Here is a 110,508-nt window from a genome sequence, read left to right as displayed (position 1 = left end):
GTTTAGATAGTAATTGCTGTGTGGAGTTATTTTGAGGGAACTGTACATTTAGACTGTTGTACAAGCTAAATGGTGCATAGGAAGTACATTTGCATCATAACAGTTCAAATTGTTTACAAATCACATGTAATGTTTGTATGTTTTATTATTTGCAAGTCTGTGTTTACTGGTTTTGTCTCCTTGTCGTTTTATTTGCTACTTATGTAGCCTGTCGGTTTCGATGTCATTCAAGAGCAAACATCCTCTCCAATTATCTTTTATCCCTGCATTATGAAACCACCCAGCAGCAACTGCTGTGATTAACGCCCTAAAATTTGAGCGCCTAAGTTCACAGAAGAACTTATCCGGCACAATTGCTAATTACTAAGTTACTATTACTCGGCCCATTTTTATCGCTACAGCGTGGTTAGCTAGCTAGCTATACTTAAACCCTGAAAATGCATCTTTCCCTATATTACAATTTACAGAACATCTTAATATTATTTAATTTGCCATCCCTCCGCTGGCGGAGAGGAGGATGGAGGCTGTTAGCTTGTTAGCGTGGTTTCTTGCAAGCAGTCTACAGGTTGATTTTTCCCGATTTTCAAGCAGCATGTAACATACCAGTCAAACTTTGTCGTCCCTTAAATTTGGCAAGGTTGCTAACGACACTGTTCTGTGTGGTGTGTCAAGTTGACAAGACATTTGTTTTGATTTTACAAAGACTTGTTGTGCGCTGTAATAATGAATTATGGGAATTATGGAATTAAGACGCGTGCAGTAAAGGTAACGAATATTTTTTTTACTGTTATCATTAGCTAAGTTAGCATTTTTTCATTAGTCAGTTAACAACGTTAGCAAAGCTAACCGGCACTGTATAACACTGTAACCGGCAGTAAAAGGCTGCCAGCCTGACTTTTTTCCACTGAAGTACATTTAAAAATGTCTACTTTTTTTTCACTTTCACTCGAGCGAAGGAGTTGAACGAGCCCCTGGTTTGGTACCAGCCTTAAAAATGAATTCAAAACCATTCAGCACAAGTTTGATTTGAAAACTTCACAAGAGGTCATGAGACACATTAGTATCCTGGACAATGCCATGTAACACTGACTAAGCCCATCAAAGCTCACCTGACTGAGCAAGGGGCGTGGCAACACACAAGCCCTACATATGAAAGCATGCCAAGAATTTCATTAACAACATAGACGGAGCTCATCCAGACAAGAGCAGCACTCCCAGACCAAACCCGCCATGCTCAGATCATGCGCACTCCTCTCCTCCTTGCTACTCCTGCTCTCTGTCTCCAGCTCAGGGGAGTGTAGGCCTCGACAGGCCCACAAGCGAACGCTTGATGTGGACGATCAGAGGGTCCAGCTGGTGGAGGCGCTCAAGATGGGAATCCTAAGCTCACTCGGCATGGACAAGGAGCCCGAGATCACCCAAAAGGCATCCGAGCAAGACTTGAGGAGGATGTATCGGCTATACTGGGAAAAACTACGAGAGATGAGGAGAAATTCCAGCCAGCCGACGGGAGCCACCGTGTCGACGGTGCTTTTCCCAGCGACAGGTACGCTGAACGCTGGCTTGATTTTCTGACTAACACACCTGAGTGAAAGGAACGTGTGAGTGGGAGTAGAAAGGAATGTTTGATGCAGAGTTCATTCATGAAATCTTATCATGTGAGTTTACCCGTAAAAAGGTGAACAAAGAAATCACATCAGCTCCACTGTGCAATGTTCCGCTCTGTCTGTTGTTATTTATTACATATCCAGTTTTTTTTTTTTTTTTCACCTTTAACACCATTCCACTGTCATACTGTTATTTATTCACCATAATCATTATATTATTAGTTTGATATGTGATGCAGAATGTGAGTATGAAATGACATGTTTCATTTTTCTTTAGTATAGTGTAGTATATTTTTACACTAATATTCACCATATTGACAATAAAGGCTTCCTATTATAGTATGCTTGGCATTCTCAAAATGTGACAAGTACACCTTGCACGGGATAATTGATGCTCCCACCACCGTGTTTCACTGTGGTATTGTGTTCTTTTAGTGATGAGCAGTGTTGTTTTTGAACCAAACATACTTTTGCAATTATGGCCAAAATGTTTACTTTGGCTCATAACAAACTACCCCCACATTTTTTTGGGAGAAATTATGAACAGTTCCAAGTAGCAGTCAATGTTAGCACAAAACCGTCGGGCTTCTGCTAGAAAGCAAAAACATGGCAGGAAAAGCCTACTAGAACAGCTGAAACGTATGCGGGTTATTCAGTTGTTTCGTTTTTTTTACCAGCCCTGAAATAAAAAATCGCAAATTCAATTGAGTTGGATAGATGATAGGTCACATGAATGGTGAAAAAGGTTTCCGCAAAAAGCTGACATTCAAACAGGGGTGTGTAGACTTTATACATATACACACACTGTGGCTCGCATCTTGTCAGGCTATTTTTAAATGTTCTCTTTGCTCATCATTGAAAAACATGACATAATTACAGGATGTTGATTTTTGTTCCTAGTAGTTTGTAACACTTTCCTCTGTTCTTTCTTTCTATTGTTGGGACCAGTAAAAGCAGCTCAGGGGAAACACACGCAGTGGTACAGAGCCGTTTTCCATAAGAAGCCAAACATCCACCGGGAGGCCATTTTAACCCGAGCTGAGCTTCACGTTTCCAGGCAGACTCCAATACAACCAACGCAAGTGAAGTCTGACGTAAGGCGGGAGATTAAAGTCAAGCGCATGAAGGTGGTGAACTCCACTAGACGGACACACGCGGCCCCTCGTGTTCGTTCCTCAAACGTGCAAAATGTGACCATGGACATAGGCGCTAAGGTGACAATGTGGATAAGAACAGGTGACGATGATACGTCATTGGTTGTGGATATAAGGCTGGCTGCGGGGGAAGGCGACCCAACCGTCTCTCTGGAATTAGACTTCATCCCGGCCAAAGCAGCAGCGAATACGAGGCTGCGTCGCTCCGACCGGGAGGACGAGTGCAACGAACAAGGCTGGTGCTGCCGCAAATCCGTCAACGTGTCATTCAAGGACATCGGCTGGACCGACTGGATCGTGGCCCCGACGGAGTACACCATGCATTTGTGCGACGGCACGTGCCCGCACAACTACAAGCCGGCCAGCATGCACACGCAGGTGAAATCTCGCCTGCACCAGATCATGAAGGGCGGCTCGCCTCGGCCTTGCTGCGTGCCGGCTTCCTACGAGCCCATGGTGCTCATGTACTATGACAGTAGGGGCAAGTTGAAACTGACGCCTTTTAGTGACATGATAGTCACAAAATGTCATTGTGCCTAATTAATACTGTACTGGGTTTTTTTTTTTCTGATTGGATTTTTACCTTTGTTTGAATGTTTTATTTATTGAAAGTTTTATTTATTGTTCGACTCCTAAACTATGTTAATGTATCAAGTGTAATATTGCCGTTGTCACATTTGACAAGGCAGTGTTTCCCAACATACAGTATATATATATATATATATATATATATATATATATATATACTTACCAGAGATGCTGATTATCAAGCACTGAGATACGTTTTTAATCCATTCTGTGCCCATGCTCGTCACCCAAAACATTTGCATCTCAAATCTTTTTTCCTAATTGAAATGAATAGAAATGCCATTCATTTGTTACAGTCTCCAAAAACAACCAAAACTTTTGTCGACGTTTGTTGGTGAGAAACGTCTTAGCACCTCAGTAAGATGCAGAAATAATGGTCATTCTTTACAGAGGATAAAGAAAGGATGTCTGTGAGTATTGCTATATTGTCTGTCTTCTTGCACATGAATTGCGCCACCGTTTGTACTCCAATATCCGGCACTGAAAGGGCAACGACAATGAGACACCAATGCCATTTGGTAACCCGTCTATGGTGTCTCTCGTTATGTGTTTAAATTAAGCTACACAACGTGCAATCCTCTTAAACATTCTCGGTTTAATTGTATCTTCTGCATCTAGTTGAAGGGAATTTCATTGGGCTGCCTGTCACTATGCTATACTGGCAAAGACAGATGAATTATCATGAAATGAATTATTTGTATGAAAAACAATAATTTCCACTGCGCGGCACAGTGGCGGGGAATCACTGCGATAAAGTGCTTTTTAATTTGATTGTCATTCATGTTGAAGGTACTGTAATATGACAAACGTTTTGTACGGTCATGATTATGTCACTGTCATTTTTATTTATCCATACTGACCTGTTGCACTTGAATTTACATGATCAACAAGGACATTTCATAATAAACGTACAGGAAATAATGCTGCCATCATATCAGTAGTCAATAGTTTATGAAGATCAGGGTGTGTCTGCACGGGAAATCAGCTTATTGATAACTTCTACAATATCTCCTTTTTAATGACCCTGACACTGCTTTGACTGTATCCTTGACCTCGGCGAGGGACATAGCTGTTGCAAAGTGGAATTTGAACGGGTTGAATTTGGTGGAAAATGCACAAAAAGTTAAGCACTGTTACATTCATATAAGATTTGTTCCTCAACAACCACAGCAGCAACAACAATATCTAGGAAATGCTTTCATTTGCCATAAAAGGTTACAATATTTTGATTGGGAAAAAAAAATCTACACCCTACTGTACATTACATTCATATAAAGTTCTACTAAAATCTCGTGTTAACTGACTGAAATAATAATAAAAAGACAAAATGGCTTTTGGGTACTGTAGATTGTTATCCATATTTATAGTCATACAATATTTATACATCTACTGTATCTAGATACAGTTGGACCAGATCCTTTGTGAATTTGTTTAAAAAAAAAAAAAACGAATTTGTTAAAATATGTACGAAGAATTGTGTGCAGTGTGTACTAAAAAAAATCGATTTAATTAATTTTATTCCTAATAATTTTCATTATAATTAAATATACAATTATTCAATGAAATGAAAACTGGTTGTTGCAATAATGATGTAAATGTTTCTAACAATAATTCAATCAACACATTATTAGATAAATGAATAAAACAAAATAAATGAATACATAAAAAATATCACAAAACATGTAATAATATAACATTTTAATGAACCAATTTTAGAAAAAAGTTAGTCACATTTATAAACAATGTACATTATAAATGCTAATTTCTAAGATTACAGTATGAACAGTTAAATATGTCAGGTCCAAAAAAGATTTTATATATAGTCCACCATAACCACCATCTGTACATTGTGTTCTCAATGTATGTGGTACTACTTAGTTCCATCTGCATGAATTGATGCTCTTGATGCAAATGCACCAATCAGCAGCATTACAGAGCAACAGCAATTCTGAGATCAAGTGTATGCAGTGTGCAGTGTGTATGGTTTGTTTAGCGAGATCTATGTTACATGTGGAGAAAGATTTTTTTTTTTTTTTGTGATGTGATGTCTTATCCTATGAGTCGGGGATGATATAAACATCGTCATCTCGGGATTCTGGGAGAATGGTGAGGTTACACGCCGGGTCATTGCTGTAGATTACATCATTGGGTGAATCACACTGCAAGTACAAATCTTCAGCAGGTACGCAAGACAGCCTGTGGAGAAACCATCGCCAGCAATGTAAATGTCAAAAGCATCAACAAAGTAATTAGTGCAAATATTAGGTCACAGGCAGTGGGGAATTTTTGTTACTTTACTACTTGAGTAGATTTTTCAGGTATCTGTCTCTTTTGATGATTTTTCACTTTTATGCCGTACTTTTGGAAACGGATGGCTGTACTTTATACTGCTTGCTTTGTTAAAAATAAGTTGTTGTTTTATTTTGACATACCGCATATTTGCATATATCTATTTAGAGACAGGTAAAGTGAACCATGGTTGAGATTTTGATGATTGTGCCCTTGGGGGGAGTTTAAAATAGGGTTTGCCTTGTTATGAAAGGTATCAACGAAGGAGCATTCCCTCTACCTCTGTCTCCCAGCAACGACAAACATGGAGAACTAACAGAAATGATTCAAGAATGATTTGTGGCGGATGCGTTGTCCTGTGCTATCTTAAAACCACCAGAATCTGTTTCTAACCTAAAAAACACACACAAGCGGTAGTGTGTATTTTCTCAGTTGTTAGCATTAGCTAATTTAGCATTTTAGTCTTTCTATGTTTCTCAAGAACTTTCTTGAACGCTTTCAGACTCATTTCTGCTCCTACAGCGCGAGAGCTAGCTAGCTAACTCCCTCAATTCCACAACTATATTATTGTTTTATTACTTGATTTAAATAAGATTTCCATGTGAGATGACGCAGCGGACAAGCCCGCCGCCCAGCCGCCGGCCGAGAGGAGCCCCGGAAGCATGCTAGCTCGCGAGCTAGCTGGTGGCTAGTGCGTCTCATTACAGGGGCTTTCCACACTGTGTAGCCAAACCGGTGGGATATATCACGCTGCGGATATAGTTTCACGGCTCAAACATGTAGGGAGGTGAAGCCATAAAAAAGGCTCATGAAGTAGCATCCCCTTTTCAGCAGGGTGTGATTTCCCGCGGTCAGCAGAAACGCCCACAGATTTTTTTTTTCATGATTTTGAAGCCTCATTTTATATACTTATAATCATTCAAATTTGGCAGTGTTGTTAACATTCTGAGTCTAATTTAGGAGACATCTTTATTTTCACTTTACTGCGACTTCAATAAGCACTTCTACTTTTACCAGTTTTTTTTTTTAACACTGTACTTACTTATATTCACTACTTAAGTACAGAGTGTGAGTCCTTTAATGAATTTCCTTTCCCTAACTGCTTTGGTTGACTACGCAAAAGATCACGTCCTGTCTGAATTGATCTTTTTCTCTCGAACAGAAGTATGTCAAATGGGGAAATCACATCACATGCAATGTTTCTTCATCTGTTTCCGTTCTGCTCAATTTTAGGGACAATACTTCACTTTCGTATGTTATACGTACTTTTGGAATCAACATAATTGCGTAAGAAGAGAATAGCACACCTGCTCTGAACCCTTGGACCACTTTTCTGGCCTGTCAAGTTTTCATAGATGGGGGTATTCTCAGCTGACTGTGTTCTGACCATACTGGCATACTGATGGTCCCACTGTGGCGTCACCGTGCAGTCCTTCTTTTGGCTTTTCTTTTGACCAGATGGAGGCAGATTCCATTTGTTCTTACAGAATTTGACCGCGATCAAAACAGCGACGGCAAGCAGCATCAGGAAGAAGAGTGTCAGGCCCACGGCGAGACCGACAGGAGAGTTTGGGGCTGCACATGTGGTGCCATTTACACGGACACAAGTGTTATTGAGCTGCATGACCTGGAAATATATTTAAAAAAAAAATGGAGACTGGATTATACACTCCACAGGGGTCAAGCCTGTCACAATTTTTCTGTGACCTCTGCTCCAAACTGAACTATACCACAGCAGATAAATGATAATAACCAAATACTGCTCTTCCAGCCTCAAGTATAGGTGACATTATAAATATAGTGAAGTATTATAAAACACAATAGGCAAGGCAGTTTGCAGATCTCAGAGGCCTACATTTTTTTTTTTTACCAGTATGGTACAAAGGAACGACAAATGGTATCACACCGCTATTTGTGGCAAATATGGACCGAGTATTAAATAATAGCGAAAATCTACAAATGTCAAAATTTGCTAAAAGGAAGACAGACTCGTGATGTTACACTTTTCTAAAAAGAAGAGATTTCAGCTATAAATCTCATTGGGCCTGTTTCTGTTTACATGAGGGATAAGGATTTTGTTCTAAGCATGTTGTTCCCTTACAGTATCAAACGTGAACAGAACCATAACCTGAAAACAAACAAACAAACAAAAAAAACATGATTTTTTATCTTACTGTTACACAATTAGCCAGTCTTCAAGATACAAATACACCCCCGCAATCAACAAGATCTGTCTTTTCGAAAATGCTTTTATGATATCTAAACCTATTTTTGTTACGTGCTTTGTACCTTTTTGCTTTAGCGGTCATACTCCCGTAACACGAGAGATTGGTAAAGCCTTATCTCATCAAACATTCTTCCTTTACAAAGGTAACAATGCTCCGTTTTGATTGACACTGTAGCTGGCGCTTTACCAAGTATGACATTTATCTTTAACACAATAAGAAAATGATTCCCAAATCAGATGATAGTAATCATTTTAGGCCTAATTTCAATTGAACTCTTGTACTTCGAAAGTCTTTTACTTCTTCTCCTCGGTTCTCAAGTTACCACACATGAAAGGTTGACATCTTCAAACTATTTATGACATGCTCAATTAAATACCCGAATACATTTTGTAATTGCTATTTTGGCAGGACATCAAGTACAGCGCATGTAAGACTTTTTTTTTTTTTTTTTTTTTTTTCCCTTGGCCTAGTGATTCAAAAGAAACAGCCATCTTACCGCTCAGGATGCCAAAGTCGTGAGTTGTGAGAAAAGTCAAGCAGTTTGTCGTCGAGTCTTTACTCTTGCAACAGTGGAGTTCCTCTTTTCTGATATCATGAAAGTGGGGGATGAAGAAGAAGCTATAATCAGATTTCCTGTAAGAGCTCTTGATGAAAAAAAACATAGCATCCAATATAATGCAACGTGCCACCCCTTCTTCAAGTGTATTTTACAAATGAGTCACTCAATGTTATTATACTCATCATAATTCCTCAAGGGGAAATGGTTGACTGAATACGATATGAGTCTTTTCGCCCCAAAACAACGGAGTACCTGTATTTGAAAGGGGGTGGTTGATTGCTCGAGTGGGTGAATCTGCAACCCTGCCTTCGCTTCACTAATCCACAACATGCTCTCAGACAGACATGAGCAGCAGGATCTTTACCTCCCCCTGCTGCCGCTCTCAGTACCCACGAAAAAAAAAAAAACAGTCAACATTGTATATTGCATGTAGCGCGATGATTCATATCTGGCAACGCAGCTTATCTAATGATGACAAAAGTAAAAATGTGAATACATACGGAACATTTTAAACATTTTAATCGAATGTATCGTACATAATTGGGTATGCATTGCTCCAATAAAAGACGATTTTATATGTAAATTAAAAAAAATTAAATATATACAGGGAGCCATTGTTCTACTAGATAAACAAAGGAACGTGCAATTGTGTGACTTTTTTATGAACGTGTGTCAAAATCATTTTCGTTGTGGGCCACATGATGGTTGAGGATTCCCTCTGAGGACCGTTATTGTGAAAATCATATAAATGTATGATCACATCGTTCATTCATTCATTTCAATGTTATCATGTATGTTGTATCAAAACCACAAATACAATGAGGACAAGCATGAAGAGCTGCTTTAGGCCACAACTCACGCCCAGATGCTCACGCACAGAATAACCGACTCCAGCTCCTGAGGCATACATCCAACACTCAAATAACACAGAACAGACAGTAGTTCCACATTATAAAACCATTTTTTACATTGTCTCGTACTGTGCTTTATACAATACAGTTGATATTTTTAAAGATTAAAAACATGCAACGAAGTATTGTTTGTTTGTTTGTTTTTTCAAATCACGTTCTTCTTAGGGCCAATAAAGCTTTGCAGTATTTGCAAACAAATGACAACAAACAGGGATTATTGTAATGACGTGAGTTTCAGATAATCTATTTTACAAGTGCATGGTACAATAAAACGCCAAGTTAATTAAATAGTCCGATTTCACAATCCAGATGTGTGGTGCGTCTCCTTCACTCTACCCCCGCCAGTTGACAGATGCTTATCACGTGTTAAGTCTGATGTATTAGCTAGGTTTAAACCGGAAGTAAGTATATTTTGCATATAAGATAAAAGCCTCGATGTTCCCACGTAACGTCACCATGCATCCATCCATCCGTGGTGAGAACACAGACAGTTCTCGGGACTTTTTCAAACACCCACAATAATACTGTCCCAACCAGCCTATAAAAATATATTTAGAAAATAAACAAAATAAAAAAAATGATCACCATTTTCTTTGATGTAACACACATTGCACACAAATCTTGTCGCACTAGTAACCACCCATCCAACCATCCCCTCTTTTTTTTTTTTTATTGCTGTTAAATGCCAAAATGTGTCAAATTTCATCCGGACTGTATGTAAGGGTTCAATTATTTACATGTAATAATGCCGCACTACACACGTTTTACTTTGGTATTGTCCCCAAGCCGGAAGTGGTTTGCCCTGACTCTGTCTGACTTGCCACCGAGCATTGACGGACAGCGGAGCAGCAGAGGAGCGAAACATGGCGACTCCGAACAATCCGCGGAAATTCAGCGAGAAGATTGCGCTCCACAACCAGAAGCAGGCACAAGACACGGCGGCGTTCGAGGAAGTCATGAAAGACCTCAGCATTACTCGGGCTGCCAGGGTAAGGACGCCGTTTTCCCGCCCCCTCACTTGTGTTGGTTTGTTGTGCTCGAGCTCTCAAGCGTGCGAGTGCGCAGGTAAACAATAACAAACGACCAAAGCTGACACATGGAGACATTTGGCCTCTTTCATTTTTGAAGTGTACCACTGTCAAATGGCGAGGCGGCGGCGTAAAGGGAAAGTAACTTGATTCGATTTTTGTCCCACGCAAGTGGGAGCAAAGGGGCGTGCGAGTGTAAGTGGCGCCCTGACGTACGAGGTGATTTCGTTCCTTGACCAGGCTCGTGACTCGATTTAATCAATTTTCCCATTTGAAATGAACTGAAATGCTATTCATCCGTACCACTTGCCCCAAAACCACCACAAATTTTATGCCACGTGTTTTGATGCCAATATTTTCCTTTTTACTGAAAAGGAATATCAGCTAAAAATATCGGCCTCCTTGACTAATAATAATCAGTATCGGCCCTGAAAAAAGCATATCGGTCTATCTCTAATATATATATACTGTAAATAGACTTAGCTTAGGGTGTTTGTGGCAGATTATGGCAAAATATCTTTGTACTGTAGGTTTGTGAATTTGTCTGACACATCCTGTGCATGCTGCATGACTGACAGCCTCACACCAAAGATGAAGCTTGGCAGATTATGTGGATTTTAAGCCACATAAAGCATACGGGCCTCCAGAATAAATCCCTTGAATGTTGGCCCGACTGTCGTTGAGTTGACACAATATGGCCACAATTTATAGTCATTTATGCTTGAGCCTGTGATGTGGTAGAAAAAGTGGACTGTTTTGTGACAATAATGTTTTGAACTCACCCGTGCTTTATTTTGTGTTGTCACAAAATGTTGCCACAATTTTTCTTAATTTCTGTTGGAAAGTGCAGCGGGTAATTACAGTGGCTATAAAAAGCCTACACACGTCTGCTGAAATGCCATTTTTTTGGTGATATAAAGAGTAAGACTAAGATGAATCATTTCAAAACATTTCCACCATTAATGTTACCTGTAACAATACAAGTAGAACTCAATTGAAAAAAAAAAAAAATCCATTCGAGAGGGGAAGCAAAAATGAACTACTGAGATAATGTGGTTGCACAAGTGTGCACACCCTCTTATAACTAGGATGTGGCTGTGTTCAGAATTGAATAGCCTTATTCAAACTAATGTTAAATGGGACTCAGCACATGGGCAGTATGACGTCAATTTCATTCACCAGCAGGGGGCAGTGCTGCATAAAATGTCAGCCTCCTTGGATGGCTGAAAACCAGTGGATTATTCTGCAACCACTAACGCTGTATTAACCAGAATACTCGTGTTTAGACTTTTGGGATGACATAGAACATATTATTGCAAAGACAATTGTCGACTCAAATTTGGAATGCATGGAACCAAACTATTTTGGGGGAAAAATAGGGCCGTAAAGTCGCAACGTCACGTGAGACGTCGACAATCCTCACGAGAGCTCAGATCACTAAGCATCAAATCGTTAATCCCAGGCGTGTTTTGATTCTTTTTATGCAAACCTCGTTTCATAAGACTTGACCAGATGAAGTCATGCGAGACATGTTGTCGCTTGTCAACGGTGTTTGAGTGTTTCTAGTTTTGCTCTGACTTTTCGTCATGCTTCTTGAGTGACAGTTAAGAATGTTAACCTGTTGAACAAAACACCGTTTGATGGCATCAGAGTGAAATATTTCTAATTCTGTTTCCGTTCATTTCCATGAGATGTTTTTTCTTTTTCAAAAAAGGCAGAGGCTTGTGCCCCGCATTAGAAGCTCCACTCTAACGGTGATGGCCTATAAATCTTTACGATGCAAACCGTGCCTGCCCCGCCTATCCCAGTGGCGGGTTGACATAAGCCCCACCAGATGTGACATATGAGATGTCAGTTAGCGATGACTTAGGCTGTTCTTATCACTGTAGGATTTGTATTTGTTTTTGTTTTTTCTGTATTTTTATTCGTATCTCGCATTTTGGCACACCTCATACACCAACACGGAGTGAAATATTTTATTTTCAAGGTTTTGCAGATAGCTTACTGCTCATAAAAACTCCAATTCACATGCACATTAGGTAGTAATTGAGTTTCACTCTTTGAATTGAACAAGTGATATAAATCGACTGTTCAACGATGTTCCGATTTATGGAGATGCACGCCGCTGTTATTTCGACTTGCTGTCACAATACCAACACACGTGCGTATACGCTTGGGTGAATTCTCAGTCATCGAGGTGAGTCCAGGCAAATGGACTCTGTTTGTTGAATTTGTGTTTTTTCTCATTTGCGAAAGCATTCAATTAAGATTTCCTCACGTACGCTATTAGGCTAACGATTTGTAGTGGCTTGTTACGTGGCAAAGACGGCACAGGTAGTAGTGTAATACATGCACATAGAAACATTCACCATCAAGGAAAAAAAAGTGACATCACTTTTGCAGACAACGCACAGATCAACAATGGACAGCCGAGTGAAGCTTGTTTGAGGTTTTGGAGCCTCCCTCTCTGCTTCTTCCTCCCTTTTGTTGTGTTGTGGTTGAAAGGATTTGGAACGGCCTCTTTCTGATCCGGAGATCTTTTAATATGTAATCCTTTGTCAACAGAGCGACGGGTGAACATATTCAAAGACATAAAGCCTCATATTGGAATTGGAGTTAAATGGACCGCGAACGGGCAAAGTCATTATTATTAGATTTTCCGCGCTGCCTAAAGTGAGCTTGAATGAGAACATTTAATTGACCTGTTATGGTGTCCCTGATGGGGAAGGGAACTGGATTCCATTTTGAAATAAATATCATCCGAGGGCTGTTGGGTCTGCGCTTTCAGAATTAGCGTTAGATATTTCATCACGCATTTCTGTCATCATTAGTGGTTGTAATTAGTTGATTTCTTTATATTTCAGTGGGGATGATTTTTTTGATTTTTTTTTTTTTTCCCTGATCTGCTTCCAGCTGAAGTTGCAGACGACTCAGTATTTGCAGCTGGGACCGAACCGTGGGCAGTACTATGGAGGATCGTTACCGAATGTCAATCAGATTGGAAACAGCACTGCCGATTTTCCTTTCCAGGTCAGCTACTTCCGTTTATGATTTTCTATCACTATTGAGATGAATACTAATCATCCACAAATATAGATACACCTTCAAATACCGAATCTAATGAGACGCAAACAGTAGTATGAGAAAGGTTGCCTTTACAAAGATAATGATTATCAGTAATTACTTACTGCTGATTTAGTCTCGACTAATGTGCTGTCTAAAGAAGCGCAACGTGATGTCAGCGTCGGGATGTTAAATTACATCCACTCAGACCCAACGTGCATTTAATGACGGGAACTCATTTGAAAAATGCAGAATTATTTGGCGATCAGGAGTCATGATATTTGAGCACGCTAAAAATCTGCTGGTGGACCACAGCAAAAAAGTGCCCGTGAAATCAGCTTGAATGAATACCACCTTGGTTTGTGAGTGTTTTGCTGTTGTTGCTGTCATTAGAATTCAGGGATGGACGTGAACAGGTCATCGCGACACCACGGGCTGGTGGACAGAGTCTACCGCAACCGAATCACTTCGCCCCATCGGAACCCCCTCACTGTCGACAAACATGGCCGCCAGATATCCTTTGTGTCTTTGCTCCGTTGCGGATTTAGTTGTGGAACTTACTGTACGTACTTCCGCATCGCGGAAATCCCCGCTGCGCTGTGGAAATATGCCGTTTATCGGCATCCTTTTGTGATGATTTTTTTTTTTTCACATTATACTTTCTCACTTTAATTAGTTTGGTTTGCTTGGTTTTAGCGTGTGCGTTCAAAGAAATGGACAATGTGTTTCAAAATGTATTTAACTCATTGACTGCCAGACATTTTCAGACTCTCTTTTGCCCTAACGTTTGAAGAAAAAAAAATAAATAAATAAAAACTTCCTAGGATTGATTGGCCGTACTGCGAAAAGACAAATAAATACGTCAATGGCAGTGAATGAATTAATACATTGAAATGTGTTTCGCGTGTGTGGGAGGATTAAAACTATCTTTTAAAAATAGTATTTTTTTTTCCACATTTTTTTTCCCCCTATTGGTGGTGGGTGGACTTAGAATGTCTACTGAATGTTCACCGTAGTTCATTTGCCGTCCGGGCAAGGCTGTAGTTTGTTTTGACCGATCGCGAGGCTATTTTCTTAACCTTCAGCGTCACATTGACAGCTGTCCGTACGGCTCGGCATATTTGTCACCGCCACCTGATACCAGCTGGAGGAGGTAAGCGGCTCTCTGCGTGATTGCGTGTCCTCCTGTGCGCTCTTTGTACAGTCATGCTAGTAAATCCCTCACGTTGCCTCTCTAGGAATGACATCATTTCTCAAATTGCAGACACTGAGAAGTATTTACGCTCTGAACATTAGCACTGCGCTCTAATAGCGGACAGCAAAAATCTGTATTCAAATGTTCGTTCAATTCAAATGAATAATGAATAAAAGTGTGTTAACAAACAGTTCTGTTAGTTGAACACAACTGAACTGTGCTCGAGAATTGTACTGGACTGGATTCGAAGAAAAAAAATGACGAAACCACACGTTGAACATTTCATCCAGTGATTCTTTCGCGTACCTTTAGAGGGAGCTCACGTACCTTTATTCCAATGGATTTGTATAAAATATAAGGAAAATAATGGCCATTAATGTTGAGCGGGAGAGTCAGCCCAGGCCATCTCAACAGCAGTGACTTTTGTTTTTATTTGTCGTGTCCAGTGATTGTCGCACACAGTCATGCTGAATTTGGATCATTTAAAATGTAGCGCTATAATGTGCGTAAATAGACCAGCGACAAAATATTGCCACCAAATCGGGAATGGCTACTCATGCCTCCGATTTGGTTTTGTCCGCTTGTGTTTCAGGACAAACTCCGACTCAGCACTTCACCAGAGCACGTTAGCTCCCGGTCAGCAGGCCTCCTTCATGGGCGGATCAGAGGAGCTCCACGCCAAGCGAGGTACACGTGGCTCGAATGGCTGACTAGTACACGTTTGTTTCTAATGTGGATCAAGAGTCAACGTTACAAATATTTTGATATCTCTATACTCCATGCTTTATTTTCTTTGATTTTTTTTTCGTCGCTGTCCTGTTAAAAACACTTATGTCCAATTTTTTTTTCCCCCCGTTAATGCGATTTCTGTAACGTGGAAACATCACTCACATAAAAATAAGAAAATTAAAAAAAAATGGAGATGAGTGTTTTTCACATGACAGCGACCAATGTTTGATTTCTTTTTACGTTCATCGCACAGTACATGGGGGGGGGGGGGAGTACATTGGTGACACCAGCTCTTGAGAATATAGAATATATTATGGAAATTTAATGTTACTATCAGACAGAGTGTACATCCCGAGTGACTGAGGATGTGCCGTTTTACTTCTCTCTTATTTCTTAGTTCTGCTCCTAACAGTACCAGGATCTCAACTCGTCAAACAGGAGGTGGAGGAAGACATGCAAAAACAGAACTGGGACTGCAAAAAGGTGCAATGTCGACACTCTGTACACACCCAGACTTTGTATTTCATATCAGTTTGAATCTGTCTGGTCAAGCTTTAACATAATCTTTTCTCCTTTCAGGATGTTTCTAGATCCAAATCATATGAAGTCCCTGGAATCCAGTGAGCTCTATTTCTTGCTTTTGTGAAAAAATGCATGGGAAGGGGATCTTCAAAAAAGTATCACATCGTCACCCTCTTAAAATAATCGCTTAAAGCGGAAGTCAACCCAAACATATTTTTTTTCAACGCCCAGCAGGCCCACTAGTTGAAACGCGGCATTCTGATAAATATTGCGTTCGTGGAATAAGAGTTAATCCACCCGTTTTTAGACATCTCTGGGGGCGGCCATTTTGTCTTCTGTCGACTGAAACTGACATCACAACTACCCAGGGCTCAGCTAACGACCAATAACAGCTCACCTGTTTTCTGAAGCTGAGCCGCGATTGGTCGTTAGCTGAGCCCCGAGTAGTTGTGATGTCATTTTCAGTCGACAGAAATGACAAAATGGCCGCCCCCCGAGATGGCTAAAAACGGGTGGATTTTGCTGCTTAACTCCTATTCCAGAATGCCTGGTTTCAACGGGTGGGACTGCTGGAAACATCATCTTGAAAAAAATATGTTTGGGTTGATTTTCTCTTCAAGTCATTTTTGCAGTTTTTTCCGAAAACACGAAAAACTGAACCACATTCTGATGATCTTATATGTATTAATATTTTCATTTCAGGCATAAAATTTAATGGTCTGTTTAACTAAGGATTCATCTGATTTTAGCAGAGGTGGCCAGCATCCTGAGGAGATGTTAAAGGCAAAAAAAAAACAACATTTTGTCAAAATATGACATAGGCCATTATTTGAAGAGGCTGACGACATATTAAACCGCCATTTTGAGCAAAAAAATAAATAAATACAAGCACCTATTTTTCGGCAGCATATTTCCATCAGCAGAGCAGCATCTGAAACCGGTTGCTCACAGCACTGGTGATTCTCTGCCCGACCTGTCAAACATCCAGTTCCCTCCTCCGCTGTCCACCCCGCTGGACTCCGACAACGCGGCGGCCCTCTCCTTCGGCCCTTCCGGCAACAGCGCGCGGATGCCGGATGAAACGCAAGGTAGCGAAAGCGTCAACGCTGCTCATAATTGAACACCTACAGCGCATCACCATCCGTCTTGAACCTGTTTTAGGTGCTGATTCCATTGTGTGAGTGCTGTTGAAAACGACATTTCCCTGCCATTCTTTTTGCACGCTGGGTAGGAATGAACGCCTCTCCGTCCACAGTAACCATGGAGACGCAATCTGGGCAGGAAAACACGGATCCTCTCATTCTTAACACCAGAGACCTTCACCGGCAGCAGAATTTGCAGCACTCGCCAACATCGGTACCTCTCCCTCTCTCTCAGGTAGACACAAAAACACATATGACCTTGTCAAGTGTTAGGATGAATGTTGATTTCTCGAGAATTCTATCAAATGAAGGTGAAATTAGATTGGTCCCTTGACTTAAAGCGGAAGTCAACCCAAACATATATTTTTTATGTTCCCAGCAGGCCCACTAGTTGAAACACGGCATTCTGATTAATTTTGCGTTTGTGCAATAAGTGTTAATCCACTCGTTTTTAGCCATCTCTGGGGGCGGCCATTTTGTCTTCTGTGGACTGAAAATGACATCACAACTGCTCCCAAGGACCAATCACGATTCAGAAAACAGGTCAGCCGTGATTGGTTGTTATGAGCAGTTGTGATGTCGTGTTAAAAACGTGTGGATTAACACTTATCCCACAAACGCAATATTCATCGGAATGCCTTGTTTCAACTAGTGGCCTTGCATGGAACATATTCTTGAAAAAAAAAATCTACTTTGTTCCATGACTATTGACTACGCTTTGAAATTTGTTCCAGCCCTAACAAAAAAAAAAAAACATACGTTTGTTGTTTTTAATTAATTAATTAATTAGTTAATTAATTCAAAATACATTGGACCCCAATGGCTTTGGCTGTTTAAAGGTTGCAATCAACGCCATGAACCTTGAGCAGCAGTTGTCCCAGTATGCCTTCTTCAACCAGCCTCCGTCATCCCAGACGCACCGGAACCAGCCTGTGAGTTTCTTGCTCGGGCTTTTGTCACGTAGTCGCTGGCGTTGCCGATTCACGGACGTGCCGAGCGCGACGTGAAAAGAAGTGATGGCCGATTAGGAGGCAAACTGAAGTTCAAAGCCGTTGTTGATTTTTCCAGGAAAGGGGTGCGGCCCAGATGCCATTCTCCGTCACCTCCTGCGCCACATCCGACAGTCAGATGTCCTCCCAATGCAACATGACCATTGACATGAACATGGTAAGGTGTGGATACGTGTTACTTCATTTTATGTTCTTCCTGAAAAGCAAATTCATCAGCTAATAGATCACGGTAATATGTCCATCTAGCCTCCGTTTTCTGTAATTGTCCTTATTAGGGTCACGGTGTGTTGAGGCCTATCCCGGTTTATTTGGGGGGCGGGGAGGGGCAGAGTAATCAGGACGTTTGAATTGCCTACATAAACACTTGAAACCTCAAATATACCACAAACTACTTTGATGTCATTTAAGACGTCAACGCAAACATTTTTTTCTCCAAAATATGTTCTATGCAAGGCCACTAGTTGAAACAGGGCATTCTGATAAATATTGCGTTTGTGGAATAAGTGTTAATGCACTCGTTTTTAGCCATCTCTGGGGGCGGCCATTTTGTCTTCTGTCGACTGAAAATGACATCACAACTGCTCACAACGACCAATCGCGGCTCAGATTCAGAAGACAGGTCAGCCGTCCTACTTTTTCAAGAACAAAAGGAATCTTTTTTTCCAGAATGTGTTCCCTTTTTGTTTAGAGAACAAAGGCGTCTTTTACAGATTAAAAGCTATATTATTACGAGAATAAAGTTGCGTCTTTGAAAATCTTTCCCTCACTAAACTTTAATATCATAACACAGTATTGCGCATGTTTTTGTTTTCAGTTGAATTTACTGTTGAACCAAAAACCACATCATTTCATGTCTGCATTTCGAAGCCAAATTAGTTATGTTTTGCCCAGATGTGTCTATTTGTGATATAATGGCGTGTGACGTAATGCGGCTAATGTGCCGGACCTTCGCTCCCTGCTGCTTTGTGCTTCTCCCTCTGTATCCCTTCCCTAATACCCCCTGAGAATATAAAAACGGTTTTAACACAGGCGAGGGGGATTTTAGGCACTGCAACAGGAAATAGTAATCCCCATGGTGTTTTTTTTTTTTTTTTTTTTTGGCGTGTTAATCATTCTCACAGATGGATTTTAACAAATTCAGCCTGGCTTTGCTGGGTGTCGCATTCAAATAAACGGAACACACCCGAGGTAAACGCGGCTCGTGACCGTTCCGTCCCTGGGGCGGAATGCCCATCTGTGGGTTAGCAGTGTGTATTAGAACATCATTTCCTGCTCTCGGGCTAAACCGTAACTGTAACGCTGGTTCCATGCAATGGGGTGCAGCCACGCATACACGCGCACAAAAAAAAGAAAAAAAAAAGAAAAGAGGCTGTACTTGAAGAAATGATCCAATTACTTGCCGTGCTTGCTTTGTCCGTATGTGAAATTTCAAGACAATTTGCTTGTCAGAATGCAAGGCACATTTAAACCTTATATTAGGCTAATTATATCTGAATCCGGAGTGATACATATTTACCTTGTTGTGTGTGTGTTGTTGTTGTTTTTTTTTTTTTTTTTTGCAGCACAACTCCATACTGGGCAGTGTCTTTGCAGACTTTTACGACCAGCAGCTTCTGTCCATTCAGGCCAGTGCTCTCTCTCAACAGGTATACTGCCTCAATTAACGAAATGCTTTAAAAAAAAAAAGGGGGCGGGGGTTCTCGAAATTATTTCCATTAAGTTACTGCTGTATTGTTTCATCCTCATTGTGGTTGCCAGCTGGAGCAGTTCAACATGATGGAAACACCCAGCAGCTGTGGCAGCTTCAACAACCAGACCTCATCACTCAACCACTCCCAGGCTCCGACGATGGGCTTGCCTGGTGGCCACTGTAACCCCCCAGGCTCTCAGCAGCTCGGCTACAGTAGTCATGGCAACATCCCCAACATCATCCTCACAGGTGCTCGTCCGTCATATCGCCTACGAAGAAATGTCGAAAAATACAGGCAGGATTTAGAGCGAGTTTTAGCTTTTTAATTGTTCAGATTAGTGCAAAAAACAATTTTGAAAAATAGCGCGACATAATTTTGTACTTTATGGAAAACATACAGTAAGGAGCTAATTAAATAGAACGTAAAGAACAGTTTTTGCCGCATTTTTTGCTTCAGTTCAATGGATATTGTGCCATGTGCGTGCCTTGGACACTTGGCGTGGACATACGCGATGAAGAGATTTAAAACTACTGACCGACAGTAAGCTGCAGTAATAGTTGTTTTCACAGAGGACAAAGAATATATGACTACTGTTATCTGTCTAAATGCGCTAAAGAAAGTCTCAAAGGGCTTCACATGCCCACAGTTGACAAATATTAACGACACTTTGTGGGTTTTTTTTGGCTCCCGTTCAGTGAGCGGAGAATCTCCTCCCGGCCTGCATAATGACCTGGCTGACTCCCTGTCATCGGATGTCAGCTTGGATGTTGACGGCCATTTCCCGCTGGACGATCTAAAAATCGACCCACTGACACTTGACGGCCTGCACATGCTCAATAACCCGGACGTGGCGCTCACTGACCCAGCCACAGAGGATGCCTTTCGACTGGATCACCTCTGAGAGGGTTGCTTGTTGACCAACTTTCCAGATTGACTTCCATAAGAAAGCTTTTTTTAAAGAGAGCGGCTAATTTCCCTTCGTCTGAACTCAAAAAGTCACATCCTAAAAGGCTCAAGGTACAAATTCTGTCCGCGGTTCTGCCAATGACATGCCTTTTTTAATGATTTGAAAGAAATTCATTTGGGAAAAGGTCATGTGGTTTAAAGGAGTCGCGTGGTGTGGTCAAGCCGACAAAAGAGCGTAAAGCTGCAGCAGGAGCGGTGCAATGCGGGGACGTGAAATGTCGGACAGCCGGACACCCCCAAGTTCATCCGTTTTGTATAGCGGGTGAGCTGGAGCCTGTCCCGACTGACTTTGGGCAAGCCTCAGCTGCAATTTGATTGGCTCCTCACTTTCCCTACCTGTTTGGCTCCGCCTCCCTCACCCGTTTATACGTCCTCATCCGTCATAGTCATCTATGAGGACTATGCCATTTTTTTTTTTTTTTTTTGATGCTACAATGGCGGGCTGTGCATTTGGCACCTGGGCTCTCTGTAGGGATTGACCTGACTTATACAATACAAAACAATTTTATTCCAATAACGTTCAGCTCCATTAAGGGCCTGCAACTTCAAAATTAAACACCTCTCAACACTAAACTGTTAGAACAAATGGAGTAGGTTCACAGGGCCGCAAATTCCGAGTAGCTCGAGACCCCACTCGACCGGGTTGGCTGTGCTTTAAGTCCGCGCCGGAAATGCTGGAGTTTGATTTCACCTGGACAGTCATCAGTTATGCATCAACTCTCTATTCACTGTGCATCCTTGTTTTGCCTTAAGAGCTCCATATTTCAGCGCTCGCGCAAAGACCACTACATTGCAAATGACATCATTTCAAGCATTTTGAGTCGTCTTTACTGTTACAGCGGAATTGACTCTACCTTTGAGGTGTTTTGAAGTGTTTTATCTTACTTTTACTCACAATCGCATGCTTTGGCAAAAGTGATGTTTGTCGTGGCGTTTTTATCCCCCCATGTACAGAATGTGAGTAGATTTGAAAGGAAGTTGACCTATGCAAAACGCAGCATTGATTTAGGACTGCAAAATGATACTGATCTTAAACTTTTAGACCCCTGCATTGAGAAAGCTTAAGTGCACAATTCTTGTACAGTGCACATAGAGGGCGCCATGTTTATAAAGTATATATATATATATATATTTTGATATTTTTTAAACTTGGCAAAAAAAATTTATGAATAAATAAATAAAAATAAATCACCAGAGAAATAAATTGCACTCTCTTGATTGCTCCCAAAGATGTAATAGAAATATATATTTGAACATCCTCTGTTGTACAAGAGCATTGAGGATGCAATGAGAATGTATTGGGCTCCATGGAAAGCCGTTGGAACACTTAGGCCATAGCCTCGATATCCATCTCAAACTTAATTGATGCTCACATGGCTTTCCATATAAATTGAGCTCCCATCTGTACAGATGTGTTAACATTGTCATCCCCTCGTATTTAGATTCTATCGTTTGGACTAATCAGGCTATTTTCATTCCCCATGAGCAGAAACAGGATATTGGTTTCAATTATCTTTATTACTATCTCTTATTACTATCATTGTTTTCATCGTACTGTGTTTATCTTGTCTATCCGTCTAATTTAGTCTCCGTTTGCCCCCTCTGGTGTCTGGGTTTGCATTTCAATGATTCCATTTTTTTTTTTTACATAAAACACTACTTTAGGAGTCAGTTTTGATACCATATCTTTGTAACTTCAATGAGATACAAGTTGAATTCATTTACAAATTAAAACATTTGCGCATCATGATTATTCAATACGGCCTCTTCAGGTGTGGCCGATTTGGCCATTGGGGGGGGGGGCAGTATGTTACTGTCATGCAAACAAACCAAGATGACTTTCACAAAAATAAGTGTAACTGCAGTCACTGCAGTGATATAAGTCATTTTATTGTAGACGATAAAGAAAAAAAAATGTGAGTATTGTTACATTGTCTCTCTACATGTGTTGCTGCACTATCTTTGTTCAAATATCCATTGCTTAAAGTGTTCTATCACCGCTACATGGATGCCCTGTCTATACTGGGTTAGCATTAAAATAGCTAACTTAAAGCCAAAGCTACGTGTTTGATTTGAATGCGCTACATGTCCTATTCTTTGTTTTACATTTAGTTTGACAGTAAACTTAAAACTGCTCTCAACAGCCTGAAGCCTTTTTGATGAATGATTCACCATCTACCAAACTGGTGCTGGTTGTGAAGTGAGTCGAGTTCACTGCCATCATAAAGCACTTGTATGTCAATTTTTTTTTTACTCATAAGTCCAAGCAGAAAACATCAGAACATCGGCTTGTATCTCAATAAGGCGGGTCACTCGTATCGCAAGGCACCACTGTATTATGAGAATCTGGACTAGTCAACATAACATTGGAAAGAAAATAGATAATAATGTGAATCATGGCAATTTCAGCATCACCTTTTAGAATGTACTCCATTGTATTCTTGTGCCCGCATATTTCACCATTATTCTCATGCAACGTAACTGAAAATGACACATTTTATTGACTGACTCGTAATATATCTGACGGCCCTTGGATATATCACATTAGAAAGTTAAGTCGCAGTATTTTTCTGTTAGTTTACTTGTTTGATCCATTGTAATGATTTTGCGATTGCATGACTGACTTGAGTCTGCCTCCGTTTTATGACTTGTTTTTTTTTCTTTCCTAACTGCTGGTTTGAACCGTGTTGTCTCGAAAAAGTCATGTGTTTTTACTGTTAAGTTAAAAAAAAAAAAAAAAAATCGTCATCATTCAGTCGGTGCTGGAGCTGTTTGTTTGTACGATGTGTTACACTGTGATCCGTTGTACAATATGTGCTTACTTCTTTTATATTGTCATGGTAAATCGGACTTGCTTTGTATATCGCTTTGTGTTTTATGTAATACGGTTGGCAAAAGTAACGAAAGGCACTATGAAATAACATGTTGAAGTGACAATGATTATTTATGGCGAGACAGACAGCTCTGCAGGTCCACATTTTCTTCAAGCTCAGGCTGCGCCCTTTCTTGTTCAGTGACTGAGTGGATAGAAAAAGTCTACACACCCTTGTTCAAATGCCATGACAAATCATTTAACTCTTTCACTGCCACGCATTTACAGACAATCTTATACCCAAACCTTTGAAAAAAATGTGAAAAAACATAAATAAGTTCCTGGAATTTAACACCTGGACTGTGAAAAGACAAACAAATACGTCAATGGCAGTGAATGAGTTAAAAACTCTTTCCACCGTTCATGTGACCTATATTCTCTATCGTTTGTTCTTATAATAATTTCATCTAGTACTCTTTTGCCACCTCTGAAGGAGTCTAATCAATAATTGGTGTGAAACCCGTGTTAAACCGAGGTTCAATGTACTCTGGATTTGTTTTGACTTGTTCTGAGTTTTTCATCAGTTTTCCTTGTATTACGGTTGATAAATCTTCAGGTAAACTACGATCTTAATCCCAGATGAAAGTATATCCCGGCTTCTTGTTTTGTTTTTTTGTCCCATTGAGAAAAGCATGTATTTTGGTCATAACGGAAGTTTTTATTACTGATTGTTTACATTGACATTGATCTTCTGTCAATTGTTTGGTAAATCCACATTGTTAATTGCATTACTTTTAAGTAACCACACTTTTTTTATTAGTTCACTGCGTGTATAAATCACATTGCACTTTGATATGCATCATTTGAAAAGTCCAAAAACAATTACAGAACAATGAAAATGTTCCTTGTGTGCGTTTTGAGGACAGCCATGTCGACCCATGCCTCACCTTATGGCAGCTACATTGTGGCATAATGTATTTTATTTTGTTTTAGAGTACACAATATCAAATGTTTCCCATATGTGTTGCTAGCCTGCCACAAAGGGCTGCACTGTGTTGTACAGCGCTCGGCAAACGTAACCCTTTAAAACGACAACTCTCAAGGTTTTTTTTTTTTGCTTTGTATGTTTTATTATTATAAGTGACTGTCAAATTGGACCATATGTATCAAAGTTGGCTATTGCTTGTTTTATATGCACCTCGTGTATTTTTTGTTCTTGTGTGATGGCTGCTGTCTTTGTATTTTTGCAATAATGTGCACATTAAATTTAAAACAGGAATACATATATATATATATATATATACATACACGATGCACAGTTGTACGCTTTTGTACGGGGGGGGGGGGCTGAGATTCGTGTATTGATACGCTTGGACAACCATATTAATATATTCGTTCATCATACGACATATTCAAATTATTGGCTTATTGAAAAATATTAACTTTCAAAAAGCTGATAGCCCCTCCCTACGAGAAAACAGGTCCATCAAAGAGTGTGTGTGCAATGACGACACAACACATACAAAGAAGACAAGGCTGCATGTACTGTTCGACATAAGGCAAGAAAGACTTGCGTAAATGCACATTTAGCGCGGTTGCCCAAGCGGACACAAACGCACGTTAGTCATCAATCATATGCATTTCAAAGTCACTTGCAACGATTCTGACGCAATTAAAAAAAACATAACTACTGCTAAATGACAGATAAGAGCAAAATTCCGTTTTTATGCCCAGCAAGAGAATGTTGAAAATTGTAACTGTCTTGAGGAGAGAACGTTATTTGAACTGTACTCTCATGTGGAGTTTCAGACTGGTCTTTGGCGCCCTCTGTAGGAAAATAGCTGTAGAAGAAACCATTCGTATTCATTTTAATGAATACAGTAAAACAAAAAGATAGTATTTGGTACCAGTATGTTGTAGAGTTGAATTGCACTTTAGCCACCATGTGTTTGGGTGTTTAGTCGCTTTATGATGTATGTGATATTAAAAAAAAAAAAAAAAAACACACACACAAGAAAAGACTGGATAAAAAGGGGGAGGGGGCGTGACTAACGAGGCTGGGAAATAATGTCCAGTTAATCATTTTGTTTTGGCTACAGTGATTTAGAAAGGATTTCAAAAACGTTTAATAGACTTAATATCTTGTTTCCAAGTCCTGTTTAATTGGCTTATGAAATATATATGTATATGTGCCAAGTTATCATAACTGGTATTGTACATAATTGACAGTAAAAAATTCTTTTTTACTTTTTACTGAAGTACATTTCACTCCGAATCTGTACTTTTACTTCGGTAGAGGAGTTGAATCATGCAGTGCCTTCACTTTTACCAGTCTTTTTATTTGCTATAACACAAGAATCTGTATTTTAAGTACAGAGTATGAGTAAAACAGGTGGCAACCAGTGAATGAGTCAAATCAGTACTTCTGCTTTTAGTAACTGGGCTTGTACTTATAGGGGGAGTGTGCAGTTTCAAAACCGCAAGCAAAACCTGTATGTATCCTCACTACACGAGTCCCCCCTACGCCCTACCCCAAGTCTGACCAAAATGGGTGCGATTCTCGAACATGACCATACATAATGGAAAGCTAATATAAAAAAAGCATAGTTGTGATATTAGCAGAGTGCGCGTCCAGCATAAATGAAAAAGCAGCACTACAACATGAGCATTAGCACAGTAAATAAGACAATGTTAGCCATGGCGGCAATGCTTGTAGCATGACTTATTCGTAATATTAGAGTGTTACTGTAAAAATGTATTGGTGTGAAGAAAAAGGTGATAAATGTAACAACCTGTCGAGCAGAAAGGTCGCTAATTCCATGTTGCCTCGGTTGCTAATTCCATGCCGCCTTTGAATCCCCTCAGCTGCCTGAGGTACTATTGTTCTGCTTCTTCTGATAATATTATGCTCAATTGTGAACAAACATAGGATGGGCTTTTTTTTCCCATCACATCGACCAATGTTGTGTCTTTGAAGGAAAAATCCTTCTTTAAGTACAGAAAGTGAGTACTTTTTGCCACTTCTCAAGGAGCCGAGTTAGTCCTTCTACTTTTACCTTTTTCGACTTTCACTAGTTGCCTGAGGTGACGATCTAATTTAACGGACCATGGCTTCACAAACCAATTTGCAATGGCCACTGGGACATAACTCCATCACTTCGGTTTTACTTTTCATTAAAGTTTAAGAGCTTCAAGGAAAATACATCTTTGTTCTTCAATGGTACATAAATCAGACTGTCATTAGCATAGAAATGGGAGGAAATTCCATTCTTTTTTGGGATGCAACCCAGAGGCAGCAAGTATGAATAGAAGTGGCCCTAAAGTTGAACCCTGTGGAACCCCATAAGTCACTGGAGCTGAGCAGGACTCAAAACTCACACATACTGTAGTTAGTCTGCCAGGTAGGATCCAAACCAATAGAGTGCTACCAATAATGCCGCCCACAAGGTGCTGTAACCGAGCCCCTAAGATATTGGGGTCCACAGTTTCCAACGTGCAGTTATACCCAGCACCCACCTAATGTGTCAAAAAAGTACTTCTACTTTTACTACCAGTAGTCTTTTTTTAGACAAGTATCAGTACTTCTACTTAGGTAGAATGTGATTACTTTTGCCATCTCTAACGGTTTAAAATTATGACTTTTCTTGATTGACAGTATTTGTGTTTCAACTGTATTTCAACTTATGTACAGAGTGTGAGTACTTTTTGCCACCTCTGAAGGAGTCGAATCGGCATGTTTTCTTTTTTATCTTTTTTTATACACAAGTATCTGTACTTATTCTATATCCCACACGTGAAGGAATTAAATCAGTACTTTTATTGCAGTCTCTCTCTCTCTCTCTTTCTTTTTTTTTACACATGTAACTGTACTTCTACCTAAGTACCTAAGTGTATGACCACTTTTTTTGCCACCTCTAAAGGAGTTTAATTAATACTTCGTGTTCTTAGTATATTTTTTACACCTGTATCTGTACTCATTGATAATTGCAGAATGTGCATACTTTAACTCCCTCTGAAGGAGTCAGAATATTACTTCAACATTTAGAATCTTTCTACACAAGTATGTGTATTTCTACTTGAGTACAGAGTGTGAGTACTTTTTTGCCACCTCTGAAGGAGTTGAATCAGCACTTCTACTTTTACGAGTCTCTTTTTATTCACACAAGTATCCGCACTTATTCTTAAATTGTGTGAGTGCTTTATTTCCACCAGTGGAGTTAAATCAGTACTTCTACTTTTACTGGAGTCTCTTTTTACACGAGCATTGGTACTTCTATTTTAGCGGAGAATGTGGGTACTTTTGCAACCTCTGAAGGGTTGAAATAGTTCTTATACTTTAAGACACACGTGTCTATTTCTAGTTAAGTACAGCATTGAGTACGAATGCCACGTCCGAATGATTCAAATCAGTGGTTTTACTGTTATTAGTCTTTTATTATTATTATTATCATTATTATTATCATTATCATTATCATTTACACGAGTATCTATTTCTACTCAAGTACAGAATGTGAGTGCCACCGCTCAATTGGTCAAAACTTCTACTTTTGCCACAGGCTCTCTTTTTTTTTTTAGAGAAAAGATTGAATACTTTTGCCACCTCTGACTTAATTTCTTCATGACTTCTACTTAATGTACAGCCAGCGTGTGTGTACTTTAGCCACATGTGGGTGGGGGAAGAGGCGGTGGGTACCGTGGTGTACAAAGGAGGCAGACCGAGTAGCGAGGGTGCACGCGCGGCGTGGATGTTTACTCGGCGTCGGTGGCGCGGACGTCAGAGTGAGCGAGCGAGCGAGCGAGCGAGCAAGTGCCCAGCATGCACCGCGAGGCCGTTGAGAGCTCCAGCAGCTGCTAGTGAGTCTCGCCAGTCGCCACAACGCCGAGCAAGGCAGGCAGCAATCCTCCTGTGCTCCACACAACACAGCACATACATGATCACCACTGGGGAGGGGGGCTCCATGTGAACGGGTGGGGGGAAAAGACTGACTTGTCTACCTTCCAGGCGACAGAGAAAAATGCTGTGCGGACGCCCGTTGAGTCACCGCGGCGGCGTTTGAGTCACGATTGTCTGTCGGTTTCCATTTTGGAGGATTCCTCCCTCCATCCTCCGGGCAATGACAACGGTCTCGGCAACCCCGCAGCAGATGAGGGACCGGCTGCTGCAGGCCATCGACAGTCAGAGCAATGTGAGTAAAGCTAAAGTGGCTATCACGGGGCTCGGGGGGCTGCTAACGTTAGCCTGTTTACATGCAAGTCCGGCAAACTCCCAACTTAAGGCACCAGAGTCTAGTGTTTGCTTTCGGTGGCCATTTGTTTGAAAAGCTGTGTGGCCCGCAGTCGTCGGTTGTCACTGACAATGGCGAATGTGTCAAAAAGGGAGGAGAGGCTCCCCCAGGGTAGTCGAGTTGACAGCTTGGAAGCTAATTTAGCTACAGTGGCTGGTTCTCCCCCCCCCCACCACCACCACCACCACCTTCCCTGCTTGGACCCTCCAAGTCCGTTAGCACGCTCCGTTAGCATGCTAGCCCTAACACCAAAGCAGGGAAGTAGCATTTTTAACTTTACATCGGAATAACTTGAATAAACGCGCCCTCGGTTAACATACACATTTCGGAAACATTGTCCGAGTAGGTTTAACGGGAAAGAGTTTGGCTGCCGACCGCAAAACGCTTACATTTCCCCGTTACACAAGTGTTGGATGCGGCTAGCGAACTCGTAGCTTGGGGGAAGCTAGCTTGAAAAGAGCGAGCCTTCCGACTCAACTTGGTAGCATTAGCACGGTCGGCTAATGTTAACGCAGGTAAATGTGCACACACTGGTTGACTTTGGCTTCCTAAAAATGAGTCTCGTTTCGTTTAAATAAACGACATACTGCCTGTTGTTTTACACGCTCCTCTGACGCAAGTTCGCCTTTATGTTTGCTTTAGTGAAGTTTTTCTCTCTCAGTTGACACATTGCTGATTACTTTTCAACGACCCTCTCATTACTTTGAAGCTAATGTACATAGCTCGTTGCTAACTTGTCCCGTTACACACACGCTGTTAGTACAATCTGTCTAGCATGTCAAATCAATGGCATTTGTTTTACCATTAATGGACCTACTTGCGATAATGTATATTTTTTGGTGAGTACTGTGGATCTATCTGACGATCTATCAGTCCATAAAACAAATGCCTTTTGATTTTACGCACAAGCGTGTCAAAATTCCCACAATATTTTTGAAGAGTAAAAATGAAAATTGTTTTTATTGCAGATATGCAATATGGTGGTTGTACTTGAGGTGATTACCTGTCTTGAGAAGTATCCTATCACCAAAGAAGCACTTGAGGTGAGAGAAGTTCACACCTTTTCTAGGTAGAGGTTTGCCTGTTTTCCACTGCACAGTGCCCAATTGTCTTGTCTCGCTATCAACACTTTAGTACAAGCAAAATCATGTACTTCGGGGTTCTAGTGCATGGAATACTGTTCCGAGTTGGGCCAGTGCCGTGAGATGCTTTAAACTACTGCTAGTTGCTCACTGGTCCTGCAGATACACTGCTTCAAATGTCACAAATGAACATGCATACTAGATCTACTGTCATATCTTTTTGCCCTCTGTCGCCTCTAAACAAAATCTATCTCCTGACCATGACCAACAGCCTCATGGTTAGAAGTAAATACAGTAATCCCATCAATTCATGGGTGATAGGAACCAAGCCCTACTTCGAATACTGAAATACAGTGAGTACTGTAATCGACACAGCCCCCCCCAAATGTGTATAATTGCGTATATTAACTTAATTCACTACCAACTATTTCAAAGCAGAGATCCCATTAATGCCAGCCATTTCAGAGCATTTTTCACTGATGTTTCAAGACCCGCAGGATAGTGTTTTTTGATTGTGAAAGCATCAAAACTTCCAAGAGAGTAGACTCTACCAGGAAGAAAGGTTCTACCTTTTTTTGTTGTTTAGTTTTCTGACCAACAGAGAAAATTTGCCTTTTGTAAGGCCAGTGACTTAGCAATACTTCGGTGTATGTCGATAAAATGTTTGATAGGGAAAAAAAATCAGGAATCCAACCCAGATGGCGTTATGGCGTTAGATTTGTGCCACAATTAGAAAACGCGTAAGAGAAAAGTTTGAGCACAAAGCGTGACTTGAGCGCACAAGAACCGTTCTTGAGTCTAGTTCACTGACTGCTTGCCTGCTAAGCCAAAGAAGAACCAATGATGAAGTGCGCGCACGCACAAACTTCGTGCGTGTGGCACACGCGCGCCAAACGCCACACACTCGCTGAACTAAAGTGTGGCTTAACTTTGATCAAATAAATGACCAGTCGCCTCAGTGCAACTCTCGCAATAAGATTATACCGTGCATACTAATACGATCAAACCCCTCCGGAAAGATACATGGAGTAGAGGTCAAGGAATTCCTCGTCAGGTGCTTCTAATCAACTGAGCTTGTTTACCTGCCGGATGAGTAGAAGCACCTGTGGCTAAAGCCACTTTACTTTACTTTCTGGACCTGGATTTTCCATCTCTGACATGTGGCCAAGACTCCATGAAGCTTCCGCTAACAAGCTAGGCTAAACTTAAACTTGATTCCTTGTCACCGAGTTCTATTGAAACGGGGCTGGGGTGAATAGTCAACCGCTAATACGAACGAGATTACGATCCTTGCGTTGTTGGTTGTTAGTATGTCTCGTACCAAGTGATGCAATACTGTTGTGAGGTGGAAAACCAGGCGCCCCAAACCGAAGCGAGTAAAGCTAAGCCGTGCAGTGGAAAAGGGGCGTGTAAGAGCTTGATTTCTCCCTAACACACATTTGCATTAGGAAACCCGACTCGGAAAGCTGATCAACGATGTACGGAAGAAGACCAAGGATGAAGACCTCGCCAAGCGGGCCAAGAAGCTCTTGCGAAACTGGCAAAAGCTGATTGAACCTGGGCCCGCGGTCGCCGCGAGCGCTCCTGGATCCACCAATGGCAGCTCTCATCCCTGCAGGACGGAAGCCTCGCCGCCCGACATTTCGCTGTCGGCCAAGGGTGTCCCTGAAGTCAAAGTCAGAAATGACGTTCACAACACGTACTCGCCAAAGGCTGAAAAATCAAGCGGCCGCAAGCGCCGGGCGGAGCACAGAGACAGCGGAGTGCACTTGCCGGAAAAAATCTGCAAGTTGTCTTCTTACGATAACGCTGTTTCACCGCCGCCCACCAATGGGATCGCGGGCAGCCCGGACACCCTGCCCGACCAGGAGGTCGTCCCGTCTCCCGAGCGATCTCGGATAGAGCACCTTGACAATGATAAAATCAACAGAATTCCCGTCAATGCCGTCAAGCCTCGGCCCAGCTCGCCCGGTGTGGCCAAACTCCCTAGCACTTCATCTTTAATCAAGGTTGCTGTTATGCAGCAGCAGGCCAGAATGGATGATAGCGGCGGTGGCGGTGGGCCATATCAAGTCAGGAGTCCCCGCGGCCTTTCCACCAGTCCGAGGAGCACAAAGCAAGACACCACGACCAAGCGCTCTGCAGCATATGCACAAATGCTAACATCTGTCCCCAGCCCATCGTCCAGGGATTCACCCTTGCCTTTACCCCGGCCTGCGTCTCCCCCGGCTCAAAGCGCTCACTCTTCTCATAGGTCCTCAACGCACTGGGCGAGCTCACCAGAGGTCCCCTCCCATTGCCCCCCACAAGACTTACCCATGACACTGGAATCCCCCTCGGTCTCCCCCACGCCTCCTCGCCCGCAACACAACTCAGAACTCCACCGGCCGGCACCCGAAGCGGCCACGGCCGTCTGGGACGACGCGGACGGCTCGCTGACTTCCGCCTCGGAGTATAAGAGGAGGAAATACCGCTCTAGAGACTACTCTGTCAATTTAGACGGCCAGAAAATAGAGGACACCACTAAGCCAGTCCGGTTAAAAGAACGCAGGCTCACGTTTGACCCCGTCACGCGTCAGATCAAGCCCCTCATCCATAAAGAGCCTTCTCAGTCCGAGGAAGCGCCCACTCCCGAGCCCGTCGAGCCAAGGCAGAGAACTGAAGTCGGTGTCCCGCAGGCCACGGTGCCGGGGCCCAACCCAAACCCAAACCCCAACCCCAACCCCAACGCCAATCCCAATCCTTTTCACCAGACAAACTGGAAGGAGCTGTCCAGAAACGAAATCATCCAGTCCTACTTGAACCTTCAGAGCAACGTGCTCACCTCGTCCGGGGTGCAGGCCCCGAGCGCACACTTTTTCATGTCCCAGTATCTGAAAAGGGAAGAACAGGAAGTGAAAGAGTCGAGGCAAATGCACGTTTTGCGGGCCGATAGCCCGGCGGCAGATTTACCGGGCCTGAGTCGGGACGTCAGTGACGAGGACCTCGACAGGATACACAACCAGCACTGGCCCGGGGTCAACGGGTGTTTGGACACCAAGGACACCTGGTATGACTGGACAGAGTGCATATCGTTGGACCCTCACGGGGATGAAAGCAAGCTGAATATCCTGCCGTACGTTTGCCTCGACTGAGGGCTCTTTTTCCACTCCTGTATTTTTTTTTTTTTTTTTTTTTTTTCTTCCCTGTCTCCCTACACAGTTGAGATCATTTAGGATTTTGTTTGGCAACAACCAGGCCTGCTAAACTCCCTCATCCCTCCCGTGCCTCCTCCTCTATCTGTGATTGAGATTTTGGTACAAAAAAAAACAAAACAAAAACAAAAAAAAAGATGAGAAATTAAAAAGAATATTTGAGTTTGTGATACCAAGGGCTGCTTTTGTGTTCATTTTTTCAAGCTGAAAGCCACAGGAAGGATGGAGGCCCCACATTGCAGAGTGCAGCTACTAGCTCAGAAGATAGAAAAGAGGGCAGAATGAGCCCTGCTAGCAGGAAACGTCACCAATATTTTAGGCTCACAGGGTTAATACTGCTCCCTTTTTGTATTTACCTTTTTGATTTCTGCGATCGGTTCAATATGAGGGTGGGCGGGTGTTTAGCTGTCCTGTTCAGGCCGTCATACTCGTGTTCATCTATGTTCAAGTATATGAACGTGTCTCTAGTCTGAAATACTGGCGGTTACCAGAAGCTTTATGTGAATTATAAAAGAGTAAATTATAGACTTCTTGTCATGTACACATCTATTTATTTTGGCTAGTACATTTTACAGGACTTCCATTGTGATGTTTATAAACATCCTGGTTTTCTTCCATATCTTGTGTTGCGTCGCAGTGTTGTCAATTTCACCATGTTTCAAGAAGAGATTTTTTTTTGTATCCAGATTTGCCATCAATTCATTTGGGCTTAACATTCCATAGTCCTTCACATGATTGCGCTGTCTCCAACTCGAAAATAAAAGTGTTTTGGAAGATTTGCTTTCAAGTTTGTAAATGCCAACTCTTGCGCTGAAATGCTACCAAAACTTTAAATGCGTAAATGAAAGTCTAATTTGAAGCAAAATCTTATATTACACAAAGTTAGTACTGTATGTTGCGGTTTACGTAATCGCTCCTAGTTTGGGTACAGTGGTGCCTTGAGATACGTGGAACCCAATTTACGAGTTGCTTGAGCCGTAGTTCGGCCAAGTCTTTTTTTTTTTTTTTCTTTCTTTTTCTTTGAGCGCAAACTTGAGATATGAGCACTGTGTGGTGGCAGTTGACACACTTTACAAGCAGCACGGAAGTTTGGCAGAATTAGTGAGCATCTGTACAAAAAAAAGTGCTTGACCAGTTCTTTACTGTCTAACAAATAAACCAAAAGAATTATGTGTGTTTATAACAACCACAGAGCTTAACCTTTTGTAAAGTCCGAAACCATAAAATGCATGTCGAGTCGCAGTCTTTATCCTCTGTGAAGAACAACTAATTTTACTGCTGGGGAGTTTTGACGTCGCCGTCCCCATGTATGTTCATATGGCTACTGCCACGTCCGGGCTCGCACCCGAGAAGGAGCAAAATGATGACCATTGAACTGAAATAAGTGTTACAAAAATGGATTCATTCTTTACGTTGTATTTAATCATGTTATAATTGTATGTTTTTAAAAAGTACAATATTACAGAGGGCTATTTTTCCTCATTAAAATACCCCAAAAATGAATGGGGGTAGGTATCGGGGGCTGTAACAGATTAATGCCATTTCAAAGGGGAAAGATGATCTCAAGGCACCTCTGTTCTGGTTCATATGGAGCTCATTCCGTTTTTTTTCCCCTCCCACCCCAAGAGACGCTTTAATCAATACATGCCGAAACAGTTACTGGTGGTTTGTTCAGATTTTGAGATTGTAGCTTCAGCTCACTGTCGTATTTTGTCAAATTAGTCAAGCCAAACAAAATGGAGACCGAGACTGAGCCCAGTGGCACACCATTTTTGTGTGAGTACGCATTTTTGATTTTTGCGTTCCCCTTTACGCTCATCCTTCACCATCACCACACTAGATGTCAGATTGGCTCGTGCACTTGCTCATTCTTCCCTACCAATGTGCCTTTGGTAAATTGTAAATCTGCATTTGCTTCACAAGAGAGCTCTGAATCCCGTGATCAGTTTGAAGGTGACATATGCATCGTTAACTGTCTTTTTTTTTTTTTTTTTTGTACAGAGAATTTTTGTGTGGATGGAAGTGCGGAAGATAGAAAAAGTGCACACCACAGCTGGCAATAAAAGTGCTACAACTGATTGATAATGATAAGAATGTTTTCTGGAGTTTTGACTGGGGCGTCTTTGTTCAGTGTTTAACATCTCTCAATTGTTTGACAAATAAAATGATCTAATTCTTCATCTCGGTCATTTGGTTGTGTGTCCATAGGATTCTGTGAACTTCAAGATATGTGATTGGTAACATCCTTGAATGGGTAAATTTGAGTTTTCTAGTATTCAAAAATGTGTGATGAACTCGCCCAGAAGGGGGTGCACTTTGTCCGTTTGGACGTATGGAAAGCCGTTTGAACATTTATTGATAGCCTTGATATCCAGCATCCAGGTCCTTCTACGTATGCTGTTTGATCTGGCTTGTAAGACAATTCAGTGCACTAATAGAATTTCTTTTGTCGTTACTAGTGTACTAGTATGACCTTAAGCTCAATAAATATCAAGGATGTCAAATATGCCCAATATGGCTTTGATATCATTCATCCCACTTAGGGTCCATGGCTTTGCCCACACTAGTATGCCGATTCAGTGCACTTATCGTCAGCGAATTATCTTGTTTACAATGTTTTGTCATGCTAAATGAAATTGTATATATCAAATGTACTAGGGGTTTTGGCATTCCGTATCGGTGGGTACTCCAGAGTGAATACTGGTATCATTTTTTTTTTTTTTCACGACTGTATTACATTTCTCCAAACAAGTTACTATAGTGGACATTTTGGTGCTACTAGTAGGGTCCAAGAGCCTCCTACTGTGTGAAACCTGCCTACCAGTTGGACCTTGTAGTAAGATGTAATAGTGTACTAGTAGGCCAAAAGTGGCACTAGTAGTGTTTTTTTTCCCTTCTAGATAGTAAGTAATTTTCTAGTAAGGACAAGACTGTACTAGTACTTGTGCCTCACAGGTAAGGGTTGCACAACTTCAAAGTTTTTGAAGTTGACGTACTGACAAGTACTACTTTCAACATCTCCAAAATGACAACAGCCTGCATATAAAGTAGCTTGCATGTCACTTCCGAGTCAATGAACTAACGTCACCCTCTCACAGACACAAAGCAGGATGAGTCGTGATTTTCCCCTCAGGTGTTTACTCTGAATCAGGCCTGTGCACACCTGGATGATGTCACCAGCGGCTGATTGTGTACGTAAACATCCCGACAGGCAGTTGTTAGTCAAGGCTCCACTTAAGCTCTTCATCAGGGACTGTGCGCACAAAACCGCTGACAGCTTGATGTGCAATTGTGCAACGCGCTGATAAACAAAAGACAACAGGTCCTGTTTAGTCATCTGAGGTTAGGGTTTGGGAAACAAACCAAAATAGCACGAAAGTTGATAAACAGGTTAATTAATTATGTACCTTCTGGCATCTACTGAAAGAGCATTTGATTGTGCTGCCTGTGACTCTTGGTATCTGGCACCGATAGATGAACAGAGATACATTCAGTGGCGTGCGAAATGCAAAGCACAGATGATGCCCAAGGCGAGAAAGTGAGTGTGATGCCCCTTAACAAATGTTGTTGATGGGAGGCGGAGAGAGAGAGAGAGAGAGGGAGACTATATTGTTACCATGCATGAAATCGATTAGGTATATATCAATATTGCCCAGCACATTCATAATACAAGAAGGAACAAACCTAAGTAAAAAGTAATAGTTAGAAATGTGATGTATTTTAAGATATTTGTGTTATTGTGACTTTTAGATACGATTTGAAAGAATGAGCCATGTAGCGCAGTTATGCAAAATGGCGTCGGCCGTCTGCGACAATTGATCACTCTGATTGGCTGTAAGCTAGCCATCAGTGCATTTGATAGAGGTAGCAACAGCAAACTATATAGTAAATTAAGCTCAGCAAAACGTATCTTTTTACTTGTAGACTTTTTCTTGTATTATAAGTGTGTTGGGCTTTAGCACACCAATTAAGTGAAGTTGTATGATTACGGCTACTTTTTTTTCCTATTTGCAAAGTTATCAAAACGGGTGTTTCACTTCTACCTACAGGAGTAGAAAAAGTAATTCTACTTTTACTAGGTATTTTTTTCTTCCGTTTTTCACATAAGTGTGTGTATATTTCTACATAGGTAAAGTGTAAGTACTTTGGCACCTCTGTTCGTGACTTGTGAAAAAGTAGTCATGCAGCCTCCTGTGCTTTGGTAGTTTAGGATGTGGCGCCGACATTACGTCAGCTCAATTGCTCGATGCGCTTCGTTTTTTACAACAGTGAGTCAAGAACGTGCGACAAAAATGGGTCGGCTGAAGTCCAACTTTCTGGTATGCAGGGAGGGACCCCAGTAGCGCTCCTACCCTTCAGGAATTCGGGAGGTTTCCTGCCATATATGGACTTTTTCATATCAATCGGCACCTAACAAATGAAAGGAGGGAGGAGGAGTTTGGGATCGATTCACAAAGAGTAAGTACTAGGGCAAGATAGTTATCGGTGCTGCACATGTATACTGTATCGGTCTATTCAGTTTACGGAGCCCCAAACTCTGACAGTAATCATACAGTCCTCCCTCGCCATATTGCGCGTCACTTTTTGAGGCTTCGTTGTATTGAAGATTTTGCACATTAAATAATACGTCATAGGATTTTGCAGTGATTATTTTAGCCACAAAGACTGTTACTACGGAGCAATAAAGCCGGGAGGAAAGTGCGTGTAAAAGATAGAGAATGTCCAACGTTTGATAAATTTCACACTTAATAAAAGAAGGGGATTACGGCATCCTAAAATTGCAATTTTTCTTTACCTTCGTAACATAAATTGAACAATAACATTCATATTGAAAGGAGAGGCTTAGTGGGACATAAATCTGACTGTCATCTGCATGGCAATGAAAGGAAATACCATGCTTTTTAAGATGGAACCTTTGCAATACAACAAATACAATGAAAACAGCATTGGCCCCAAAATTGAACCCTGTGGATCACCACAAAATTCATTCATGCCAAATAGGTTTTAAACTACTCTAGAGTGCTACCACTGATGGCCACGGGGTGTTGCAAATAAACCTACTGAATACTGTGGTCCACCTTATCAAACGCTGCAATCAGGTCCAACAAAACACACACACTAACCTGTTGTCCGGTCTTCGTCACATGACACTTCATCATAGAGCTGATTTACTCTAACCATGGGCAGACCTATAGTATGTCTATTTATATTTTTCACCCTCCCCCTCCGCCCCCCAATGTTTTCAGATGTAGTTGAGTGTGTCACGCCGCGGTACTCATATTATCAGAAAAGAAGACATTAATATCGTTTTTTAAATCATTATTACGTACTTCAGTTTGTCTTGACTAGTTAACATAGCAGTTACCACAGCGTGAGTTGCATCCCCGTTACTGTAACTGGAGTACTGGTAATACTAAAATCTAATTAGTATTCAAATAAAATTAGTTTCTTTTCCTAATTTTCTATCCATCCATCTACACTAGCAGCAATATTTTTGAAATACTTTTATGTTTTTTTCAGGTGTTTCAGTATGATGGCGCCAAATAGCAAAATACATGATATGATATGACAAATAAAGTACCTCATAAAAAGTGTACTGTTGATGGTTGAGCTGGACCAATCAAGTTATATGATAATATATTACCTATATTTATTGCAAACATAACACAAATCATGAAAGAAATGGTCCAGTTTTTAAGAACGTTGTTGCTTTAACTTGTTCTCCAGAAATGCCACAAAGTATAATAATAGAAGGGAAACCTCTTGTCTCTCCAAGTTTTACTCTTTGGACGAAGCCGTGAGAGCTTTCTAATTGGCGGCGGTCAAAGAGAAAGGAAGTATTTAGTCCAACCTCCGGCCACGGCCAAGTTATTTTCCTCACTTTTCAAGTCGTGAACGGAAAATTTTCAACCGTTTGGCACATAAATCCTCACAATGAGCTTCAACAAAGGTCCATCTTACGGCTTAACCGCGGAAGTCAGGAACAAGGTACGTAAAGTTGTTTTATTCGCTGTAAAAATGAAATCGGTGTAAGTTGCATGAAAGTTTTTGCGCATCTTCTAGTCTTTTTTGCGCTTTTCTTGGTACGCACGTCTGCGGAGCCTCCATTTTGATGCGCCTCTTTAGTTGAGGTGGATGGGAAAATAAAGTCTACACGGTATAAAAGGTATTGCTGCATATATACATATTTTAAAGATTAATTAATTAATTAAATGAATTAGCTGGCTAAAATCGATATGCGATTATGTTGCAAAAATGATTTGATGGGTTTGATAATAACGAAATCATCAAACTAGTACTCTTAAATAAATAAAAAGTCGCGCAAGAGTGTGCACAAAGCGGACTTTGGGCGTTGTCTCTCCGGCAAGTGTCGTTGTGGCAGTTTTAAAAATCACTTTCGAGCATTTTCGAGCCTCTCCGCAGATTTGCCGTTTGCATTGTGACTCACATTAGCGCATAATGCAATTCGGCCATTAGAGCCGACCAATTATAGTTCTATTCTCATTAAAAGTCATGAAAATGTATACCACTTCATATTTAAAAGTCCCGATCTTTACTTTTCTTGGTGGGCCCCATCCTTTCCGACTACTTTTTTTTTTTTCTTTGCTTGGCCCATGCATTTGAATGAGGGCCCAGTGTGGAATGTGTCTCCCAAATGACCTTGCTTGTTGGAAACTTCTGGAGAGAAATAGTGCGTTTTGTGTGGAGAAAGTGTACAAAAATCCCCCCCCCCCCCCCCCACGAGCACCCGGATCCACTTAAAATACCAAAGCAGATCCTGAAGATAACATTTCTTTACCACCATGCTATACGTGTTGACTGCATAATACTAATATACTCTTGGCATTTTAGATAGGAAGATCGATTGCTACAGTAGATAAGAGATCAATGCAGTAGATAAGATAGATTAATAATGATAACAAAAACAAGACTGCCCCCCACATGCGTTAAAAATAAACACTTTTTAAAAACTCGTTATGCATCTGAATACAAAAGACACCGCATGCGTACAATGTATAGAAAATAATGAACATATTCTAGTGTCCCTGTTGGATATTTGCCTTTAAGAGGCGGGGCCTGGTGGACTGGCATCTTTGTTTGTCTGGGCGTAAGCTGTGACTGACCGCAGCTCCTGTGTTAGAGTATTCGTGTTTGATTTTTACCCTTCTTACTTCTACTGTTCAATAAATGGCAAAATAAATTGCAGGAGTGCTCTCCTTTCCCACATGCAAGGGCATCACAGTAAGTTAAGTGATTTAGCAGTACCCCGGCGTATAAGTTACCCCTCTTAAAGCCAGGGGGTCAAACGCATAAATGCTACAGTACGTAATTTATAAAGTATTTTTTTTTGGAGAGGGGTGGATTGGATTAATGGCAATCCTCTCCTTGTACTCCTTGTACCCACGATTAACTGCTTATAATTAGAGACGTCATTCATCCAAAAGGAAGCTCCACTTAGACCCGCCTTGTGCATTTGTGCATTGTTTATGTAGGACAAAATAAACTTGTGTCCTCCCCAAAAGTGCACAGACTCAAAGACCTTTAAACTGCTTGCAACCTTGAAGGGAGGAGGCCTATTGCTGCTGACTGGTATTTCCTGCCATCAATGACGTCGCAGTTACGCTCTAAAATGTCAGGAATTCAACTTCTCTATACTCCCTTCTCTGCCCTCTTTTTTTTTTTTTTTTTTGTTGAAGCCCCTCTTGACAAGTTTCCGACTGCATCCAAAATGCTATTAGGAGTCACATTCGTACCATTCCTCACATTCAACATGTCTTTGGAAATCACATTTGTAGGGCTCTTTGAGGGCAATTAAAATAGCCACTGTTTGTTTTCTTATAAGGGGATTAATGAATGAAGAGGATGTAATTTAGGCATTCCTGAACCGTGACATCTGGAAGCCAAACGCCAGTAAAATTTGTGTGTCTGCGGCTATTTTTTGGCTGACTCTCAATTCCTTTGGGTCTCTGAGGGAGATTGACAGCTTGTTTTATTCTTCACTACAGAGGTGGGGGTGGAGAGAAGAGAAGGATACCTGTTCTATGTTTATTGCGCTTCCCTTAATGGTTCCCTTATGTCTACGCAACACGTTTCGTTCATGGAGAATGAAAAGATTTCAACTTGTTATAAAAACAAAACCTTGTGCACCCCGCTCGGCCGCTCCGCTTTCCTTTTACTTTGGGGAGAGTTGAGCAGTTTAGTAAACAGGATATCTTTTCTTGTATGTGGGGGTTTGTGTTAAGTCAGCGTCACCTTTTACTTTTAAGAGTTTAAAATAAAGTAGGGCTGAACAATCAGTCTAATTGAAATTGACATCTCAATGTAGTCAAACAATACTTATAAAGTGTTTACTAGATAAATGCAGTCCACATGTTTACATACTTTATCATTGTTTCATGAAACATGACTTACTGACTTATGCTGCTGCCATACTTGTTTGGTTGAATTTTATGAAGTTATATCGTTTAGGGATGTCTCGATCCCATCACGTGATCGGAAATTATGGGGGGGGGGGTGGACCTGAAATGATCTTTAGCTGATGGGAGATCAGGGCAAAAATCGTTTTTCTTAATTTCCTGAAATTTTAAAGGTCACAAAGTGACAAAGTAATCCAAAGCTTTCAAGAGCTTATCAAATGGAACAGTAACAGGTTTAATTTTATACAACACAATGATGTTTTTTGGGGGGAGGGGTTACAGTCGGAGTGAAAAGAATGAAAAGTGGTTAGTAAGTTAACAACTCTAAATGAACTGGATATATAAATGGTTTTTCATGTTAATTTATGATCCTTTTCTCTTTATTGTATTGTAAGACTAATGTATAAGACCAAAATATTTATGCATAATAAATATATATATATGTATATATATATGTATATATGTGCCGGTGACCGTGAAAAACAGTATGCAGTCATAATAAACTTAAGAGTCATAAGATATGTGTTGTTATCACGCTTTTACTGTGTCGAATACATCTTTATGACTTTGCCCTGACTTAAGCAATCAACTTGGTGACGAGAACTACTTTTAAATGAGGAGGGAGGGGGGGGGGAAATCACTTCCCAAGGAATTCTAATGGCCTCTTGACCCATCTTCCTGGACAGATTGCAATGAAATATGACCTCCAGAAGGAGGAGGAGCTGAGGATCTGGATCGAGGATCTGACCGGCGAATCCATTGGCCCCGACTTCCAGAATGGCCTCAAAAGTGGAGTCATTCTGTGCCAGTAAGCAGAGATGACAAAAACTCCCCTGTCATCGTCTTTTGAGACGCTTCAATACATTTTTATTCTCACTCAGGCTTATTAACAAACTCCGGCCTGGTTCTGTGAAAACAATCAACCACTCGAAGCTCAACTGGCATCAGGTGAGTGGGTGGATGATGAATTATTGTATTAATGAGAGTGTGGTGATGTCAATTGTGTCAATTACACAGTTGCCTCTTGCGATACTTGGAAAATTTTGTTTCACCAACTTTGTATTTTTTACGAATATTTTCCAATTGTACTGTATAGCGTTAGTGTATTGCTGTGATATAAAGCACGCTTCAAGGTGTTTCTTTGTCACTCCCACTTGAAGTTTACTGTAAAAAAGAGTATTATATATTATTTCAACACCAAAGTGTTCAATCTGTAAGAAATTGCCTAATGAAATGATGTTTGCTTAATGTTAACGTACAATATCATTCTAAACACCACAGATGGGCTAAAGAAATTAGCATAGCAGAGACATTTAAATGCAAATTTTAAAGTGCCACAAATAGTTTTTCAATGAGTCAGTGAAGATGAGTCAATGAAAACAAGACAGCAATATACATTTCTGTCTTATTATTCAGGCGCTTAACACTTTGAGTGTGTGCCAGTCTGTGTGTGTGTGTGTGATTTTCTAAGAGTGCCAAAATAACCAAAACAGGTTGGTAAGTGAAGTCTAATGAGTGCAATTATAAATATCTTTCAAAAAAAACACTTATGTTATCAACATTCATACTGTTAACATGATCTCCTGCATTCTGCTCTTCTCCAGACACTCGAATAAAAACCTTCATTCTTTCATTTTGATTTTTAGTTGGAGAACTTGACCAACTTCATCTCGGCGATCAAAGCGTACGGCATGAAGCCCCATGACACCTTTGAGGCCAACGACCTTTTTGAGAACGGCAACAAGACGCAGTTACAGACCACGCTGCTGGCGCTGGCGAGCATGGTAAAGTGTCGGTGTTTTGCTGTCGTCTACTGCCTTTGTGAAATGCTGTCACTGTCACATGTTCTAGGGAGTGTGTGTGTGCACTGAATGTGTTCTGTCTGGCTGCGCAGCTCGGTGAAATAGAGAGGTTGTCTTCCTAGTCATGCACTCACCTTTTAGGGATTTTTATATAGTGGACTCTACAGTCCACTAAATAATCCACTTAAAATCCCTTGACAGTTCACTCATCAGTTAAAACAAGATTAGTCCCGGCACACTACTCAGGGTCATCGTTAATTACGTCCTTGTTTTTTTTTGTTTTTTTTCCTTTTCCCCCCCATAATTAAACTTACTGGATCAACGTCAGCTGGGAGACCTTCCGGAATAAATATTGAGCAAATAAACACTAACTTATTAAAATGCACTTTTGAAATACTCCACTGTTCTCATGCTCTCCCTCGCTGTTATCCAAATATAAGGCAAAGTGTGCTTGCTTCAGGCGTTTTGTCACACCCTTTTGAAGTTGACTGCAAAACTGACAAAGGAGAAGCAAGCATATATTTAATCACCAACACGTTCAACCATATTGTCATTTTTGTCTAATGAAAATCCGCTAGCTTAATGCTAACATATAATGTGAAATACCATAGACTGGCTAAAGGAAATTAGCGTAGATGTTACGATAATAAACCTTCAACTAGCGGATACTTGATCAAACATGGGGCAGCAACACATTCGAACACAGTATACAATAATACTCAGACATTCTTTCTGTTCTGTGGTGTGACTATTGGAATTCGGTTTGTGACCTTCCTAAACTTAATGCACATCATCGCTAACAATGAACTCTGATATTGGACCAAAACAATGTATTGATGCTATCTTGTATTTTACAATATGATTACAAACAAAGCGCAGTCTGCCATTTTTTTCTCCTTTGTTTTTTTTTTTTTTTTCTTTGCGTAATGCATCATGGGATATATTGCTTTTTGCTATCAATTACAACAACCTATGTCACTAGCATAGGTCGTTCACTACTTTTCAAGATGTACTGTATTTTATACGTTGAGGGCACTATATAAGGGACTAACATTGGAACAGCACTATCGAATGGCGTGTGATTCCCAGCACAGCTGAAATGATAACTTATCAAGTGATGCGCCGTGGCCTTGTTGTTTGTGTGACCTTCGTGCAGGCCAAGACCAATGGCAGCCAGTCACGGGTCGACATTGGCGTGAAATATGCAGACAAGCAGAAGAGGACATTTGATGAGGAGAAGATGAAGGCTGGACAATGTGTGATTGGCCTCCAGGTACACATCATTTTCTGTTGAAGACACTAACAACTGCTGGTATATTAAAATCCAGCCATCTATCCAGCCATCTATCCAGCTAGCTATCTAGCTAGCTAGCTATCTAATCAGCAATATTCACACAGTAGACTGACACATGTACACGATAACTGTTTACACTTGCACAATCATGACATCCAATACAAGAGTTGAATTAAAAAAAAAACGCTGCCTTCACAAAGATGAATTGACACTCACAGAGAGGTATTATTCTAGTATGTTCATTGTTTTAGTTTGTTAGGGTAGAACTGTACTGTATCGCCCTGAGTGCGCTCTGCTTTTTTTTTTTTTTTAAACTCTTTTTCTAAAATGTTAGAGCCAGTAGTATTGTTTAACAATACAGTTCCACAATACTGCAAACTACACCTATAATATTACAACAAATGCTAAATGAATTCCGATATTAGTTACTGAGAATTGATGTGGAAATCCTTAGGTTACATTCACTGAGATGGAAAAACCTCACATATTATAAAACAAAAACACCTTACTGTAAAATGTCCCCTAGTGAATATGGTGGATGGTGCTAGGCTACATGGGTGAAACTGTTGTGAAAGCACAGTTTGGCATGATCTCATGTCGCTGCATACTTGTCTGTTAGAGCTGTGCATTGTTCTGCTTCTTAAGGCTCTCTTTGTTGTTACTACTGCTTTTGTCGCAAAGAAGCATGTCAGATAAATGAGGGCGCTCTGAACTTGACGTTTTGTGACACCTTACTGACATTTTTACATTTGCTTTATCTTTTCAAGTCGATGGGACAATTTTTTTTTTTTTTTGCCAAATGCACTGAATGCCTGTTTGCCTAATGCTGTGAGGCGATGTTGACGCGTAAATCCGTGTTTCCCAACCTTGATTGAGCCAGGGCACATATTGAACCCTAGATAGATGAACAAAGCTGCATTCATTTGGAGTAAATAAACAATAATTTCTTAATTGTGTATTTTTGTCTTTGCCCTTTTCAGATGGGGACCAACAAGTGTGCCAGCCAGGCAGGTATGAATGCATATGGCACCAGGAGGCATTTGTATGACCCCAAAAGTCAAATGCTAGCCCCTATGGACAACACCACCATCAGTCTGCAAATGGGAACCAACAAGGGGGCAAGCCAGGTATGGGAAGATGCAGTCGTGGAGAATTACCAGAGTGAACAACTATTGATAACAACACTATCATTCCGCAATTCTAGAAACCATCAATGCCATAGAAAGAAGTAGTTCGAAATCAATATTTGTCCAATAACTTTAACCCCAAAACATGAAAACTGTAGGCTCACCAGAAATGCTGATTTATTAAATGTATCAATGTGTGCAGATTGCTACGGATGTGTTTTGCTAGTTGAAGATGGCTGTAACAAGTTTTACTGTGACCAACCAATGAGAGGATGGAAATATGCTGACATCATCAAGGGCTCACTGGCCTTGAGAATGAATTTAAAATCTGATTGGTAAAAATGAAACTAAAATAGAATATTTTGTTGTTATTCGCCCGCTTCCCCATATTGAATCAGTGTTTTGTTTTTTGTTTTTTTTTTTGTTTTTTTACCTTTAAAGAATTTTGGGGGTTTCATCCACCCCAATGCATTTCAATGGCCGTCAATTCTACGCAGATTTTTGCTATTTTTGGGCTCCCCCAGTCCACTGTATTACAATTTAGTTTGTAAATGAAGGTCAGTCAGTCCGATCCACTGTATTACAATTTAGTTTGTAAATGAAGGTCAGTCAGTCTGATAGTGTACGCCTGGGAGAGAAGTCTCAGTATTGGGAAGTTATTCCCAACACGTCATAAAATGATGCAACTGGAAAATACTCCTTGGGGCTGTCATTCCTCTGCCATGAGCTAAGGATGTCATGTTGAGTCCTGTATAAAGGGATATGCCGAACTTTTTTTTTTTTTTTTTTTTTTTTTTTTTGATGAAGCGCACACTTGTCATCAGTGAGCAACGCAGTCAAGCAAATGGAAAAAATGACACTGGTTTTCTTGAGAGCTTACTCGTGCATTTCTTTATGCATTTCTTTCAGGCTGGGATGACCGCGCCAGGGACAAGACGCGCCATTTACGACCATAAACTGGCCACGGACAAGTGCGACAACAGCACCATGTCCCTCCAGATGGGCTACAGCCAGGGAGCCAATCAGAGCGGCCAGAACTTTGGCCTGGGCCGGCAGATCTATGACGCCAAGTACTGTAGCAAGGGCGGCGAAGTCACAGATGAACAAAATGGAGCAAGTGGAACCTACATCCCAGACTACCAAGATGAAGGTTACCAGGGTTACCAGGAGGAGGAGCAGGTGTACAGGGATGATGGGACTGATTACTAGAGAGATCGGGAAAGAAGATTGTGAGGCATGCCCTGCAAAAAAAAATGTTTTTAGTTTTATATCCAAAGGATGTTGCACCTTCTGTGTGTCATATCCTTATAGTATTCGAGTTTCTCTTACCCCGCGGTTGTTACACATATCAAAATGAACTGTATTTGTGTGATTTCAGTTTTTATCTGGAAAGTAGCTACAAATGCTTTGTATGTAGTTTTGTATTCCAGGGAGCTTTTTTTTTTTGTGTGTTATTTTTATTTTATTTTTTTGATGTGCCAAATGTCCTTTTTCCCAGTGCTTCACTAACATTTTAGTTGTGTTTGGGGAGATTTTAAGAGCACCATATTTTTTCTTGGACATCTGTACTTAAGATTGAAACACCCACACATCAAAATTTAATTCCAGGTAATTTACAGATGTCTTGTCAGACAGTTAGCTGTATTGTTTGTTTTAGTGCTTACTCAGTTTCAGTTTTCTTGTATTATATTACAGTGCAGTATATATTTTCATTGACTGCATAACCAGTCCAACTTGTTTGACAGAAGAAGGGGGCGGGGATTAAAAGTTCATCAATCCATTTTCTTGAACATTCCAAGTATGAATACTGGATATTTTATATCAAGTGAACCATTCCTTTTACATTGGGTGATGTGTTAACCAATCGCTCAATTCTGTCTATTATTTATACATAGTTGTGAATTGAATCAGGCCTGTTTTTCTACAATGACTCTTGAATAACATTTATAGTACCATGCTTGTTTTATTTTACCTCTCGAGTTATTGCTGCCGATAGAAAAACAACTTGACCCATAAACCTGCTAATTTATAAGGTACACATAGAAACCAGTACAATAGCTCTTAATTGGATTTTAATGTTTTAGTTAATCTGAGAGAATATGAGCATCGTAATAGTTAATTGAGTTATTATGCTGCTTTTTAGTTTTATCTACGTGTACAGAATAAATTAGCAAGTTTAGTTGATGTGTTTGTTGATACAATGTAATAAATATGTATTCATTATCTGCTGTGGTTTGGTGTAGTGTCCATGTAATATTTAGCACTCTTCTATGATAATAGTCTTAAGTGATAAGTCCTGACTCATGAAACTGATACATAGCTAGGGGAAGTTTCCATATTTATCAGAGGTGACTAGCAAGTCGTTTTTGGTTCTTGTTTTTGCACCCTACATTACAGCTGGACTGTATACGGTCAAATGTTGTCTCACTTTCACAAAATTCAGATGATTGTTTTTAGTCATCACGACAGAAGATGTCCACAATGTGTCAGATGTCATCTGCAAGAACTCGTTTTCTGGAAATCAGACGGTCACAAATCTTACTGTTGGAACCCAATACAGTTAAATGTCTTGTTTTAATATGAAATACAAACATATCTGGGCATTACTTATTCAAATATAGAAATGTGACATGACTGCAATTTTCGTTTTTCTGAAAACGCAGTTATTTTTATACTATCTCTGACCCAGAACTTTCCACCTCTTATTTTAAAGATAGATATTTTATTCATCCCATGCGTAAAATTCAATCGTCAGCAACACTGAAGTGCAAACAAAAACAGCAGCCTTCAGGAGGAATTTAAAAAAGGCATTTTAATCCTTTTAATCCAAACAATAAAAAATTGAAAAATCAAAACATTTAATGTAAAGTATTTTGGTATGTGGCAAGTTATAAATATAGTCTACTAATGCTAGTTTAATTTTCAATAATTAGTGCCATTGTATAATATTATCAACACATGTATTCTCCGTGCAATGGTTTTCCAGACACCACCAGTGTCTCGCTAGATAATTTTAAGATACATTTTACGCCATAACAAGGTGGGAAAAAAACAACTCGATAACTCCCGTACGTTTGTTGCAATATCAAGTTTGTTTTTAGAGCTTTGCTGCTACCTACCGTCTACTGGAGGTATTGCTACCAGGAAAAAAACAGCCGGATGTGAATGACTGAATTCGCGCGATATGAGAACGAACGAGATTTCAGGCTTCCCTTTCCCCCGGAATTCTCGGCAAGATGGTAGGTGCTAACTCACCGCTAAGCTTCTGAAAACCATCCAAATGCATCTGACCCCCTCCAACAACGTTCGGGGCAAACGAATGCAGCGTTCGTTTGTTTGGTACCGTTAACAACCCCCCAGTCTTAAATGTTGATCATTCATATCGGCGAAATGTGTTCACAGGCTGTATGGTTACATGACCGACTGTGCTAGGCTAACTTAGCTACTGCCGTTCGTAACAATTCCGTGTAAAGTGTGCATTCGGGGGACTTTCTAGACATTTACGCCATACACTCATGTACTAATTAAGATACTTCTTGTGATTTAGTTTGGGTGATATTTTTTTATGTCCATGTTTCCCTTCCCAGGCGGATGCAGAGATCAAGAAGAAGCGTACCTTCAGGAAATTCACCTACAGGGGTGTTGATCTGGACCAGCTTCTGGACATGTCCTAGTAAGTTGGACATGCAAGGACTTTTCAGTGTCCTGGTTTACGCAATTGGGCTTCTGGATCGACTGTGTATTATTTCCTCCCTGGAAAGAAAGTTGTCAACTTCTAATTGACTGACCTGACTGAGATAATGATGCTTGTCTCACTGGACTTTATTCATTTGCACTGACTTGGGCAAAAATTTCAGCGTGAGATGATGGCAGCGAACTCTGTTCACGCCATGACATGCATTAAAGAAAAAGATGATTGCTTGCTTCAAGCAGTTTGTTGCCATTCCATGTTGAAGTGTGCTGTCAAACTAAACATAAAAACAACTAGTTAATGCTAACACGAAACGTAAAACACCACAAGTGGGTTAGCCAGACTTGCTTAATTTTTGCAATACAGTTGTTATAAATAGGGCCTGATTAAGTTATTTGGTCGATGAATCTGTTATTAGAATTTTATTCTTGTTATCAGCATAGTAAGAAAAATCCAACAGATACCTAAACACGCAACAACAAATGTAGTTGAAAAAAAATGTTACAATACTCACCGGTATGCGAGACGATAGCAGCTGCTCACCCAATTCCACCACTGCCAATCACAATTTGGATCTTCTTCCGTGTTCGCTGATGTTAGGATTGTGAAGGAGTGTAAAAATATGTGGACAGGTGTGAATAGGGTGATTATTTTTGTTGTTGTTAGATTGTACAGATAATTTGCAAGTATCGATAAGCAAATTGTCCGGGGTGCACTGGGATTGAGTTCCTTTCATGCCCCACAATGGGAAAGTAGATTTGACCTTACTTTTAAACATTATGCTTCAGGCCCGTGGTAGTAGTATCAGCTTTACAGTGTATTGCAATGTAATACAGGGCCTTTTTTATTAAATTGGTGAATAAATTAGGATTGAGAGTTTATTGAGGTTTAACCCCAAATCTCTCTTTCCCCTGTGCAGTGAGCAGCTGATGCAGCTGTACTGTGCCCGTCAGCGGAGGAGGCTGAACCGCGGCCTGCGCCGTAAGCAGCAGTCCCTCCTGAAGCGTCTGCGCAAGGCCAAGAAGGAAGCTCCACCCATGGAGAAGCCCGAGGTGGTGAAGACCCACCTGAGGGACATGGTCATCCTGCCCGAGATGGTCGGCTCCATGGTTGGCGTCTACAACGGAAAGACCTTCAACCAGGTTGAGATCAAGGTGAGTGGTCAAATGCGCATAACTGATTGTGTGGTTATATTTCAACTATGCAAAGATGCCAATTCTGAATTTGCCCCCACAGGGAAACACTTGAGTTCAAATCGTATTGTGCAATCATCCAATGTGGAAAAATAAGCATGTATTTGACATAAGATATTTGTCATATTACTAAATAAAGCGGTTTGTCCCCACAGCCTGAGATGTGTGGGCACTACTTGGGCGAGTTCTCCATCACCTACAAGCCGGTCAAGCACGGTCGTCCCGGTATTGGAGCTACGCACTCTTCCCGTTTCATCCCCCTGAAGTAAAATGGCTGTACACTTTGTATAAATAAAAAACAAAAATGGGTACTCCACAAAACCTGTCTGCTTGAATTGTTCATTCATATTCCGAATGTTCATTGATTGCCTGCCTGCCTGCCTTGAGGATTTCTCTTAAGAAATATTGACCGTCTTACAAATATATTTTGCATAATGCTGGATGTGTTCAAGCACAAAGTGTAGCTCTGCGTTATTCTAAAGCATATCGTCGCTGTCATGTGAAAAAATCTCCTTTTTTTTTTTTTTCTTATTTCTACCTGAATCATGTTTCCGTGTTACAGAAATCGCATTAAAGTGAAAATTTAAAAAGTTTCCAAAATTGGAGATAAGTGTTTTTCACAGGGCAGCGACGACATGCATAAATACATTTGGATATTCACTTAATTAGACTGAGTGGCAAGCTGTTTAAACAAAACATTTTTTTTCCCTAATGCCGCTCAGTACTTCGAAGAATTGTTGCGCCATAGCAAAGCTGCAGAATGAAGAGTCAAGCGTGGATTAGTGACGCCAACACCGATGACCCCATCGGGAGTGGCACAGTGCAATCCTGAAAGTGTCCCGGGTGTGTACAGCACAATTCCGAGCAAGGGTTCCGCCCGCTTTCCGCTGTGGAAGCAAGCTACATTTTTGTGTGGCCACTCTGGGAAATGGCTACAACCTTTATCTGTCGCAAAATATTGACAACCAGCTAGTAAAGCCTCCTACTCGGTATAACAAACAACGGGTAGTTTGGTAAGTAATTCCATTTATTTGGGTTTGTTTCGCACGGAGGGTGTACGTTTTTTTTTTTTTTTTTTTAACGCAAACCCGAAACCGCTAGCATTAGCTATCGGCCAGCTAGCTTGGAGCTAAATTAACGGTAGCAATCGTTAGCAGGATAGCTTCGGAGCGCAAATGACAGAAAAGAACAATGATGTCAAATTCAAAGAAAAAAGGATTTATCCACTCTCTACTCTGCCCGAAAACCAAGTTCGGGTTTTACCAGCCGCTGCCAGATTAATTTTACCGTTGCGTGTGGCAAATGTTCAACACCGGGATCTGAATTGACCGGTGCTCCCGATGTGTCAGTAAATAAAACCACAGAACAAAGATCTATTGTCGACAGCTTCTTCCCAACATCAGCATAATTGCTGGAATTTCGTTTCACGCCACCAATAAAGTTTACCCGTTGGCTACATAAATATTTTGTTATATGTCAAGAACAAAGATCCGGAGATTTACAATTATGAGTAATCTCGTTTGTTGTTCCCGGTTTATGTCATCCATATTAACCACAATACTGAATGTCACATCGCTTAGAAAGTGACTTGATCATACTTTGTGAACTAATAGTACTGTTGTACAGAGTACAAAGATAGATAAACAGATTTTACATTCATTCTATGTTCCTTTTATAGACAACCGGTGACAGTTCCTCCAAGTTTGCACTGTCATAACCTCCTAGCACAGTGATTCGTAATGTTCCAAGTAACGACCATCATAAAATGAAACAGCATAATTTGCTTGTTCATAAAAAAACTAGGTGGACGTTTTATTTGTCAAAGTGGTGTTCCAACCACCGCTTCTTAAATGTCGTTACCCTGGGTCCCGCACTTTGCAACCCATTTTTACACAAGTTACGAACAATAAAGAAAACGTGTGATACAAAAACACCCTCTGAAAACACATGTACTGTACATTTTATTTTTTAAATGCTTCAAATGACTTTAACACACCGCCTAAAGCATATTCATAGCCATGACATTTGTTATACAGAGACTGAGCTGCACTGCATTTGTTTACAGCGTAAACTAGTGGCTGGAGTGCGCAGTAAATTCACTTCCTGTCACTCTTATCATTATCACACTTTATCTCTTTGAACTGTGGGCATGTGGTAGTAGATTTAATATTGATGTTATAAAATAATATAATCTGATCCACTATGCACAGTTTGCACATTTAGTTGAGTAATTGTTTTGTGTTCAAACTTTGAGAACCACTGTCCTAACACAATCATAAATGGACCTCTTCTCCAGAGTATAAAGTACATTTTCCCTTCGTCAGTTTTCCTCACACTAATCCCTTACCCTACTCCGATTATAAAGGAAGGAATGTGGAGAATTGCATGGACACTGTACTTTGGTTCTAACAGAGCTGAAGACAAATATTGTAGTCTCCTCCAAAAGATAACAAACATTACTCCTAACTTCAACATTTGCTGCTTCTAAGCCTCTGTGCTGCATAACGTCTCGGTGAAGGGTTTACTTTGTGCCACTCATTTTTCTTCAGGGCATGTTGTTTGGACAGATGCATCAGGAAACAAACACGGGGGGGGGGGGGGGAAACTATTTTTAAAGCTTGACTTATCTGCTGGGAAAAAGCAGACAATTGTGTGATTGTGAACACTATTTGAGGAATTTCACCGCTGTACCTGCTGATCACATGTTGCAGGCTTCGAGAGGCGCGTTGACCGGTGAATGCATAGTGTCAAGAAGGTCAAGCTTTGCGAGACTAAAGAGGGTATCTGGAAAAGGTATAGTTTCTCATTTCACTGATGCTGATGAAACTAAATGTTGGTCTAGTCTAACTGATGTAGTTACAGTGGAACCTCCAAAGGGAAACACTCCAAATGTTGGATAATTCGGTGTTCAATTAAGTTTACTGTAAATATTAGGGAGATTTGATACTACTTTTTTTCAGATCAATAACTAGGAGGAATACCGAACTCTTGGAGACTCACTGATACTGATACCAAGTAACCGATACCACTCACACCTATGATACATAAAATTTCGATTAAACCAATGACATCGTTTTAAAGAAATCACTTTGATTTTTTTCGGACAAAAGGCACAACAGTCACTCTGCAATTTTGAATTCAAATTCAAAATAAAACACACATGACTCACTCTGAATTAGGATCCGTTTGTAATAAATTATAACAAAAGTGCAAAACAAAACTGACAACTCCCAGAGTTTTAATCTTAGTTCAAGATTATGCGAATTGTTCATTTAATGTTTTCAACCTACTCAAAATAAGAAAAAATATTAAATGGATTCAAGATAAAATAGAAAAAATACAACCATCCAGTGGAAAAATACTATTCATAATATAAAAAAAAAATTGGTATGTACAAGTTCAAAAAAGTAGGCAACAGACGAGTATAGCACCAGTTATAATAGACACAGGTAAGTAAAAATGCTGTATTGCCTGTACTGCATTCGACAAATAGACCCCGTAAATGCACTGAATTATAACATTCTACTGTGTCTTTCGATGAAAGCAGATAAATGTGTAAATTAAGTAGATACATGTAGTACCGTAAAATACCGTAAGTCATTATATCACCCAAACTGAGTTAGCGAATGTTCGTACTAGCAACACGCCAATAATGCACTCTAAGAAATAATATAAACATTTTAAACAGAAATGGCATCTTAATGGACACGTTCTGTCAGCCATGCTTCTTAATAGTAGACTGGCCACAAGGTGGCGCCAGCGACAGATATCGGCGACTGCTATTGGTAAATATCAATGACGTAGACAGTTCAATTTTGCCAAGCAGATGCAACGCATAAAAAGAGGTTTCACGGTGGTGGTGGCAGCTTCACCCTGGAACAAAAAAAAAAAAAAAAAAGGAGGAAGTTCCACTGCGATTACAAAGAGGAAGTGAGTTGAAAGTTGTTTCGGTCCACTAATCCTCTGTATGCAATGTTCAACGTTCAGCTGTGTTACAGTTAGGATGACGGCTGTGGACGGCCTATCCGACAGCACGGAGGTGGTGGACATGGAGGACGTGCCCTCCCAGTTCTTTGTGGAGAAACACTCGTGGGAGGGACTCCGTGACATCATCCATTGTAGCAGGAAGTACTCGGGCATGATCGCCAACAAGGCTCCCCATGACTTCCAGTTTGTGCAGAAGAAGGATGAAAATGCGCCCCATTCCCACCGGTTATACTACCTCGGTAGGTTACATGAAGTTTTTGACACGGGCTTCACTTGCTCCCTTTCGCTTTCATTTTGACCTCTTCGACCCCAAGTCACGTTTTTTTTCTACCCTGTGCAGCACAAATGGGGTTTCATGACATGACAGCAACGCCATCGTGAAATTTCTCCTCGTCTCTGGTTTTAGTTCAAGGTGTCTTTTGTGTCTTTTTCCGTGCGTTTATCAGGAATGCCTTATGGAAGCAGAGAGAACTCTTTGCTCTACTCAGAAATCCCAAAGAAGATCCGCAAAGAGGCTCTCCTAGTCTTGTCGTGGAAACAAATGCTGGATCATTTCCAGGTGAGTTTCCACTATTTTTGCTTAGTGTGGCATCAGCTGCAATCCTGATATGGTGGATTATATATATATTTTTAATAAATACAAATAACACTCTGCAATATTGCGCTTTATTAAAAACATACGGTACTGACATAATAGACTGTAAAGAAAGTAAACATTTTTTGCCACATTTTTTGCTTCAATTTAATGGATGTTGTGCAGCTCCTTCTGGTGTTCAGGAAGACAGTGATATTATTTCCTCTTTGTAGAGGATAAAGAATATATGCCTGTCAAGTATTGTTGCATTATCCCTGCCTTAGCACTGCATCGCCAATGCGTTTCATTAGCCTGTCTATGGCATTTCCCATCGCGCGTTAGCATTAAGCTAGCAGACTTTAATGTGGTTGTTTTAAGTACACAACGTGATATTTTTTCTTCTTAACTGGGAGTGGCAATGAACAGCTTTGAAGCCGCCTTATGGAAGAATCGTACACTATTTGCCGAACTGCTGCTTGCTGTGAAATGAGTAGGCTTGAGTTCACTGCTACCGCGCAGCGCTCGTATCTCAATTTTTTTTTTTTTTCCTTTTTCATTTCCGCGCGTGGATGTTAATTGAGCATTTGCTTTTGCCTGAAGGCGACGCCACACCAAGGGGCCTACTCACGAGAGGAAGAACTGCTGAGGGAGCGCAAACGCCTCGGAGCGTTTGGAATCACCTCTTATGACTACCACACACAGACGGGCCTGTTCCTCTTCCAGGCTAGCAATAGCCTGTTTTACTGTCGGGACGGAGGCAACAACGGCTTCATTGTGAGTAGACTGCCGTTTTAAATGCTCTTCAATGAATCCCCCCTGTAGGATGTTTCGGTCTGGTTTGAGGGATTCAAGAAGCATGCGCCCTGGCCTCGATTGTCCGGTTCAACTTGCGGCAAATCTTGTCTGCTCGGTGCAAAATGAACGTGGCAGTGTTCCGTATCTGTTCGTTTATGTTCAGACTAAAATATATATATATATATATATATATTTTTTTTTTTTTTCCATTCAAATATCCCTCTTCTCTTCCTGTCTTCTGGTTTTAGCAGTCCGCTCCTGTAAAGCCTGTGGAGATCAAGACCCAGTGCTCGGGCACCCGAATGGATCCAAAGATCTGCCCGGGAAACCCCGACTTCATAGCCTTCATTAACAACAATGACCTGTGGATAGCTAACATCAAGACTGGGGAGGAAAAGAGACTCACCTACTGTCATAAAGGTGTGAAGATGTACAATTGCAGTCCGTTTTGTTTACGGCACGACCAGCGTTTGGATAAAAAAAAAAAGAAAAATTATGATGGGTACCAAGCGTCCATGTTTGTTTAATACTTTAAGGCTTCTTGGCAAATTAAAATGTCAGGAAAAGCTCTATTGGAACAACAGAAATGTATAACAAAAAAAAAACTATTTTCCAGGTGTGGATAATGTCAAAGAAGACCCCAAGTCGGCAGGCGTAGCAACATTTGTCATCCAAGAAGAGTTTGATCGTTTTACTGGCTACTGGTGGAACCCCTCCGCAGAGGAAGGTCAGCACATACAAACTCAAACCGACAAATTTTTATGCTGCCCTTTCGGAAAATTGCTCCGCATACATCCATTGTTGTTTCACCTTTGTTGTATTTTTTAAGCTAATTTGCTGTGTATACGCCCCCCCCCCCCCCCAGACTCAAGTGGGGGGAAAACAGTGTGTCTGCTGTATGAGGAGGTAGATGAAACGGAAGTGGAAATTATCCATGTGCCATCTCCAGCTCTGGAAGAGCGCAAAGCGGATGCGTACAGATACCCCCGCACAGGTTACTGCAGTCATACGCACAGTTTTGCAGTACACCACTAAACCTGTATTCACTGCTACTTAACGGAACCGTTTACTTTGGGATGTCTAGGTAGCAAGAATCCACAGGCCACACTTAAACTGGCGGAGATCAAGACAGACCATCAAGGAAGAGTGAGTCAGACATGACTTGTCTTTTCTCGTCAATGGCATTATCACCGCACACTCCTGACAGTGCGTATGTGCGCGTGTTTGCAGATTGTGAGCATGCAAGATAAAGGGCTGGTCGTCCCCTTCACCTCCTTATTCCCAGGGACGGAATACATCGCCAGGGTAGGATGGACAAGTGACGGCAAATAGTAGGTGTTGATTCCGTTACGGCAGTTAGCGTGATACATGGGCTCCCTCTAGTGGTACATGAAAGAATCACTGCTGGAAGGCAGGTCCGTTGCCTTCAAAGCGGAAGTCAACCCAATCTTTTTTTTGTTTGTTTTAAGAATATGTTCTATGAAGGCCCACTAGTTGAAACACTTTATTCTGATGAATATTGCGTTTGTGGAGTGAGAGTTATTAATCCAGACGTTTTTGGCCAGCTCTGGGGGCGGCCATTTTGTCTCATAAATCGACTGAAAATGACATCACACACCCTTCAGGGCTCAAATAACGAGCAATCATGGCTCAGCTTCAGAAAACAGGTCAGCTGTGATCGGTCGTCACCTGAGCCCTGAGCAGTTGTGATGTCATTTTCAGTGGACAGCAAGTGGCAAAATGGCCGCCCCCAGAGATGGCTAAAAAGGGCTGGATTTTGCTGCTTAGCTCCTATTCCACAAACGCAATAGTCATCAGAATGCCTTGTTTCAACTAGTAGGCCTGCATAGAACATCATCTTGAAAGAAATGTTTGGGTCCACTTCCGCTTTAAGTTAAATATTTAATATTTAAGAACTGTTCATTTTGAATGTTGATTTAGGTACTTTTTTTTTTAATGTGCACTACGGTTTATTGGAATCCTTATTTCAGTGCATTTTTTCAAATTCCTCTCAGCACAATGTTCATGTTCAAACTGCATAATGTTACAGCGGTTTACAATCATGTGAAATATACTTTTAAGGTCTTATTGTATTTTAATGTTGATCACGATGGTAGTACTTGCGCAGCAAAGTTTTTTTTTTTTTTTTTTTGGGTGGTCCTTGGTATGAAAAATTTGAGAACGTCTGTACAGTCATTATTTTGGTAAAAAGTGAAACACATGGAGTCATTACACACAGAAATGTTTTTAGTTTGTATAACTTTGAGACATTTGCGACAACAATGTCAGCCTGCTATGAATACATTGGATGAAAACAAACCCTTTGATGATCAAGAAATCATTTGAACACCGTATGCTCCTCCTTCCTAGCGGCTGGGCAGTTTTGCTGGACCGCAGTCAGAGGAAATTGCAGCTAGTCCTGCTACCTCCGTCTCTCTTCATCCCGATTACAGACGACCCAGCTCAGAGGCAGGCCAGTTTGGAGGGAGTCCCCGTTAACACGCAACCGTATATCATCTACGAAGAGACCACCGACGTCTGGATTAATGTACGTCCTTCCTGTATTTATGCATGCCCTATACCTTCTATATGTTTTAAAAAAAAACATTTTTAAGACTGAACAAAAATAGCACCTGCAATAAATTGATAGTAGTCATTCGAGCTGCGGCTAGTGGATATCTTTTTGGGATCAATGATCTACTATTTATCCCACCGATTAATTGGATGGATTGATTTTGCGTTGTTCACAAAGTATTATTGGGGTTGCCGTCTTCACGTTTTGCGCTATGATATCGGTGACTATTTGAGTTATTCGATTCATCGTTTTAGACCTGATAGTAGCAACGTTTTCCCCAAAATTAGTCCGTCAAAATGCTGTGTCCGGTTGGAATGGCCATTTCAACCTGAGTACAAGGCATTAAGAATTTTGAAAACCGGATGATGGGCTCTGGAGAAATTGAGATTTTGTATTGGTCTTTTTGGGCGACATTTTTGCGCGATACCGCTTTATCGACAATCCGGTCAATAATACACTTGTTTGCAAATTAATCGTTTGTGCTTTTTTTTTTCCCCCCCCCCTAGGTCCATGACATATTTTATCCATTTGTTCAAACATCGGATGAAGAGTTGAGTTTCATTTGGATCAATGAGTCTAAAATGGGTTTCAGTCATCTGTATAAAATCACATCCCTGTTACAACCCAGCTGCTACAAGTGGACAGAGGATTACCAGCACACAGAAGGTCAGGATGAGCGCTGTTGATAGTTGTTAAGCCGAGAACCTTTTTATTGAAAAGGTTATTTTTCTTCATGAACCTTTTTTTTTTCTTCATGAATGACATTTTGGAATGCCATGCTGATTCTTCGATCCTTTTCCAACAGGACAATTTAAATGTGCAATCAAGGAGGAAGTTGCATTGACTAGCGGAGAATGGGAAGTGCTTGCCAGACATGGGTCCAAGGTACGACAACATACCTCTTGGTTTGATACGTACAATTTATACATTCATTTTTTTTTCTTCTTTTCTTCAGACAATGAGGTCTTTATTTAGCTAAATAAAGGAGATCAACAAAAACCTCGTTGTCTGAAGAAAAGAAAAAAGCGAATTATCGGACACATGAGACGGCGAGATGATCTCATTGAATTGTACATGTTTGATTGCCTGAACCTCTCCACCTGACCTTTATTAGATCTGGGTGAATGAGATTACAAAGTTGGTGTATTTCCAAGGCACCAGAGACACTCCCCTGGAGCATCACCTCTACGTGGTCAGCTATGACTCGCCCGGAGACGTGGTCAGACTCACCAAGCCTGGCTTTTCTCATAGCTGCTCCGTTAGTCAAGTAAGATGCGTTACTGTCAATGTCGACCCTAGTTGGTGGCGGTGGTCGGATGTTGTTGTCTACATGACTTCCTCTGCCGTGTCTCCCCTCTCGCTCGGCAGAACTTTGACTTTTTCGTCAGCCACTACAGTAACGTGAGTACGCCTCCCTGCGTCCACGTCTACAAGTTGACCGGCTCGGAAGGTGATCCGTCGCACATGGCGCCTGAAGTCTGGGCCAGCATGATGGAGTCGCCGGGTAAATGATAGACTCTCTTTCAACTTTGTCAACCTCTTCCAGAAACCTCAACTTTTCCATGTACTTTATGATGTCACAGCTAATAAATAGGGATGAATCGAAAATCGATTTAAACTGATTAGAATATGCATCGATGCAAAAAAAAAAAATTGCAATCGATGAATCGAATTGAGTGAATCGTTACATCCCTGAAGAATCATTGTGAGAACTTTTTTTTTTTTTTTTTATTCAGTGACCAGGATGACATTGAATAAATATCCTTTCGGTGTTTTGTTGTGGCACGCAGCCATATTTTCACTTCTGTTTTCCTTTGTGCTGTTTCCAATTTAGTGGTTGCAGCTTGTCTATGGTGCGCTCTATAGACAGAATTAAATACAGTCTGAGGATGACATTTTCTTCAATAGCTTTTCCGGTCAAGTGTGAAGGTCGCCTGCCGGTTTGTGCCTTTTAATTTTGGCGCAATCACGAGAACCGGGACAAAGTGTAGTCGGGATCTTGATTATATCAAGGACTTTGCTAGGCTATTTTTAGTCCCTCCAGACAATTCTGACCATTTAGATAGAGTGCTTTGTGTCAAAGTTGATGTTCATGTAATTCACAGAGACAGGGAGAAACAGCTTTGGTCTCAGTGTGTGGATTCGCAAATGTTTGGGTTTGGGAGTCCGTTATGTCTGTTCAACTACCTGGAAACTTTAGTCACATCACAATTATAGAAACCGTCAAGACAATACATCAGTACAATCAAATCAAAGCAACTACCAAAATGAAACTTAACAAGTTCCACATCAGAGAATTTTCTAATCGATTGATGTAAAAATATGACATGATAAGAATGAAATACATCAGGCTTATTAGAGATTCCAAACGTATTACTGTGCGCGGATCGCTAAAGACGTGTTTTGCTAGTCGAACTGCCAACCAGGTGACAGAAAAATGCAGCTGGCCCTCTGAGGCGGATTTCAAATGACAGCTTTGTTGCGTAAGACAGAAGCAGACGCTTGACGAGGCATTGGTGTGTCTGCCAGGTTGCCCAGGAGATTACAACCCGCCCGAGATTTTCGACTTTCCCGGCAAGTCTGGCTTCCAGCTTTATGGGATGGTTTACAAGCCTCACAACCTGCAGCCCGGCAGGAAGCATCCCACTGTTCTCTTTGTGTATGGAGGCCCACAGGTTGGTGTCACCAAGTGTTCTTTGCCCCGGCCATGCTGTGTTGTTTTGGCAAGTGACTTTCGGATTCACACTGTGTGGCACCTACAGTACCTGCGGTCCTTACCGTAAATTTGCGATAGACCGATTATCGGCGCCGATATTCGATATTTTGATGAATGTCGGTGTCGGCCTTTTTTAAAAAAAAAAAAAAAAAAAATCTGATAGATGATAATAAATCAATTTAAAACTGTGTTAACTTCAAGGAACTATTTTTTTTTGCATTTTCAGTTCATTTTATAAGAGATTCTACTGACAGCACTCTGCACCTTTTGTTTTTGTTTAAAATCGAAAACAAAGACAAGTGAAATTTTAACATTTAGAAATTTTGGAGAGCTTTATTTACTGTTGAAAACTATAAGGAGCGGTTGTTTAAGTTTTCATTTCACTTTTTTTAAGACATGCTGAGCTCCCTGGACTTAATTCAAATTTGACAACGATTTTGCAAATGTGAAATATTGTTCAATAAGCATGCTTAACGACGTTCCGGCAAAGTTAAGAGTTTTATTTATTTTATTTTTTTAGATTTTGACGCCAATATTTTCGTTTTTACTGAAAAAGAAGATCCGCTCCAAGTATCGTTTATCGGCCTCCTTGACTACTAATAATCGGCATCGTATCGGTCCTGGAAAAAAACATGGGTCGATCGCTACTGTAAATCTGTTGTTGATCCTTTTGTTTTCTCAGGTGCAGTTGGTTAACAACTCCTTCAAGGGGATGAAGTACCTCCGCCTGAACACGCTGGCCTCACTGGGCTACGCTGTAGTTGTCATTGATGGGAGGGGGTCTTGTCAGAGGGGCCTTGAATTTGAAGGCGCACTCAAAAACAAAATGGTAACCTGATTTTTTTTAAATGACTCTTTTCGGTCTGCCAATGTCGTTCGTTGCCGTGCGTGTCAGTTGAAGGACCACACTGTGGATTGTTGTCGGCAGGGTCAAGTGGAGATCGAAGACCAGGTGGAGGGCCTTCAGTATGTGGCCGAGAAGTTCAACTTTGTGGACCTTAGCCGCGTGGCCATCCATGGTTGGTCCTACGGCGGCTTCCTCTCTCTCATGGGCCTCATCCAGCGACCGAACGTATTCAAGGTTAGCGGGCCTAAACGTTTTGTGTTTACCTTTAGGTTTAAAAAAACCAAAAAAAAAAACCACTGAAACACAAATGATTGTCTATAGGTTTGAAGTGCCACACTGGAAAAAAAAAAAAAGATTTAAGTCGTACGAGACAGCCACATCATCAACAATAATAGTTCCATGATGATAGCAACAACGACCATCTGAAGTAATCATACCAGTAATTTGTTCATTGGCCACTTTGTTCTGCGAGCATTGTTGTTGTGACTTTCTCTTGTGAATTTTGCCATTTTGAGTAAAAAGTACTGCAGCACTGGACAGTGCTTTCAAAAGTTTAAAAAAAAAGGTCAAATTAAGTTAACCTGTAAAGGTTGTAGTCAGTTCCAGGGTCATGCTGAGATTTCACCCGAAATTGTGAGTAGTGAATGTTAGAAGAGTTGTAGTTTCCATTCCTGCCCACAAGATGTCAGTGTTCGACAAGGCATAGAAAGACTGGAAACCCCGTTAAAGAAAGAGAGCAAAGAGTTGAAGCTGAGCACCAGCAAATAAACGACCCTGCCCTTGCGTAACATCACGCCGTGCTACACATTTCCATTTTCCTAAATTTTAGGTACTTCGTGATCCTACGCGTTTTATTTTCGTCGCTGTACCAGACCACCGCATGACGGCATTCGCACCTCTGTCAGTTGGCCATTGCAGGTGCTCCGGTGACTGTGTGGATGGCGTACGACACGGGCTACACGGAACGCTACATGGACGTGCCCGAGAACAACCAGCAGGGCTACGAGGAAGGCTCTGTGGCTCTGCACGTGGACAAGCTGCCCAGCGAGTGGGTTGGATTTGAGCACGCCATTCCTTTTGACCTTTTCACGTTCGCTGGCTTGCTATGATGGCCTGAGGAATCGACGTGGCTGTGAATCAAGCCGGCACGCGGAGGTCGACGGTATTCATTGTTAATGTCGTTGCAGGCCCAACCGTTTGCTGATTCTTCATGGATTTCTCGATGAAAATGTGCACTTTTTCCACACCAATTTCTTGGTGTCACAGATCATCCGTGCTGGGAAGCCCTATCAACTTCAGGTTACTGTCACACACACACGTTGACCATAGAACAATAGTGAATTATGTTTGAAAGAAACGCTCACTTTTGACCATTATGAGTATTTATAGTACAAATATAATACGATTGTATTTGTAATGAGATGCAGTTATATCAAAGTTGGCCATTTTGACCAGTCATGGCTCAGCTTCAGAAAAGAGGTGAGCCGTGATTGGTCGTTATCTCAGCCCTGAGCCACTTCGATGACATCTTGTCTGAAGTTCGATGACATCATCTTGAAGTGACAAAATGGCCGCCCCCTGAGCTAGCTAAAAAAACGGGTGGATTCCTCCTATTCCACAAACGCAACATGACCGTATTTTCCGGACTATAAGCCGCGACCTTTTTCCTAGGTTTGGAACCATTTTGGTTTTTGGCCTCGCGGGAACTTGACGCCAGCTGTCCCCTAACCATCCCGTTTTAACCGTAGTGTAAACGTAGCATAACAAGGAGCTAAAAGGCAAACTTCACTTTGGAATTGACCAAATGACAGTCCTGGTTTAATCACAATTGTTATTTAAATAGTGCTCTTCATTTCGCTATTTGCATTTTGACGCCCCCACACCTAACAATTTGGCCACTTGAGCGTAGTGTCAAAAGTTGACATCAGCAGGCTACAACAGACAGACACAGAAGTGGACGCCCTTGCTTATGTCTGTGGATCAAACACCTTTTTGTGAATTCTCCCATTCAGTTCCCTGTTAGAGAAAAAGAAAGTAGTGCAAAAAAAAGTCATGAACCACTGAACAGCTGCCCATGCGCATGTACGTGGAAAATATCAACCCAACACCCCGACAGTTTCTGTTGGCTTGCAAAGGTTTTGACAGGATGCGCTCAGCACTTCTTTGAAAGACGCGAGGTCACGTCAATAGTTTTGCTTTCTATCTACATTGCAGGTGTACCCCAATGAGCGGCACAGTATCCGCTGCCCGGAGTCTGGAGAACACTACGAGATAATGCTGTTGCACTTTCTACAACAATACCTCTGAAAGGATTCAAAATGTCCTCCCTCCGGCTCAGCGCCCAAACTGGACGCACGCTGTCTGTCCGCCTTCTCGGATCACAAACGTACACTAAAATCCCGTTGACCCCCCCCCCCCCCCCCCCATTTGTCCGTTGCCGTTTCACTCGTTTTCTCTCCTCTGTGTGCAGTGTGTGCTATAGTTGCCCAGCACAGAGATTTGCTGAACAAAGACAAGGACATTGGGAATAGTACGTGCAGACTGTGTCACACGGAGTTATCATGTTCACCCGCGTCTTCTCCTCCCTCCTTATCCTTCTTGCCCGCTTTGAAATTGTGCGTTTTACCCACTTGTGTCAGTAGTAGGAAAGAGGTTACAGTTCACGGATGTTAAAATGGAAATTGACATACCTAGTTGCACAGTACATAATATATGTGTTAAATACAGTTTATTGCAGGCGAGCAGAAATCTCCATACAAAATGTGAGTCGGTGTACGTAACAATGAAGAATTGGAAGAAAGGCTCTTCCCGTGTCCACTTGTTTTAAGTGTGTTTAAAATAAAATATTTTTATGGATTTTTATTATTATTTTTAATGAAAGTTGACCGAGGCCAACTCATTGCTTGTTTTCTGTCCCCTTACATTGCATTGTTCAAGATATCCGCTTGCCTTCTAACACGTAATTTATATTTGCCAAAGTACCTCTTGACCACGATCATGCCGGTATTTGCTTTTTTTTTTCTTCGTTTTTTTTTTTTTTTGTACTGCAATACAGCCGACAGAAGGTTGAGCACTGGAGGCTTACAACATCTTTGTACCACCAGAATACAATTTGTACATGACAAATAAATGGATGAATCAATCGCAAGCTTTCTTCTGTTGCGTCGAACTGAATTGATTGTATTGACACTTGACCTAGCCTACCTCGGTGAACGTCTGTTCAGAAAATGGCTCAGCAGCACTCGATCGACATCGCAGATGTTTGTTCTTTTGTGAAGAGGACAGTCGCCTTGGCAACCTGTTGCTCGTCGGGGCGCTGACATGTAAATGCAGGCAATCTGCTGCCCTTTTATATGTAAGCTGCATGCTACTCGGAGAGAGAGAACCATCACCTGGCAGGGGGTCTCAGACTCGGCCACTTTTATAGTCAAGCTGAAACAAACGACCAAGGCGTTTTTTGTGAAAAAAAAATTAAAGCGACCATGTATTGTAAGGTGATTTTTGTGAAAAAAAGAAAAAAAAAAACGACCATGTATAGGAAGGCGTTTTTTGGCCCAAAAAGCGACCATGTATAGGCATTTTTTTGTGAAAAAAAATGACCATGTATAGTAAGGTGTTTTTTGTGAAAAAAAAAACAAAAAACGACCATGTATAGGAAGCCGCGTTTTTTTGTGAATAAAAACAAAACGACCATGTATAGGAAGGCTTTTTTTGGCCTAAAAAATGACCATGTATAGTAAGGCGTTTTTTTTGTTTTGTTTTTTTTAAGTGAGGCGTTTTTTGTGAAAAAAAAAAAGACCATGTATAGTAAGGTGTTTTTCATGAAAAAAACAAAAAAAACGACCATTTATAGAAGGTGTTTTTTGGGAAAAAAAAAACCGTAATGTATGGTAAGGCGTTTTGGGGGGGAAAAAAACGACCATGTATAAATAGTAAAAAAAAACAAAAAAAAAAGACAACCAAGGCTGCATCGAACATATTAATGTAAAGAAAAATTCTCACAAAACTTACAGTACATTTGCATGTGGTCAACTGATTTTTTAAAATTTGATTGAATTTACGATTTTATTTATGTCCAATCCAATACATTTAAACTACAGCACGATGCAATTTAGTTGGAGCTCCTTGTTGCTCAAAGTGAAACCTAATCGCGTTTTCCGGAGCACGGTGCTCTCCGGTTTCTTTTGCCAGATTCGACCGCGTGACAGCCTGGACTTGTTGGATGATTAATAGCCCTGTCGAAATAGCAGTCAGTGTTAGCACAAAAACATTTAGGCTTCTTCAATTCAGCAAAAACTATCCGAAAAAGAAAAAGCCTACTAGAACATGTCAAATTTATTTGGGGGTACATCGGAAACATTTTAAACCGTGGCAGGTGTGTGTACTGACGTTTGAATGAGGTTGCTGACCAAAGACGCATCGTGAGTGTCCACACTTGTGCAGCCATTATTTGAGTTGTTCATTTGTACTTCCCCTCTCGAAATAAAATCTACAGAATAATATCATATTGGATGTTTTGTTTTTCAAGTGGTTTGGGGAAAGATGTAACACACAGTCAAACAAGCAGCATTGGACTAAACCCATTTTATTGGCTCCAGAAAGCCAAAAAAAGTCTCTTAAAAAACACACATCAAACAAGACAATATAAATTACAAATATATGATATTTCTTTTGACGACATTTAAATAAGAAAAGGAAAACAACGACACGCGAGTAACAGTCAAGACAAGTGACATTATTCTTTGTTACGCTGTAGTACAAACATCGGTAAAGAAGTCAATATGACTTAAAATTGTGCACATCTCCACCCCTAAAAAAATGAATGAAGACTATCATGTGATGGAATAGCTGGAATGCTTTTCATTGTCACTGTGTGAAGTTCATAGAGTGGAGCTGACGTTCGTCTTTGCGGTTGCAAGCGTCGTCAAGCGTCAAGTGTACAGTGATTTCAACTTTACGACACAACTCTTCAACTCCAACCTCGTCATGCTCATGCGGACGCTGCGCTTTTGTTTATCAAAGTCACATCTTGGTCCACATAAAAAAAAAAAGAAAAAGAAAAAATACAGTTATGATCCTTTCAACTTGTTTGTGACCAAAGTAGTCTGTCATTTTTTTAGTGTTCTTTTTTTTTTTTTACTGCACAACGATATTTTGCTAACATCGGTTCTTATTGATAACAAATAGCCATTCGTTTTTAATTTCAAATTTCCATTTGTTTACACAATGTGCAGGTGTCAACATGTTTTATATTTTCTCAGTAACACGTGTTTTTTTTTCTTATGTTGATAATATATATATATATATATATTGATATTTGATAGCCGGCAGAGGGATCATATAACTTCTTAAATAAAAACGTAATTCTTCTCCCTGATCTACAGAAAGTACATCCACTTTTAAAAATTTAAATTGTGCCACTTATTAGCTCCGTTGGAGTGCGGTGTAAGACATTTACACCTCTTTCAGAAGCTCAAATGAAATGGTTGTCTTATCCAAAAATTGATCATGATGCAATCTGGTAAAATTGGTGTACAATTCATACAGAATAAAGACTGGAAGTTGGAAATCGGACAAATATCCCCCCATCCTTGGGAGGTTTTGCAGAAACGCAGCTAAAATCAAAATAAAACAAAGCCAGGTGGACACAAAAAAAGCCCAGGGGGATATTATGAATCTGCATGGAGAGGTCAAACCCGAAAAGATCGAAAAGAGACGTTTTCTAAACTGGATTTGCAGTGACGGTGCTGCTGATGACTGCCGATGAGCCTCGACTTGTCGGCAAATTCTGCTCGGGCGGACGTGCCGCGACGCGCCGCGGGAGACGACGACGTCAAAAACATTCCCGCTCGCTGCCGACTTCCTGGGCTGCTACTCGGGAATGCCGGGAAAGGAGTGCGCCCCCACTTTCCCGCGTCTATGTTGAGGGCCTTGGCTGAGGTGCTAAGGTGACAACCTCTACCACTTGAACCAAGTTCTACCAAAAAAATAAAAAATAAAAAAACAAGGAAGAAAAGTCCAAAATCGACATCTTCCTCCTCATCTTTTGTCATGACTTTGCCCAGCGCGTGTCTCGAGAGCTTTAAGACCTGCTCTCGATCACGGCGGGGGCGATCATCATCACGCTGGATTTGAGGGGATAGTAGCGCCCCCTCCAGGTCTTCCAGAAAATCCCCTGCTTCCTCTGGTGCCGCTGTTTGGGCGGCGGGCTCTGGAAGAATCGCCCGTTGAGGTTGGACTGACCGCAGTTACTGAACCACCAGCCACCTACGGCGCAAAAAAAAAAAAGAAAGCAGGTTAGATGACGACTGAAAGGACCTCCATAACAATCATTCGCAACCATTCTGCCCGGTGGCCGGAAAGAATCCAATTTCACCGCATTGCTCATTACATTTTTATTTAATATGAATAAATGTCTTTTTCATCCGATTGGCCCGCCGCGGTCACAGTTCAATTTTTTTTTAATTTTTTATATAGAACCTATCCACAGATATTTTGTTTAAAAAAAAAGAAAACGTGAAAAAAAGATCCGATTTGTGTTTTTTGTGCCACAAGGTGGCGCCAAAGCCTCGCAAGTAACTCCCGCATCTGAACTCATCATTCCTCATCGAAACGAATGGAAATGCCATTAAACCCGTTCCAGCCCCATCATTGTGCCGCTTAAAGTGTAAAGTGTGTCCTTGACCACAAGGTGGCGGTCAAATAAACAAATACAAACATACACAAAGAAGAGTTTCACAAGTGAATGACTCTAAGTAAGCTGTCGTACAGTCGACGGGCCGCGATTCAAAAATCCCAATAAATGATTTTCATGAAAAACGTGGGGGGAATTGGGAGAATACCCTCAGAAAAATTAAAAATGTAAATTTAAATGTGATTTTTGCATGACGGTTTAGCCTGGTTCGTTAGCGAAAGTTCTACAGTCTTTTGCCGTTTTTTGATTTTTTTTAACGTTTTTGCTTTGCACGGTCGCTATGCACAAGCCCAAGGCATCTCACCGGAGAGATGTTTGGCGCAGTTGGTGTCCTTTTTGTGGTCGTTGTCGTGGTCGCGGGTGGAGAAAGGCAGACCGGAAGCGGCGTCGGAGCCCAGCGAGCTTTCCAAAGGACTGAAAGTGCCGACCTCCTGGATTCGAAGCGAGTACTTGCTCTCCGCGCCGCCCAGGCGGAAAGGTAGGCGGATGGACGCCAAGTCATCCCCCCAGTCGGACAGCTTGATTTGGAGGACGTAGTCGCCGTTCTTGGCTATGGAGTAGATCTTTTCCAGTCCAAGCCAGAACTCGCCTAAAAAAAAAACAAAAAAAAACAAGCAGAATGGAAACGGTGGTCAGTGGAATGGTGGCCATCGTCGTCATGTCAACACAAACATTTTTCTTTTTTTTCATGAATATGTTTGAATTGACTCGTTTTTCGCCATCTCTGGGGGCGGCCATTTTGTCACTTATGTCGACTGAAAATGACATGACAATTACCCATGTTGTGATGTCATTTTCAGCCGCTAGAAATGACAAAATGGCCGCCCCCTGAGATGGCGAAAAACGGGTGCATTTTGCTGCTTAACTCATATTCCACAAACGCAAAATATGAATGAAAATGCTATGTTTCAACTACTGGGCCTGCTGGGAACATATTCTTGAAAAAAAAATATCTTTGGCAAGTTGATGTGATAAGGTGTAAAAATAAATAATAAATAAATAAATTACCATCGAGGCTGCCAAAGCCTTTCTCGTAGGCAGACCACAGCTGGTCAAAATCCACGGAACCATCGTGTCGTTTTTGGACCACGGTCCATCCGCCATCTGGACAAAGAAAATGGCGTCATTTACGAGAATGGGATCTAATGCGGGACAGTTGCAAACTTGTGTGTCCCGTCCACTTACCGGCTGTCATCTCGCAGAAGACCGGGAAGGGCTCCATGTTGTCTGGCTGGATGGTGTAGACCCCGCTGGTGGTCTCACCTCGCAGGAACAACTCGTGGCAGTCAGATGCCATCTCTGGAGGAAGAGGGCGGAGAAAAATATCACTGGTCAGCACGTTTGTCCTCAGAGATGCAGGTTAACTTGTCTAGATTTTTTTTTTTTTTTTTTTTTTTTTTTCTGCCCTCGTCTTTTCTCTAACATTTCAGGTTTTCCTAATAATAACAATAATACAATAGTATTAGTATTTAGGAATGAAGGGTTAGCTTAGCTTGGCAGGTGGATTTTTTTTTTTTTTTTTTGTTTTTCCTGAAACATCATCGCTATAAATTACAACGCACGGTAATATCCGTATTGTGCAAGTTTTTATTGGTCAAACTTAAAAAAAAAAAAAAAAAAAAAATGACGATGGAACATGGATGCCACAAGCTGAATGCAAAACATTTTTTCTTTCAATTACGCTATCATAAGTAGGTCACTCGCAGCAGTGTTTGCAAATAACACTTATCAAGTCGTCTTATCTTGCACAATGTCTGATCTGCTCTCCGACCCAGCATCGACAACCACTGCAGAGATTGCGTGAGAACTTCTCAACATGACCTTTGTCCCAGTTCCCAAGCACGCCCCCCCCCCGCCACCCCCACCGCCGCCTTCGCGAAATCAATTGCCGCCCTTCTTTAAATTCCTCCACCCCCAAACTAGGAGCAGCACGCCTTGCCCACGTGCGAAGCAGCCTGTTAGTGACGTGGGCGTGCATGGCTGCTGCGTGGCTTGTGCATGGCCAAGACATGCCGTGTGCATGCTTGAGGAGAGATGGGGTCTTGGGGAACCCCCCCCCCGGCCCCCCGCAAGCTGTTGTTTTTGCACAGACGCTGACATTCGAGGAGCCAAGTGTGTCATCATGCCGTCCAGTGATATTACTCGCGAATTAGTATCGTTTGCCTTTTACGTCGGCGCAGATTAGAAAACATTTCAGCATTTGAAAATGATTTGCACCTCCCCATTTGTATTACTATTATTTTATTTGTTTTTCATGAAATGATGTCTATTAATTGAATTACGACTTCATTTCCATATATGTATATATCGGCACCGATATTTGGCGTTTTGATGAATATCGACATCTGCCTTTTTCTTTTTTTTTTTTTTTTTAATCTGATGGCAGATAATAAATCATTTTAAAACTGTGTTGAAATCAAAATAAAGATATGTGAAAGTTTAACATTTGTCATTTAGAAATTTGGGAGAACTTGATTTGCTGTAGAAAACGACATGGAAGTTTTTGTTCAAATTTTATAACAAAAATGTATTGTATATTGTCAAAAATGCCTTGTTATAATAGTTTTAAAAAAAAAATCTACATTATGCAAATCTGAAAAATTGTTCCATAGACAGATGCTTAAAGACGTTTCAACAACGTTAACTCATTCACTGCCAGACACTTTCACCCTAACATTTTGAAAAAATTTGAAAAAAAATCAAAATTAATTCCTGGGATTGAATGGCTAGACTGGCAAAAGACAAATAAATTTGTGAATGAGTTGAGAGTTTTTTTTTTTTTTTTTTTTTTTTTTTTTAGATTTTGACGCCAATATTTTCCTTTTTTGGTTATCGGCCTCCTTGACTCCTCCACTCCTACTAATAATTGGTATCGGTATCGGTCCTGAAAAAAGCATATCGGTCTATCTATAATATATATCAAAAAGGTGATTATGAGTGTCATAAGTGCTCCCGTGGCTTTCATCCTACCCACCTGCACTAAATATATCATTATATATATGAAATATCTTCCGATATATCCATTCAAATATATGTGAGTAGTCTCGGCTATCCTCTTGTGTAAGCCTCATTTGCATGCCGCGACCTTTAGCCCACAAGCATGAACCCTTGGCCAGTTGTGGCTGCGAGCCGCTTCAGGGCAGGGGGTTCTCCTGAACTTTAGCACACTTCTTAGTCATTCAACTGAGAGGAGGAGGAGGAGGAGGAGGAGGAGGTGCTTGTTTGCGAGCGGGGGGGGGGGGGGCAGGAGGAGGGATGGATGTCTGACTCCCTGACAGAACTGGGGGAAAGGTTGCTCGTTCTTGAGGGATGCACACGATAGCAAGTGGGATGTTGCCAGTAACGTGCGGCGGATATGTGTACAAAGTTCACAGCTGCGTGGCAGGCGCGAGAACAAATTGTATTCCGGGGAAGTCTCGTACACAGCGGGAGTATAATCCGCTTTCCGTGCGTAACCCTGACTGCTCCGCTCCTGAGACCCGAGAACTTTCCCCCACTTGACATTTTGCCAAAAAAGGGTTTTAGCAAAGAAATACAGCACCGCACTGCGCTGTATTGAAACTAAGTACATGATAAATGTCATTATACTGTACATACTCTGGTAGGCGCGTGTTGGATGTGCGTCTTTGAGGGGCGTGGCCTGGTGAGTGACATCACGAGCCAGGGTCCGGTTGCGTGAGAAAATATCCGTTGCTTGAAGTGTTATAACACAGCAACATCGATGCCATTCATTCGCCCGTCTATGGCGTTTTAGATTATGCGCACAATGTGGTTTTTTTTTTCCCCCTTTTATGTTTAAAAATTGAGTCGCAATAAACAAGCTCAAAGGAAACAACTACGTTTTTTGCTCACAACTCAAGGCAAACAAAAACGACAACGCGTAGGTCGGGGATGAGCTAAGTTTAGCCTGGGTTGTGAGCGGAAGTTACAGAGAGCGTTTGGTGTTTGAAGTTCGATGACTTGCCGTACTTGCGTGTTAGCGAGTTTGGGTTTAAAGTCAATCCAAACATGTGTTTTTTTCAAGAGTACGTTTTACGCAGGCACATTAGTTGAAAAAAGTCATTCCGATAAATATTGCGTTTGTGGAATATGAGTTAAGCGGCAAAATCCACCATCTGCGGGGGCGGCCATTTTGTCACTTCTGAAAACGACGTCGCAAATGCTCAGGTAACGACCAATCACAGCCCACCTGTTTTCTGAAGCTGAGCTGTGATTGGCCGTTACCTGAGCCCCCAGGGCGTGTGATGTCATTTCCAGTCCATCTGTGGAAACTTCTATTGCTCACTGCTGCTTTTTGATCAATCCAAAAAGTCCGATTTGCCTTGCGTGAATGGTGCTACACAAATAAACCTGCCTGGACTGGCCTGTTTTTTTTTTTTTTTTTAATTTTTTATTGATTTGTCCTAATTAAGACGCTCAAATTGCGTCTGCCGAGTGCTGGAGTCAAGCTGGGCAAAGGAGCGTGTTGCCAAATGGCTTCTGTTCCTTGATCGTAATTGCCAGTGATTTAAGCTTCTTTGGCGGCTTCACTAACCAGATGGCCAGCCGCATTTGGCGTCAGATTGTGTGCACTTGACTTAAGGCGGCGTGACAGAATGGATTTCGGACACGCTTTGGCGTTTACTTACCGACTGGGGAGTCGCGTTGCTCGGCCCCGCCGCTTGCGGCGAAGACTTTGGTGTTGGTGAGCGAACTTTGCCTGGACTGTTGGATCTGGAAAAAAAAAAAAAAAAAAAAAAAAAAAAAGGTCAATTGTGGCAATTGATGATGTCCCACTTTTGCTGCTTTTCGGGGGGGGGGGGGGGGGGGGGTTGCTATAATCGGGTGCATTTGTCCTAACTTTGCGTGATGATGTCATTTGCATAAATTGGCAAAAATGTAGATTGCAGTTTCGAATGTAGAATTTTTTTTGGGGGGGGGGGGAACCTCTGTTAGTTGCTTGAAAAATCACCTGTTTGCTGTTTCGGAACTGTTGAAGTGAGTTGAGGAGTTTCATTCAGACAAAACTAGTCCTTTGCTGCCGTTTTGTGGAATCTCTCTTTTAGGCGACTGTAGAACAGTCCGAACCTTTTTTTGCGGTTACGGTCAATGACTCGCAGGTTTTCGCCGTTTCTGCCGGAGATCAGTGTACTCAAATTGATTGGCCATCAACAAAAACAGAACTTCAAATGTGTTCAGGTAGGTGAGTTCCGTGTTTGCCCTCACGTTTTGATTCGCAAAAGTAGCACAAACATAATTTAGATTTGCATTATTGAAATATAGACGTACAATATACGTATGTAGTTTTTGAACCAACTATCAATAAAATGTAGCAACTCTCAGCACATTTTTGTTTTGATTTTTCTGCCTGCACGCACCCCCTCACCCCCACTCACAACATCCCCCCCCCCCTCAAAAAAAAAAAAAAAAAAATAGCTACAATTGTTGCTAGGCGCTTTCTTGGTCGTTGCTAGGGCGGATTGAAAAGTTGCTCAATTTAGCAACTAAGATGCTAAGAAGGCATCAAGCTCACCTGACTTTGCAGGGTTCTAATGCGCACGTTCTGCTTGTCCAGCTTCTCCTGCTGGAGTCTCATACGTGCCATCAGGTCGTCGATGCGTCTGTTTTGAGCCTCCAGCATCATCTAGGGGAAGAAAGGCGCACGTTACTCGGAAAGCTGCCGGTTTATCATTTTTAAATCAGCTTCCCTTTTCTCTTTTCGAGCCTTTTGCGTAAAATGCGTCCCGGTAGTTTTTCATTGAAACAAAGTGAAACTCCCTCCGAGCGGCCCACTAGGTGGTTAAATGTAAAATCGAGAGCGCGGATGCTTCCGCAAACACGCACGCGCACGGGCACTTGCTTCCACACAAATGCTCCCCTTGCTCCGTAAAGTGACATCATCGGCTCATTCAAACAGAAAAGCGCATTTGTAATGGCGTAAATGCGTTCCCAATTGTGCAAGAAGTTCGTCGGTACGCTGCCTTGTCTTCCTACGCACGTACAACACGCACAACACGCACAGCACGTACTTGCTTGTAGAAAAAAAAAAAAACCTAACACCGGGGGGACCCAACCCCCGCCCATCCTGCAGCCAGCATTTCTTGCCACGATATAACGAGCACAAAATGTTCATTCATGGCCACGAAATATCAAATAGCGGCCGCCAGATATGAATTCGTGGCCACAAATGAATATTCCTCTGATTCCTGGACAGGTGAATAAACGAATCACACTAAACACGCACTAATCCTCGCACGGCATTTTCATTGGCCGCAATATTTGTCTTGGCAGAATGAATTGCCGTTTGGCGTATTTGCAACTTTTTCTGACTGCTATGTTGAAGTGAAGCGCTTACTTGAAACAAATCATTTGCCAAAAGTGCTGCATGAATCCAGTCGACCTCTTGAGCGGGGAAGTCGAGCCGGGCGGCCGACGTCTTCTTACCTGGATGCTGTGCGCGTCCGTGCCGTTCTTGGCGTCCCCTCGCGGCGGATTGTCCAGCCTCTCCTCCAGCCGGCTCAGCCTGTCCCTCAGCGCCGTCCTCTCGCGCCGCATCCGGTCCGTCGTCTCCCTCAGCTCGGCCGTGACGTTGAGCAGCCGGCCCTCTCGGTCCTCCAGCCCGCGGGCCCGGGCCTTCAGGGCCTCCCCCTCGGCCCCCAGCCTCCGGCCGTCCTTGGCCAGCTCGCCAACGGTGCGGTTGTAGACCTTGATCTTGCTGAAGATGTCCCTCATCTGGACTTTGGTCTTGTCCACGTGCTCCTTGAGACCCTGGCCCAGCTGCAGGAGGCCGTGGGCAATGACGTTGACGTCATCCCAGGCCGCGAACTGCACCCGTTTCTCCTTCTCCGCGCTCGCTTTCCTCTCCAGCGGGAAGCCCGCGGCCGTGATGAGCGCCAGGCACAGGGTCAGAGTTGCTAGGGCGGTTCTCATTGTCTTCAGGTCGTCCGTCTCGCGCCCACTCTCCTTTAGGCTGGAATTGTCGAGCTCTAACTCCTGGCCGGACAGTCAAAGCTCAAGCTGTTATATACTTCCACGGCCCTCACGTCGAAGCTGCGAGCGGCTCGCCATTGGTTCCCTCAGGATGAAGGAGGGGAGTCGTCTCGCTCACATTTCTCTCCCTCCTCCACTTCTCTGTCAGCGAGGCGGGGGGGGGGGCGGGGGGGGATCGCGATTGTATAAAAGCATGGTGGACTCTCTTGGGAGATATCCTGTGCCTTGTACACACGCACAGCGTGGGATTCCTTTGCCCGTATCGTAATCTACGGGCAAGGTCAGAGTTCATGACCCACTTGATAAGCAATCGTCTTTTATTTATTCATTGATTTTTTTTTTTTTTTTTTTACAGTATACAGGGACGACTGAATTTAATCTAGTACAACCCTTGGCAAAAATCATTGAATCGCCAGCTTCAGAGAATGTTTAAATTGGTCGGGGAAAGAAATGCTCACAGACATGACACAAAACTAAAATCATTTCAAATGGCAACTACATTTGTTTAGACTAAGCACAGGGGGGGGGGGGGGGGGAATATGATGGAATCACCCTGTCAATCATCACGCAATGTCGCAAAAGGCGTTGCTCGTTTGACGGCCAGCTCAACAAACAATATGGCCGAGCATGCCGGGTGGACGAAGAAAGACATCAAAAGTGTCGAAACCAATAAGGTGCACCCAAAATAAATTTGTAGCCGTACTTGAAATACGTGCAAAATATGCGTATGTGATCGCGACATGTAACGATTGCAGCAGCTAATAACGTGGCTTTTAAGGATGTAAGGCTTGATGTGGACTAACTATATTAGTGGAATACTTTTACTGGACCCTTGTCGACGTCAGGGGATCATTTTTGACGGATTATGACACTGTCTTGGATATTGATGAGGCTGAAATGGTGAGTTCCGTATTTTTTTTTTCGTTTTAGCGATCGTTTTGATTGAAATGCTCGCCGAGCCCGCAGATATGATTGTATCTCGCAATGTTTGGTATCGTTCCAATCCGCGGCAACTCCGTTTTCTGCCCCGGCCGTGTTTTGAAGTTGTTTTACATATCAATAAAATGGGTCGTCACGATTATTCAGCAAAGTCGATCCTGATGTATTTTTGGAGGCCAGTTGTTGATTCTGATATTTGGCTGAATAAAATTCCGATAAACGATTAATCATCCAATTAAAAAAAAAAAAACCCATATAATTAAATAACATATATATACATTTTTTCATCCCTTATCAATTACAAGTACAGCAGCTGACCGAGGGAAAAAACGTCCGATTTCATTTGCCATTTTTGTTTTTTTGGGGTGGGAATGTTTGATTGTCATTATTTTGTTGTAATGTGTAACATATCGTGTGATTAGTAACAAAAGCGGCTTGGCCCTTCTATGTATGTCTCCACAGCTCCAATAAATACCAATGACGCCACTTCAGAACATGTACGCCTTTATGTATCCTTATTCATGGATATTCTGCTGGCAGACTGAACCGCAGTGTGAGAATTAGGGGAAAGTTCACAGCACAGAAAAAGACCCACATTATTACAAGCACTTTTTTTTCTTTTTTCTTTTTAACAACCTCTGCTGGGAGCTGGATGTGATGCAGCGCCGCACCACAAAGACAAAGCGGAGCGCCTTTAACCCTCTCGTGTCCAGAGCGCAGACAAAGTAGGTGAAAGGTAACTGCTGACTGCACGCTGACAGTGCCTGGGGGGAAAGTCGGGCCAGCGGAGGAATTACAGGGCCCTCGCTTACGTGTCTGGAATGCAACAAACATGCTTTATGTTCCCAAAAGCCTTGGCAAAGTGCGTGTGGTTTTTCCGCCAGGATGGCCAAAAGCTGCTGAGTTCCTGGCCCAAGTTCTCGCCTTGCTTTTTCTCACCCATTTACAGGAAACGGTTGTTGCTTGTTAAGAAGCCCATTTGAGAAAATGTGTTTTCTTTTGGTTCTTGCGAGAAAATTGCCAATGCGAACATATCGTTTCGTTCTATGAATGGACCAATGAATCGTTTTGAGCCCAGCCCACAGGCGCTGCAAAATGGCATTTTCACGCGAAGGAAATGAATGACAACATTCTGCGCTCGCTAAAAATGGTCACTAAAATTCAGTTGTTGGATCCAGCCAAACCTCCATTCTATCAAATTGCGTCTGTAGAAATGAGGCCAACGTCAAGTAATGGTCATAATTGGTCATTCGGTGATCACATTACTCAGTCAACAATATACATAAATAAAATATAAATACATGATAAATCCTGGCTTACATATAAAGTGCAGTAAAGTAAAGACAGCGGTGTAGCGGGAGTGGAAATAGCAGAAAATCTTTGTGGCTGGTTGGGTGTTACTGATCAGTGACAGATCTACACCTCAGCACAGCTGCTTATTCAATTTTCCCAAAATGGCCGCTCCCATCGCAACCGGCATGCTGACCTTTTACACAGATTCCAAGCGCGGAACATCTGTAATACACCCCCCCCCCCCCACACCCACCCCCCCCCCCCCCCCCCCCCTTTCTTAGTCATGTATCAGTGGACAGTGGGTGGAACGTACGAACAAAGATGCGGGGACAAAAGCCAGTGCTTGTACGCATGAAAGCAAATGATTCGTTTTCTCAATATTTTACATAACACATTCCATTAATATAAGCCAAATAGTTGCACGTATTCCATTTTGATCAAGTGTTAAACCAGAGCCAGCCATAGGGCCCGTAGAGCCAGATTTGATTTTTGGGCCCTCTATTTCCATCAACAATGTTGATTGTTGAACATTCATTGTCGAATGTCTTCTTTGGGGATTATAATGACTATACTAAATAATAGTGGGGAAATAACACTACAGGAATGAACTGGGGTTGAGTTACACAACGATTCCCTCCATTCATTCTCTATATCGCTTATAATGTTCACGGTCAGCAGATTTGGGGTGAAAAGCTGACGCGCCTCCGGACTGGTCGCAAGGCACATACGGAGACAGACAACCGCGTTTTGTTGCACAACATTCCAAGTGAAGAGGGATACTAAACATCAACGACGCGAGAGCAAACAGGAAGCACAAAGAAAATCCGTACTTCCACCGCGAAAAAAACACATAAACATTTTGTTAAATAAAACAACATCTCAAGCAAATATGTGCATGATGATGTAACTGAATAGTTACCTGAAACAAGGTGACAGAAATGGTTTAAAAAATACAAAATGAAACCAAAAGCTGCTGTGAATAACCAAGGAGAGTGAAAAATGACTGCGGGAATCTCCCGGCCTGTGAAACAACAACAAAGCCAAAGGTGAGGTGACCAAACGAGATAATCAGCTGGCTCAGCGACTTTCAGTTGAAAAACGTGATGCTTGCTTTTTTTTTTTGTTTTTTTTTTTTTAAATGAACTCAACACGAATGAAAGGCAGCCTTGATTGTGTTCCTAGCTCTAATTAGCGTGACTCCACAGCTGCAGCGGTTTGGATTACATTTGACAGACGGACAGATGTAGAGCAGCACCAAGGATGAATTACAATAATCTAAAACTATTTTTCAAAATTACCATGTTACATGCGGTAAGTAATAAAAAATATTCCGTTTTAGTGAGCCCCAGTGATATTTGTACAATCGGGGCAAAGTGATATAATGACAGTATAATACTCCCAATATGCAAACTAGTCAAAATTAGGATTATGTAACCTCAGACCGGGGTGACGGTTCATCTTCCAGCAGGAAATGACCCGAAGCACGTAGCCAAGATCTCAAAGGAGTGGCTTCGGAACAACGTCCTCAATGTCCCCGAACGACCCGGCCGGACTTGAATCCCATCGTCCGACATCTGGGAAGAGATCTTTAAATAGCTGTGCATCAACGCTTCCCATGCAACCCTGATGGCAAATGTTGCAAAGAGGAATGAAGAAAACAGATATTCACCTATTAATGCCACCGCTATTCCAACCAATACTTTATAAAATGTCATATACTAGCACACAACTGTGGCACGTAAATGGGCGGTAGCTGTTCAAAATCCAAATGACAGTCATTGTTAGCACAAAAACAATCCAGTTTCTGGCAGACAGCAAAAATAAAAAAAATGTCAGGAAAAGCCTACTGGAACAGCTGAACTTTATTTGCGGTTAATCAGGGGCACTTTCAAAAGGTGGCGGGCATGTCCTGGCTCCCATTTAACATGAGTTTGAATGTGATTAATCTATTCTGAACACAACCGCATCCAAATTATAAGAGGGTGTGCACACTTGCGTAATCTAATGAACTGTCTTTTCCCCGTGAAAAGATTCAAACAACTTCAGTTGAGCTGTGCAGGTCACGCAGGTCATTTAAATGACAAAAACAGGGGTGTGTAGACTTTTTGTTTTACTGTACCGAATAACATGACACAACTCAGATTCTGAATAAGTGCAACAAAAAAAAAAAAATCTAGAAAACTTTACTCTCATTACTGATTAAAAACTTAGAGTAAAAATCTCATGAGCAGCGTTATTTCAAACTATTTCCCCTCAAAAGGGCTTCTGCCTTCCAAGCCAATAAGGCTCACTGCTGCCCCCTCGTGGCATAAGACACGCACAAAACAGTTTCTTTTGCCAAACCTCGTCACTAAATTGACAGCGTACTGGTACTTAAACTGGACATCAACGATATCGAATAAATGCTCAAACAGCATTATGCTAATGGCATATTGTACTATTAGTGTTCACAAATGTCATACGGTCGTGGAAAAAAACGTTACTAATATGAGTGACACATGATCGATGCTCTTCAAAGTGGAAAACACGAGTGCACAAATTCTTCTCGTTCATTCCACACTACTCACGCTTACACATGCATGCACATGTGAGAGGGAAAACACACTTTTTTTTTTAATAAATCCGTCCATTACCGCTTAAGACCGAAAAATCCGCCTCATTGTTCCGTTCATCTCCAATTCTTGTCCAGCCCGTTAGCCAAATGAGGCTCCCAGCTGGCAGCATGCAGAAAAGTACAGAATGTACAAATTGTGGAATCAGCTGTGCATACATGTGCTGTATAGACTGCGGTTGACCTCAGCAGCTGTGTGCGCTCTGGGTTCCTAATGGCGCATGGAGTCGTGTCGTGCCCTCATTTACCGCGTTTTGTATTCATCCGACACTGGGAACTTTCACTAAAGCAATCGCTGTGTTGAACCGGCATCGTTTGTCGTCGGCATTCTCACTTTAAAGAGGGAAGTCAAGCCAAACATATTTTTTTCCCCAAGAATATGGTCTCTGCAAGACCCACTAGTTGAAACAGGGCATTCTGATAAATATTGCATTTGTGGAATAAGTGTTAAATCCACTCGGGCGGCTATTTGGTCACTTCTGTCGACTGAAAATGACATCACAACTGCTCACGACGACCAATCACGGCTCGGATTCAGAAAACAGGATTGGTCGTTGTGAGCAGTTGTGATGTCATTTTCAGTCGACAAAAGTGACAAAATGCCCCCCCTGAGATGGCTAAAAACGAGTGGATTAACACTTATTCCACAAACGCAAAATGAATCCGAATGCCGTGTTTCAACTAGTGGGCTTGCTGGGAACATATTCTTGCAAAAAATATGTTTGGCTTGACTTCCGCTTCAAACATGAGACATAGTGCGTGCGACCGTAGGCGGGTCATTTGGAACCGAGGCTTTCTGTGAGATATATTGGGATGATTCTATTCCCCGAGTGAAAAATAAGACAGGACCGGTACAAAGGTCAAGGGTAGATCCCATGCGTTAACTCACGCAAAAGCATGTTTATTATGTCACAGGGATTTGCACAAACGACTGAAGGAAGTCCCCAGAAGACATTTGGCACTTTTCTCTGACCAAGAAGGTCTCCAACGTGCCGAGTTTCTCTCCCTTAAGTGTGCAACAGAACCCACTTTTTTGTTCATTCACATGTTCATTCCCACGAACTAATTGACCTCTTTGGTAACTTTCAAAGCAAGCATGTGAACGGGAGAATGTAACTCATTATAATGATACAAAAAGTGTTAACAATCCCTCGTAGGCTCTTTTGCAATTAAGGAAAGCTATACGGGCAAACCCAGCTCAGGTCGTTGACGCATTTAACGCAGCACACTGAGTGTGTGACCTCTGACCATCTGCTCAATAATCTTCATGATCCGTGTTAATCTCACCAATGCGGACTCCTAATTGCTGCAGAGTGGCCCCGGAAAGTAACGCTAGCTTGGTTCTGGTGAAATCACCTTGGAGGCAAGTATTAAATGATGTGAAATGCGTTATACAAATAAAATTGTGTTGTATTGTATTGCATGAGTCCCTCTTTGTGCCTAGATGCGAATGGAATGAAATTAGTTTGTGGAATATGAGTTAAGTAGCAAAATCCAACCCTTTTTAGCCATCTCAGGGGGCGGCCATTTTGTCACTTCTGTCGACTGAAAATGACTCAGATGACGACCATTGAGAGAGGACACTTTTGACTTTTGACAAATTTGACTAGTTAAAGATCTCAGAGGGAGAATACCATACAATGGCAACATGGCATTCTGAGAAATATTGCGTTTGTGGAATACGAGTTAATCCACCCGTTTTTAGCCATTTCAGGGAGCGACCATTTTGTCACATATGTCGACTGAAAAGGACTCAAAAGGGCTCAGATGACGACCAATCGTGTCTCAGCTTGAAAAAAACAGGTGAGCCGTGATTGGTCGTTACCTGAGCCCTGAGCACTTGTGATGTCATTTTCAGTCGACAGAAGTAACAAAATGGCCGCCCCCCGGAGATAAGGCTAAAACCGGATGGATTTCTCATATTCCGCAAACGCAAAATTAATCACAACGCCGTGTTTCAACTAGAGGGCCTGCATAGATCATATTCTTGAAAAAAAAAATGTTTGGGTTGATTTATATGTTTCGTAAAAATGAAGACGGTTGAGACAAAAAAGTATGTTAAAAATGTGCTGTACTCTATATAAAAGGAACGTAAAGATTTGCACAATTTATGATTGAACCTGTCCATTTTAAAACTCAAACGCCGTCCGCCAGGCCAGAGTTCACAAAGTTCTGTTTTGACGCAGCTTTCCTCCAAAGCGGCCATCAACAGCGTGGCCTCTCGTCCGCGCGTGCACCTGCTGTTGTTGTGCCGCCGCGGCGTACGTGTGCACCAATTGTGGTGAAAAAAAGTCATTGGGTTTGCAATGCGCAGCAGGCCAAAGTGAGCCTTTTCAAAATAAATGCCTCGTCTTGTTTTCGCGACCTTCGCGCGATGAAGTCTCCCCTTTTGCTCGCTTTTGAAAGCCAATCAACAGCGCCGAGGCCGTGTTTGGATTTTTGTGGCCGACCATCAAGCATTTCTTCCCTTTTCATGCTTATTTTTCCTCATTGCGGTACGTCGCTCTTCCTCCCATGTGAGTGTCGTTTGATCATGCCGCTTTCTTGCAATTCCAGAGAGCTCGTGAATTCAAGCCCTGTGCTTCTCCGACAGGTCAAAATACAAAAGTTCCATGCACTAGTCAGGATTTCATGCTTTTTAAGGCAGAGATTCCCAACCACAGTGCCGGGGCACATTAGCTACGCCCTAAAAATGCACCTTCCCTTCGGCTAGTCTGCTGGCATGGCACTTTAGAGCGCCTCGTTGTCGGCCACGAGTGTGTGTACGTCACGCAGAGAAAGGCAGAAGAGCGAGGTTTTTTGTTTTTGTTTTAAAGTCCAACCTGATGGAGTGACAGCCTTTTGTAGTCGTCACGCCCACAGCATTTGACTTGATTTGTCACTATTCTGAAGCTTCATTTTATGTACTTGAGGATTTTATTTATTTATTTATTTATTTTAACCATTCAAATTTGTCAGCTTTGTTACCAAGCCTCCTCTCTGTAATGGGTCAAATTTAGGGGACATTTCAAAGTTAAAACGGATTACAGAGAAAAATATTGTTCAATGAACGCATACCTCTGTGTTTACAATAGACAAACCCCATTTTTTCCCCAAATGAACAAACTTATCATCTCACAAATACACTGCACATCAATAATCATGCCCGAAAACGTAGATTATAATACCAACCCAAAGCTGTCGCTTTCTGTAGGCGTAAAAAGCAGGATTGAAGAGGCTTGACATTTAATCACCAAAACTGAAAAACTGTACTTTCAGTTTTCTCGAGTCAAATATAGTTTCAAACTAGTGTGCTGCCATCAGGTGGTCAACTGCGGAATTACACCCAAAAATAAACCAGGAAGAACAAAATAAGAGTTATGAACTACAAAAATCCACAAAATAGCGGACTGTGAACCTGGAACCTTGCGATTGAGAGGAGTCTTGACATTTTTGTTTGGCGGCGTGAGATTCTTATTCTTAAAAATATGGCTTGGCTCAATAAAAGTTGGGAAACGCTGCTTTGGAGTAAGACCGATCGCCAACCTTTTTCTTTCCTCCCCTTCTAAAACGCTTACTTCTGCACCATGTCACTTGATGAATGCATCAGCACCATCTTCAATAGAGGCACGTGTCGAACAAACTGTGCTAAACTTGCTTCAGTTCTTGGAGGTATACACTGTCAAAAAGTGAATGACGGGTTTGGAAAAAAAAAAAAAAAAAAAAAAAACATGTGAAAGGGAGGAAGAGACCGCAGATGTTGCCAAAAATAAGAAGCGGCCAACGTCCTGTCGTAACCTCCCGAGTAGAGTGTATTAACGGCATCCCGCGGGCCCCGTTTGCAAAAGTTCAGGGCCTTGACTCGAGTCACAGCTCGATTCCAAGACCTGGCTCTCCCTTTGGAGGCTCCGTTGACATCCCCGCTGTGCATCCGGTTAGCCGGCATGGGAGAAACAAAAGCTTTACAGTCTCCTGCCAAGTTCCACTCCGTTCCAACAACAGAACAAATATAGCAAGGATTATGTAGTCAGTGTGAGTTAAGCACTGAACATCGTGGGGTTCATCCAAGACACCAGGTGTCAAACTCAAGGCCCGGGGGGCCGGATCGGCCCCGTGACATCATTTTAATGTGGCCGGCGAAGTCAAATCATGTGTGTTGACTTGACATGTTTCTTTCAAATTGTCTTCACTTTGAACACTGCATAGGAGATCTTGCGAGCATTTGTTACCAATCCCTCATTTAAAAATAATTGAAATAGTTGAGCAAACAATTCACTGGCATCCGATTTCGAAGCTAGTTATCCATCAATTTTTTTTTTTGTGTACGTGTGATAATATAAGGCGATCGCCGATCATACATTTTTTACAGGTATGGGCAGACAGTGGTAACGGGACACCATAGCTACGATGTGGCCCGCGACAAAAATGAGTCCAAGATGAGATGTGTTTTCAAACCAGGCTTCCATACACTCAGCAGACACTTCATTAGGCACACCTAAATTAGTACTAACGCTCGGGTCGGACCGATACAGTCGGAGATGTATCGATAAAATTGCAAATTGTTTTTGTAGTCGGTGCCTTCCGCATCATCCATTTTCAATAGCGCTAGTCCCCTATTAGGTTGAACACAAAGACGGAATTATGTTTTGAGGATTCCAAAAGCTGATGCTATGTGCTCAGGGCTAAAAAAGGTCATGAAAATAATAAAGCGAGAGACGGACTAAAAGCTTGCACAATAATGTCATCTGTAATGTATACAATCCATAATAACGTATTGTTGATTAAACGTGAGTATAATATTCAGGGGGAGCAAAGTCAAGTGGAGGTTGAACTGATGAGTTGACTAGTCGACTTAACTACTCGATTTTCCCCCTTATATATAAGCAGAGCAAATTTTCAAACGGCATGACGTTACGGTGACTTACAACAATAATATTGAAAGAGGCCCTTTTAGGAATAATAAAGGCTGTCTCATTTTGGATGAAAACAGAGTCAGACTACTCACTGTTATTAATGCTGGTTATTGTGGCTGTACTCGGAGAGCCAAATATTTTTTTTTTTTTACAGTGGCACTTGGCGTAAAACGTTTGACAACCACATCCTTAGAGCAAGACCTGGTCGATAATTAGGTCCTTTAAATGAACATACACTGGATTTATATACCACCTGTCACAGTGGCCTTGTTCTTATTGATGTTTGGAGTTATTTATTATATTGCAGATAAGCATGTGAAGACATGTTTCAACTGCTGCTGTTTTCCACTGCTTGAGTCTGACCTTGGCGACATGGAGACAAATAAGGGGGTGGCCTTGCTTTCTTTGAGACGGGCGGACTGAGGAGAAGTGATGGTCAGGTGAGGAATGGGGATGATGACATAGTTTGCTGGCGTTTGCTGGCACGCTGCTGTTTTTAGACAGCAGAGTCTGTTGAGTAACTTCAGGCCGATCCTGTTCTCTTTGTTAGAAAGTTAGCTCACGTGCATTTCTATTGATTGAAATTAGTGTTTGATTTGCAAGTAAATCACAAGTTGATTCAGAAACTTGTGGGCAAGAACAGCAATGAGATGTTTTTTTTTTTTTAATTTTTACGTGGTCGACAGGATTCACTCTAAATATTTTTAGTTTCTTAGAAAAATCAACACTTCAGTTCACTTCACAGGTTTAGGAGACTTACTAGGCCACTCCATGACCTTAAAATGTTTTTGTTTTTTTTAAATGTTGGGTTATAGTCATGCCGTAAAATGGCTCAGTTCATTGGCCCCTCAATCTGGTTAAGTTATCCCCTGTACCCCAAAACATAATATTTCCACTTCCGTGCTTCACTGTGCAGATGGTGTTTCTTGGCACAGGCTCCTATTTTTCAGCTGCCAAACAGTGGGTCGAATTGACGCCACATAGCTCAACTTGGGTCTCATCTGACCACAGCACATTCTCCAAAACCTTCTCGAAGCCATTTAGATGTTCACTGGACAACTTAAAAGTGGAAGTCAAATCTGGATTTTTTTTTTTTTTGTAGTAATATATTCTATATGGCCCCACTAGTGTTAACACAGTATTGTAATTATTATTGCGTTGGTGGAATAATCTCGATTTCAGTCAACAGCAGAGGGCGGTGTGGCATAATACAGCCTCCTTGAATGGATGAAACAGGTGTATTAATATGCTTAATTCTTCCACCAACACAATATTAATCTTATTAACTTATTTACATGGAAAATATTATTGCAATGAACATTTTTGACTTGATGTCCACTTGAAGGGGGGCCTTTATACTCTCTTTTCTGGCTGGCGCTTTTGTCCGAGCGAGCAAGGCAGCGGGTCGTGTTTACTTGCTGTCCGCAAACACCAGCAAAAGGTGTCACGTTAACTTGAAAGACTTTCAAAAAAAACAAACATGAAAGACCAGCAATCAGCATCTCTGCCAGGTGTGGCGGACTGCTACATTTCTGGTTGTTTGGATGTTATTTCTTGATTTCACAACCAAAACATATTCATGTGACAATTTTCCAAAGCTGGCAGACAACTTTAAAGCTTCAGTCCAAAGTAGGTCAGTGTGAGATGGAAAAATGCTAAGTGATTAATGCTGAAATATACAAACTGGAGTTGAAGATTTTGTGGACAACACACAAGTGAAACTGACCTGCTTTCCTGTTCAAACAACCACTGGAATCCGTCAAGAGCCCCCGACTGGAATTCAGACACATTCCTTCATGGCAAAAAAATCAACAACTGCAACACATTGAAAATATGTCAAGTGTGCATACAAGGCAAGAACATTTTCAGTCATTCTTGTGCCCTAATAAACTCAAAGACTGTCTGAACCAGTTTAAGGTCTGTGAAGCTAGTACACTAGTTTAAGGGTACTAGCACAATGTCCTCACTATAAGACAATTCAGTCTTACGAGTAACGTTTTTTTCCACTATTGTATGACTTTCCCGCACAGTAGGAGAACTACCGGTATACGAAAGTTACGATGAGCTTTTATGTTATTTTTAGTCAACAGTGGTTGTTGCCTTGGAACTTTATTATACTACCATATACTTTTACGATACCATGTTTGTCCAGTCGCTTCCTTGTCACGATGACGTTACGTGAGGCAAGTTCTTTAGATGTCCTGGGGTTCCTTTGTGACCGCACGGACGAGTGGTTTGTGTTCTATTATTACTTTTTGGGAACCTTGCTCTGTGACTACCTGAAAATATTGCCTATCCACTGTTTCTGTGTTCAGGCAAAAGCAATTCAATTTGTACTTTGGCACCCTCTAGTGGAATTTTGTGAGGTTTGATTTGTTGATTATGTTTTTTTTTTTCAGCGTGCATTGCAGATGTTCTGTTTGTTGGCAGTCTTTTAATGTTCTTGTATCTTACAAAGCGAAAAAGGTTCCAAACGCCAGTGTAGACTACTTTGCTTTACAATTTGCCTGCAGTCGCTCACTTTGGCGTCAAGCCGGGCTAATTTCAGCAATATTAGCTGTGTAAAGTCAAGTACACTCTAAATCTTGACATTTGAAGTATGTCGCAGACATGCAAAGACTTGGGAATGTTTAAATTGGTGTAGAAAATGCATTGTCTTCTGGAACATTTCAGAAATTACGTTAAATATGAATATTAAGCAAAAGTACAAGAACTAAGTAACCGACAAATGAAATAACGCTGACCCCTGCTGGGGAGGAGGAGAACAGCACAGTTTTTTTTTTCACCACTTAACATTCACATTTGAAATACAGTATCTTGGAAAATCAGCTTGACTTTGATTTCTCCAGAAATAACCATAGACTGTGATACATGTTTATATTTGCAATATTGTTCAAGAAATTAAAAATTATAACCTGAAAAGCTAAGTTGAAGTATAAAATTCAAAAGGCCATATAAACACAATTCATCACATGAAGGAAATGACAGAGTGGCAGGTGTTTGTGTGTTCTGCAGATTGGTGCCTTGCTCAAAGTAATCATTCCAACAACTCATCCCAAATGTTCATAGCTTGAACAAAGCCCGAACCAGTAGTTGTGCTCAATAGGCCAGTGATGGTCCAAGGTTAGTTATTTGGCCACACTCTAGCTAACGATCACTTGCACAGCACCGCAGATTTCTTTTTATAGGTTGGATACATTACACCGCACATTTTGAGGATTCCAAAAGCTAAGATGTTTAGAACCAAGTCTAAGATGTTCTTTTTATAACTTAGAATAAACTTACTACTAACTCATATATTAGCAATCGGAACGTGGACAGATTATTTTTTTGTGTTACGACCGCATAATGCTCACCTTGTATAGTAAGCAGAGCCAAGCGGTGAAACAGCAAAAAGTTTAAAAAAATAAATTTAAAAAAAAAGGAATGGCTGGCACATCTTTCTCTCAATGACCACATTTATTTGAAAAACATTTTAACAAGCGAGATGTCAGCCTTGACGTGTGAAACTTGACAGGAGTCATCTGCTCCACAGCGCAGGGTCAGCACCGCGACTTCAGTGGGCTCTGCGAGGGCACAAAAAAGAGCAGTCAGAAGATCAACTGCAATTTGTGACAAATGAATTCAGATACTTTATGAGTACATCTGTAACTGAGCTCGGAGAAACACCACAAGCTATGCCAAATGCTACAACTACATAGACTGCGTATGTTGTGGTGAGCTCACCTATCGAAGCCTCCTGGCTTCTCTTTCAGACTCCAGAAGCGTCAGCACATCTCCTTCCCTGACTGGGCCCTTAACGTTCCTGATGATTGAACGGTTGCTGTCATCCATGAACTCAACACGGACCTACAAGGAAGATGGCACATTCGTTCTTAAAGGCACCAAATTTTACTTTAGGAGGAGAGACTTCCAACCAGGGATCGATCATCTGGTGTGCCCAAGGAAATTATCCAATTCCTTTTAATTGGTGCAAAAATAGTTATCGGTTAACTACAAATCTTTTTGTTCATCCATTTATGCCGCTGACATATAGTGACAGGTAGAATATGTCCCATGCTCAATAAAGGTCAGTAAAGACTAACAAACAAACAGACAAAGCACTGCGCACGTATAACGTGTTTTAGCAATTCTATAAAAAAAAGTATGTCTAGCGTTGGAGAAACATTTGTGCTATAGGGACACATTTGTTGTTTTGTTTTTAAATATAACATTTGTAAAAAGGAGATAAACACAAAATGAATATGCAATATGTAAAACGAATGGCAATTTAAAGCTAGGCTTCGCTATGACCAAACTTGTAAATCTGATTAGCCTCTATACAAGACTTTTGAAATAATATATTTACAAAAATGATCTTAAGCAGTTAAGCAAAATCCGTCATTGATATAATACGAGCACATTACATCCTGTGATTTAAGGTCAATCTTCACATCGTATTATTATTTTTATATTAAAGCAAGGACAGCTATTGTTACCACTATCATGGGCAATTAGTCATCCCCAAAAAGCCATGAAATATTTGGTACTCGTCTCAGAATATATTTCTAAATGCCAGGCACTTATATGTATGAATATGAATATTCATCAGTAGATATTAACAAAAGCCGTAAAATGGTTGAACCGACATTTCAGCCGCAGCATACCTGTGTACATTGTCCCTGGGAGCCAGTTCTTCCAAGCACCCTGGTTACCTGAAATAAAATAAATAAGGTTAATCACGCAATACTTATAAATCTATTTAGAAAAATACAAAACCGGAAGCCAGGCGTCAACAACGACGTTTAAAACGTTAGCTTAGCTTTCGAAGTTAGCCCTCGGGACCAACAGGCCTTCGTAACGGAGAGACCAGTCGAGAGGAACCGATAGCTAATCCGGTCAAACTGTGTCATTTAACTCCAAGATTTCGGTTCATTGTAGGACATTGGGTTACATATTAGATGTATATTCACGTCAAATTGACGAATCACACTTAAATAAAGCTTTTCTTACTCTTGCGAGCTTGATCGGCTGCACGCGGCTTGCGTCCATGTTGGTAGCTTCGACCGGAAAGGACGTCACAGAAAAAGCGGAAGTAGTATAACACAACGATGACGCTTAAGTTTAAAGTTTCATTTTTATTTGTGTAGCGATTTTAATGTTAAATTAGTGTATATCTGAATTTCACTGTAAAAAAAAAAAAAAAAGTAAAACAATAAAATGCTATTTAACTGTAGACCGTACCATTATACAGTACAGTACACTCGTTCACCTGAGGGATGTGCACTTGCACTTTCTTCTTTACAACTCAAGAGTTTTAGCTCCATTTCAAAAGTTTGCCTTTCCAAAAAAAGTGTTTTATTTAAGTGTGCTGTATTCAAGTATCATTATTTAAAACAAAAATAGGTGCATAAAGATTAGAGACACCCCTAGAAATCTTAATACAAGTGTACTAGACAACTAGATGTCACATCCACATTGTATACTGTACTTCATTGATATAAATGTAAGGCTTGCTTTAATAAATTTGCAAACTTTTTTTAAATTTATTACACATTTTCTTTGCTGAGCATATCCTTATGCAATAATGTTCTACTTTACATTATTTTTACTTCCACTCTAAGAAGGACTTAATTTTATTTACAATTGAGTTGTACAGGTTATAGGTAACTGTAATGTTGGAAAAAGTTTTGAAAGGGTTTCTTTGTCTCTTTTTTCAGTGTCATCAACATTTGGTATTCGAACAGGGGTGTGCAGACTTTGTATATCCATTCTAAGTACTAAATATAAATGTTTTGGATTCACTCAAAATTATATTAATGCTGAAGTTTGACACTGTCGGAAAGGTATTCACTTTCCAATATGTTTTTTTTATTGTGGTTCACAGTAGTGTCAAACCGCCACGTCATCATACTGAGAACTGTTAGATTCATTTTCAAGATCACAATCAACTAATTTATAATAACATACAACATTTAATATGTAATTTATAGCATATATAAGAATGTATCTATGAAAACACTTTTTTTTTGTTATTTGTAACATTTTATTTGATTTATTTTTGCCATGCAAAATTTCAGAACTTGGTGCTTTCATATTTAAAAGGACAGGAAGTGTAATTGTAATTTATTTTTAAAGACATGACAAGGATTATTGTGACTCTCTTAACCTTTTTTTCTTTAAAAATTTTTTTTTTATTAACACACCGTCTTTGAGAAACGTATTTGATACGAGTTATCGAGCAGGACGGTTAGCCTTTACCATTAGTGCGGACTTGGCTGGTTGGCAGCTTCGTTAGTAATGTAACCCCATCATCCCAACACTCTCGTCGTCGTCAGAGCTCCAAGCCTTAAATCGCAACACTAATCCCCGTGAACAGTATTTTTAACTTGCGTTTGGACAGAAAGAGCAGCAATAGGATTAGAGAATCAGCGAGGCGGCCGAATCCCCAACTCATGCGGCTGATCTTCTTGCACGCTGAGAGACGAGCACTGCGGCTTTTTCAACCTGTAAGCATTCGCCCCCCACGGAGGACGACATCCGGTTTGAATGGCGATTCTCTGGAATATTGTTGTGGTCGTCAACCACTGACTTCAATCTACAGAATTTGTTTCGTTGGGCTGAAGGCGCTGTGAGGAGCTGCTACGATGGAGGCTATGAAACCCAAATTGAAAGTGCTGAAGAAGCGGCGCTCCAGTCTCTTTGCCACCATCAAACGGGAAAAGAGCTTTTCACAAAGCGTAGAGGAGCAAGAGGGCGAATTCCCTTTTTCCCAGGACAGTTCTGTGAAGCTATGGACATCCATGGACAACCTGGGCACTCCTGATGGGCAGAAAGCCCAGAGCAAAGACGCATCGAAACTGAGGAAACCGAACATCGTGAACCTCAACGTGGGCGGGAAGGTGTTTCACATCCCCAAACATCTGGTCCTGCGGTACCCCAAAACCAGGATTGGAATCCTCGCCCTGTGCGAAGATCCGGCCAAGCGTCTGACGCTCTGCGACGATTACAACGTTCTGAACAATGAATTCTTCTTTGACAGGGACCCAACGTTTTTCCACTACATCTTCCACTATTACTGCAGCAACGTCTTGTGGGTGATGGACAGTCTCTGCCCTATCAACTTTGAGGAAGAGATGGCTTTCTGGGGGCTGAAACTCAAGGCCACGCCAAGGTGTGCTATTCATTCAATTCTCGTCGACCGCTAACCCTCCGACGCGTTTCGACAATCGACGGCAATCAAAATACCCATCCGTCCCTCTTCGATACCGCTTCTCCTCACTGGGTTGACTGGTCAGCAGGAGCCTACCCAAGCGGACTTTGCGCGAGAGGAGGTGGTTGGCCTTGGACCGGTTGCCAACCAATCGTACGGCACATATACGTAGACAAACAATCATTCAACCTAAGGGCAATTTAGGCCGGGGGTGCCCAAGTTTGTTCAAATTCAGCTGATCATTTTGGTGCGCTGCATGGGGGAGGGAGCCATTTAGCTCTCGGGGACCGGACTTGGGCACCCTGGATTTAGGGTCCCTCATTCCTCATCCGTCAGCAGCCAGGGTAGCCGTCCGTCTTTTGTCAGTCCGTCATTTTTCGTGACGAACCAAACTGTCATCGTCCTTCCGTCGGTTAAGTCCGTCAGTTAGTCTGTTAGAAGTCTGTCGGTCAGTCAGTCCACCCTACCGCCTCCCCACAAAAATAAACAAACAAAAAAACGCCCGCAAAACAACGGTTAGTGCCGATTACACTGACGGGCGAAAACCTACTTCCGTTATTCGTTGCGTTCGTCATTTTCAAAACGTCATTCGTCAGCAAAATGGGTGGTCATGGGACGGCTTGAACCAGTCTGAGAACTGTCTGTATTCCCACCGCATTCACACAGGTTCCCTTGGAAACATTCACCCGTTGGTCTTTGAACGGTCATGTGGGAATCTCGAAAAGTCCAAATGTGTACTTTTACGGGGGAGTTCCTCGCATCTTCTTGCTCTCCTCAGGTGCTGCCGTATTCTGTTTGAGGAGAAGGTGGACGACATAAGAGACCAACTGAAGGTCAACCAGGAGCTGATCGACGAGATCAAGCCTCACCAGGATGACGAGGGCTACAAGACCATGTTCCTGGGCAACTTTCGGAAGATTCTCTGGGACCTGATGGAGAACCCTTACTCGTCCATGTCCGCCAAAGCCTTTGCGGTGTTTTCCAGTCTCTTTGTGCTCATCTCCATCGTTTCCATGACGATGAACACGGTGAAGGAACTCCGGCAATACAAACTGGCCGGCAAAACCTACATGGAGTGGGTGGAGATCGCCTCCATCCTTTTCTTCACCTTGGAGTACTTCCTGCGCTTGCTCACCACGTCCGACATCAAGCATTTTGTCAAGAGCGCTCTCAACTTTGTGGACATCGTGGCCGTCATGCCCTACTTCATCCAGATCATGTTTGAGACGTTTGTGATCGATTCCGAGGACATGAGCGCACAGGAGGATTTGAAGGCCATGGCGCGGGTCAGCAAAGTCAGCAAGGTGCTCAAAGTTGTCAAGCTGATGCGCATCTTCCGCATCCTCAAGCTCGCCCGTCACTCTACGGGCATGAGGGCGTTTGGCTTCACCATTCGACAATGTTCGGAGCAGGTAGGAAGCGATGCGAAACATCGGACGAATACGGTATACCCGTGATTCACAACGGCCGCCGCGGGAAATGTTCATTGTTTCATTTCATTGTACGGACTTACGACAAATAATAGGGTGCCCGCCCGTCGCCATTTCGACAACAGGATCGATTTGTGTTGAGTCGGTCCATTTGTGAGTAAATTAAGATGACGTCATCGTTATTTCAATTTCTATATTTTTGGGCGACATTTGGGATGTTGTGCCATGAGATATTGCTACATATGTACCGTGACTCAAGAAAGCTTGAGAAACATTGCATTATAGAGGTGATATAAATTGGTTCAGTCATATTATCATTGACATAAAATGATGAAACTGAACATGAAGATGAACATAGCAACTCGTTTTTCATGAGCTGAGCTTTTTCACGCACATGAATTTGTGTGAATGAGCACCTCTCCTTTGCCGAGATAACCCATCCTCCACACATAATGCTGATTAGACAGTACCTCTGGCTGCCCACAGTAAAAAGGCACTCTACAATGTGCAGGTGTATTTGATTTTATGCTTTCACCAAAACAAAAGACAGACCCAAGACCTAAATCCAACTGAAAATATGAAGAGCTTCTTTCCAAAACGAAAACATTCTTGCTGCCATGCATTAGTGTATAACGAATGTGTGTATAATGTGTTTAATGAATTGTTTAGAGAGGAAGGCAACCAAAACATTTTTTTTTGTGTTCTATGCAAGCCCACTAGGTGAAACAAGGCAATCTGATAAATATTGCGTTTGTGGAATAATCCAAAAGTGAATCCACTTGTTTTTAGCCATCTGAGGGGGCGGCCATTTTGTCACTTCTGTCGACTGAAAACGACGTCACAACTGCTCAGGCAACGACCAATCACGGCAGACCTGTTTTCTGAAGCTGAGCCGTGATTGGTCGACAGAAGACAAAATGGCCGCCCCCTGATATGGCTAAAAAGAGGTGGATTTTGCTGCTTAACTCATATTCCACAAAGGCAATATTCATCGGAATGCCGTGTTTCAATTAGTGGGCCTGCTGGGAACATATTCTTGAAAAAAAAAAAAAAAGAAGTGTTTGGGTTGATTTCCACTTTAACAGGACAAAAATCAACAAACAATGTTGCCTTTGAAATAAAAACCAACACTGACCTTTGTGTTGTCATCTTTTAGGTGTGTTGTCTGTTTCTCTTCATCGCCATGGGCATCTTCACCTTCTCAGCTTTGATGCATTCAGTGGAGGTGGACCAGCCTGGAACACCATTCAGCAGCATCCCAGATGCCTGGTGGTGGGCAGCGGTAAGGATCACGTACTGACATGTTGTTCCACCCTCACCCCCACCCCCAAAATTTAAATTCAATATATGACAGTGTACCACAACAAAATTGGATGACCGACTTAATAGCAAGTGGCTCCCATTTTGGAATGAAAAAAAAAAAAAAATGTAATGATTTTATCATCACAAACATCTGGACCCTGACACCTTTTATATGCTCAATCTCACAAAGTCCGCGACGTCGCCATATGTCACCTATTTTGTTTACATAAAAGGCTTCCATGTGCTGCTAAAATCGTAATTTTTAGTCCGTTTCACCCCACTTTCCTTTTGGATTTTTTTTTTTTTCTTTTCGGGACCTTGTGGCAGCTGTTGACTTATGTAGTGTCGGTCTAATCCACTGTGATACCGTCTGCTTTGAGTCAGTGATTACATTTGAAGGAATTTGCAGCTCATTCCTAAAAAGCTCGACGGACGATTTTTAAAATAGCAGTGGGCAACAGCAAATTTTAATTAGAGATGGCTTCAAAAACAGAGCCTAACCTTTAATTAATAAATATTACTAAATATATTACCAGCACTATTTCACGCATTATTATAATTCTGATGATAATGATGATGATGAAAACTGGATGTGCCAGAGAAAAAAAAAAAACAAGGGGAGATTTGGAATCGGCGTGAAAAAAAAAAGTCTAGAAAAGTTTACTTGCATTTCTGATGTGAAAAAAAAAAATGTTAAAAATGTGTTGTGTAATCGTTACAGCAATCAACACACCAGCATTTGAAAGTATAATTAATTTATAAATGAAAATATCTTATAAGAAAGTAGATTTGGAGTTTTGGAAGTTGTTTCACGATCGTGCTGAGGTGTGTCGAATGAGGTGAGGAGCTCAGTCAGGCTCGGAGATGCATCGGGAGGTAAGCAGTGCCACCTTGTACTCGTTCCGAGCACAGATGAGGAGGTGCTTGTATTTCTGCACTCTCATCAGGATCCTTGCCGCACTGTTCCGAAAATACAGTACTGCGGCTTTTGGACGCTTGTGCTGGGATTCCCGTCGAGAAGTCAACTGCAGTAATCTAGTCCAGAGGAGGCAATTTGAGCGCAAAAGACAAGTTCAGGCTTAGAATCAATGATAGGATTTTCACATTAAGCCCGACTGAAAGAAAAAACGTTAGGTATCGTATCATGAGCTGTTTGAATAGGACAAGAATTCTCAAATTCTCTCGGGATTCCAAAACATCACTTAAACAATTCAATTAAATGTCAGTGCTACTGGGGGGGGCACAATGATGCGTTACCCCCAAAACTGCACACTTGTAGACAATGGCTGGAAACATGACGATCGAAAATGCAACTTCCCCCCACTTCCCCTGTCGGATGTTCCGCTGCTGTGGCTGCTTTAGAGTGCCTCGTTGTCTGCCATGAGTGCACGCACGGCACACAGAGACCGGTAGCGGATGGGATTTATTTCAAAAAGTCAGACTTGACAGTCAATGTGTGGCCTGGGGCTTCAGGTTGGCGTGGCCACTTTAGAGCGCCTTGTTGTTGCCGCATGAAAAAGCCCAACGACGACCCGCTGGGATGCTGCACATCCCAGCCACTGGCTTCATTTGGCATCATTTTGAAGCTCTATTGTACATACTTGATTCAAATTTCGCCAAATTGCTAACAAGGCGGTTTAGAAGACATTTACTTTCCCTTTGCAGGATCTTGAAGTTTTGTCCTCTTTGTCTAGGTGAGCATCTCCACCGTAGGCTACGGGGACGTGGTTCCCATCTCTTACCTGGGGCGCTGCGTGGCCTTTGGCTGCATCTCGTTCGGCATCATCCTCAACGGCATGCCCATCTCCATCCTCTTCAACAAGTTCTCCGACTACTACGCCAAACTGAAGGAGCAAGAATACACCTTTTCAAACACCGAGCGCACCTTCCAGCTCAAGAGACGTCTGCAGAACAAGTGTAACAGCTGCTTGCATCCCCAGGCCGAGGATTCCGACGACGAGGTCCACTATCGGCCCGGCGGGAGGCAGACCACTTTCGAGGTGGAAGAGTAAAAAAACAACAACAACAACAACAACAACAACAACAACAACAAAAAACAGCCAGCCTGCAACCTCGCTAAAATTTAATGGCCTTAAATGCTTGCTACTTAAGTTGAAGGATGCATTATGAACAATACACATGAAGTGAAGACAACTACCAGACAATACTGATGCGATGCTATCTTTGCATCAAATACAAAAGATGCTCACATGTGTATAAATAATAATGTTGATATATGCAAAGGGAGGGTTGACATCACTCGCTGTCCGTCATGTATTATTAAAGAAGACAATTTATGCATAAAAAGGTTTTCCGGGGATTCTGATTTTATTTGGCCAAAAAGACACAAAGGATAAAGAATTACAGCATGCTCAAATCAATCCAAACATATTTTTTCGAGAATATGTTCCCAGCGGGCCCACTATTGAAACACGGCATTCTGATAAATATTTCATTTGTGGAATATGAGTTAATCCACTCGTTTTTAGCCATCTCAGGGGGCGGCCATTTTGTCATTTCTATCGACTGAAAATGACATCACAACCGCTCAGGTAACGACCAATCACGGCTGACCTGTTTTCTGACGCTGAGCCGTGATTGGTCGTTACCTGAGCCATGAGTAGTTGCGATGTCATTTTCAGTCGACAGAAGTGACAAAATGGCCGTCCGAAGAGATGGCTATAAACCAGTGGATTAACTCTTATTCCACAAGCGCAATATTTATCAGAATGCCTTGTTTCAACTAGTGGGCTTCCATAGAATATGTTCTTGAAAAAAATATGTTTGGGTTGACTTCCTCTTTAATATCCACTTTGGGCCTTTTTGAGATGGTGATTCAGTTTCATGTGAATTCCAAGTACAACATCTCTACAGACGATTTTTCGGAAAAAAAAGCAGTGAGCAACAAATCTAGCAGGTTTTCGTGGTGTTATTGGAAAATGATGGAGATTCTGAGCGTCTCCCGAGAGAGCTTGTTCCTCTACGTCCAGACTGCAAAAAAAAAAAGGCGCGTCCGCAGAGGCAACACGGGTTAATTTAACCCGATACATACACAGGCAGCATACTTCCCTAAAGTGTGCAGGTGCAAGTGGGATGTGTGTGTGTGTCAGCAGGCATCAAGCCTAACAGTGTAATTTTTGTTGTCAAGGATTACTGGGATTTGCACTTGCGCCTCCTTCTTGGCCAGACAAGGACAAAACATAATCATGAGCTGTGCTATTCTGGTAGTACACGTAAAGTGTCTGGTCAAAGGTTCGACGATTCCATTTTGTGTATATATATATATATATATATATATTTTTTTTTGCGGGGGATCAATTGAAAATCACTTTTTTTTCCAGTGTTACAGTCCATATGGTAAATTACGCGGTTGATGTGTAAGTAGTTGGCGTAATCCCAACCTGCTCCATATACAGTAGCGGAGGTGCCAAAAGTGAGTTGGGCCAACACCTTGCGCAGTGTTGCTGGCTGTGTTACCTCCTCTCATATGTTCATTAAGCCACTTAGTTAGCCGAACAACACAAAGTGACATTGAGCAATGATGCAGGGCCATCTGCTTGGTCACTTTTATAGACAACATCAAGACAGCCCAAAAAAAAAAAAACGACATCATGTGGCACAATCCTAGGCTAGCTCAGGGGGTTCCGCAAAACAAACATTTCTTTTTTATAAACCCCCAAAATTCTTCAGGAAAAGCTAATAGACATTCATTATATTGTCACTGTCCTGTGAAAAACACTTAAGTCCAAATTTGGAAATTTCTTTGAATTTTCACGTTAATGCCATGTCTGTAATGCGGAAACACCATTCATGTAAAAATAAGAAAATTGCAAAAAATGGACATAAGTGTTTTTCACAAGACGGCGACGATATGTTCTCTACAGAGAATGGGGGGGAAATGTGAAAAAAATACAGAAAAGATCTGAAAATACCCCAAAATGAATGATCTGCCCGAGGACCTGGGGAGTCCAATCAGATTTTAGTGGGGGCGGGGGGGCAGTGCCCCACTTCCCCCCTTAGCTCCGCCAGTGACGAAAGAAGCCCAGGTCAGATTTGAAAAAAAATCTGATAGGTGTTGAAAACTAATCACAATTGAGCTGCAAATATTTCCATAAAACAAATAAACAAATATAGAAAAAACCCTGCAAATAAGTTACTTTCAACTTAACGGGGTTGAATTAGTACTGCTACTCTTACCAAAATATTTCTTTCGGAAAATGAACCATACTTCTGATTGGAGGCGAGCAAATGGTCTGTTTCTGTTGCAGTTTCCCTTTTAACCAGCAGAGTGTGCTAGATATCTGCCATTACCACTACCAACAAGCCGCCCCATGCCAATTTGGGTGGCTAACATTCCATTTGGAATATAATAATAAAACAATAATCGACCACAAACCCTACTTCCTGCTTTGTTTTCCTCTAGTGTCCTGTTGTAAAATCCCCCTCACCTCGCGCGATCCCTTTATCTTCTCGAGACAAAGAGGAGAAACGCGTCCAAAGGAGGCTCCGTGGCACCGACCCATCATCGTCATTGAGCGCCAACATGAGCACACAAACACATGAGCTGCATGGGGGCCCTCTGTGATGGTCCACTTTCACTGCCTGTTGAAAAAAATAAAATGGCAACGATAAAAACTGGACTCAAAACCCCTCCATGTCTCTTTGTGTCCACTTTTGAGAGAACAGGAAAACGCAGCAGGAGATAATAGCAGCTTCACTGAGGGCCAGCATGGCACAAGCACACACACACGCAAACACACGCAAGCATGCCAGGCAAGTGTGTGGCGCACTAGTGGGTGGCAATTTGCATGTAAATGAAATTGCTCCCAGTGCTTTCTTCCCAAACAGCAAATGTACAGTACCAAGGCTAAAGATGCCATATTTGTTATGTGCGCATAATGTTGGTAAGTGGAAGGTCGGGCATTTGGTACCAGGCCCTTTACTGGGGACTTATCGAGTCACAATTATCGAAACACATTCAATATCCATACAAAAAAAATTACAACACAATGAACCCAGGCGTAGTCACCGTTTCGCATTCTCAAATTGAATTCACAGATTGACACACCAATTAGGGACTACAGTATGTTGAAGTGAGTTGAGGAGATCGATTGGTGATAAACGCATGAATTAGTGTCTCTGTGTTGGACGGGTATATTGTTCAACTGCAGAAAAAAAAAAAAAAACGGTAATTTTTTAACTTGTGCTACTAGGGTGAGCTCAGAGTCTAGAATAACACTCACATTTTTCACTTGTGATGAGGAATTTAAAGCGGAAGTCAACCCAAAGATATTTTTCTCAAAAATATGTTCCCAACAGGCCCACTAGTTGAAACACGGCATTCTGATTCATTTTGCGTTTGTGGAATATAAATGAAGCAGCAAAATGCACTCGTTTTAAGCCATCTCTGAGGGCGGCCATTTTGTGTTCTGTCAAATGAAAATGACATCACAACTGCTCACAACGACCAATCACAGCTGACCTGTTTTCTGGACCTGAGCCGCGATTGGTCGTTGTCAGCAGTTGTGATGTCATTTTCAGTCGACAGAAGACAAAATGGCCGCCGCTGGAGATGACTAAAAACGAGTGGCTTAACACTTTTTCCACTTCCGCTTTAAGGATATTTATTGTGCTTTGCTGAAAGGTTTCTCTCTTTGAGCAGGATTCCGGCTCAGCTTCAGAAAACAGGTGAGCCCTGAGTAGTTGTGATGTCATTTTTCAGTCGACAGAAGTGACAAAATGGCCGCCCCCAGAGATGGCAAAAAAACGAGCGGATTAACTCTTATTCCACAAACGCAATATTGATCAAAACGCCTCGTTTCAACTAGTGGCCTTGCATAGAACATACTCTTAAAAAAAATGGGTTGACTTCCCCTTTGCTAGCACGGTGTATTGTCACAGAGAGGATTCAAAAGAAGACACCGGCGTACTGAATCATTTGACGTTACCTTTTAACGCACTTTTAGCAGCTTGACGACGCACATCGTTGCCCAATAGTCCGCTTAACTGCCCGCAACAGCTGCTGAACACCCAGGCTGGTTCCGAAAGGAATTCCAAATTGATTCGATTGCTTTTAGGACATTTAGCCGCACGACACTCCTGCGTACGTACGTCTGCAGGCACGACATAAATGAAAGAATGCTGCTGTTTTATCGCTCTCTTGCAACACATGGTCGAGAAACATATGGGAGGATATTCCAATAAAAATCACATTCATTGCTTGGCATTAATGTTAATAGACTCGCGGAAAACAATGAACACATGAAACGAACAGTTGCCTTCGACTGTTTTTATGTCAAGAGGGCCTTCACGTGACTTATTACTATCTGCTCCATTTGCCTTCTCTTATCGTCATGTGATTTTTAAAAATGGTCATTTTTATATTATTTCATATTGTTACATTATCATATTTTATATTCATTTTTTGACTGCTCGGTCGCCAATAGCCTGACAAGGAGTGACGGCTTCAGGAAAGCACGGTGTGATGAGAAGATCCCAGGGGAGGAAGACGAGAGCTTTCTTCTTGTCTCCCAGTGTTCTCTTCTCTGATCTCCTGGCTGCATGACTGGGAACTAAGACCAACTATCTTTAGCCTCGTTACCACCAGCTACTGAAAATAAACACTTTCTTCTTTGGAAGAAAAAAAAAACACACACAAAAAAAAAAAAAAACAGGACATATTTCTTGCCTGAACAACAGGAAAAATGGACACATTACAGTAAGGGTTTCAAGGTAGGGTTTTAAACTAGGGTTAAGGTTTTAAATTAGGGTAAGGGTTTCATAGTTTGAATTTCAACAAGGGTTAGAGTTTCAAAGTAGGGTTTTAATTCGGGTTAGGGTTTCAAAGTAGGGTTTTAACTCGGGTTAAGGGTTCAAGGTAGAGTTTTCGACTGAATGCCGTGGTGCATTTTATCCAAAGGTACAATCCTGGTGTAAAGCGCTTTTAAACACTTGTCGTCGTTATTGTGCAAAGCCAAAGTGGCACTGCAGCTGTTGCTACCGCTTCTTCTTCGTTGTCGTCGTCTTCTCTCTTTCCTCTTCTTTAAAAAAAAAGAAGAAGCACGGTCACCGGAAGTAGTCATGACTTAAATTTCTCTTTGCGCAATAACATCAGCAAGGTCCTTTGGATAAAATGCAACGCGGGATTCTAGTTAAAGCGGAAGTCAACCCAATCATATTTTTTTTCAAGAATATGTTCTATGCAGGCCCACTAGTTGAAACAAGGCATTCTGACAAATATTGCGTTTGTGGAATAAGAGTTAATCCACTTGTTTTCAGCCATCACTGGGGGCGGCCATTTTGTCACTTCTGTCGACTGAAAATGACATCAATCAACTAACTCAGGGCTCAGGTAACGACCAATCAAGGCTCAATTTTAGAAAACAGGCGAGCTGTGATTGGTCATTCCCTGAGCCCTGGGTAGTTGTGATGTCATTTTCAGTCGACAGAATGACAAAATGGCCGTCCCCGGATATGGCGATGAACCGGTGGATTAACCGTTATTCCATAAACGCAATATTGATCAAAATGCCTTGTTTCAACTACTCGGAACATATTCTTGAAAAAACTATGTTTGGGTTGATTTCATCTTTAAGGTAAGCTGTTTTAAGACAAACTTCAACATTTTATTTGTCGACGTTTAGTCGTCCTTGTCGGGTGGCTGAGCGCGCTCCGCTCACAACGTGTGAACACAGCTGTTTACCATCCGCTTATCCGGCTTGACTCTGACGAACCGAGCGGCACATTTGAATAACGTTCTGAGATTGCGAACAGGACATTGCGCCAAAGTGCTTTCCTTTTATTAGCGCGGACGAGACGAGCGAGAAGCTGCGATGATGCGCAGCCAATCGGCTCACCAGATAAATCCGCTCGTGCTCTCATTGGACGATCTCACGCCGGGAACCAATCATGCCCTTTTTAGGAGTGCCCATGGGTATGTGCAAAGCCTCCGAGTCAACAAATCTCTTTGGAACAACGCATCTGTCTGCAGCATTTTTATTTTTTGATGAATACTTTTTGACAACCCGCGATGCACTGAGGCCGCGAAACCCGAACGGCGAAAGTGGCGAGGTATCACCGTATAGCAAAAAACGAATATGTGAGCCTTCAAGTAAAACAATGTAACACAAGGTGGCCTGATAAATGATAATTACAATAGTAAACCTGTCTTACAGGCCAAGTCGTCTGAGTGCTCACACTATTTTTATGAGAAGGGTACATTACGTCTCGTGGTGGAAAAAGTGATGCCATGGTTCAGATTGCACAGGGAGGATCACTGGACGGTCACTGTTTGGTGTTGGCAAGCCGCCATCGCCAAAACGCATCCTTAATTACGTGTTTTGCATTTTATATCCATCTTCAGATGCTCCTTTGATTGTGCAAGTTTCGACATTTGTCCACCAAGTGTTCATGACGCACAAAACTGAGAAGTCCTCGGTCAAATTGGAGACATTTTCTGTTTATATTCGCCGTTTTAACAAATTTGGCAAAAAGTAAAAAAACAAAAAAAACAATTGCCAACTCCACCAAGAGGATGTCAACCCAAACATTTTTTTCAAGAATATGTTCTATCTAGAACCATTAGTTGAAAGAAGGCATTAGGATTAATATTGTGTTTGTGGAATAAGAGTTAATCCACCTGTTTTTAGCCATCTCAGGGGGCGGCCATTTTGTCATTTCTGTCGACTGAAAATGACATCACAGTTGCTCAGGGAACGGCCAATCACGGCTCAGCTTCAGAAAACAGGTGAGCTGTGATTGGTCGTTAGCTGAGCCTTGAGCAACTGTGATGTCATTTTCAGTTGACAGAAGTGACAAAATGGCCGCCACCAGAGAGGGCTAAAACAGGTGGATTAAGTCCTACTCCACAAACGCAATATTTATCAGAATGGCTAGTTTCAACTGGTGGGCCTGCATAGAACATATGCTTGAAAAAAAATATGTTTGGCTTGACTTAAAAATGAATCTATTGACCACTCCATATTTAAGTTTTTTTTTTCTTTTCATCATGTCATCATCCGCCTGAGATTGAAAAAAGTAGCAAGTCTATTTTGCCCCCCAAAAAAAGAGTAGAAAGAACAGATATCAGTTTTCACACGTACGGCGATAAAGTAAAAAGCCATCAGAAAAATCAACAAGTACAGATACTTGCAGTAAAAAAGTCAATTGGTACTTAGCAATTTCCCACCGCTAGTCTTCCCTATGCATTCAATTCCATCCGCGCAGTTCATCCATCCAAGCAAAGAAGTGAAGCACGTGCAGCGGCCAACACATAGAGCAGCATTCACTATCACTTTGTCACCAGCCAGGGGCCACAGCGAGGTGGTGAAGCTGAACTAATAGAGCTGAGCTGGTACAAGACAGTGTGGCGGCAGCAGCAGCAGCAGCAGCAGCAGCAGCAGCAGCAACAGCAGCTGCTGAAGCGACTGCGGGCTACTTTTCTGCACTCAGAAAGCCTCCGTGCGCCACTCGCATCATCCGGCCTGGACTGCACAACAACAGCGGCTATTCTCCGTCCGAATACATTTGCCATTTGGTAGACATTGCTAGATAGAACGGAACCTCTATTTTAGTTTTACTCTGTTCGTTTTTGTTGACGACATTAACCTTGAAATGAGAAATGTGAAAGTGATGTGAGACGCAAATGAGTTTCAGAAGTATGCGCATACGTTGTGTTCAATTCCATTTTTCTTTTCTTTTTCTATACTGTGTGCGTTACATGTTCCACCGCTTCTCACATTACTGTGTGACACTGACGTTATTTGTTTTCTCCATTTACCGCTTCTCCTCGCCACACAATCCAGTCCACGTGCTGCTTGCTGATGTAACGTCGTCCAAAGCTCCCTGAATGGAGGTACGCAGTTTCAGTGACACCCCATCTGACGATGTCACCGAGAGTAGCACGCTTAAGATGAGATGTTCCTTTGGCCTGCTTGTCGCCCTTATCGGTTGGCTTCATCTCCGGGAGGCGTGTGTGCGTGCGTGTGTGTGTGTGTGTTGCGTGTGTATTGTCATGTCCATCCGCTCGGTGCGCCTCACCTAATCAAAGCCAAGCTGCTTGTGTAACTTGCAGTTATGCACCTCACGCCAGTGCGCGATGGGGAAAAAAAAAAATAAATAAAAAATAAAAAAAAGAATGAGGATGCATTGATTTCTGGTTGGGTTGATACTGAATGCATGTTACGTAGGTGTTTTTTCATTGTAAATCAATGCGGTGAAACGGTAGAATGAAAAAACATTTACTGCTCAAGTTGGACAAGTTACAGGACAAACTTGAATTGTTCACCTAACTTGCAGTATCCAGTGAACAAGGGGCTTGAGTGGTGTTTCGTTGTCGACTATAAAGTGAAAGTTCAGTCGACGATAACGGTAAATGACCATTTTTGTGCCATGGACCCGTTTCACTCAAGTTCAAGTGGCACTGCTTCTTTTTAAGGGGAAATCAACCCAAACATCTTTTTTTTTTTCAAGACTATGTTCCCAGCAGGCCCACTAGTTGAAACACGGCATTCTGATTAATATTGCCTTTATGGAATAAGAGTTAAGCAGCAAAATCCACCCCTTTTTAGCTATCTCAGGCGGCGGCCATTTTGTCACTTCTGTCGACTGAAAATGACATCACAACTACTCAGGGCTCAGGGAACAACCAAATCACGGCTCAGCTTCAGGAAACAGGTGAGCCGTGATTGGTCGTCACCTGAGCCAGGAGCGGTTGTGATGTCACTTTCAGTCGACAGACGTGACAAAATGGCCGCCCCCTGAGATGGCTAAAAAGGGATGAGTTCGCACTTATTACGCAAACGCAATATTTAACAGAATGCGTTGTTTCAATTAGTGGGCTTGCATAGAACACATTCTTGAAAAAATTATGTTTGGGTTGACTCCCCGTTTAGCTGAAGAGAACAGAGGACAGGAACTTGAGGGGGGTCAAGTTCCTGTCCTCTGTCCACTTGAGCTTCCTCGACCCCCTCACACTTCTTTCCATCTCCTTCCATCCATCTCGCTTACACTTTTTGCTCCTGCTGCCCTTTCTTCATGCATAATTAAGTTTTGCCCACCTTCTTTCTCTCTTTTCTCGACTTATCTACGTCCCGCCCTTTTGGAATCTCTCTTTCTCTCGCACCGGCTGCCGCCGCCGCCGCCGTCCGCACCGTGTGTTTGCAGGGCCTGTCTTGTTAAATGATAATGTTGAAATGCTAAATCACACCAGGCGCCGCCACCGTCGCCCGCCTCCCTCCGCACCTCACGCGGCCAGAGGGTCTCTAGTTTCACTTTGCGCTGTCATCCTATCCAGTGGCGCTCATCAATAGCAAATGCGGAGGCTCCATCAGCCCGCAAGGTGACAAGGCGACGTGCGCGGCCCGGCGAACGCCAGGTTCTAATGAGCACAGGAATGATTTGGAGTGATGACGCCCGTGCCGGCGTGCCGGCGCGCCGGCGCTGGCGAGGGTCTCTCGGTGTCATTGCTCCACCATCACGGCGCGATGAGGGAATATCAAATTCAATTTATGTGCAATAAAAGAGCCTCGCCATGAGGCGTACTCCGTGCGACACGTATGTTCAACCCGAGGAACACGTGAAATTGCATTACGGGTCGTTCGAACATAAATGCAGCACGGCTGTCCAGCAGCCAAACGATTTGACCTGCAGCTCGATCACATGTTGCTGCACATGTTGAAGGCAGACCACCTTCGACTGCGTGATAAGCGGCAACATTTATTTATTTATTTATTTTTAGACCTTATCACATCAACTTGCCAAAGATGTTTTTTTCAAGAATATGTTTTTTCAAGAATATGTTCCCAGCAGGCCCAGTAGTTGAAACATAGCATTTTCATTAATATTGTGTTTGTGGAATATGAGTTAAGCAGCAAAATCCACCCGTTTTTTAGCCATGTCAGGCAGCGGCCATTTTGTCGCTTCTGACGACTGAAAATGACATCACAGTTGCTCAGGTGACGACCAATCACTTCTCACCCGTTTTCTGAGGCTGAGCCCTGAGTAGTTGTGATGTCATTTTCAGTCGACAGAAGTGACAAAATGGCCGCCCCCTGAGATGGATAAAAACGGGTGCATTTTGCTGCTTAACTCAACTCATATTCCACAAATGCAATATTAATAAGAGTCCCATGTTGAAGCTAGTGAAGGCGTACAGAACATATTATTATAAAGAATTTTTGGGGGGCTGACTTCCTTTTTAAGCAGCGTCTGTACAAGTTCACCCAATCACCTCCCACAGACTCTCCTAAAATGGGCCCTATATCCATTTTTATTGGGTCGCCAAGTGTAAGGCCGCGAGCTGTTTTGTTTGTAGGAAATGAATGAATGAGTTTCTCATTAGTTTAGTATCTCTGTAATTGTAATATTATTGATGACTTAAAAATCCACAACATAGCTGGAGCGCAAAAGATCAACAGCGGGGGAACACTGCGGACTTCATCGGGCCGAGGCAACCCTGATTCGTCAGTGTTCATAACGAGAAGTAACTCATAACGAGCGGATGGTACATTGTTTGGCAAGGAGAGCCACAGTCAGTGTTCAACATCGCCACTTCACAGCAAGATCACTCTGGGATCGTACCTGCTGGCCGGGCTCAAGATCGTCGCCCCCAAAAAACATGATACATAACGACTGAATGAGTGTTGGCCAACACCTCAACTTTTCCCACTATTCGTTTTGTGGTCCTCAAATTATTGCTCTTAACAAATGACAAATGTCACATTTTGATCGGGAAATGCACGTTGTGTAAATCCAGTAATTCGTTTCAAAGTTGTCCTTGAAATAAATGAAAGCGGCCTTAAATTCAGTGCCTTGACTTTGATTATGGAAATTGTACGAACAAAACGAGGTTCAACCGCAGCGTTCAGAGTAAATAATACAGTTTATGTGACGTCTCTTCCGCCTTGCATCCGTTCGGCTCTGCAAATTCAATGCTCCTCGCAGGAGCTTTGGTGGGTGTCTAAAAAAAGGACAGACTTGACATAATGGGAACATTGGAACAACAACCTCATCCAAGTCGTTTTTTTTTTTTTTTTAAATTTGACAACTTGCAATGAGGAATTATCACATTTATTATTCAAGAGTTCCACGCACACATTTGAAACAATCTCGTGTTTACTAAACTGACTTCCAACTATAAAAGGGCATTGTTTGTATTACAATTTGAATATGAATACTCGAGTCCAGTTAAAGACGGAAACTGTCTTGTGCTATACGGTGGTCTTAAACAGTCTTCATTTCACTTGTCACGTTTCCTTCCTTTAATCCAGAGGCTCACAAATTGGGATTTGGAAAAATTGGGCATAGCTGAGGCTGAGCCAGAAGCTCTTAAAATGTCATCGGACGCATTTAGGATTGAGTTATTCTGTATTCATTTATCTATGCCCGCGCATGCATGGATTATGTTCCTGAGCTAACAATGCAAGCAGGTAACATACAAGATTGGAAATCCTCCTCGAACGTCTTCGGGATTACAATCAACTGCATGTGATGATGAAAGGGGAAGTGGTGGAAAATTCAATTGTGGCTTTAGGGTGACAGATGAAAGATGAGGTCGGTCCTCTATCCCGTCTCTCGTTGTTTCACGGACTTATAAGGTGTTCGTTACATCATATATTTGAAAGCAATCATTTAAACAAGGTTTTCACAGTATGAAGTCATCCTTGCCAAAAAAAAACATAAACAACATAAGAAAAAAAAAAAAAAAACTTCTAAAAGTCAGAATTTGGAGCCTCCAGTTAGTAGCGCATAGCGTCGCAATATGCCGAGAAGCCCTGAGGTGGACTGGAAGAAATGCAGAAGCATTAAGAGCAAAAAAGAGATGTCAGAGAAGGTTCCCAACTAAGCTCCAGTAATACTCGTTGTTCCCACATATGCTCTGTTTTGTGTTACTACGCCTTGTGTGTTAAAAGCGGTGGTTCTCGACTGTTGCCACACAAGCCCCAGCCGGCATTTTACAACTGTTGCAAAGTCGTGACCCAATTTTATAGACGTTAAGAACAACAAAGAACGTGCTTTGTTTAAAAATAGCCTCTGAAAACACATGCAGAGGATATTACAGTTTCAAAAGAAATGAGTTTGATGTACTGTCAAAAGCATATTGCTCGCCATGACGTCTGCTGGCGAGAGGCCGAGGTCTAACCTATTTGTTGATCCAGGAAATGAACGGCTAAAGTGCGAGGCAGCTTTGCTGTCTCTTACCGAATATATTCCACGTGGGTAGTTAGTTAGTACTCTCCTGTACTGTAGTGTAAAAATCCAAATAAGAACACGTGCCCCACGACCCAGCCAAAACGGGTCCGGGACCCGATTTAAAATTACCGTTACATCCATGCTCATTTTTGTTAGCCTGTCTATGGTGTTACGCATGATACGTTAGCATTAAGCTAGCAGACTTTTATTAGAGGAAAATGACATGGCTTGGTTGAACATTTTGGTGTTTTCATCCGCATTTTTAAAGTGTCAATTTGACCGTAAACGTCAACTGGGGGTGACAAATACGTGAGGCAGTTAGTAAAGGTGTTCAACTGTCTTTAAAGCATGTGGGTGGGGTGGAGCTACTAAGAAATGTCCTGTTGTATACGCTGTGTCTATAGAATGTATTTTCATCTCTTGCGGCTGGGACTTGCAATCCACGACAATTCCACAGACCTCCCGTTCATTACCGCAGGGGAGTTTTTCTGCGGCCTGGATTTGGTCTCGGCGGGCAGCGCTTGACTTGCTGAGCGTGCAGCCTTGCTTGCCTCGGTGGGGGGAGGCCTCCTCCGTCGAGGTATTATCCACTCCCATCCAATATTCATCAGCTACTGGGAGATTTCGTGACGACAAGTCAATTTGATAGGCTAACCATGTGCTGGGGTGGTCGCTGTCGGCGTGCGAGGCCACGCTAACAAGGCTTGCCGAGGACGCACATGGGCATGGCGTGCGCGAGGAGGCGGTGGGGGTCCGACACCAGACGTATATCAATAGTTACAGGTTAACATGCTTCGAAGATGACCCTGCGTTGTGTTGTGTAACGAAAGTACACAAGAGGCATGTGCTGTATGACGTGACGATGGCTCATGTAACAGCACGTTTGTGTGTGTGTGCGTGTGTGTATGTGTATTAGGGGGCTT

The 110,508-nt window shown here is 41.8% G+C and overlaps 9 protein-coding genes and 2 long non-coding RNA genes across 14 annotated transcripts; 7 read left to right on the top strand and 4 right to left on the bottom strand.

Moving 5' to 3' along the window:
• The first annotated feature begins 1,171 nt into the window (after nt 1–1,171).
• gdf15 (Growth differentiation factor-15) lies at nt 1,172–4,680 on the top strand. The gene is made up of 2 exons (XM_086043312.1): nt 1,172–1,546; nt 2,556–4,680. Exons 1-2 carry the CDS (start codon nt 1,231–1,233, stop codon nt 3,299–3,301), a joined length of 1,062 nt encoding a protein of 353 aa, XP_085899438.1. The 5' UTR covers nt 1,172–1,230; the 3' UTR covers nt 3,302–4,680.
• Nucleotides 4,681–5,030: 350 nt separating this feature from the next.
• On the bottom strand, nt 5,031–8,523 carry LOC147141400 (uncharacterized). The gene is made up of 3 exons (XR_015088348.1): nt 8,363–8,523; nt 6,946–7,265; nt 5,031–5,545 (listed from the first exon to the last, which is right to left on the bottom strand). It is a non-coding gene; the product is annotated as an uncharacterized LOC147141400 (long non-coding RNA).
• A 1,643-nt stretch (nt 8,524–10,166) lies between these two features.
• On the top strand, nt 10,167–24,777 carry LOC147141399 (CREB-regulated transcription coactivator 1-like). Of its 2 annotated transcripts, none has more exons than XM_086042830.1 (14): nt 10,167–10,325; nt 13,278–13,394; nt 13,821–13,942; nt 14,521–14,580; nt 15,215–15,309; nt 15,749–15,834; nt 15,931–15,971; nt 16,780–16,961; nt 17,129–17,250; nt 17,855–17,947; nt 18,084–18,182; nt 19,588–19,671; nt 19,784–19,964; nt 20,412–24,777. In XM_086042830.1, the coding sequence occupies exons 1-14, from the start codon at nt 10,200–10,202 to the stop codon at nt 20,615–20,617; spliced, it is 1,614 nt and encodes a 537-aa protein (XP_085898956.1). In that variant the 5' UTR covers nt 10,167–10,199; the 3' UTR covers nt 20,618–24,777. The 2 variants fall into 2 exon arrangements, with proteins under 2 accessions (XP_085898956.1, XP_085898955.1); XM_086042829.1 differs by having other exon boundaries at nt 17,105–17,250.
• On the bottom strand, nt 16,405–27,101 carry LOC147141398 (uncharacterized). The gene is made up of 3 exons (XR_015088349.1): nt 26,287–27,101; nt 17,876–19,984; nt 16,405–17,146 (listed from the first exon to the last, which is right to left on the bottom strand). It is a non-coding gene; the product is annotated as an uncharacterized LOC147141398 (long non-coding RNA).
• A 1,078-nt stretch (nt 27,102–28,179) lies between these two features.
• crsp7 (cofactor required for Sp1 transcriptional activation, subunit 7) lies at nt 28,180–35,235 on the top strand. Of its 2 annotated transcripts, XM_086042827.1 has the most exons (4): nt 28,180–28,348; nt 28,497–28,680; nt 29,748–29,822; nt 31,310–35,235. In XM_086042827.1, exons 2-4 carry the CDS (start codon nt 28,609–28,611, stop codon nt 32,993–32,995), a joined length of 1,833 nt encoding a protein of 610 aa, XP_085898953.1. In that variant the 5' UTR covers nt 28,180–28,348; nt 28,497–28,608; the 3' UTR covers nt 32,996–35,235. The 2 variants fall into 2 exon arrangements, with proteins under 2 accessions (XP_085898953.1, XP_085898954.1); XM_086042828.1 differs by lacking the exon at nt 28,180–28,348 and having other exon boundaries at nt 28,361–28,680.
• Nucleotides 35,236–38,893: 3,658 nt separating this feature from the next.
• cnn2 (calponin 2) lies at nt 38,894–47,918 on the top strand. The gene is made up of 7 exons (XM_086043600.1): nt 38,894–39,043; nt 42,159–42,280; nt 42,354–42,420; nt 43,119–43,256; nt 44,431–44,547; nt 45,549–45,695; nt 46,605–47,918. Exons 1-7 carry the CDS (start codon nt 38,990–38,992, stop codon nt 46,902–46,904), a joined length of 945 nt encoding a protein of 314 aa, XP_085899726.1. The 5' UTR covers nt 38,894–38,989; the 3' UTR covers nt 46,905–47,918.
• A 937-nt stretch (nt 47,919–48,855) lies between these two features.
• On the top strand, nt 48,856–50,900 carry rps15 (ribosomal protein S15). The gene is made up of 4 exons (XM_086043037.1): nt 48,856–48,934; nt 49,283–49,368; nt 50,306–50,540; nt 50,735–50,900. The coding sequence occupies exons 1-4, from the start codon at nt 48,932–48,934 to the stop codon at nt 50,846–50,848; spliced, it is 438 nt and encodes a 145-aa protein (XP_085899163.1). The 5' UTR covers nt 48,856–48,931; the 3' UTR covers nt 50,849–50,900.
• Nucleotides 50,901–51,405: 505 nt separating this feature from the next.
• On the top strand, nt 51,406–65,221 carry LOC147141394 (dipeptidyl peptidase 9-like). 2 transcript variants are annotated; one of them, XM_086043810.1, is made up of 21 exons: nt 51,406–51,592; nt 53,291–53,372; nt 54,567–54,805; nt 55,013–55,125; nt 55,741–55,914; nt 56,187–56,355; nt 56,552–56,662; nt 56,801–56,929; nt 57,020–57,081; nt 57,166–57,266; nt 58,306–58,483; nt 59,017–59,176; nt 59,316–59,395; nt 59,625–59,777; nt 59,879–60,014; nt 61,040–61,185; nt 61,909–62,055; nt 62,155–62,307; nt 62,979–63,121; nt 63,261–63,372; nt 64,288–65,221. In XM_086043810.1, exons 2-21 carry the CDS (start codon nt 53,317–53,319, stop codon nt 64,378–64,380), a joined length of 2,655 nt encoding a protein of 884 aa, XP_085899936.1. In that variant the 5' UTR covers nt 51,406–51,592; nt 53,291–53,316; the 3' UTR covers nt 64,381–65,221. The 2 variants fall into 2 exon arrangements, with proteins under 2 accessions (XP_085899936.1, XP_085899935.1); XM_086043809.1 differs by having other exon boundaries at nt 51,407–51,592; nt 56,184–56,355.
• Nucleotides 65,222–66,642: 1,421 nt separating this feature from the next.
• On the bottom strand, nt 66,643–87,423 carry angptl4 (angiopoietin-like 4). The gene is made up of 8 exons (XM_086043346.1): nt 87,198–87,423; nt 75,191–75,739; nt 74,280–74,390; nt 73,396–73,480; nt 69,953–70,066; nt 69,776–69,871; nt 69,072–69,356; nt 66,643–68,340 (listed from the first exon to the last, which is right to left on the bottom strand). Exons 2-8 carry the CDS (start codon nt 75,674–75,676, stop codon nt 68,156–68,158), a joined length of 1,362 nt encoding a protein of 453 aa, XP_085899472.1. The 5' UTR covers nt 75,677–75,739; nt 87,198–87,423; the 3' UTR covers nt 66,643–68,155.
• Nucleotides 87,424–88,911: 1,488 nt separating this feature from the next.
• rps28 (ribosomal protein S28) lies at nt 88,912–90,546 on the bottom strand. The gene is made up of 4 exons (XM_086043332.1): nt 90,464–90,546; nt 90,118–90,165; nt 89,198–89,320; nt 88,912–89,037 (listed from the first exon to the last, which is right to left on the bottom strand). The coding sequence occupies exons 1-3, from the start codon at nt 90,500–90,502 to the stop codon at nt 89,198–89,200; spliced, it is 210 nt and encodes a 69-aa protein (XP_085899458.1). The 5' UTR covers nt 90,503–90,546; the 3' UTR covers nt 88,912–89,037.
• A 1,341-nt stretch (nt 90,547–91,887) lies between these two features.
• LOC147141391 (potassium voltage-gated channel subfamily V member 2) lies at nt 91,888–97,815 on the top strand. Its single transcript, XM_086043072.1, has 4 exons — nt 91,888–92,624; nt 93,442–94,075; nt 95,250–95,375; nt 97,090–97,815. The coding sequence occupies exons 1-4, from the start codon at nt 92,098–92,100 to the stop codon at nt 97,405–97,407; spliced, it is 1,605 nt and encodes a 534-aa protein (XP_085899198.1). The 5' UTR covers nt 91,888–92,097; the 3' UTR covers nt 97,408–97,815.
• The last annotated feature ends 12,693 nt before the right edge of the window (nt 97,816–110,508 follow it).

The sequence above is a fragment of the Filicampus tigris genome, chromosome 10 (genome assembly GCF_054856515.1).
Source record: "Filicampus tigris isolate MCC_2025a chromosome 10, RoL_Ftig_1.0, whole genome shotgun sequence".
Lineage (NCBI taxonomy): Eukaryota > Metazoa > Chordata > Actinopteri > Syngnathiformes > Syngnathidae > Filicampus > Filicampus tigris.
This window is presented reverse-complemented; position numbering and strand designations above follow the sequence as displayed.

Coding starts and splice junctions, on each gene's coding strand:
- gdf15 (XM_086043312.1), top strand. CDS start 1,231: ATGCTCAGATCATGCGCACTCCTCTCCTCCTTGCTACTCCTGCTCTCT. Junction 1,547..2,555: donor GGTGCTTTTCCCAGCGACAG/GTACGCTGAACG, acceptor TGTTGGGACCAG/TAAAAGCAGCTCAGGGGAAA.
- LOC147141399 (XM_086042829.1), top strand. CDS start 10,200: ATGGCGACTCCGAACAATCCGCGGAAATTCAGCGAGAAGATTGCGCTC. Junction 13,395..13,820: donor CTGCCGATTTTCCTTTCCAG/GTCAGCTACTTC, acceptor TGCTGTCATTAG/AATTCAGGGATGGACGTGAA. Junction 14,581..15,214: donor CCTGATACCAGCTGGAGGAG/GTAAGCGGCTCT, acceptor CTTGTGTTTCAG/GACAAACTCCGACTCAGCAC.
- crsp7 (XM_086042827.1), top strand. CDS start 28,609: ATGACAACGGTCTCGGCAACCCCGCAGCAGATGAGGGACCGGCTGCTG. Junction 28,681..29,747: donor CCATCGACAGTCAGAGCAAT/GTGAGTAAAGCT, acceptor TTTTTATTGCAG/ATATGCAATATGGTGGTTGT. Junction 29,823..31,309: donor TCACCAAAGAAGCACTTGAG/GTGAGAGAAGTT, acceptor CATTTGCATTAG/GAAACCCGACTCGGAAAGCT.
- cnn2 (XM_086043600.1), top strand. CDS start 38,990: ATGAGCTTCAACAAAGGTCCATCTTACGGCTTAACCGCGGAAGTCAGG. Junction 39,044..42,158: donor CCGCGGAAGTCAGGAACAAG/GTACGTAAAGTT, acceptor CTTCCTGGACAG/ATTGCAATGAAATATGACCT. Junction 43,257..44,430: donor TGCTGGCGCTGGCGAGCATG/GTAAAGTGTCGG, acceptor ACCTTCGTGCAG/GCCAAGACCAATGGCAGCCA.
- rps15 (XM_086043037.1), top strand. Junction 49,369..50,305: donor CAGCTTCTGGACATGTCCTA/GTAAGTTGGACA, acceptor TCCCCTGTGCAG/TGAGCAGCTGATGCAGCTGT. Junction 50,541..50,734: donor TCAACCAGGTTGAGATCAAG/GTGAGTGGTCAA, acceptor TTGTCCCCACAG/CCTGAGATGTGTGGGCACTA.
- LOC147141394 (XM_086043809.1), top strand. CDS start 53,317: ATGCATAGTGTCAAGAAGGTCAAGCTTTGCGAGACTAAAGAGGGTATC. Junction 56,356..56,551: donor ACTCACCTACTGTCATAAAG/GTGTGAAGATGT, acceptor ACTATTTTCCAG/GTGTGGATAATGTCAAAGAA. Junction 61,186..61,908: donor TTGTGTATGGAGGCCCACAG/GTTGGTGTCACC, acceptor TTGTTTTCTCAG/GTGCAGTTGGTTAACAACTC.
- angptl4 (XM_086043346.1), bottom strand. CDS start 75,676: ATGAGAACCGCCCTAGCAACTCTGACCCTGTGCCTGGCGCTCATCACG. Junction 74,391..75,190: donor CGGACGCGCACAGCATCCAG/GTAAGAAGACGT, acceptor TTCTTCCCCTAG/ATGATGCTGGAGGCTCAAAA. Junction 69,357..69,775: donor AGGCTTTGGCAGCCTCGATG/GTAATTTATTTA, acceptor TTTTTTTTTTAG/GCGAGTTCTGGCTTGGACTG.
- rps28 (XM_086043332.1), bottom strand. CDS start 90,502: ATGGACGCAAGCCGCGTGCAGCCGATCAAGCTCGCAAGA. Junction 90,166..90,463: donor AGCCGATCAAGCTCGCAAGA/GTAAGAAAAGCT, acceptor ATTTTATTTCAG/GTAACCAGGGTGCTTGGAAG. Junction 89,321..90,117: donor CCCAGGGACAATGTACACAG/GTATGCTGCGGC, acceptor TCTTCCTTGTAG/GTCCGTGTTGAGTTCATGGA.
- LOC147141391 (XM_086043072.1), top strand. CDS start 92,098: ATGGAGGCTATGAAACCCAAATTGAAAGTGCTGAAGAAGCGGCGCTCC. Junction 92,625..93,441: donor AAACTCAAGGCCACGCCAAG/GTGTGCTATTCA, acceptor TGCTCTCCTCAG/GTGCTGCCGTATTCTGTTTG. Junction 95,376..97,089: donor ATGCCTGGTGGTGGGCAGCG/GTAAGGATCACG, acceptor CTCTTTGTCTAG/GTGAGCATCTCCACCGTAGG.